This window comes from Musca autumnalis, unplaced genomic scaffold (assembly GCF_047663935.1).
Source record: "Musca autumnalis isolate F117 unplaced genomic scaffold, ASM4766393v1 scaffold_5, whole genome shotgun sequence".
Lineage (NCBI taxonomy): Eukaryota > Metazoa > Arthropoda > Insecta > Diptera > Muscidae > Musca > Musca autumnalis.
The window spans coordinates 35407123-35551301 of record NW_027412088.1 but is presented as its reverse complement, the minus strand read 5'-3'; the positions used below and the strand labels follow the sequence as shown (position 1 = coordinate 35551301).

General features: G+C 37.3%; 2 protein-coding genes across 15 annotated transcripts; both read left to right on the top strand.

Annotated features, from left to right (window-relative positions):
• The first annotated feature begins 14875 nt into the window (after window positions 1-14875).
• LOC141387583 (uncharacterized) lies at window positions 14876-41248 on the top strand. Of its 2 annotated transcripts, none has more exons than XM_073957474.1 (5): window positions 14876-15006; window positions 31615-32933; window positions 39567-39783; window positions 39854-40113; window positions 40175-41248. In XM_073957474.1, exons 2-5 carry the CDS (start codon window positions 31657-31659, stop codon window positions 41121-41123), a joined length of 2703 nt encoding a protein of 900 aa, XP_073813575.1. In that variant the 5' UTR covers window positions 14876-15006; window positions 31615-31656; the 3' UTR covers window positions 41124-41248. The 2 variants fall into 2 exon arrangements, with proteins under 2 accessions (XP_073813575.1, XP_073813574.1); XM_073957473.1 differs by lacking the exon at window positions 14876-15006 and adding an exon at window positions 15019-15400.
• A 23052-nt stretch (window positions 41249-64300) lies between these two features.
• On the top strand, window positions 64301-142198 carry coro (protein coronin). Of its 13 annotated transcripts, none has more exons than XM_073990744.1 (7): window positions 64301-65233; window positions 118902-119651; window positions 134057-134323; window positions 134392-134805; window positions 134867-135160; window positions 140883-141062; window positions 141129-142198. In XM_073990744.1, exons 2-7 carry the CDS (start codon window positions 119454-119456, stop codon window positions 141381-141383), a joined length of 1608 nt encoding a protein of 535 aa, XP_073846845.1. In that variant the 5' UTR covers window positions 64301-65233; window positions 118902-119453; the 3' UTR covers window positions 141384-142198. The 13 variants fall into 13 exon arrangements, with proteins under 13 accessions (XP_073846845.1, XP_073846838.1, XP_073846843.1 ...); XM_073990737.1 differs by having other exon boundaries at window positions 140862-141062; XM_073990742.1 differs by having other exon boundaries at window positions 64347-64567; window positions 119195-119651.
• The last annotated feature ends 1981 nt before the right edge of the window (window positions 142199-144179 follow it).

The window sequence follows — 144179 nt, the reverse complement described above, 5'->3', positions numbered from 1 at the left end:
CCGATGGCATTGGCAACATCATCCTGATGGCATTGGCAACATCGGCTGGAAGAGATCTGATGCGACGTAATACTCTTCTCTTCGCCCTGTCACTCTCGGGATGCTCGACAAACTGTCGATTGAAATTACTTGCGCACCTCAGTAATGATGTCCCGGAACGTCATTTACGCTACCCGAACATCAGAAGGATTGGGCAATTATGTCAGGTGAACTGTGACACTCTCCTCTAATTCTGGTAGGGGCGTCCTCATTGACCGTGCAAAACGTAGAGCTAGCAATCTGCTCAGCCAGCGCTGTACCTCTCTGGTCGTTTCCGAGGGCCGAATGCCACATCTCATGATGCGCATTAAAATCCCCCAGGACCAGTCGATTATGACCTTGCAAGAGCGGACTAATGTCAGGCCTATAATCAGGGATACAGCTATTTCTCGGCGGGATGTATACATTCAGCAACTCTATCTCGGCAGCTTCACAGCTGACTGCTACCCCCATACATTCCATGTACGGGTCATTGGGAACAGGCTCAAGTGAGATAGGTCTGTATTGGACAGATTGGTGCAATAGGAAAGCCAAACTTCTGGTGCGATCTTTCCTCAGAACATTGTAACCATCACAATGCTCTAAGCTGTGGTTGTTGCTCAGCTTGGTTTCCTGCACCGCCGCGACCTTGATGTTCTTCCGACTCATAAAATCTACTATCTCCTCGATCTTAGCTCGGGGTCCATTGCAATTCAATTGCAAAAAGGCTGCATTTTCGGGGATTGGGACAACAACGGCTGGTGTTAAAGGCTGCTTGTGCGGTTGTTGTCGAGGGGACTGCGGGGAAGTTTCGTAATCAGACGACGAGGGAGTCTCGTAATCCGATGACTACTCACTGGGACAGCACGCAGCAACATAGTCCCTGTCGTAGTCCCTCACGTGGACGAGTCCAAAGCAACCCCTTAGATGCACGCACTCCTGACATCTATTGCATCTCACCGAAGGTTGGATGTGGGTGAAGATGCGAATGTGACAAACTGAGCACAGATATATTGGTCCTGGGTTTTCCTCCGTCCCGGCTCGGACCAATAGAATTCGGAGCAGGCATTCCGGGATATGCTGCTCCCAATACAGAAAAACGAAAGAAATACGAACATGTACACACTGAGGTGGCAGCCGCTGGCCGGAACATTAGTTTTGTGTTGTTCCGGGTCAATCCGGTACGAAAGAACCCGCTGCCGTGGGATTGAGCAAACACCGTTGTCAGTGGATGTTTTTCAATTAGTTAAATTGCTTGCTCGCAAGTAAAGAGTTGCCAAATGCTGTATTAAACATACTTAAAAAGTAGCTCTGTGGCTTGGATATAAACTTACTGACAGATTTCTTAAGACATCTCTGATCAAAGTTTTCATAGAAGCTGTGGTCTTGTAGCGATTGACAGCTCTCAAACGACAAGTATGATTATAAAAATATTTAGGACTTGGTTCACATTCTAAATTCGTAAATTTTAAATGGACGTCTGCACAGCCACTCTAAAAAGAGCAAAATACAGAATACGAAATTAATTAATATATTTAATATTTTTACAAATATTTTTTTCACCAAAAATACATACTTTTATATAAAACAAAATAATAAAGAATAACACTTGAATTAAATGCATATTCCACAAGGTAAAACAACGCGCTGTTAAATGAAATACGTTGCAGTATTTTAAAAAAACTAACATTTGACTTATGTATATTATAATGTATATTATTTTCATATATTCAATATTAACCAAAACGGTATTTAATTTATAAACATTTTTGAAAATGTAGATACCAATCATAAATCGAGCACAACACTAATGTGAAATTAATTAAGCTTTTACTCACATAACAAAACATTTTTTTAAATATTTTAAATTACCGAATGTATAGCCTTTAAAGTCTCGAGTAAACAACACATGAATTTAAATGTAGCTGCCACAAAAAACGTTGCATAAGGTTAGTGGCACCTGAGCAGGAAAGTGGTCTTTAAGTTATTAGTATCAGCCGGCTTTGCCGACAGAGATATATTTTTAAATTAAAAAAATTATAACTAAATAATGGGTTTTATTACTACTTTTTGGCAGTCGTAACTACTTACAAAACCCCATGCTATCCCATTATTTTAACAGGGACATGCCGCACAGAATAACTAGTTATTCTATAACCACTAGAATAACTAATTATTCTACGGCCACTAGAAGTTGAAAAATAAGCTTAAAAAACATTTTTAGAACATCTGTTTGCCCTCTGCTAGATTTGATCATGCGAACTTCTGATTTGTAGCCGAACACACTACACACACTGTGCTACGAGTACGAACTTTAAGGAGTACGAACATTAACGACCACCAAAACTGTTTTTATATTCACGTACCGACGCACAGAGGACGAAATCATTGATCTAGCGGCGCGAAAGTCAAAAAATCAAAGTATAAAATTCCGAAATGTTTTCCATTATATCGATTACAGACACTCTGCTGACTAAGACTTTGTTTTTACTTTTTTGTTGTTGTAAATATTCACTCAGTTATTCAGTGTTAAGTGCAAGAAATTTTGACGGATCAGATTTTAATAAAATTTTTGCTAAAAACCTGATCTCATATTTGTTTAATTGTTAAATAAATTCGTAATAAAACTAAACAAAGTTTATTTTTTATTGATAGGGGAGGGTTTAAATTAAATTAAAATAAAATGTTTGGGGCCTGAAGTTACATAGTTATAAAGCAAGAAATTTTCAAAAATTATTATTTTTTGTATGTTTTTAGTGCAATATACTTTTGTTGGATGGAGCGTAACTACAAAGGTCCACCGAGGTTCGGTCCAGTTATTTTTTTAATAATTAAATTGGACTGCCTAGATTCCGAATAACCAATTTATCTGCAAATAGCTGCAAATCTTGCTGATAAATGGTCTTGAAAAATAGCTTAAATCCTCAAAATACCCAAAATCTGTCGGTACGGTTATATGGGGGCTATATCAAAATGTAGACCTATGTTCGCAATTTTTGGTGGAGAATTTTTGTGTCCACTGGGAACCCCAAATACCAAATTACACCTAATTTGGTCGGAAAATGTAGCTTTAAATCATCAAACTACTGAAAGTCGGGAGGGGCCTATACCCAAACGTGGACCTATGTCCACAATTTTTGGTAGAATGGTTTAGTGATCACTAGGAACCCTAAGTACCAAATTACAACTAATTTGGAAGGAAAAGGTGGCTTAAATCCTCAAAATATCGAATATCAGGAGGTACCGTTATATGGGGGCTATATCAAAATATTTGCCTATGTTGTTCATATTTAGTCCATAATTACCCACAGACACAGATTGAGTTTGTGCAAAATTTCAGAAAAATATCTTCATTCGTTTCCAAGTTATTAATTTCGCGCCGCTAGATCAGTGGTTTCGACCACTGTGCGACAGTGAATGTTAAACACACAACCCTAGGATTTGTATTCGGACACACACGCTCTGTGTCACCCTGCTCATTACTTTGTAATTAGTGGAGTAAGTAGTTTTACATTGTTACATTACTTTGTAAAGGGTTACATAATGACTAGACAGCGGAATCCTATGCAAATGCATATATGGTTAGGATGGTCGTAGAGAAAATCTGATTAGACAGAAACTCAATTTATCACAAAATAAATCGAAGTAGGCCCAGAAATTTGTGCATATTTTGCATATCGTGCATATTTTGACAAATTTTTACATATTTGCATAAAATTAGCATATGAAAAATCATATGCAAGTATTTGTGGCCTGAAAATCCCACCGAAATGGCTGAAATTTGGTATTAAGTCTTCGTTGGGGGTATGTCCGCATAGGTTCACGTCTTCATATAGCCCCCGTAGAAAACGAGGGTTTAATATTTTCTAACAAAATTTTATTTAATTAAAATTCCAAATTACATGAACGAATGTTTCTAACTGATTAAAAATTATTTTGGGAAATTTTCATAAAATTGACAAACAAAAAATAAAAATCAACGCCTACGTGATTGAAAATTTTTTTAAACATAAAGTAGAAAATTGAAAAGTAATATTGCCCACAGTACCCCCCTCCAGTTTCAGCTGCGCTTGAAACTAACATTTTTCTTGCTTCTTGTAAACATTCTGGATTCTGGAACTTTTTCAGGGTGTACATCTTCAATGCTGACTAATATTCGTGCAGGCTTTATACGATCTATAGACACGACTTTTTCATTGTTGTTTACCTTGATCGTGAAAGTTTTATCATCTCGATGTATTACCAAGTACGGTCCATTATACGGCCGTTGCAAAGGTTTCATAACAGCATCATTTCTCAAAAATACATGTGTACATGTTGCGATATCTGTTGGAATATATACAGAGCTACTTCCATGACGTTGTAGCTTTGACGTTCGTAATTTCTCCATGTGCTCACAGAAATTTGAAACCCAGTAATTACTGGCTGAATATTTACTGTCACTTACAAATTGACCAGGAATCTGTAGAGTGGTCCCATATACCATCTCTGCAGGTGAATATGTCAAATCAGCGGATGTTGAGCACCATAGTCCGAGCATTATTAACGGTAACTTGTCAACCCAGTTTGTATCCGTATGACATTTGATGGCATTTTTCAGAGTTCGGTGCCACCTCTCGATTTGTCCATTAGCCTGTGGATGATAAGACGTCGTGTGAATAAATTTTGATCCAATTACCTTAGCTAACCCTAGAAATAATTGGGATTCAAATTGTCGTCCTTGATCCGTTCTAATTTGCTTTGGAACACCAAATCTAGCCACCCAGCCTTGTAGAAATGCAGAAGCCACAGTTTCAGCTGTGATGTCTTCTATAGGTATCGCTTCCGCCCATCTTGTGAAACGGTCAATGCAGGTGAGGCAATATCTATAACCTTTCGAAGATGGTAAAGGTCCAACGATGTCGATGCTGATATGTGCAAATCGCTTGTCTGGAACAGGATATGAACCTACAATGCTTTTAGTATGTTTTCCTACTTTTGACATTTGGCAAGTAACACATGTTTTTGACCAAGATTATATTTCAGCTTTCATCGATGGCCACACAAAACGATCAGCTATAAGTTTGAGAGTGGATCGAGTTCCTGGATGTGATAAACTGTGGACTAAATTAAATATTTCCTTTCGGAATCTCTTCGTGACAAAAGATCGAATATTCTTTGTTGAACAATCGCAATATAATTCCTGTTCTGATTCGGTCATTTTGATTTGAGAGAAAGGCTGTGTTCCGTAGATAATAACATTGAAATTAGTTCTTCATCAGTTTCTTGATCCTTTGCTAAGTCGTTGAAATTAAATGAATTAGGCATTTCAATCGTATCCAATCTGGGCAAGAAATCAGCTGTCACGTTATCTTTTCCTCGAATATATCGGATATCCGTGGTATGCTGACCAATGTAGTCTAGTTGGCGTAATTGTCTCGGTGACGCTTTTTCTGATTTTTGTAGAAATGCAAACGAAAGAAGTTTATGGTCGGTGTAAATCGAAAATGATTGCCCTTCAAGAAAATATTGAAAATGTTTTAGACCGGAATATGCCGCTTGTAGTTCGCGATCATACGTGCTATATCTGCGTTGTGTTTCTGAAAACTTTTTGGAATAGAATCCAAGAGGGACCCATTTATCATTAACATACTGTTGAAGAACCGCACCCATACCAACGTCAGATGCATCGACCCAAAGAGATATAGGCGCACCCTGGACAGGATAAGAAAGAAGTGCAGCATTTGCAAGTTGATTTTTGCACTCTTCAAATGTATTTCTGAGATCTTGAGTCCATTCAATCTTCCGTTTGTCGTTCTTTTTCTGACCCTTCTTAACTTCATGAAGAGCGGCTTATGCTTCGGCAGCGTTTGGTATAAATCGACGATAGAAATTGATAAGACCAAGAAATCGGCTTAACTCCAAAACAGTTTCGGGTAACGTATAATTGTTGATCACTTCTACTCGTTCTGGGTTTCCGCTGTTACGAAATATCCAAGAAATCTTAATTCTGACTTACCGAATTCACACTTGGAGACATTAATGGTAAGTCCATAAGTTCTTAATCGCTCAAATAACAAACGTAGATGTTTCTTATGTTCTTCAAAATTTGCTGAAGCAATTAGTACGTCATTGATATATACGTAGCAAAAATCAAGACCTCTAAGGACCTCGTTAATGAAACGCAGCATTGCACAAACCAAATGGCATTCGTGTGAATTCGAATAGTCCAATTGGTGTGGCGATTGCTGTCTTCGGAATGTCCTTCTCCTCTACGGGAATTTGAAAATATCCCTTTACCAAATCGATCTTTGAAAAAAAAATTTTTCCATGCAAATTACTAGCAAAATCGTGTATATGCGGGATGGGATATCTATCCGGAACGGTTACCTTATTTAATGATCTATAGTCCCCACATGGACGCCATTCATTGTTCTGTTTGGGTACTAGATGGAGTGGGCTTGACCAATTGCTCATCGAGGGACGACGTATTGCAAGTTCCATCATATATTCAAATTCCTTCTTTACAATGTTTAGCTTTTCAGGAGACAATCTTCTGGGCTTGCTATGGACGGGTAATCCTTTTGTTTCAATGTGATGTTTCACTTAATGTTTGACAGGACACAATTTATTAGACGGTTTAGTGATATCCTTGAATTCTTCTAAAAGAGAGTGGAAAGGGGAATCTCTTGGAGTCGTATTGTTTGTTACAGATGAAATTTGCTGTTCGTTATACATTGAGCATACAATTTTCATGTTTGTTTTCTTGTAAATTAGGCAGTGTCTTCTAACATAAACTAGCAAATCGAAATGCTTCAGAAAATCCGACCCAATAATGGCCAAACAAAATTTCTTCGCAATCCAAGATTCAGCTCAAGGATTTTTTCACCATAAGTTCTTATAGTAGTGTTATTGGAGCTCCATGTCATGAGGCGTTGAACGTTTTTGCAAAATTGAAGCGGGTATCACAGACACATCCGCGCCGGTATCCACGAGGAACTGCTGATTATTATGTGTGTCTCCTAAAATTAGGCGACAAAGCTTCAAACCCCCTTCATCCGTCACCATAGACGAAGGAGTTTTTAGTTTTCCGTCTTATATGTACACGGTGGACGACACTTGGATGCCTTACTTCCAAATTTGAAATGATACCAGCATAGACGTCCAGAAGTATCACGAGATTGACTGGAATTTCGATTTCTGCTCTTACTTCTTGCACTATGTCCAGCGTTAATTGACAGCTTATCGATTTGTTTCAAAATTTCACTCACCTGACCTTCAATGCGATCCAACCGCGAATACGAATTCTCCTTACTAACTTGTGATATCGATGAATTGCCCAGTTGATCATTAATTTTATCCGCCATGACTGCAAGTTTGTCCAGGCTGTCGGTACTTACGAATAAGGCTGTTTTTATCATGGTTGGTAAACGTTGAAACCACAAAGATTTGAGCATGTCGTCTGTTACTTTCCCTGATGACAGCTGGCGCATCTCCCTTAGTACGGCAGATGCTTTTCTATCGCCCATTTCGACATTCTCCAACAATTTCTGCAATCTTCTTTCTTCAGAATCTTGAAATTCAGCTAGCATTGCCTTCTTTAATGCTTCATACTTATTGCTGGATGGGGGATTCTCGATGATATGACTTACAGCGTTGAGAATATTCGTCTCAATTGATCCAACCAATGTATGGTATTTCGTTTCATCCTGCGTAATTCCAGCATTAAAAAATTGGCTTTCAATTTGCCGGAACCAAAGCTTAGGATTTGTCTTCCAAAATGGTGGAATTTTTACACCAACACGAGATATTCCAATAGGTGGAGATGAAGAAGCAGAGGAAAATTGTTCATCGTCGGAATTCGCCATTATTAATCAAATTGTTGCGGGTCACCAATGTAGAAAACGAGCGTTTAATATTTTCTAACAAAATTTTATTTGATGTTTCTAACTGAATAAAAATTATTTTGGAACATTTTCATAACATTGACAAACAAAAACGGTACCTCCCGATTTTCGGTATTTTGAAGGTTGTGGCCTCAATATCCCACCGAAATGACTAAAATTTGGTATTTAGTCTTCGTTGGGGGTATACAACTTTCAACGAGACATTTGTCAGCACAGGTCCACTCCTTAATATAGACCCCATAGAACGGTACCTCCCCATTTTCGGGTTTTTTTGAAGGATGTGGCTGCAATATACCACCGAAATGGCTGAAATTTGGGATTTACTCTTCGTTCGTGGGTATAGAACTTTCCACCTGAAATTTGTCGGTATAGGTCGACGTCTTCACATAGCCCCCATAGAACGGTACTTCCCGATTTTCGGTATTTTGAAGGTTGTGGCCTCAATATCCCACCGAAATGACTAAAATTTGGTATTTAGTCTTCGTTGGGGGTATACAACTCTCAACGAGACATTTGCCGGCACAGGTCCACACCTTAATATAGATCCCACAGAACGGTACCACCCGATTTCCGGTGTTTTGAAGGTTGTGGCTTCAATATACTACCGAAATGGCTGAAATTTGGTACTTACTCTTCGTTGGTGGTATTAAATATTCTACCTGAAATTTCTCAGAATAGGTTCTAGTCTTCATATTGCCCCCATAGAACGGTACCTCCCGATTTCCGGTATTTTGAAGGTTGTGGCCTCAATATCCCTCCGAAATGGCTGAAATTTAGTATTAAGTCTCCCTTCGGGGTATAAAACTTTCTACCTGAAATTTGTCGGTAAAGGTCGACGTCTTAACATAGCCCCCATAGAACGGTACCACTCGATTTCCGGCGTTTTGAAGGCTGTGGCTTCAATGTACCACCGAAATGGCTGAAATTTGGTACTTAGTCTTCGTTGGTGGTATTAAATATTCCACATGAAATTTCTCGGTATAGGTTCTAGTCTTCATATTGCCCCCATAGAACGGTACCTCCCGATTTTCAGTATTTTGAAGGTTGTGGCCTCAATATCCCTCCGAAATGGCTGAAATTTAGTATTAAGTTTCCCTTCGGGTTATAAAACTTTCCACCTGAAATTTGTCGGTATAGGTCGACGTCTTCACATAGCCCCCATAGAACGGTACCACCCGATTTTCGGTATTTTGAAGGTTGTAGCCTCAATATCCCACCGAAATGACTGAAATTTGGTATTTAGTCTTCGTTGGGGTATACATGTTTCAACGAGACATTTGTCGGCACAGGTCCACACTTTAATATAGACCCCATAGAACGGTACGTCCCGATTTCCGGTATTTTGAAGGTTGTGGCCTCAATATCCCTCCGAAATGGCTGAAATTTGGTATTAAGTCTTCCTTGGGGATAAAAAAATTTCGGCCTAAAATTTGTCGGTTTAAGTGCGGTCGTTGGGGTATACATGTTTCAACGAGACATTTGTCGGCACAGGTCCACACTTTAATATACCCCATAGAACGATACCTCCGGATTTTCGGTATTTTGAAGGTTGTGGCTGTGGTTATACATTTCTCTATTTTACTGACTTGTCTGAAGAGATTTTTAAACTTAAAATTTGTACACACAAACATTTTTGTACCTATTATTGAAATATTTGTTGAATAAGAAAATTTATTCATTTTGCATATTTTTGCATATGTCATATGTTTCGATTGCAATTTCAAAAGAAGCCAAAAATATGCCCAGTCCCAAAAATTGACATGAATCGGACCAAAAATAGGGTTTGCATAAAATTCCGGTGTCTAATAATGATTAATGGTTTCGAATTATTGGCCCTCAACAGGACATTGGTCCTATAAGCCGAACTTAGAAAAGATGTTCATTTCGTTCTATTTGTTGCTTTATTTATCCAATTTCAATTTCGTCTTCCACTTGTTTACTTGTTTGTGGTCAAAATCACTGATCTAGCGGCGCGAAATTAATAACTTGCAAACGAATGGAGATATGTTTCTGAAATTGTGCACAAACTTAGTATGTATCCGTGGGTAATAATAGACTAAGTATGAACAACATCGGCTAATATTTTGGTATAGGCCCCATATAACGGTACCTCCAGATATTCGGTATTTTAAGGATCTAAGCCACCCTTTCCTTCCAAATTATTTGCAATTTTTTACTTAGGATTTTTAGTGGTCATTAAACTTTTCTACCAAAAATTGTGGACATAGGTCCACGTTTGGATATAGGCTCCTTTTTAGGTAACTTCCGATTTTCAGTATTTTGGGGGTTTAAAGCTACATTTTCCGGCCAAATTAGGTGTAATTTAGTATTTGGGGTTCCCAGTGGACACAAACATTCTCCACCAAAATTTGTGGACATAGGACTAAGTTTTGATATTGTCCCAAATACAACGGTACCTCTCAATATTCGGTATTGTCAGACCAAATAAGCATGAATTTTCATAGGAGTTTCTCGTTGGTTATACATCTTCTCCACCAAAAATTGTGAACATAGGTCTACATTTTGATATAGCCCCCATATAACTGTACCGAAAGATTTTGGGTATATTGAGGATTTAAGCTATTTTTCAAAACCATTTATCAGCAAGATTTGCAGCTAAATTGTGGCTATTCGGAAACTAGGAAGACAAATTAATTAGTAAAAAAATTGGACTGGACCTTAGAGAACCTTTGTAGATACGCTCAATTCATCAAAAGTATATTGCACGAAAAACATAAAAAAATAATAATTTTTGAACATTTATTGCTATATAACTAACTATGCAACTTCAGGCCCCAAATTTTTTTTTAATTTCACTTACACCATCACCTATCAATAAAAATAAACTTTGTTTAGTTTTACTACGAATTTATTTAACAATTAAACAAATATGAAGTCAGGTTTTTAGCAACAATTTTGTTAAAATCGGATGCATCAAAGTGTCTTGCACTTGACAGTGAATAACTTAGTGAATATTTACAACAACAAAGTAAATTCCTTTTTTTATGCAAAGTGATGTTTTCAAGTCACTGTAAACAACACAAAACATGGTCGTATGTGAAACTGTCGTGAGTACGCTAAGGCCATAAACTGTCAAACTTTCCAAAAAAAAAATGTCAAATGAAGGTTTTTGAGTGACCCTCGTACACACAGGCCTTGTTTTTCACAATTTTTTCGAACTCTGCTAGCCCCATTTAAGATGTTTTGAAGACCTTCGTCACATTTTCTTCCGAATTGGTTGTTAATTGGAATTTTGTATTTTCAGAAGATAGAAAACTTACTCGCAAAAAACGAACCGAGATTGTTTTTATTTAATCTTGTGTGTTGCAATGAGCTCTTTCTTTTATAGGGAGTATTATCATCCACTCCTGCAAGGAATAAAAGGAAGACCTTAGTACTTTCATCAACGAAAGGAAACTAATTGTTCCTATTCACTTCAATATAGGTCGTGGCGGAACTTAACACCTTTCTTACTTGTTTTATATTACACTGTGCAGCTGCATTTTTGGGGGGGTGGAAAATTTCATTTGGAGATGAAAGCCCTTGATGAGTATACTAAGAACCCAAAAGGAAATTTTCGCCATAGGTCAAGTTTCTGAGATTTCGCGCGATGAAGTTTTTGATTTTTTTTCCCTATAATACTTGGAAAAATAGCTCCATATCTCTGTTTGGCGTTGTTGTAGCATCGTTTTGAGGTGACATGTCTTCAGTCAAATCGATTGGCGAATCTTTTTGTAGAACATTTCATTCTTCTAACTCGATGCCTTTCATGTCCTTTTCGTCTTTTATTTCTTGAACCGTAGTGAAAGTACCACAAGATGCGATTTTTCAGCATCCAAATATTCTACAACAAGTAAAAAAGTATCAGTCAGCTTTGCTGACAGAGATATACCCTCAGCCTGTGTATATTGAAGCAATTTTTTCCCAAAAAAAACGTATGTATTTAAGGGGTTTTAACAATTTTGGATGTATGAACCGACAAAAATTTTGATTAGGATTAAATATCAAAAGTTTTGCGGAGGAATGTGGAATGGATTGACATTGACCATTATGTAAGTGGATCTCCAGCCACAACATATGGTGCCATAGGGGTTTTTACACCCTTCGGGCTGTTTGCTCAAGAAGTATGGACTTGCCCCTGAAAAAAATTTTACAATCGTAATTGAGGCAGCGAATGCAAGTTGCTTCAACAAAAATCAACGTGATTCGATGGCAGGTCTTAAAGTGAACTTATCCGAAATTTTGTGTGGGAGGTACCGGATGGAGTGGACAAATGTAGTCCATGTTTGAACCTGATCTATATCTGGTAGATATATTAGGATGTGTAACTATGGACCAATTCGGCCACTCCCTTCAAGAGTTACCGTACGAACAATTTGTCCGAACATTTTTGAACTTTTGTGGGGGAGGTACTTGAAGGAGTGGACCGATATGGCTTATCTTCGAATTTAAACTATGTTTGGACAAAATATTACTAAGGCCAAATTTTGGATCGAATCGGCAGATCCGTTCGAGAGTTATCTTGCGCTCCAACCACCTCACACAGTGTCAAAGCGTTATTTTGCAACTTTGGGGCTATTTTCTCAGGAAGTGTGGACTTGCCCCTGATGAAACTTGTACCGTCGTATAGGGGGCAGTGAATACACGTTGCTAAAACAAAAATCAAAGCGATTCGAGATCAGGTCCTAAACTGAACTTATCCCAAATTTTGTGTGGGAGGTACCCGAAGGAGTGGACCGATTGAGTCCATATTGGAAACTCATCTGAGTCTGGTAGACATTTCACGATTTGCAAAGTATGGACCAAATCGGTTACTCCCTTCAAGAGTTATCGTACGTACAAATTTTCCCGAACATTTTCGAACTTTTGTGGGGGAGGTACCGGAAGGAGTGGACCGATATAACCCATCTTCGAACTTAAACTAAGTTTGGACAAAATATTACGAAAGCCAAATTTTGGATCGAATCGATTGATCCGTTCGAGAGTTATCGTGCGCTCCAGCCAGCCAGACAGGCAGACAGACAGACAGACGGACGGACATTGCTCAATCGACTCCAAATTGTCTGAAACACATTTCGTCCAAACATACTTGGGGTCTAAAACCATTATTTCGATGAGGCACATTTTGCCCGTATGAAAGTGTATATACCCTCGTTAGCATAAATGCTGAGGGTATAAAAATGTTGCTCAGAAGATTTTTGGTACGGTTCTCTTTGACAACTAACCGATTTTGTCCCGTTTTCATTGTCATTTTTGACATTTATTCGGACTTGGTTCAGAATTAAACTATGTTTTGTTTTTCTGTATATTCGTTATTGGTTATGCATAGGTATGTAGACATTACGAATGGGTATTGCTTATGTAGACATCTGGGGTTCTTCTGAAATATTTACCACAAATAGCTCTTGTATTGATGAACATGTTAACAACAAATTTTCTTGGAGGATAAATCCGGTTATCTCAGTTTTTGAACCCGATAATCCGACACTAAAACGGATTTTTGAACCGGTTTTAAGTAACCTATTAAACTTATATGTACACCATTAAAAAGCTTATAGAGTTGTCAATCAAATTAAATTAATTCGCTTTTGAAAACTTTCCTAGTTGCGGTTCTAGAACAAAAAACCCGTTTTCTTAAACCGTTTTTAAGGAAAAATATCAGCACTCGCATATATGGAGATCAAAGGCTGGGGGGTAAAAAATTCTTTTTGGCAATGAATGTCGATGAAGGTAATATGATGAACCCGGAAGGACAGTTTTGTCATAGGTCAAACTTCTGAGTTATGGCATGATAAAATGTCGCTATGTTTTTGTCATGTAGGTCTGTATAGTTTGTCAAGAAATAATTCATTTCGCTATAACTCAGAAGTTTGACCTATGGCAAAACTGTACTTCCGTGATCATCATATTACCTTCATCTACATTCATCGCCAAAAAGAATTTTTTACCCCCCAGCCTTTGATCTCCATATATGCGCGTGCTGATATTTTTCCTTAAAAACGGTTTAAGAAAACGGGTTTTTTGTTCTAGAACCGCAACTAACAAAGTTTTCATAAGCGAACTAATTTAATTTGATTGACAACTCTATAAGCTTTTTAATGGTACACATATACGTTTAATCGGTTACTTAAAACCGGTTCAAAAATCGGTTTAGTGCCGGAATATCCGGTTCAAAAACTGAGATAACCGGATCTATCCTCCAAGAAAATTTGTTGTTAACATGTTCATCAATACAAGAGCTATTTGTGGTAAATATTTCAGAAGCACTCCAGATGTCTACATAAGCAATACCCATTCGTAATGTCTACATACCTATGCATAACCAATAACGAATATACAGAAAAACAAAACATAGTTTAATTCTTAACCAAGTCCGAATAAATGTCAAAAACGACAATGAAAACGGGACAAAATCGATTAGTTGTCAAAGAGAACCGTACCAAAAATCTTCTGAGCAACATTTTTGTAGAATATTTGGATGCTGAAAAATCGCATCTTGTGGTACTTTCACTACGGTTCAAGATTCGCCAATCGATTTGACTGAAGACATGTCACCTCAAAACGATGCTACAACAACGCCAAACAGAGATATGGAGCTATTTTCCCAAGTATTATAGGGAAAAAATCAAAAATTTCATCGCGCGATATCTCAGAAACTTGACCTATTTCGAAAATTTCCTTTTGGGTTCTTAGTATACTCATCAAGGGCTTTCATCTCCAAGTGAAATTTTCCACCCCCCAGACTTTGAGTTCCATTTTGTGTCACAGTGTTATCTACATATAACATTATTTCATATATCACATTGAGCCACTGTATGTATATGAATTAAATTCTTTATTCATATTCATTTACAACGCATTAATGCATTACCAAACCTATTGGAACTTAGACATTGTTTTGTTTTTATTTCAGAATTGGAAGAAAAATTCAAAAGCAAAACTTTGCTCTACTTAATAATCCGAAAGCTGTTACTCTTTATCATTTTCGTGTATTGAGTGGCTGGCACGGCATAGTGCCTTTTCGAATGCCTCCTCCTATCTTATCAATGCGATTGGAATGGACTGGAAAAGATAACGTAGGGCTAGAACGCCGCGCCGACAGGTGAGTAACAACCCATTCCACAGTATTAAACGAGATTTAGATGGCAAACGAACAAAAAAGTAACAGAAAAAACGAAACAAATAAAGAAAAATATTACGATTTAAAGAAATTTTACATTTATGTGAAAATCTAATAAAACAAAAAAAAATATTTTTTAGCAAAATAATAACCATTAATGTGTTGGAATACGAAATGTTTGCATCTATTTGCACAAAACAAAAATAATAAATAGTATTGTCAAGTGGAAATGAAAACATATTGAAAACACCCAGCCCAGTCTCTAATCTAAAATAAATTATGTTTAGTGTGTAAATGTAATCAACGAATGTGACCTAATTTTGTAAATACAACCACAACAACAATTCCTATATAATATTGAATATTTTTATGAAAGGTAATTTGACCAGCAGAATGAATGGATGAACAATGAAAATATTTTATTAATATTTATAGTGAAATGCATTTCGACGCAATTGCCTTATTAATTTTAAGAGTGAATACAAATAAACAATTGTATGAAAAGTAAAATGTGCTCTCTGCACAGTGGCTAAAAAAAATCGGACAATCGGAATAATTATAGGCCGAGGTTGATCCAACACGATGTGTCATCAAGTGGCGAAACAATTTTGAACGAGTGACCCAAAAAAAAGAAACAATTGTTTTCCACTCTAATGTACATACATACATAAATATGTGTGAGTTATCTATCAAATCTATACACGGTGCTCTTGAACCAAATTTAAATGGAAGGTGCTTACAACTGGGAATTTTCTGCGGGTTCTGGAAGTACAATGTTCATAGATGAGAAAATTAAAAAAAAGAAACAAAAATAATAAATAAAAATAAATCGCGATTCAAGTTGACATTTTTAAGGGTTTCTTAGGTTTTCGCGATTTTGCTTGGACCAAGGAAAATGTTGTAGCTGTGAAAATTCTCTACATGATTGACTTTTATGTTACCGTCGTAGTTTTTACCGTTAAAGAGATATAGAAGTTCAAATTAGGACAATGGATTGACTGTATCGCCTCCTTATGTTATGTACAGTGCACATTAACTGACTTTAAATGAAACCCGCTTACACCTGGAAAGTTTTTGCGGATTCTGAAACAGCAATGTTTATAGATGAGGAAAATTCAAAAACACGAAAAAAGCGCTGGATGGTTTTTTTAATAAATCGCGATCAAAGTTCACATTTTCTATCGAAATGGGACTTTAAAAAAAGTTTGTAGCAATGAAAATTCTCTTCAAAATTGGCTTTCGTAATTTTTGCCTAGGTTGTACCATTTTTGAGATATATAAGTTTAAGTTGGGAAATTGCAGTTTTGATATCTTTTGTAAGGAGGCGATACAGTCAATCAATTGTCCTAATTTGAACTTATATATCTCAATAACGGTAAAAACTACGAAGATATCATAAAAGCCAATCTTGTATAGAATTTTTATAGCTATAACATTTCCTTTAGTCCCATTTGGATAGGACGTGGGGTTTCCAAGCGAAATCGTGAAAACTTAACAAAGTAAAAAAGTGTTAAGTTCGTCCGAGCCGAACTTTTTATACCCTCCACCATAAAATAACCTAAATGGAATAATTGGTTTCCCTTCCATTGGGAAAGTACTTAGCACCTCCGCCACGTCAAGGCTTATTCCTAGGAGGAGTAAATGATGTTACATACATAATACCGTTTAAATTTACATAAAATCTCCAATTAACCCTATTGGTTAGTTATACCAAAACATGGACCTATATTGACGATTTTTGATCGATAGGTTTCTTGGCCACAGAGAACCTCATATGTCAAATTACATCTAGTTCGGTTAAAAATTGTACCTAAAAATCTCAAAATGCGGAAAATCTGGAGGTATTGTTATATGAGAGCTATACCAGAACATGGACCTATAATGACGATTTTTGGTGTATAAGTTTCGTGGCCACAGATAACATCATACGTCAAATTACAGCAAGTTCGGTTAAACATTGTAGCTAAAATCCTCAAAATACCGAAAATCGGGAGGTACCGATATATGGGGGCTATACCAAAGCATGGACCTATATTGACGATTTTTGGTGAATAAGTGTCGTGGCCACAGATAACATTATACGTCAAATTACAGCTAGTTCCGTTAAAAATTGTAGCTAAAATCCACAAAATACCGAAAATCGGGAGGTACCGTTATATGGAGGCTATACCAAAACGTGGACCGATATAGCCCATCTTCGAACTTGACCTGCCTATGGAAAAAAGGACCTCGGGTGCAAATTATTGCGGACGCTAGAGTGATTATAACAGACGGACAGACGGACGGACAGACGGATATGACTAGATCGTCATAGAATTTTATCCTGATCGCAAATGATTAGTTCGATGTGTTACAAACGGAATGACAAACTTAATATACCCTCCCTACTGTACCGATTTTTGCGAAATCAGATCAAAATCGGTTAAACTGAACAGGGGCCTGAGGAACATCCCATGTTAAATTTAAAGGCTATTCATAAAAAATTGAGCGAATTATAGCTTATCCAAATGTGAACCGATTTTTGTGAAAATCGGTGTAGCTATTCAGGGGCCTAAGAAAATAACACGTACCGATCAAAATTGAACAAGTTGTAGCAAAATCGGGGAAGGCTATGTAAGGGGGCTATATAAAATCTGAACCGATATATCTCAGAAGGTTGCAGGAATGGGCAGAATGTATTTACACATTTCGCTTCGGAAGAGATGTCCAATTAACGGAAATGAAAGCCAAGGCGGCAATCAAAAGATAAACTCTACCAAATATTAAGAATTTATATTTTTATACCCTCAGCATTTATGCTAACGAGGGTATAAACACTTTCATACGGGCAAAATGTGCCTCATCGAAATAATTGTTTTAGACCCCAAGTATGTTTGGACCAAATGTGTTTCAGACAATTTGGAGTCGATTGAGCAATGTCCGTCCGTCTGTCTGGCTGTCTGGCTGGCTGGCTGTAGTGGAGCGCATGATAACTCTCGAACGGATGAACCGATTCGGTTGAAATTTTGGCTTTCATAATATTTTACTCAAACTTAGTTTAAGTTCGAAGATGGGCTATATCGGTCCACTCCTTCCGGTACCTCCCCCATAAAAGTTCGAAAATGTTCGGAAAATTTGTGCGCACGATAACTCTTGAAGGGAGTAACTGATTTGGTCCATACTTTTCCCATCGTGAAGTGTGTATTAGACTTAGATATGGTTTTAATATGGACTCAATCAGTCTACTCCTTCGCGTACCTCCCCCACAAAAGTTCAAAAATGTTTGGAAAATTTGTTCATACGGCAACTCTTGAAGGGAGTGGACGAATTGGTCCATACTTTACACATCCTAATATATCTACTAGATATAGATCAAGTTCAAATATGAACTATATTTGTCCACTCCATCCGGTACCTCCTACACAAAATTTCGGATAAGTTCACTTTAAGACCTGCTATCGAATAACTTTGATTTTTGTTGAAGCAACTTGCATTCGATGCCTCAATTACGACCGTAAACGCTTTTTCAGGGGCAAGTCCATACTTCTTGAGCAAACATCCCGAAGGGTGTAAAAGCCCCCTATGGCACCATATGTAGTAGCTGGAAATCCACTTCCATAATGGTCAATGTAGATCCATTCCTTTTAGTATCTCCTCCGCAAAACTTTTAATCTCTAATCCTAATGAACATTTTTGTCGGTTCAAATTCCCAATATTTTTAAAACCCCCTAAATACATACGTTTTTTGGGAAAAATTATTTCAATATATACAGGCTGAGGGTATATCTCTTGTTGTTTTAACAAATTTAAATGTTTAATTCTTGATAACGGTACTTTGCCCATGTGCAGTTGATGTCAACTTTTTGTACTAAAATATTATATTTATAGCCCACCCACCAAATCTCCATCCAAAACTTTTAATATTATCAACACAATTTTCAGAAAATGTTTTTTTAAATGTCGTCTAATTTTCATGTGGTTATCGCTTTAGATTACCTGGGAAATATTTTTCATATATTTAAAAATGTCCGAAGGATCCTCCAACCACATAAAACTGTTGAACATTTGTGTGGGCGGTACCACAAGGATTGGACAGATAGGACCCAAATTTGAACATAAAATAACTTTCGAAAATATTTAGAGATCCAATGTTTGGACCAAATCGTCTATGAGAAATAGTGCGTACCATTTTAGCGAATATTTTTGAAGCACCACATTCGAATTTCATCTAATATTCGAAGAAATATTACAATATCCAAAGTGTGGACGAACGCAGTATTCGGTTCGAGTACGCCAGCCACTACATATGGTGCCATAGGGTTTTTTTTACAACTTTCGGGCTGTTTTCACAAGAAGTATGGACTTGCCCCTGAAAAAAACTTTTACTGCCGTAATTGAGGCAGCGAATGCAAGTTGCCTCAACAAAAGTCAAAGTTATTCGAGAGCTGGTCCTAAACTGAACTTTTACGAAATTTTGTGTGGGAGGTACCCGAAGGTGTGGACCGATTGAGTCCATGTTGAAACCTCATCTAAGTCCGGTAGAAATTTCACGATGTGCAAAGTATGTACCACAAATTTTCCGAACATTTTCAAACTTTTGTGGGGGAGGTACCGGAAGGAGTGGACCGATATAACCCATCTTCGAACTTAAACTAAGTTTGAGCAAAATATTACGAAAGCCAAAATTTGGACCGAATCGGTTGATCCATTCGAGAGTTATCGTGCGCACCAGCCAGACAGACAGACGGACGGAGATGGCTAAATCAACTCCAAATTGTCTGAAACACATTTCGTCCAAACATACTTGAGGTCTAAAACCATTATTTCGATGAGACGCATTTTGCCCGTATGAAAGTGTATATGGTAATATTCAAAAATGTTTTACAATCGTTGAAGTTGAGGTTCACCATTTAATAAGTCGCGAACTGTCAATATATTTTATACAATATGAATATATTTATATTAATTGAAGTGTTTTAGCCGGGGTCGCATAAAATGAACCATAACAAATAATTTATGTGGAAGCTGTGTTGGTGGTAATATTAAAAAATGGGTAAAAATGTGTTGAAGTTTACAAGTTTTTTGTGTTCTTTCTTGATTTCTGGTCAAACCACAGAAAATTCAGACCTGAGCTCAAAGAAAGAATTGAAGAATACCCCTTGTGCAACATGGTTCTAATGTATGACTTTTCGATATATACACTGCATCCCCTAAAATCGATGCTGACATTTTGAAGTTTTGAAATCTGGGTTTTTTGAATTTTTCTTATAATTGGAGGGCGCAACCAGATAATTGCCCAAACTATTTATTGGATTGTAGAACTCGCGATTCCACGTCGTTTGATGTATATCTCATGAGTGTGCTTCATACAGCTCCCTAGTAATAGGAGTCCAAAGTCGAAATTTTGGTGCGTACATTTTCTTTAAAAACCTATTTTTTGGCTTCAAAATTTACAACTGTGACTCAGGTACCCTTGAACCCCGCGTGATTTTAATTTTTTTACGCGCCGGATCTAATGAACCTCTCCGCTTTCAAATCCATCCACTAAAACGGCGGTTATAGATACCTTGAAAGTAGGAAATTCTGCAAAATTATATTTTGATGATTCCGCGCATTGAACCGCGATTTTCTTTGGTTATTTTTACATAAATGGAATCCTTTGTACGCGATGATATTATTTTCCAAAACCGGGTGACATAAATTACCGAGATTCTGGAGTAATATTCGTATTTCGTATAAAATAGAATTTGGTAGCACATCCGCGGTTCTTGACGAATTTGTTTAAAATTTGTTATAATGACGTATTTTTTATAGGCGATCACTGAAATCGGATGCGCCTTATAATCGTATGTACATCGCGCAATTTTTACCCACATAAAGGTTTTTTGAACAGTAAGATGCAGCTGACGGCACACTTTGGCAGCTGAATGAAAAGTGGAAAAATCGCTACATATTGATAGAGATGCACTCGCTGTATCTGAAAAGCGCATGCGCCTTAACTGATTTTTACGAATTCGCGAATTATACGTTTTTTAACTTTTATGTTTTTTTCTTTGGTTGTAATTTCAATATTACTTTCTATTTCATAATCATATTGTTTATCAAAGTAAGCAAATACACTTTCGGGTTTGTCATCGCATTTTCCCTGAAGAAGTTTCAGCTAAGTCCGTCAGTCCTTGCATCGAAATTTAGCGAAATAGTAGAATAACTCCCAAAAATGTTTTTTCTATTTTTCGTATTAAACAAAAAAATATATTTTTGAAATAATATTCCAACAATAAGTTTTCGTCTTTTGTTGTTGCTGTAATATGGCAGTTATAAATCCTATCGTTAAAATGTTGGTCTCATATTTTTCTACGCGTTGTCCAGAATCTGTACGTATTTTTAATTTATTTTTTTCGAGTTATATTTGGACTTTAATTAGAATAAATTAAATTTACCCCAAGATTTTTTCAGTATTTCTTGATTTTCCGCGAAAATAGAAATACATTTTGTAAATATTTAGGCGTCTACGGATAGATATTAAATGCTGTTACCGATTTATATATAAATTTTGGTATTACAACACAAAGGTAATTTTTAAATATTTGTTCTTTATAAGGAAATAAACCCACCCATAACTTTTGGGCGCAGCATCCAATTTTGTGAACGCGAACAGATTTGAAGCCACGATTTGTTTCTTAATCTTTGTTCCAAAAATTGTGGATGTGCTCGCAAAATTTTTTTTTAACATTTCTTCCAATGGAATTGCAAAAGAAATTTGAAATTTACCATATACCCTCGTTAGCATAAATGCTGAGGGTATAAAAATTAAACAATTGCGCCGTACAGAACTGACTTGGCACCCAATGACTTCATTTGACTCCCGCACATGATGAAAAAACGGCGTGATTAAAGATTTTCTTCGCCAGAACATGCGGTAAAAGGTGTGAGCGCATAAAAAGAGTATAACTCACTATTATTGATGGTAAATATCCTCGTTTTCATTGTTAGGCCAGAAAGTTATTAAGCAACCCTCGTAATTAAATGCAAGACACACGGAATGTAGTGGTAGTGAAAAGTGTAGAAAAATCCTCACTGTTATTTCTAATAAATTGTACTTGTGACCACATTGTATACTTCCCCTATTTTGTTTTTAAATCCATTACGGCTTATAAAAGTCACTATATATAAACACAAGAAATTTTATTATTTTTATATTATTTTACAAACTGATAAGCGCTAAGAGAGATATTTAGATTTGATAAGGTATTTGAATGAAATTGAAACGTAAATTTAATACAAAAAGTAATGCATAGATAATATGTAGTACCTGCACACAGTGTGTATTGTTTTGAACAAAGAAAAGAATTACATGGCAAAATAAAATAAATAAATTTAATAATAAAAACAATTACAACCTTGTTATTCAGTGATCTTTTGACTGTTTGTATTCAGTGGAATACCCAATATGCATTTTTTTAGAAGGGGGATTTATTTCATTAGCTATTTTAGTATCTGTCATGGGAACGAGCGTATACAAAATGTGTCATTTCGTTTGCAATGCACCGAATTCTTTGTCATATTTGGCCTTGAATAGGGATAATATTCAATGGTCTTTGGGCGCAGAGGTACACACGAGCAGAGTTGGTGTCTATCACTTGGAATCGAGTAATTTTACAGGAATTATATCTTCATTCAGTTTTATTGGAAAACTAGTAAGGAAAGGATGAACGTAGGGTGGGCCTACTATATGATACGTTTTCAATATAATTTGGCGAAATGTTTTTCCAGACAAACGTAATATTTTCCAAATATTAACAAATTGTCTGTCCAATTTGGTGTGTCAAATACATGAAATCGACTTTAAATATATATGTGATATACATCCAAATCTGAACCGTTTTTAAAATAATTTGGCAAACCATTTTCTGATCCAAATTCCGTCAAATTTTTCCTATTTCGTTAAAATTGTGCAGGCATGGAGTCTAATGTCCCTTTTATGTTTCTGGTAAAAAACGCAAAAAATCAAAAAAATTTACCAATTTTTAAGGAATTTATGTGTATTTCTTTGCATATACTTTTTACAGAATTCGTCATTTTCAAAACGCGATATATCTGTAAATAAAGTATTGCCCACTCCAGGCAAACAGCCGCAAAATCCATACTTGGATACCAGATGGTTATATGTATAAAAAAGTACCGTAGATTACGCGGTTTTAGGACACCCAATAGTCAATTACGACTAATAGTCGACCACGATTACTAGTCGACTACGAATAATAGGTGTGTTCGTTTACACCATAATTTGTACAAAATCCAGTAACAGTTCGTACAAATTTAATATTAGACTACGAATAGTAGTTGACTCCGTCTTCCGAAAGACGATTAAAAATAATCGATTATGCTGTTTTCCCACATTCAATAGCCGACTACGAATTTTAGAAATTTTACGGCTCATAACCGATTAACCGAAATCGATTTTACGTATCCCTAGTATGATCAGGAGTGTCGTGCTGCTACCGAAGAGAAAAATGCGGCATATAGGGCTACTCTACAATCAGTAGCAACGCGTAGCGCACGAGAGAGGTATCGGGAGAAAAGGAGAGAGGCGGGAGTGTTAAAAAATCGAGATGTACAGGAGCCACAATGAAGTCCGAAAATTCTGATGTTTTACATCAAACTGATAGCTTTTAGCACATCCTCTGTAACTGGCAATCAATTGGCTACAGGTAGTGTGCTCAGGATATGGAAAGAACATTTTTCCAAAGTGTTGGTATCCAATACTAGTAAAGACGACGAAGACACCACAGATCCAATCCCAAAAATGTATGAATGTATACCGCCCTGCCGAGATGAGGTAAACACAGCAATAAACTGGCTTAAAAATAATAAAGTAGCAGGAACCAGGCGACTCGCTGATAAGATATATTCATCAGCTAATTAACTTGGACATCCTCTGTCCTGTCCTTAAGAAAGGTGATAGAACTGTATGCTCTATTTATAGTGGCATAAGTCTTCTCCCTATTGCCTACAAGATAGTGTCAGGACTATCTTGCAAACGACTAAAGCCTATGGTCAACCAAATCTTTGGGCCATAGCAATGCGGCTTTAGACCTGGCAAAATCACCATTGACCAGATATTAACCCTGCAGCAAATCCTGGACAGAACTCATGAGATGCAGATCGACACCTACCACCTTTTTGTCGATTATAAAGCAGCCTTCGCATGCCCCTACGTTCAAGATATGCGTGAATTTGGTATCCCCGCTTCACAAATCGGTTTGAAGGACGTGGAATAAATTTAAATTAAAAACACTAATACTACTCGTGCTAATGTATGCTTCCGAAGCCTGGGCTCTTACGCAAGGAGATAAGGCAGTTCTTGATGTGTTTGAGAGAAAAAAATTTCGAAAGATCTACGGGCCAATCTGCGTTAAGGTTGAATATCTACGTCGTATGAACCATTAGCTGCATCTGCTATACAACGACATCAGTATAGTTAAACGTATCGAGATACAACGATTGCGTTGGCTAAGCCATGTCATAAAAATGAGCGATGATGAACCCGCTAAAACGGCGCATAAATACGGGCCACATGGCTGTACACGCCAAGCTGACAGGCCAACGCTTCGATGGAGCAATCAAATGGAACATGGAGATATTTTGTCCGAATATTTTGTCCAAATGTAGTTTAACTTTTAAAATGGCCCATATCGGTCCTCTCCTTAGGATACCTCCCCCACATAAGTTCAACATTTGTGTCTAAGTGCAGTTTGGGGTCTGTTCGAAGATCCTTGCTGTTCGCTGTGGTCCTATTAACAGCGATATTATGTTTTCCGTGGACAAGTCCTTGCTTCCTGGCATACTGATCTTAAAGTTATACGATGATCCACGGAAATGACTAGTGGGCGCTACATCTATCGAAAAGATGTGACTCTTAAAATATCCTTTAAGAACCTCATCCGCAACACTTTTGAAATTTAATCCTAATCCAAATTTTCAAATTGTTCAAATGTCCAAAAAAGGCCACAAAAGTCTGAAAAGATCCCAAATACATTTGATCTGTTGGTTGGTTTGGTTTGATTTTACAACGAACAGCTACAATTGTTGGCAGCTACTCCACTCGGAGACCTTGAGGTCCATTGTGATCATCCTTAAAAAGTTATGTGTAGTGGTTGGTCTATTGCGGGTTTTATTGATGTAAGTGGTTTGATGTGATGAAATGGAGACTTGTGAGAGTTGGCGGCTGGTTATGAGTGTGAGTGTGTGGTTGATGAGGTTGTGGTGAGAGCTGCAGTTTATGTTCATGTGTTCATGTTCATGTGGTGATTGGTCTATTCTGAAGTGATGTGCGGTGGCTGGTCTATTGCAGATTTGTTGATGTAGAGTGGTTTGATGTGATGCCAAGAAGACTAGTGTAGTTGACAAAGTTATACGATGATCCAGGGAAATGACTAGTGGGCCCGACATCTATCGAAAAGATATGACTCTCAAAATATCCTTTAAGAACCTCATCCGCAACACTTTTGAAATTTAATCCTAATCAAATTTTTTGTCGGCAAGTTCAAATGTCCAAAAAAGGCCACAAAAGTCTGAAATATCTCAAATACATTTGATCGGTCCATATTGGTTTGGTTTGGTTTTACAACGCACAGCTACCATTGTTGGCAGCTACTCCACTCGGAGACCCTGAGGTCCATTGTGATCATCCTTAAAAAGTTATGTGTAGTGGTTGGTCTATTGCAGGTTTTGTTGATGTAAGTGGTTTGATGTGATGAAATGGAGACTTGTGAGAGTTGGCGGCTGGTTATGAATGTGAGTGTGTGGTTGATGAGGTTGTGGTGAGAGCTGCAGACTGTAGTTTATGTTCATGTTCTTGTGGTGATTGGTCTATTCTGAAGTGATGTGCGGTGGCTGGTCTATTGTAGAGTTGGGCAATCTCGTTCAATTGAACGATCCGGATCACTATCTCGTTAAATGGACACCGGTAATTTCTCAGACAAAACTGCGTATACTTAATTGCACACGTTGGATTGTAGGATGTTACTCATTCGTCTTTGTGATCCGGATCGTTCAATTGAACGAGATTGCCCAACTCTAGTCTATTGCAGATTTGTTGATGTAGAGTGGTTTGATGTGATGCAAAGAAGGCTAGTGTAGGTGAGAGATGGCTGCTGGTTATGGATGTGGGTGTGTGGTTGCTAAGGCTGTGGTAAGACCTGCAGATTTTTATGTTCATATGGTGGTGTGTGGTGATTAGTCGATTTGGTCTATTCTGAAGTGATGTGTTATGGATATGGGTGTGTGGCCGCTGAGGTTGTGATGAAGAGATGCAGTTTTATCCTCCTGTGGCGAGAAGCAAAGAAATTAATTAGATTTGTTTGCCAAGCCATGTTAGATTTTTGGCAAATTGGTATATGTAGATGGGATCTGCGTCGGAAAAGAAAGTCAGAGTATTTATCTCATATCTACCGAAAAATCGATGTCTCCTCGTGAGTAGCAAGGGGCACTTACATAGTTGATGTTCGACCGTCTCTGTTTCTTCTGGGTCTTGACAAAGCCTGCAGTAGTCTACATTACTGTTGTCCCATCTAGAAGTTAGGGATCTGACCATGCTATGGCCGGTAATGAGTCCTACAGTGATCTTTATCCCTAACATATTTAGTGAAAAGAGAGAATTGGTTCTGTATTGAGAGTAGCTAGGCCAGATTGCCTTGGATACCTTGCAACCAGGTTCCGTTTGCCATCTTTGCCCTGACTTCTCAAGAAAGAAGCCGCGAAGTTTTCGGATGTAGTAGCACTTTGGTGGTCTGGTAGATGACTCTACTGGTAGGTCAATCGAATGAAAGCCACCCTGTGCTAGTTCATCCGCCTCTTCATTCCCCTCTATAGCACTGTGTCCTGGAACCCAGCAAAGATCAACGATATCACGCACTTCAAGTAGAGCGTTTTTGCAGTCAAGGAAAGCTTTTGAAATTATGGTCCACGACTTGAGGGCCTTAAGGGCCGCTTGACTATCGACAAATATAGTCACGGGTCCTTTAAGGCTACTCCCAAGTTCTTTGACCATCTCCACTGCTTTACTGATTGCAAAAATCTCTGCCTGAAAGACGCTGCAATTATCATTGAGTTTGAAGGATTGTTTAATTGGTGGGTTCTCGCAGTAGACCCTGGCTCCTGTGCCATCCTCCATCTTGGAGCCGTTCGTGTAGATGGCCAGACCGCCAAGAGCAGGGCTGCTACTAGACCAAGCATCCCTACTGGGAATTGTCACTTTTATTTGGTTGAAGTGGGCATATAATCACTAATGTGATTGAGCCCACTGAACGCAAGTTCTGTGAAAGGAGAGAAGACCTTTGCATGTCCAAATCGTGAACACTGCCACACCCCAGTGCCACACCCCTCGCCGCTGGAAAATGAGTAGTGATATCCAGGGGTTGTAGATCAAGTATCACATTCAAAGCGGCTTGAGGTGTGCTTCTGATAGCACCAGAGATGAGTAGAGATGCAGCTCTTTGAACACTGGATAATTTGGACAGAAGTGCACTATTCCCGAGAGCATGCCACCAGGCAAGCCCGCCATAGGTAAGTATGGGAAGAACCACTGTATCACATAACCATTGTATGACCTTTGATCTGAGGCCCCAACTTTTACCTATGTAGTTCTTTCAGGAGTAGAGTGCCATAAAACCCCTCTTTGCCCTCTCCTCAGTGTTCCTTTTCCAAATTAGGCGTTGGTCCAGGATCACGCCGAGGTATTTGGCTTCCGATGAAAGTCTAAAGGCAGCACCGTCCAGTTTTAGTAGCAGGAATTCGGAAAGTTTGCGCTTCTTTGTGTAAAGTACGAGTTCCGTCTTTGCTGGATTCACTCCCAATCCATGGGCGCGAGCCCAGCGAGACAGCTGCACTAAAGCAAGTTGCATCAGGTCTGATATGGTAGGCAAGAACTTGCCACTAATGAGGATAACAACATCGTCAGCATAAGCTACCACCTTCATCCTTAGCTGGTTGAATTTCACAAGAATTTCATTTATTACAAGGAGCCAAAGAAGAGGTGATAAAACTCCTCCCTGTGACATACCGCTGCAAACAGTTTTCCTTACGGAACTCTCTCCCAGATGGGAGTTGATGATTCTGCGCTTCAGCATCTCATCAAGCCACCTAACAAGGATAGAGGAAATTCCTGCGTTGACGAGCGAATTATGAATGGATTCAAGTTTCACATTGTTGAAAGCTCCCTCTATATCGAGGAAGGCTGCAAGTGTGAAGCCCGATGCCTCCATATTTCTCTCAATATATCCAACCACATCGTTTAAGGCGGTATCTACTGACTTGCCTTTAATATAGGCATGCTGCGAGTTGATTATAATAGTGGGACCTAGATGAGACCGAATGTCGTAGTCAATTAGTCTCTCTACAGCTTTAAGGAGGAAGGAAGAAAGACGGATAGGTCTATAGTCTTTAGGTAGTGTGTGACTTGGCTCCCAACTTTGGGAATGTACAGTGCTGCTCAAAACATTTGCAACTCAGATGCCTATATCACATTCAAGCTATTTTTAGGGACATTTTGAGTTTTGAAATATGTTTGTTTTTATTATTAGATTTATTATTGAACATATTTTCAAGATTTAAAAAGCATTATTCAGTTATGAACACTTATGTTTAAAAAATGTGTGAAATATCGGAGGAACACATGTTTTAGCCTGCTCAAAACATTTGCAACTCCGTGTTACGAATACCTATTAGTTCATTTTTGACGAGTATTTTGTATTGATTGGCGTCAAATTGAATTTAATCAGAAGAAGGGGGCAAAAAGCTTTCATGAGGAGTACATTTTATCCCACATATATTTACTTTTGTAGACAAGTATGCCCAAATCAAGACATGTCAAATTTTTTAAGAAAAACTTAAATTATGACGAGAAATTTTTATCAACGCTTTGCTAAAATGGTGATTTTTGAAAATTGTGGATCCAAGGAGGTCCAAAAATAAACATATGAACATCACAATATAAAAAAACAGAGCTGAATACAGCGTAAAAAGAACCTAAATCGCCATAAAATGGAAAGGAGATGCAAGGACAACAAAATCTACTGCAGGGGATGATCAAAAAATTATACGAATTATTAAGCAGATCTTTCAGAGGTCATCAACAGATGTTAAAAAAGGACTTGACACCGATAAATCTATACAAACTCCTCCGATACATACCAAAGACACCGGTATACCAAAATAGACAAATTTTGGGAAAACAGTAATTTCCAGTAAAAATGGAATTTTTCATAGAAATTATTCAAAAAATGTGTGGTTATATTCTTGGAGTAGTAAAACCGAGTACTTCTCCTCGATATATCTAAGTTATATGACTTGAAAAAATTTGATTGATCACCAGAACGAAAGATAATAGAATTAGTCCCCTTATACGAAAAAGTTGACCCAAAATGTAGAAGGTGTTTTATATTGTCCTGGAGGTATTTTTATTGGCATTTCAAATCCACAAACTACCTCAGAACTATATAAAATATGAACTAGTCATTCCAGTTGCAAATGTTTTGAGCAGCACTGTAAGTCACCGTTACCTCCTTCCATGAGTTAGGTATTTACGATAGACGCAGGCAGGCCCTATATATCTCCCTGATGTTGACAGTACCGAATCGGCCACGTTCTGCAACATAGCCGGTATAATGCCCATTTAAGTCTTGGGATGCTAGTTAATCTATCAATCAGTTGCTCGTCCTGTGCCGTACAGCCCTAATTTTGATTTGTTTGCTGCAAATCCCCTTCAAGGTCAGTACAGCCTGGAAAATGCACTTCTGACAACAGATTTAGAATCTCTAGACCAGAATTAGTGCACGTGCCGTTTTCTCGTTTGATGCTACCCATGGTTTTGGATCCTTGGATAGAATCTTACGAAACCTAGCAGCTTCGTTAACTCCTTCCATAGACTCAGCGAAGCAAGCCCAAGATCTCTGTTTAAACCTGTAGGTGTCCCAATCTGTACTGAGAGAAGATTTGCTGGCTTTATTATATGATTTCCTGGCTGCCTTGCGGAGATTAGCCAGTTCCTTACTCCACCATACCGGCTGGGATTTCTTCCCAGGGAAGGTAATTGGACAGGAATCCTCATAACATCTCAGGAGTGACTTGCTTAGAACATTTACAGTTTCCTCGACTTTCCTTTGGACAACCTTTGGGGATTGCTTAGCACCGAAGTCGTTAGTGAACCGAACTTGTGCCAGTCTGTCCTCCTGGGATTCCTGTACGGCTTTTGTTTCTCCGTAGTTATGGGGCTTTGAAGAATACCATCTTGTGATCAGAGAAATAACACTCTTCAGATACCTTCCAGTCCATAACTTCGGAGTCGTCCATATTAGTTAGGGTGATGTCTTTGACTTCCCCTCTAACTCTATTTTGGAAAGTAGGAGTGGTACCCCTGTTACAAGTTCTTAAATTATTAATAAAATAAATTTGAAAATGGACTCACCCCTAGTGTTGGTATCGCTACTTCCCCAATGGAAGTTATGAGCATTTGCATCGCATCCGAGAATGATGTGGCCTGTGCTCCCCATTTCGTCCATCAGAAACTTCACGATGCCACCAGGTGGGTCGGGGTCTTCATAAGGCATGTATACAGAGGCCATTATAATGGGTTTCCTATGCCCTCTGTCCATCCTTATAGTAGTGATGTCTCCCCTGCTGAAATTGGAGAGAAGCATTAGTTTTAGGTTCCTTTTTGCAACTAAACATGTTCTCACCTTGTCTCCGTTCGAGGCATAGAGGACAGTGTAGTTGTTATTGCTCAGTCCACAACCTTATTGTTATATAAGTAAGGCTCCTGGACCAGATCAATATCAATATTGGAGGTCGAGAGAGTTAGAAGGAGTTCTGCACCACACTGAGCTGCTACTGCCTACCTCCTACTGGTGCTTTGGTGGGATTCGGAAAGTCGGTAGATGAAAGTTTAAATTCACATAGGCTGATCTCTATCGGCAAATCCGACTGATACTTTTTTAGTTGTTATTTTAAGAGTTGTATACTTTCTATATCCAAAACAAATTCTAGTATCTATTTTACGTCTGGTTTATCGTTGAATATTACTTGTACAGTTCGGAAGGTCAATAACAGATAAAAAAGTTATAGATAATATCAAAAACAAACGCAATAGATATTACGCCGAATATAAAAATAATTTCATATTGGCAAAAAAGAAGCAATATTTATTAGGTGTTCAAAAGCACGACAATATAATGTTCGTATGTATGTACATTTGTATATTCAAATCTGCTACCAAATAAAAAACAGCATGATGATAAATTAAGACCCTAACCACACAATGAATCACTGTTTTTCTTTATCGGTGTGTTAGAATTTAACAAACATTTCCGCATAGAAATATAATGAGCTTAATAATTTTCATATTAATAAATTTATTATAATTATTTTTCTTTTTTATAATTATAATTTTATGAGTTTAATAATTTTCTTATAAATAATTTTATAATAATTTTAATTTATTTTTTAAAACAATAATTTTATGAGTTTAATAATTTTCTTATTAATAATTTCGTATAATAATGTTATTTTATTTTTTATTATAATAATTTTAATAATAATTTTCTTTTATTTCAGAATATTTCCGCCTCGGTCCCCTAACACAGACAACAGATAAAAATGCCTCGATTAAAATGTTCCAGTTGGCTTTTATTAGTGGCCATTTTAGCATTAAGTGCCAGAAATTCTAATGCCGTTTATTGTCCCATAAGCTGCAAATGTTCCTGGGTCTTAGACAGTTTGGAGGTGAATTGTGCCAATCGTGGCCTCATCGATTATCCCGACTTTCAAATGATGCCCATGCAACATGTGGTATTATCTGGAAATTATTTTGTGAATTTTCCCAGCCACTTGGCCGATTATGATTCATTGATTTATTTGGATTTGTCAAATAATCAAATTGAGTATTTAGATAGCGATGCTTTGATGGGGTTTGAGTCATTACGCACCCTAATATTGGCCAACAACAGTATCCATCAATGGTCGGATTTAAATCCCAGTACTGTCTTTACGAATGCCATCAATTTGCAACATTTAATTCTAAGTGGCAATCAATTGGCTTCGTTTAACTCAGATAATGCAGATCATGGAATCATCACTGAATCCCTGATTACCTTGGAATTGGAAAATTGTGGCATCACCAAAGCTGGAGGTGATATTCTAATGCAAAATTTGCCCAATATACAAAGACTGAATTTAAATAGTAATCCCCTAAACAATTTGGCAGCGCTGCCTTCGAAATCTTTAAGAATTTTGGAAATGAAAAATTGCAATTTACAGCATATACCACGATCTTTGCTGCAAGGATTACCATCACTAATGGTCCTGCGGGTACCGTGGAATACAGCGCTACAGGTGGATAGCGCAAATCGTTTGGAAACACCAACTCTAAGTGAATTGGATCTGTCATTTTGTAGCATAGATGAAATCGATTTGTCGGCCCTACCTAGTCTTACGCAATTACAAATGCGTGGAAATATGATTCGAACACTAACTAGTCGAACATTTGAAAATAATACTCTATTGGAGGTGGTGAATTTGTCACGCAATTCTTTGCGTCTCTTGGAGGCTGAAACTTTTCAAAAAATGAAAAAACTAACATCACTGGATTTGTCCTATAACGAAATTGCACGTCTTGATCGTAATGTTTTCAAGGCCAATGATAATTTGGTAACGTTGCAGTTACATCACAATGTTATTGAAAAATTCACAAAGCTGGTGTCGAATTCATTGCGCGATATTAATTTGTCATGGTGTGAAATTATTGCAATCGACAATAATGCATTCACCGGCTTGTCGAGCATTCTCAAATTGGATTTATCAAATAATTTATTGAGTGATTTTCCAACCGGAATGGCATCGGAAACTTTACAGAAATTGGATTTAAGTTATTGCAGGTAAGATTTAAGAATGTAAGAGAAGGCACATCTGTGTAGGTTATTGTGGGGCGATTTGAACATCTTAAGGGGAGCTTCGCGTTTTTCAATTTTTGGGATTGTAGCCGAGACAATAGTAGAACTGCCTAGTACATTGCAAATGCATTGAAAACTCCTCCAGGCAGTTTTGGCCTTGTAAAAGTGCAAATTTTAATTTATCAATATTTATACGAAAAATGTGCACTTTCACAAGGGTAAAACTGTCTGAAGGAGCGGTCCAATGCTATTGCAATGTACTAGAGAGTTCTTAACTATTGCTTTGTCTACAATTTTAGTCTAAGTATTGGATCGAAAATCTCAATTGTTTGACATTTATAGGCCAAAATAACAACAAGTAAAAAAGTATCAGTCGACTTGGACGACAGAGATATACCCTCAGCCCCAGACCTAAAGAAAATAATACTTCTACCGTCTATATAATACGATATATGTAAAACGTTTGGACAAAATCGGTTTCTCCCTTTGAGGGTTATCTCACCTACTATCCACTTTAGTTGGTGCCGCCAGGCTTTTAGGAGATTTTGTACCACTATCTCAAGAAGTAAGGAATTGTCCCCGAAACAAGTAAAAAAGTATAAGTCGGCATTGCCGACAGAGATATACCCTCAGCCAATGTGAAGTGAAACTCGCACCTACGGACAGATCGAATATATTTAAGGTCTCTTCAGAATTTTGTTGCCCTTTTTGGACATTTGAACTTGCCGACAAACATGTGGATTAGGAATTAACTGCACTAAGACACACATGTTGAACTTTTGTGGGGTAGGTACCCTTAGGGAGGACCGATATAGGCCATTTTAGAAGTTAAACTAAATTTTGACAAAATATTAGGAGATCCAAAGTTTGGACCAAATTGGATGTCCCATTCAAGTGATATCGTCCTAGCATTTTAGTGAATTTTTTTAAATATTGGGGAGAAGTAAGGATAGTTGCGGACCGGTATTGCCCCATGAAACTAAGTTTGGATATGATATGACGAAGACCAATAGTTGGACCAAATCGGTTGAACAGTTCAAGAGTTATCGTGCTCTCCGATCGCCACATATGATGACATAGGGATTTTTTACACCGTTCGGGCTGTTTTCCCAAGAAATATGGACTTGCCCCTGAAAAACTTTTACCGTCGTAATAAAGGTTGCGAATGCAAATCGCTTCAACAAAAATCAAAGTGATTCGAGAGCAGGTCTTAAAGTGAACTTATCCGAAATTTTGTGTGAGAGATACCAGAAGGAGTAGACAAATATAGCCCATATTCGAATCTGATCTATATCTGGTAGATATATTAGGATGTGTAAAGTATGGATTACATCGGTCACTCCCTTCAAGATTTATCGTGCGCACAATTTTTCCGAACATTTTTTAACTTTTGTGGGGGAGGTATCTTGCGGACCAAGAGTTATCTTGCGGACCGATATGGCTTATCTTCCAACTTAAACTAAGTTTGACAAAATACTACGAAGGCCAAACTTTGAACCGAATTGGCAGATCCGTTCGACAGTTATCTTGAGCTCCAACCACTACACAAGGTGTCATAGGGGTTTTTTTGCGAATTTCAGTCTATTTTCTCAGGAAGTATGGACATACCCCTGATGAAATTTGTACCGTCGTATGGGGGCAGCGAATACAAGTTGCTACAGCAAAAATCAAAACGATTCGAGAGCAGGTCCTAAACTGAACTTTTCCGAACATTTGTGTGGGAGGTACTGGAAAGAGCGTACCGATTAAGTCCATATTGGAACCTTATCTAAGAGTGGTAAAAATTTCACGATGTGCAAAGTATGAACCATGTAACCAATCGGTTACTCCCTTCAAGAGTTATTGTGCGCACAAATTTTCCGAACATTTTTTACTTTTGTGGGGGAGGTACGGACTTAAACTAAGTTTGGAAAAATATATTACGAAAGCCAAATTTCATCCGTTCGAGAGTTATCGTGCGCACCAGCCAGCCAGACAGACAGAAGACATAGAAGGACGGACATCGCTAAATCGACTCCAAATTGTCTGAAACACATTTCGTCCAAACATACTTGGGGTCTTAAAACATTATTTCGATGAGGCACATTTTGCCCGTATGAAAATGTATACACCCTCGTTAGCATATATGCTGAGGGTATAAAACAAGTAAGAACCGCGTTAAGTTCCACGGTGGGCTACGGGGGCTATATGAAGACATGGAGCAATACCGAAAAATTTCATTTGGAAACTTGGATACCCCCAACGAAGACAAAATACCAAATTTCAGACGCTTCGGTGGGATATTGAGGCCATCATCTACAACCCAGCAAAATGTTAGATGCCACAGATGTCATTCAATCATGGGTGCAAGTGAGATGGCATATCATCTTTTGAGCATCTTCATCGATGAATTTTATATGAACGTGGACCCCAAAAGATGCTATTCATTTTTGGATCCAAAGCATGTCATTTACACCAATGCTTTGACACGTCATTTTCACCAATGCTTTGGCATGTCATTTTCACCAACCCTTTGCAATGAAGAGAGTTTTAACAACGTTGGTAGTGATTTCGAGTCTCCGACAACATTAAGCATACGAGTATTGTTAATAATCAATCTTATATATTTAGAAAAAAATTATAAATAAAAACACAAAATTCATTTCTATTGGATCGATGGAATGGGTTCAAATGCTAATGAAAAGATCGGATCTTCCTTTGCATAGGTTCAAATGCTGATGAAAAGATCGGATCTTTCACGACTTCCTTCACGGGGTTATCATGAATAACCCCCATAATATATCGACCCATACCGACAAATTTCATATGGAAATTTGTATAGCCTGAACCAAAAGTAAATACCAAATTTCAGCCATTTCGCAGGATATTGAGGCCACAACCATCAAAATACAGAAAATCGAGAGGTACTGTTCTATGGGGACTATATGAAGGCGTAAATCTATACCTACCAATCTAAGGTGGAAGGTTCAATACCCCCAACGAAGACTAACTACCAAAATTCAGTCCTTTTTGGTGGGATATTGAAGACACAACCTGCAAAATACCGAAAATTGGGAGGTACTCTTCTATGTGGGCTATATGAAACCGTGGACCTATACCGACAAATTTCAGGTGAAAAGTTGTACACCCGCAAAGAAGATTATATACCAAATTTCAGCTATTTCGGTGAGTTAATAAGGCAAAAACCTTAAAAATACTGAAATCGGGAGGTATAGTTCTATGGGGCTATATAAAATCGTGGAACTATACCGACAAAATTCCGGTGAAAAGTTTTACACCCCTAAAGAAGACTAAGTACCAAATTTCAGCTATTTCAGTGGGATATTGAGGACAAAACCTTTAAAATACTGAAAATCGGGAGGTACCGTTATATGGGGGCTATAACAAAACATGGACTTATGTTGACGTTTTTTGATATAGATATTTTTTGACCATTGGGAACCTCAAATGTTAAATTACAGGTAGTTTGGTCCAAGAATGTAGCTATAATTCGCAAAATAACGAAAATCGGGAAGTACCGTTATATGGGAGCTATACAAAAAAAGGAACCTATGTATGTTGACAATTTTTGATGCAGATATTTTGTGACCACTGGGAACTTCAAATGTAAAATTATAGGTAGTTCGGTCCAAAAATGCAGCTAAAATCCGAAGAATACCGAAAATCGGGAAGTACCGTTATATGGGGGCTACAGCACAACAAGAACCTATGTTGACGATTTTTCGTAGAGATATTTTGTGACAATTGGTTACATCAAATGTGAAATTACAGGTAACTCTGTTCAAAAGTGTAGCTAAAATCCTCAAAATACTGCAAATCGGGAGGTATCATTATATTGGGGCTATACCAAAACATGAACATGTGACCATTGGGAACCTCAAATGTTAAATTACAGGTAGTTTGGTCCAAAAATGTAGCTATAATTCGCAAAATAACGAAAATCGGGAAGTACCGTTATATGGGAGCTATACAAAAAAAGGAACCTATGTACATATGTTGACAATTTTTGGTGCAGATATTTTGTGACCACTGGGAACTTCAAATGTAAAATTATAGGTAGTTCGGTCCAAAAATGCAGCTAAAATCCGCAGAATACCGAAAATCGGGAAGTACCGTTATACGGGGGCTGTACAAACACATGGACCTGTGTTGACAATTTTCAGTGGAGATATTTTGTGGCCACTGGGAACTTCAAATGTTAAATTTCAGGCAGTTTGGTTGAAAAATGTAGCTAAAATCCGCAATATTCCGAAAATCGGGTGGTACCGTTATATGGGTCCTAGAGCAAAAGATGGACCTATATTGACAATTTTTGGTGCAGATATTTTGTGACCTTTGGGAACTTCAAATGTTAAATTATAGGTAGTTCGGTCCAAAAGTGCAGGTAAAACCCGCAAAATAACAAAAATCGGGTGGCGCCGTTATATGGGGGCTATACCAAAACATGGACCTATGTTGAAAATTTTTAGTGGAGATGTTTTGTGACCTCTGGGCACTTCAAGTGTAAAATTTCTGCAGTTTGGTTCAAAAACGTAGCTTAAATCCGCAATATTCCGAAAATCGGGAGGTACCGTTATATGGGGGCTACAGCACAACAAGGACCTATGTTGACGATTTTTCGTAGAGATATTTTGTGACAATTGGTTACATCAAATGTGAAATTACAGGTAACTCTGTTCAAACGTGTAGCTAAAATCCTCAAAATACTGCAAATCGGGAGATACCATTATATAGGGCCTATACCAAAACATGGACCTATGTTGACGATTTGTGTTTGAGATGTTTTGCGACCACTGGGAACCTCAAATATTAAATTACAGGTAGTTTGTTCCTAAAATGTAGCTATAATTCGCAAAATAACGAAAATCGGGAGGTACCGTTATATGGGAGCCATGCCATGGACCTATGTTTTTGGTGGAGACGTCCTGTGACCACTGGAAACATCAAATATTAAATTACAGGTAGTACGATCCAAAAGTGTAGCTAAAATCCGCAGAATAGCGAAAATCGGGAAGTACCCTTATATGGGGGCTACAGCAAAACATGGACCAATGTTGACGATTTTTGGTGCAGATATTTTGTGACCGGGTGACTGGGAACTTCAAATGTTAAATTATAGGCAGTTCGGTCCAAAGGTGCAGCTAAAATCCTCAAAATAACAAAAATCGGAAGGTACCGTTATATAGGGGCTACAACAAAACATGGACCTATGTTGAGGATTTTTGGTGGAGATGTTTTGTGGCCACTGGGAAGCTCAAATTTTTTTAACCTCAAAATTTAATTTACAGGTAGTTCGGTCCAAAAATGTAGCTCAAAATACCGAAAATCGGGAGGTATCGTTATAGGGGTGATATACATATATAACTTAAACGTCAAATTACAGGTAGTTCGGTAAAAAATATATTGCTAAAACCCTCCAAATACCGAAAATCGGAAGGTACCGTTATATGGGAACTATATGGCTATATTGTGACCACTGGGAACCTCAGATCTTAAATTACAGGTAGATCAGCCGAAAACTATAGCTAAAACCTTCAAAATCCGAAAATCGGAAGGTACAGTTATATAGGGGCTATAGCAAAACGTGGACCGATATAGCCATCTTCGAACTTGATCTGCCTATGGAAAAAATACACTCGGGTGCAAAAAATAGTGTTCCAGCTCAATTATTGCTTACAACAGACGGACATGGCTATATCGACTCAGAACTTTATCCTTATCAAGAATGTTTGCGGATTTCTGAGTGAAATCAGACACTTTTTCAAAAAGTGGTTTTTGATTTCCTTTATTTTTTGCTGTAGTGATGCTGCTCATCAGCTAAACATTTCAGTATATTTTCAGACTTTTTGGCTAACGGCTCCGGAGATACTCATAACTTCTTTAACATTTATCCAATTTGAAAAAAAAAAACTTTCTTGGTATTTTCTGTACCCAGCAAACCAAATGTCGGATGTCCGACACGTCTGAACAATTTCGGAAGCAAGATCGTTAAGATTTCGTTCCTATTTCTAAACGATTTTTCGGAGAGGAAATAGTTCAGATTTCGTACCGAATGTCGGAAATAAATTTCCCAAGGATTTTCTTCAGATTTCGTTCCGAAATCGAACCGAAATCGATCCGATTTCTATCCTACATTTCGTTCCAAAATTATGTCAACCACTTCATACAACTTTCGTTAAGATATCGTTACGATTTCGGATCCGACATCGGACGTAGCATTCGAATTTTGTTCCGATTTCGTTACGATATCGGTACGATAGGTTTGCTGGGTAGTTTCATTAGCTATTTAATAAAAAATTGAAAAAATGTCATAGCGGGCTTGGATGCATTTGAAAAAAAATCAAATTGGATCAATATTAAAGATGTTTTGAGTATTTCTTTGCATATAGTTTTTACAGAACTTGACAATTTCAAGGCGTGATAACTCTGGAACCGTTAGTCAAAAAAAATTTTGGTGTTGCCTGAAATTACTATTGATATTATTTTATCCTGGTCAAGAATATATATGATAGTCATCAGTGCATTACAAACGAAAGACCCAACATAATATACCCTCCAAACTATGGTGGAGGGAGGGTATAGTTACTAACTTTATTCTAATATTTAACTATTTTCCAGACTATCGACCCTGCGCAATAATACATTCCAAAATTTTCCCGAATTGGCTCAATTGAAATTGAATGGAAATCGCTTTACAAATCCAATCCCACGAGCCTATTTCGATTCAAATCGATACTTGGATGAAATTTATGCTGGCGATAATCCATGGATATGCAATTGCGATGAGAGGACATTTTTGGAGTTTCATGATTATCTCACATCAACACCAACAAGGGTATGTGCTGTGAAGAAAAAAATAATAATATAGCGATATTGTTCTGATAATGACCTTTCATTTTTTTCAGATAAAAGATCGAAATAGTCTTAGATGTGCCTCACCTCCAAGTAGTTATGGAAAAACTTGGGCGGCTGCCTGTGAAAAGGATTGGGTACCCGAAGCACATTCCAGTCAGGCGGAGAAAATTTGGTCCACCATTATGTTAAGTGTATTGACCATTGCTGGATTAATTTGCCTGTTTACCTGTTTTCAAAAGTATATGGCCTGGCGTAGAAAGCAAATGGATCGAGAGGAATATCGAAGAAATCATGAAGAAATGAGGGCCATGTAAGTATTTTTTTCTTACTTTTTAATTTTTTTTTACATTTTTTAAAAACTCCCCTTTCAGTCGTGAACTAAATCGCCGAATTTTGGATGAAGACCCACGACCAGGTGCAACAGCTCCAAGTAACCTAGAAGTAAATCTCTTGCCATCCTATGAAGATGCCTTACGCATGCCCAAACCGGTGAGGCCAGTCAAATCAATGGTTGATTTAACCTCAGATGCACCGGGTCGTAGAAGTCGTTTCAAAAAATCGCGAACCAATCCCGAAGAAGAAATATCAGAAGTAGAACCCGATCTTCATCTCGACTATCGGACACGTTTTCGCAGTGAAGAAATGCTTTCGAATCGCGACAGAGAACGTGTACAACAAATTGATCCTACCCGGCGGACGGGTCGCATAACATACAATCCATCCGGTTCTTATTTACCGGCCATGTTCGATTCACGTTTCCCCCCGGCCCACATGAAATCACAAAATCTTCAAAGTGCAGAAAAAATTGCCAATTTCCAAAGTTATGAAAATAGCCCGTACACCAAGAGGAAACCGAAAATTGCCGAAATTCCACCCTTCAAAAGAGCAAACCTCCGCTCGGACAGTGTGGAATTTTTAACAGATCCCGAATTTGATATACCAAGTACACCGAATAGTCCATTTGCTCAACGTAAACCGAAAAAGAGTATGGCACCAGGACCGCCATTAAAACCGGCTGTTGAAAATTATTTTGGTGACTCACCCCAAACCAAGAAAAAAGATTCAAAAGATTCTCCACAGGGCAGTGATTTTCATGTCATCATTGAACCGGATATAGTGTCGCTCAAGGATGGCGATACATCGTCAGATTCTAATGCAGATCAACAAGACCTGATAAAGACTAAACGAAAGAAATTAAAAAATTCCTCGAGTCGGAGGGCAAGTGGTAACTTTACCGCAGCTGCTGCAGCAGCCGGTGATACATCCGAAGATGAACCCATAGTGGTTGTTCATCGACCAATGCGTGAGACTTTGTTTTAGTTATCTAAGTCATCTTAAATATTAGTATTTTTTTAGTTTATATATGTATGTATGTATGTACTACAGTTGGAGAAATTGTTTTTTAACAATTGAATGTTAATAAAATTTATGATTTATAATATTAATTGTATACTGTTGTATATATTCATTGGGGTTTTCAGAATCATCGCAAAAAGAGTGGATTTGAGATTTGAAAAATGTAAATTTGTTAGTTAATAGTCAAAATAGTAAGCGTTCTGTTTAAAAGATACGTAACATTCGTCCATTAATTTTAAATCTGGTGCGTTACGTTTAGACTAACTCTAAAATTGAAAATTCTATGTTTTCTATGTTTAATGGTTTGTGACAACGGTACATAACACAAACTGGCAATTGTCTTCGCTTGTGTTGTTTAGTATAGAAATCATAGAACAATTAAATATAGACGACGGACATGTTGTTCTCTTATTCCGCCAGATGCCACACCGGCATATTTTGGGGATGGTACATACCAAAGATATATAATACAATAAGATGGGACATTTCCATTGCCACTATACATCGGCAGATGGCGCTGGTGGTCTAACATAATGTGATGTTACAATAGCTCTGTTCCTTTACATGCAAGAATCTTCAAGTTTTACAACTTTTTACTCGAAAAGCGTTCCTTAACTTCAGACACCATACAAATCATATGGAAGTAGATTACAACTTTTGCCAGTTTTACCATTTTCTAAAGTAAAGGAACAGACCAAATATTGTGACATGGAATTTAACATTTATGATCAAGTTTCTGCCCCATGCTTCTCCAAGCATGATTTAATATTCTTATCTTATGATTTTAACATACATATAGTTGGTGACGTAGGGGATGGAAGATACCAAGCAACGGTCCTGACCGGTTTTAACATGGCAAAACCCAGGATTTCTCTTGGTCCCTCTTTCATCTCAAGTGGACACTGACCTCCCCGTGGTGTCACCTGGGGAACTGCCTTTAACACCCGTTAAAGGTAGTGAGCTAACATGTGCCGCGCGTTCACCCATAAGAACGTTAAAAACTTGGGTTTGGGCGTCGGGTTAGTAACCCTCCCCTAGAAAAACAGCCTACTATGTAAAAACGAAAGAAAAGAAAAACAAACCCCTCTAAAGTTGACGGACCCCGCAAACGTTTTAAGGACCATGATCTGCGAATCTGCACCTGGAATGTTCACACTCTTTATAGAGAAGGTGCAGTCTTCGCATTGGCAGATGTACTTGAAAAGTACAAGGCCGATATTACTGCCATACAGGAAATACGATGGATTGGGAAAGGCGTCACAACAACCCCTAAAGGTGACGCACTGTATTATAGCTGCCATGACGTAAAGCATGAGTTTGGTTGCGGATTTGTAGTTAGTCGGAGACTAAACCATCTGGTATCCAGCTTCACTCCAGTGAATGCAAGACTTGCTGCAATTCGAATAAAAGCTAAATTCTTCAACATCAGCTTTTTTTGCGTTCATGCTCCCACTGAAGAAAAGCACGAACAGACCAAAGATATATTTTACGAGCGCTTAGAAGAAACATATGACCGTTGCCTTGCCCATGACATTATAATCATTCTAGGCGATTTTAATGCCAAAATTGGAAAGGAGAATATCTTTGGCCCAACAGTCGGGAAATTCAGCCTCCACAGTGAAACATCTGACAATGATATGAAGCTGATAGATTTTGCAGCTGCAAAAAACATGGTAGTTAGCAGTACCAGATTTAATCATCTCGATATTCATAAGGCTGTCTCCAGATCAGAAAACAAGAAATCAAATTGATCATGTTGTGATAGATGGAAGACATTCATCGAGCGTGTTGGACGTACGATCGTTCCGAGGCGCAAACATTGATTCGCCTAGCAAACAAAGTACGAACAGACACAACACGAAAGTTAGACATTGGTAAGCTGCAATCACAACAGATAGCCACAGCATATTCCACTCAACTAGCCCAATTGCTTAATCAAAGCACTCCTCCCCCACGATAACATATCAGCGCAATGGCAAAGCATTGCCCACTCCATTCAAACAGCCGCAAAATCCATACTTGGATACCAGAGACCTCCACCAAGGAATCCATGGTATTATCAGGAGTGTAGTGCTGCCACCGAAGAGAAAAATGCGGCATATAGGGCTACTTTACAATCCGTAGCAACGCGTAGCGCACGAGAGAGATACAGGAAGAAAAGGAGAGAGGAGAAACGTCTTTTCCGCAGGAAAAAGAGAGAGATGGAAAAGCGGAAGTGTAAAAAAATCGAGATGTACAGGAGCCAGAATGAAGTCCGAAAATTCTACCAAAGAGTCAAGCTGATGGCTTTGGTACAGGCACATCCTCCTATAGAGACCAGCAAGGTAATTTGGTAACTGATACAGACTGTTGGTATCCAATAGCAGCGAAGACGACGAAGATACCACAGTCCCAATCCCAGAAGATGGTATTGAATGTATACCGCCCAGCCAAGATGAGGTAAAGACAGCAATAAATCGGCTGAGGAATAATAAGGCAGCAGGAGCCGATGGCTTACCAGCCGAGCTGTTCAAAACCGGAGGCGACACGCTGATAAGGTGTATTCATCAGCTAGTTAGCACCATCTGGCAAGAAGAACTCGTACCCGACGATTGGAAACTGAGTATCCTGTGTGCCGTCCACAAGAAGGGTGATAAGAGGGGCATAAGTTTGCTCCCTATTGCATATAAGATAGTATCTGGCATATTGTGTGAAAGACTAAAGCCTACGGTCAATGAAATTATTGGACCCTATCAGTGCGGCTTTAGACCTGGCAAATCCACCATTGACCAGATATTTACCTTGAGACAAATCCTGGAAAAGACCCAAGAAATGCAGATCGACACCTTCCATCTTTCGTCGATTATAAAGCAGCATTTGACAGCCCTATACGTTCAAAGGTGTTCCAAACCATGTCTGATTTTGGTATTCCTGCAAAGCTCATTCGGCTTTGTAGAATGACATTAACTGAGACGAGATCCTCAGTTAAAATATGAAAGAACCTCTCCGAAGAGTTTAGGTTTCAGACAAGGAGACGGCCTGTCGTGTGATCTATTCAACATCCTGCTGGAAAAGGTCATACGAGACGCGAAGGTCAAAAGAAATGGAACGATATACACGAACAGCCACATGTTACTGGCTTATGCCGACGACATTAACATCATGGGTCGATCGGTAAAGGAAGTAACTGACACCTTTGCAAAAGTGGAAAAGGAATCTGCTAAAGTGGGTCTGGCGGTAAACGGTGAGAAGACCAAGTTAATGGTGTCGACGCGCAATGCGTCCATTGAGCTCGGACCGACTGTGGAAGTTGGTTCCTATAATATTGAGGTAGTAAAAGACTTCGTCTACCTCGGCACCTCCGTAAACACAACAAACGACATCAGTTGTGAAATAAAAAGAAGAATTGTATTGGCCAACAGATGCTACTTTGGTTTAAGTAAGCAGTTTAAAAACAAAGCCACATCTCGTCAAACAAAAATAACGCTCTACAAAACACTGATACTACCCGTGCTGATGTATGGCTCCGAAGCCTGGGTACTTGCGCAAGCAGACATGGCAGTGCTTGGTGTGTTTGAGAGAAAAATTCTTCGAAAGATCTACGGACCAATCTGCTTTGACGGTGAATATCGACGTCGCATAAACCATGAGCTGTATCTGCTATACAACGACATTAATATTGTTAAACGTATCGAGGTGCAGCGAATAGGAATAGATGGCGCAAACAAGTGGATGATGTGATGAAAAGGAGCGGTATTCCATAGTGCGAAGCAACAAATAGAGAAAAATGAAGATCTTTTCTTAGTTCGGCTTATGGAACAAATGTTCTATAATGGGCCAGCTAAGTAAGTAAGTATAGTTGAAGAAACGTATTCTTATCGGGACTTCAGAAATATAGATTACAACTACTTAGATGATATGTTCAGTCAAATTACCAACAGTACAAGCCGACCCATCTTTTTATTACACTGATGATGTAACTCTGAATCACACAAGTGGTGAAGGCAATTTTGAGTTAAGTTGTGTCTCCCGTGATAAAGTCTTGAAATGTTTTGCAGATATTAAGTCTAATGCTATTGGTCCTGACGGTGTTGACCCAAAGTTCACTCGAATACTCATTCCTCATATTATACCATTCCTAACCTACTTGTTTAATAATATCCTTACCTTTAGCACTTACCCAAACAACATGAAACAATGATACAAGGTAACCTCACGCTCAGAGCTCGCAGAGTTGTATTCGCTTTGCCGTCCCTTCATTGACAAAATGATTTTGACAAACGTTGTACGTATATGTTAAAATATACATGTCAGGTTTATTTACATTTTAAATTCCAAACCAATTTAATTAAATGTTTTTGAATTGAAATTTTCAAACAGATGGGAGTCAATTTAGCCCTGTACGTCTAGCTGGATGGTGAATAACTCTCGAACGGATCAGGTGATGTGGTCCAAATGTTGGTCCTCGTACTATGTTTTCCAAGCATTGATCAATTTTACATTAGCTGCCGTGACATAAAGCATAAATTTGGTTGCGGATTTATAATTCTACAGAGGTTAAAACATCTTGTCACCAGCTTCACATAAAGGCTAAATGTGTATATAGCTTATGCTGAGAACAAAGCGTTTTTGGACGAAATACTTTTTAGACGATTCGGATTTGATTTGTCCATGTCCGTCCATCTGTATGGCTGGTGCGCACGATAACTCTTGAACGGATTGGTTCAAATTTTGGGAATCGTAATATTTTGTCTTCGTTTAGGTTCGAAGATGAACCATATCGGCCCACTTTCGGTACCACCACAACAAAATCTGAGACATTTTCGCTAAAATGCTGCGTACGATAACTCATGAACGAATCAACTGACTTAGTCCAAAAATAGCACTTTTTTCGGGCCTAGATGAGGTATGGACTATATCATCTCAGTTCTTCGAGTACCTCCACAAAAAATCCTACAAGGAAATGACTCCAAGATGGAATATGGCGTGTCGAAAATTTAATAGCACGTAGGCACTGTAATCATGACTACAACATTATACTATTTTTCACCGAGGAAAACAACAGTTTCCACTTTCTTTTCGCGCCCAGTACTTTCATTTGGTAAACGTATAAATTAGAGCTTTTGGACCACTACGTCAGAAAGCATGCACTTACACACGAAAAACTGCACTTAAACGCAAATGGTGAACTTTTGTGGGGGAGGTACCCTATGTTACCTCCATGTTATAAGTTACCCAAATTATTATCCAAAGTTTGGCTCAAATTGTTTGCTTTTTTCGTTCAAGAGATATATAGTGTACCATTTTTTTACTTTTGGGTGAAGTACCGGTAGGTGTGGACCAATATTGTCCATCATCTAACTTATACTAAGTATAGACTCCAAATTGTCTGAATTGGATTTCGTCCAAACATTATTTTGATGGGCACATTTTGCTCATAAAGACTCAGGGTATAAAAAGCGGAAGACTATAGCTGACTTCAGAAACATCAGTTGCTTTGTTGCAATTCAATAACGTCGCTGTTGTGCATTTGAAACGCAGAGTAGATTTTGCAACGGTGTGCATTTTAAAATACTTTTATTTACAATGCACGAGCAATAACTGAAACAACGCAGTTTTATGACGTTTCGGAAGTTGAATTGAATTTTAATAAGGATAATAACGACTTAGGAGATAAATCTGTGGCTGTCCTTGTGCCAATAACACGATCTTTTTATTTTTTCCACCTCTTCAACCGATTCGGTACAAAATTCGGGTTTTGTCCAAACTTAGTTTAAGTTAGAAGATGGACAATACCGATTCTCAAATACAGGTACTTGCCCCCATAATTAAAAAAAATGTCACTAAAATGGTTTGCACCATATCTCTTGAACGGGGCAACCAAATTGGTCCAAACTTTGGATCTCCTAATATGTTGTCCACATTTACTTTAACTTCTAAAATTGCCCATATGGGTCCGCTTCTTAGTGTACCTCCGCCACAAAAGTTCACCATTTATGATTTAGTGCAGTTTAGGGTCTGTTCGAAAATCCTTTGGAAATGTATATTGATGCTGTTTACAGCGACATTATGTTTTCCGTGGACAAGTCCAAGTCGGCAAGTTCAAATGTCCAATTCGATCAGTGCCTAAATGAAAGTATCAATTCACATAGGCTGTTGGTATATCTCTGTCAGCAAAGTCGACTGATACTGATAGTCCCAGAGTCAGATTGAGCAAAATAACAAACAATAATAAACACTGTTACAACAACAACTGATACTTTCCCAGCGAAAAGTTTGCCTCCAAAGAGGCAGTTAAATGATATGAAAAAGTGATTTGGAAGTGCATCAAATTATGCATTTTCACTCATGATTTTTACAAGGGAGTGACCCCGGAAATAGGCACTCCATTGCACCGCATTTTATCTGACCCTTTGGCATTGACACAAATTATGAAAATTCTCTATTGAATTCAATCGCAAACATGTGTTTTTCCTCCGCTCTTCATTTATTTTTTATTTTGCTGGGTTTTTACTCGTTTTTATACATTTTATTCATACATTTTGCTTCTTTAAACGAGTACTTTAAAAACACGACTCAAATTCAAATTCAACTTGGGGCAGCAGCGGTTTTCTTCTGGTCTTCTGTAGCGTTTTATCTCGGGTGGCAGCAGCTTTGATAGAAACAACAGCAAAGTTGTTCTTAGCCAATTCAACGTTGTTCTTCTTGGTGAAAACCATGACAAGCGGAGGAGAACTATAGAGAACAAGACGGGAATACACGCGCACACCCGATTTTTTTGAAATTCTTACCACAAGCAGGTCTCGTTGTCCTGAACACAAAAATATATATAACATTTCTGGGAAGTCCATACTTCCCGAGTTATAGGCCATTAAATTTCTAAATTTTCTTTTAAATTATAATTTTCTTTGGCAATGGCCGGCCTTTGGCCGGGATTTAAGACTTTCTCCTATGGACAGGGGCAAATCTACGGGACGGAAACAAGAGTTTATTTTAAATTATTAACTTTTCTCTAATTAGCCGGCGTTCGGCCACATATTTTTGGCACTTTAAAGGCCTATATCTCGAGAAGTATGGACTTCCCAGAGATGGTATATATATTTTTGTGTTCAGGACGACGAGCCCTGCCTGTGGTAAAAAAGTGTGTATTCCCGTCTTATGCCAACTATAGCATAAGGGTCAACTTGAAGGTTTGACGTTGAACAATGTGATACGGACACCGAAGAAAGCCTTTATCCCTGTAGTATACGACGACGGGCCCAGGACGTAGTGCGGCGACAGTCGCTGGCCCAGATCTTCATGGGCCTGTGGAAAGCAATAGCTTGCTAGGTCTTCGTACTTTATCACCCAGGCGTTGGTTTGCATTGGCCACCATGGCACATGTTATTAAAATCATCCTGTCCAGAGCGATGAGTACCACCCCACGGACACAGGAATACGCGAAATAGCAGGTCAAAAATAGTAGGTCAAAATTCCTGCAACAAGGAGCACACATTCAATATATGACTATAAACCCATTTATCATCGCTCCAACCCAATTACTTACCGGCGTGTTTGCTAAAAGCGTTATGTAGGCGCGCATCAATTGATTGTTGTGCATGGATTAGTTGCTGGGTTGGTCTCGGGCCAATCAATTGGTGGATTCGTTGACAACATCACTGCTGCCAAATAAATTCACTTTTGCTTGATTTGTTCACTGGACAAGTGGTCTTACGTTGTCTAAATTCTGCAATAACACGAAAAACATTCAAGTCAAAACTTTTTTACGTTGTATTTCACAAATTAATTTCGAGAAAGAGAAAATCAAAATATTTATCTCCTTTTTACCGAAATTTCACACAATTTTGGTATATCCACATTGACCGCGATGTCCGTTTGTTTTGTGGGCACTTATTTTCTTGATGATTATTGATAAAATTGCGAACATATTTTGACAGCTCAAGGACGGTTTTTATACCCTCCACCATAGTATGGAGGGTATATTAAGTTTGTTTTTCCGTTTGTAACGCATTGAAATACTCATTTGCGACCCTATAAAGTATATATATTCTTGATCAGGGTAAAATTCTAAGTCGATCTGAGCACGTCCGTCCGTCCGTCCGTCCGTCTGTGGTAATCACTCTAGCATCCACAAAAATAGAGATAGGACGCTGAAATTTTGGGAAAATGCGTCTTTTGTTTGCAGGCAGGTCAAGTTCGATGATGGGCTATATCGGTCCACGTTTTGGTATAGCCCCCATATAACGGTACCCCCCGATTTGCGGTATTTTGACGTTTTTAGCTACATTTTTAAACCGATTTAGTTAAAATTTGACACTTAGGGGTCTTAAGTGTCAACAAACATATATAACAAAACTTGTGGACATAGGTCCACGTTTTGGTATAGCCCCCATATAACGGTACCCCCCGATATACGGTATTTTGACGTTTTTAGCTACATTATCAGACCGATGTAGCTATAATTTGACATTTAGGGTTCTTAAGTGTTAATAAACTTATAAATTAGAAGTTGTGGACATAGGTCCACGTTTTGGTATAGCCCCCATATAACGGTACCCCCCGATTTACGGTATTTTGACGGGTTTAGCTACATTTTCAGACCGATTTAGCTATAATTTGACATTTAGGGTTCTTAAAAGTCAATAAACTCATATAACAAAAGTTGTGGACATAGGTCCACATATTGGTATAGCCCCCATATAACGGTACCCCCCCCCCCATTTTACGGTATTTTGACGGGTTTACCTACATTTTCAGACCGATTTAGCTATAATTTGACATTTGAAGTTCTTAAATGTCAATAAACTTATGTGACAAAATTTGTGGACATAGGTCCACGTTTTGGTATAGCCCCCATATAACGGTACCCCCCGATTTACGGTATTTTGACGTTTTTAGCTACATTTTCAGACCGATATAGCTATAATTTGACATTTAGGGTTCTTAAGTGTAACTAAACTTATATAACAAAAGTTGTGGACCTAGGTCCAAGTTTTGGTATAGCCCCCATATAACGGTACCCCCGATTTACGGCATTTTGACGTTTTTATCTACATTTTCAGACCGATTTAGCTATCAATTGACATTTGGGGTTCTTAAATGTCAATAAACTTATATAACTAGTGGACATAGGTCCATGTTTTGGAATGGCCCCCATATAACGTTACCGCCCGATTTCAGGTATTTTGAGAATTTTACCAACAAGTTTTAACCGAATTATCTGTAATTTGAACATTTGACATTTGAAATTCTTAGTGGTCGTCACACCTCTCCACCAAAAATTGTCAAGAAAGCCCCCATATAACGGTACCTCCCGATTTTCAGTAATTTGATGATTTTAGCTACAATATTAAACCGAACAAGCAGTAATTTGACATTTGAAGTTCTTAGTGGTCACAACACCTCTCCATCAAAAATTGTCAACATAGGTCCATGTTCGGATATAGCTCCCATGTAAAGGTACCTCCCAATTTTCAGTAATTTGGCAATTTTAGCTACAATTTTTAACAGATCTAACTGTAATTTGACATTTAAAGGTTGTAGTGGTCACCACACATCTGCATCAACAATTTTCAACATAGCCCCAATATAACGATACTTCCCTATTTTCGGTACTTTGAGGATTTTACTTAAAATGTTTAACCGAACGTAGGTCCATGTTTTTGTATATCCCCAAAACAAACCTCCCGATTTTCCGTACCTTAGCTTTATTTTTTGGACGAACTTTCTGTAATTTGAAATTTAAAAGTCAAAAAAATTCTGCAACAAAAATTTTTCATTTAAGTTCATATTTTCGTATAGCCCACATACCTCCGAACTAGCTGTTAATGACATTTGAAGTTCCCACGTTATGTACCGATTTTCGATATTTTGAGGATTCTAGCTAATTTTTTTAACCTAATTAGGAGTTATTTGACATTAAAGGCTCCCATCAAAAACATAGGCCCATGTTCTATTATAACCCCTATATAACAGTACCTCCCAATTTCTAGCCCACCAAAAATTGTCAACAGTTAGATATAGGCACCATAAAAAAGGGCCTCCCGAATGAAGCATTTTATGTACATTATCTGACATTTTAACGTACTCACTTAAAGTTGGGGACAGGAATGAATATTTTATGGTTGAGGGTATGAAAAGTTCGGCCCGGCCGAACTTAATGCTTTTTTACTTGTTTTTTTAGATTAGATTAGATAACACTGTGCAACAAAATGGAGGTGAAAGTCTGGGGCACCGAAAATTCCTCTTGGGGAGGAAAGGCCTTGGTGAGTATATTATGAACCCCGAAGGACAGATCCGTCGTGAGTCGAACGTCCGCGTTATGGCGTGATGAAATTTTTGTTAGAGACCCTGTGGGCCATCAGGAATTAGCGTTATATCTTTGTTCATTGTTGCTTAAGTGCTTTACAAAAACAACAAACAAAGATATAATGCTAATTCATGATGGCTTACTGGGTCTCTTGCAAACACTTCATCACGCCAGAACACGGAAGTTCGACTCACGGCGCATCTGTCCTTCGGGGTTTTTAATATACCATAAATGGCTTTCATCTCCTAAAGGAATTATCTCTGCCCCAACATTTGTGTTCACAGTATAATTTAAGCAATAGTGGGAGGCAGTAGGCGTCTATCCATTGTCGAAAAGTTGTTCCACCTAAAATTGTGAAAGGACCCTAATTATTCCATTTTAATTAAGACTATTTTATGGTGGAGGGTATAAAAAGTTCGGCCCGGCCGAACTTAACGACTTTTTACTTGTTAGATATGAGATTACCTTCTTATTCTGCCATGCCCAAACAATTGGAATCATGTTAAGATTATACCAGTGCCCAAGGGAAAAAAAAATTTAGTCCAACAGCAATTCTGTGCTATTTTTCAAAAATTTGCGAAAAAATCATTCACAAACAAATCTCTCAGTATCTTCAACAAGAATCTCTGCTAACTGATGTGCAATCTGGTTTTAGAACTAACCACAGTTGCATTACAGCACTGTTGGAAGATTCTGAATATATTAGGGGTGATATTGATGAAAATAAGGTATGTTTCTTAGTCCTCCTTGATCAATCAAAAGCGTTCGACAACGTCGACCACCAAAACATCTGTTTCAAACTACGTCAACAAAGCTTATAACCACGTCAACAAAGCTTATAATGTCCAATCTCAGTAATAGAACACCATCGGTTTATATTGGGTCATCGAAGTCGCAACCATTAGCAGTTGAAAAAGGAGTACCTTAAGGATCCATTGTTGGTCCACTTATTTTTTCAATGTATGCCAATGATCTCCCTGATCAACTAGTTTACGGTAGAGTATATATGTACGCAGACGATGTTCAAATTTACTTGAGCAGCCAACTGAATTACTTTAGTCAGTCGCTTGTTAAACTCAACAGTGATCTGCAGAATGTGTGTGAATGGGCCAAGGCAAATTGTCTATTTTTAAATCCTACTAAATCGAAATGTTTGATTATACACAAAAATAAAAAAAATGTCTTTGCAAAATATCGACGTATATGATAACAACGAAAAGGTCGAAGTTGGACCCACTGCCAAAAATTTGGGGGTAGTATTTAATAACTCACACAGTTGGTCACATCACATAAACACAGCCGTTGGGCAGACATTTGCGAAATTACGTACACTCTGGTTAACGCATTCATTCACACCACTTAAAATACGATGTCTCTTAGCTAAAACTATTTTGGTTTCCAGTTGGTTTGGTGACTCTTTGAGTCGTGATAAGTTAAATGTGACGTATAACTCTATAATAAGATACGTATATGGATTAATAAGAACCCAAAGTGTTTCCCTTAAGCAAATTCTCTTTATGGGTTCAGTTTTAACTCACTCATTAATATAAGGACATTGCAATTCCTTCACAAGATCATAACCAAACAAACACCTAAAAATCTATTCCAAAGAATCAAATTTGGCAGATCCAAAAGAGGAAGAAGGATTAAACCTCTAAGGTGACGAAGCCTAGTTTCCGAATGGCAGTTCTTTGTTAGCTCACTAGGTCTTTGCAACACATTACCACACCATTTGCAGAGTATCAGCAACGCATTGATTTTTAAAAATAAGCTTAAAAGCTTTTTTTCATTCACATCGTAAAATCACTGTATTTTGTCCAGTATTTACCAAACAATTAAGTTATCACAATTGTAATTTAAAAGTTTATTTTTATAATTTGTATTTTAATTTGGAGAAATGATTGTACTTATAAACCTGTACCGTAATTTATAGAACATTGTCTTGTTGTGCAGGTATAAATAAATTAAATAAATAAATAACATAGTTCACATTGGTGTACGCTTTTGTTTCTGTTGTGTTCGGTTAATAGTCAGTTATACATGATGTCCAATCTTTACCACCATTGTACGTCTTTGTACATACTCAAAGTGTTGATTTTATTTTTTATTTTTCCGCTCCATAGTCCAGGTCCACACTAGAGTGATTTCATTGAAAAATTTGCATGAAATTATGCGTCTTTAGATCGACTTCCATAGTAGAGTAAAATCATAAAATTGCTGTAGTGGGGAATTCGATTTAAGAACGCCTAATTTCATGAATTTTTTTAATGAAATTCACGCTAGTGTGGACCGGGACATAGCTACTCAATTCGAAATTGAGGGGTAGAGTTTGTTTTTGTGTTTGCCGGTTTTTTCAACTCAACATCATGTCTGTGAAGCGCTTACAATGATAAATAATCATTCGCTGTATGAAGCTTCTTAGTTTTTGTGGCTTATTAGCAAACATATTTTTATTATTGTGTAAATTTATAGCTCTGTTCCAGAACTAAAAAGTTTTTACAATTTTTACCACTTTTACACATTTTGTGTTCCCGTACACAAAATTTATATGAAAATCGTTTACGACTTTTACAACTTTTACGACTTTTACCACTTTATAAAGTACGGGAACAGGCCATATGTTTTTTTTTCGAACATTACTGTTTTCACTCATTCTTAAGGGGAAATTCAATTTGCACACCGACGCCATCCTAATTTGACATTTTTTTCGAACAATAAAGAAGAAGCATTCCGTTGTCTATTTTGAATTAGTCTATGGTAGAGTTGCATTCATATTTTTGATATCACACACAGATGGCACTGCTAATAATTCCACAAAGGGAGATGACTTATGTGCAGTGTTGCTGAATTTAACGATTTATCGTCATTTTGACGATTTTTTGGCGTAAGATTGACAAATGACGATTTTATGGTCCAAAAACACGGGTTTTCACGTAAGCTAAAATTCCATGAAATAAAAGACGATAACTATACTTTTACAAAAAATTCACCAATGATTTTAAGGAAAACTATATTCCAAACTCGATTCTATGAGCTTTTTCAATGTTTTATAGCAATTTTCAGACGGATTGTTTATATTCTAGTATACAGGTATTTTCATAGTTTTTGTCTCACTTTCGAATTACATCAGCTAAAAATTTTCGTTTAGAATTGTTAACCCATTTCGTACTTGGTATTCGATTTTTCGAACAGTAAAGTCACTTTTTTCAAAAAATTATTTATGGATGAGAAAGGTAAAAATTTTTTATACAGTGGCACAGATAAGTATACGTACACCTTACAAAAATGGAGTTTAGGCTGAATCAATTGATGCCAAAGGATTGTATCAGACCATATTACAAGGCAATCCAATGCCTTCTGTATGTAATTAACGCCAGGAATTCCGCGGAATTCATGAGAAATCTCAGGAAGAACGTGCATTTATCGAGGCCCAAGGACAACTTCAAAGCATTCTAGGATCTCAAGATCTACAATCTGACACTAATTTTGTGGTTTTTATAAAGTATAATACATAAAAAACGCAAAGAAATAAGCAAGACTTCGCTTTAACGAGCTATACAAGAAGTCTGGCCTTAGACAACGGCATTTAACCATCAAATATAATTTTTTTCTAAAATACATCTCAGAGACATTCGCCAAAACAAAAAAAAAATATAAAGCTGATTCCATAAATTGTACGATAATACTCGTATTTCTTTGGGGGTGTACGTATACTTTTCTGTGTTGTGAAAATTGAATTTCTATAATTGTAATAAAACTACGTATTAGATTAAAATAAATTTGTGTAATTATGGTTATTTTGTTACCAAGGAACCACACAGTGCAGTTGTTGCTGTAAAAAACCCAACGATTTAGCCTAAACTCCAGTTTTGTAAGGTCTACGTATAATTATCTGCGCCACTGTATGTAACCATTATTTGCTTATGCCGACGACATTTACATTATGGGTCCATCGACAAAGGAAGTAACTGACACCTTTGCAAAAGTCGAAAGGGAATCTGCTAAAGTGGGTCGGCAGTAAACGGCGAGAAGACCAAGTTGATGGTGTCGACGCGCAATGTATCCATAGAGATCGGGCCAACTGTAGACATTGGTTCCTATATCTTTAAGGTAGTAAAGGACTTCGTCTACCTCGGTACCTTCGTAAACACAACCGACAACATCAGTTGTGAAATACGAAGAAGAATAGTGTTGGCCAACAGACTGGGCTGTAATGTTAGTGTCAAATTCCATACGACATTTTATATATTTATTTCTATGTTCGATGTATATTAGGGATATATATTTTTTGACGAAAAAATTTATTCATCAGAAAAAAAAACTATTTCCCATAAAGACTTCTTCATATTATTGACATGTTACCTCCTCCAAGTCCGAACGACGTGCCGCACACTAAAACACCGCTTATAGAGGCCGTACAACGTTTGTTAATGTGTGAGGTATTTTGTTAAATTTCAAAAAATAAAGCTCTAATAAACATGTATTTCTTTGACTTCAAAAAACAAAATATTGAACCAGTTTCTCCTTTTTCTGCGAGAAATTATGCATTTAGTGGAATGATATGGAAACATTCAAATTGAAAATCTAACGAGTTATCATTCATGTTTTTTCAAAATATTCAATCAAATGTGAAAAAATATTAGTTTTTTAAATTCCAATAATTTATAGACATTTCCTTGTTTTGTTTGCATTTACCGATGACAGTAACATTACAAACAAAAACAAATTTCTATGTGGTTGTTGTTGAGTTGTATTTGTTGTAGTATTTACATTACCTGGGGCTGGATTCTTGTTCTATGAAAATTTGAGATGATAAATATTTTCTTTAGGGTGAAACCTATAGCTCTGCGTGTTACGTGTGCGTTCAAAAATACAAAAACAAAATACATGTATTTCAAATTAAAAACAACAACAAATACATATGTTTTGTTTTTGTATTTTTGAACGCACACGCAACACGCTGAACTATTTTCTCCTTTCCCCAGCAAAATTTTATGGAAGTGGTTCCATGAGATGCCATGATTTCACTGGATCTTTTGCATTGGTTCAAATGAAGTCGTGAAAGATGCGATCTTTTCATCAGCATTTGAACCCATTCGAAGGAAGTCGTGAAAGATCCGATCGTTTCATCAGAATTTGAACCAATTCAGAGGAAGTCGTGATAGATCCGATCTTTTCCTTAGCATTTGAACACATTCCATCGATCCAATAGAGATGAATTTTGTGTTTTTATTTTTACACATGTATATATTATTTTATTGATCTACATATGTACGTTTAAAAGCAATGTAAAATTTATTATGCTAGGAAGTCCCAATCATTGAGCTAAAAGTAGAGTCGGACTGCACTCTTTGGTATTAGTCGTGTTCCTTTACGTGCCTGAGGTTACCAGTTTTTACCCGCAAAGTGTTTCCTTACTTTTAAAAGCATACAATTTGTATGAGAGCAGTTCACCACTTTTACCATTTTTGCAACAATTACCATTTTTAAAAGTAAAGGAACAGACCAATTATAAAAGTTTCCTTGCCTGCTCTAGAGAACCCTGCTCAACAAGTCGATTTGTAGATCCCTACAAAACAAAAACATTTCCAAAACGTTGTAAAATAAAATTCACGAAATAGTAATCTGCAGTCTGAGTCAATGTCGAAATCTGCACTGCACTGATGGAAGTAAAACCCTTTTGTAAGATGAATCAAAACCTGTTGCGGAGGAAGTAAACTCTGTTGCGTGCAGCGGCGGTGTTTAGACCGCAACAGCTGACGGCCGGAAGTCAAGTTTCTCACTTAAAAAAGAATTGTTGAAGATGCCATTCCATGGAGTTAGTAAAGATGACATGCTTAGGATCTGAAAATGAATTGCATCTTTTGGGGGTCACGCTCTTGTAAAAAGAATGACTGAAGATGCTGAAAAAATGACATTCCATTTCACTTGCACCCATTCTTGAATAGCATCTTTGGCATCGAAAATTTTGCTGGGTTATAAAAGTTTTCATTTCGCAATTTCATTGAAACAGAATTGAGCCCCTGGTTTGTTCTACCATGTATTTCGGTAGTTCTCATAAGAATACACGTGTTCTACTTTTTTCACCACACACGCCCTGGGTATACGGACGTATATAGGTACCCAGCAAAATGTTCGATGCCAAAGATGCTATTCAAGAATGGGTGCAAGTGAAATGGAATGTCATTTTTTCAGCATCTTCAGTCATTCTTTTTACAAGAGCGTGACCCCCAAAAGATGCAATTCATTTTTAGATCCTAAGCATGTCATATTTACTAACTCGATGGAATGGTATCTTCAACAATTCTTTGGCATGGCATCTATACCAATCCTTTGACATGCCATCTTAACCAATTCCCAAGAATAGCATTTTCACTAATATTTGGTGTGTCATTTTCACCAACACTTTGGCATGTAATTTTCTTGTTCAGAAAATGGAAAATGCTGTATTAAAAAATGATTTTCATCTTTTTATTTTATTAATTCAAAGGAATTAATGAAATAACTATCATTTATTTATCATCATAAAGTTTACATCTATAATTGCAGTTTGTTCTCGTTGTTGTAACAGTAGTTAATATGTTTGTATTCTCATTTTTCTCCATAATCTGACTCTGGGTCTATCAATCGTAAGAATGTGGCTATTTCGCTATTTATATGGTTTGTAATCACAAAGCTGCAAACTTAAGTTTCTTAGCAGGATTGGTAGGGCAATTGAAAAGGAGCAGTGTGTCGTTGGGGCCTGTGTTTTCCACGGTGTCATCAGTACTTGCCCTATAGGAATTTTGACGGCTGCACCATCCCGAGCGTATTGACCCAAAACTACTCTGGTTTGTCCTGACAGCTGGCGCTTCTCAGCTGCGATAGATGGTGGATGTTCTCCAAGGACCGCATTCACACGATAATTGTTTACTGCAGCTGCGACTGCATTCGTGTGAATGCTACTTAAACCTGGTTGAAAGGCTTGTTGATCTAGAGGTTCTCTCTTGTAACGTTAGACTTCTCTTTCTAGATTTTGAAGACCCCCTGGCTGCCTGGGTCTGTGGTCTGAATTCTGCTATCATCGACCATGACATTCAACTCTATTGTTCCCAACTCGGCCGCCCAAGTAGTGGCGTCGATTTAGTGGCGGATATCTGCATATTCCTCGCTTGGAAAAAATGGTAAGATCAGACAAAAAGGAGTTCAGTCTTTCACAAATGTCGTCAGGGAAGGCACCTGACGCCAAGATAGTACAATCATTCGCATACGTTAGGATCTCAATGCCGTCTGCAGCGTTTGGAATTCAGAAGAGGTTTTCTTCTTCTTTTCTTGACGTAGGTGATGAATGATACCAAGCAATGGTCTTGACTGGCTTTAACATGGCAAAGCCCAGGATCTATCTTGGTCCCTCTTTCATCTCAAGTGGACACTGACCTCCCCGTGGTGTCACCTGGGGAACTGCCTTTAACACCCGTTAAAGGTAGTGAGCTAACATGTGCCGCGCGTTCACCCATAAGAACGTTAAAAACTTGGGTTTGGGCGTCGGGTTAGTAACCCTCCCCTAGAAAAAACATCCTACTATGAAAAAACGAAAGAAAAGAAAAACAAACCCCTCTAAAGTTGACGAACCCCGCAAACGTTTTAAGGACCATGATCTGCGAATCTGCACCTGGAATGTTCGCACTCTTTATAGAGAAGGTGCAGTCTTCGCATTGGCAGACGTACTTGAAAAGTACAAGGCCGATATTACTGCCATACAGGAAATACGATGGATTGGGAAAGGCGTCACAACAACACCTAAAGGTGACGCACTGTATTATAGCTGCCATGACGTAAAGCATGAATTTGGTTGCGGATTCGTAGTTAGTCGGAGACTAAAACATCTGGTATCCAGCTTCACCCCAGTGAATGAAAGACTTGCTGCAATTCGAATAAAAGCTAAATTCTTCAACATCAGCTTTATTTGTGCTCATGCTCCCACTGAAGAAAAGGACGAACAGACCAAAGATATATTTTACGAGCGCTTAGAAGAAACATATGACCGTTGCCCTGCCCATGACATTAAAATCATTCTAGGCGATTTTAATGCCAAAATTGGAAAGGAGAATATCTTTGGCCCAACAGTCGGGAAATTCAGTCTCCATAGTGAAACATCTGACAATGGTATGAGGCTGATAGACTTTGCAGCTGCAAAAAACATGGTAGTTAGCAGTACCAGATTTAATCATCTCGATATTCATAAGGGCACCTGGCTGTCTCCAGATCAAAGAACAAGTAATCAAATTGATCATGTTGTAATAGATGGAAGACATTCATCCAGCGTGTTGGATGTACGATCGTTCCGAGGCGCAAACATTGATTCGGACCACTACCTTGTTGCAGCAAAGGTACGTACCCGTCTAAACGTTGCAAATAAAGCACGAACAGACTCAACGCGGAAGTTGGACATCGATAAGCTGCAAACACAACAGATAGCCACAGCATATTCCACTCAACTAGCCCAATTGCTTAACGCGAGCACTCCTCGTCCCGATAACATAACAACACAATGGCAGCATATTGCCCACTCCATGCAAACAGCCGCAAAATCCACACTTGGATTCCAGAGACCTCCACAAAGGAATTCATGGTATGACCAGGAGTGTCGTGCTGCTACCGAAGAGAAAAATGCGGCATATAGAGCTACTTTACAATCAGTAGCAACGCGTAGCGCACGAGAGAGATATCGGGAGAAAAGGAGAGAAGAGAAACGGCTTTTCCGCAAGAAAAAGAGAGAAATGGGTAAGCGGGAGTGTGAAAAAATCGAGATGTACAGGAGACAGAATGAAGTCCGAAAATTCTACCAAAGAGTGAAACATCAAACAGATGGCTTTGGTACAGGCACATCCTCCTGTAGAGACCAGCACGGTAATCTGGTAACAGATACAGATAGCGTGCTCAGGATATGGAAGGAACATTTCTCCAATCTGCTGGTATCCAATAGTAGCGAAGACGATGATACCACAGATCCAATCCCAGAAGATGGTATAGAATGTATACCGCCCGGCCAAGATGAGGTAAAAACAGCAATCAACCGGCTGAAGAATAATAAAGCAGCAGGAGCCGATGGCTTACCAGCCGAGCTGTTTAAAACCGGAGGCGACGCGCTGATAAGGTGTATGCATCAGCTAGTTAGCACCATCTGGCAGGAAGAACGCGTACCCGATGATTGGAACCTGAGCATCCTATGTCCCGTCCACAAGAAAGGAGATAAGACTGTATGCTCAAACTATAGGGGCATAAGTCTTCTCCCTATTGCCTATAAGATAGTGTCAGGGATATTGTGCGAACGACTAAAGCCAATGGTCAACGAAATAATTGGACCATATCAATGTGGCTTTAGACCTGGCAAGTCCACCATTGACCAGATATTTACCCTGCGGCAAATCCTAGAGAAGACCCAAGAGATGCAGATCGACATATTTCACCTTTTTGTCGATTATAAAGCAGCATTCGACAGTCCCCTCCGATCAAAGGTATTTCACGCAATGTCTGAATTTGGTATCCCCGCAAAGCTCATCCGGCTTTGTAAGATGACTTTAACTGATTCTAGGTCCTCAGTTAAAATTGGAAAGAACCTCTCCGAAGAATTTTGTACCAAAAGAGGTTTCAGACAAGGAGACAGCCTTTCGCGTGACCTGTTCAACATTTTGCTGGAAAAGGTAATACGAGATGCAAATGTCAAAAGAAATGGCACAATTTACACCAATAGCCACATGTTACTTGCCTATGCTGATGACATAGACATCATGGGACGATCAGTAAAGGAAGTAACTGATACCTTTAGGAAGGTCGAAGCAGAATCTGCGAAAGTGGGTCTGGCGGTAAACGGCGAAAAGGCCAAATTGATGGTGTCGACGCGCAAAGCGTCCATAGAGCTCGGACCAACCGTAGAAGTTGGTACCTACAATTTTGAGGTAGTTAAAGACTTCGTCTACCTCGGCACTGCCATAAACACAACAAACAACATCAGTTGTGAAATAAGAAGAAGAATTGTATTGGCCAACAGATGCTACTATGGATTAAGTAAGCAATTTAAAAACAAAGCCACATCTCGTCAAACAAAAATAACACTATACAAAACGCTGATACTACCCGTGCTAATGTATGGCTCCGAAGCATGGGTACTTGCGCAAGCAGATAAGGCAGTGCTTGGTGTGTTTGAAAGGAAAATTCTTCGAAAGATCTACGGGCCGATTTGCGTTGACGGTGAATATCGACGTCGTATGAACCACGAGCTATATAAGCTATACAAAGACATGCATATAGTTAAACGTATCGAGATGCAACGATTGCGTTGGCTAGGCCATATCATGAGAATGAGCGATGATGAACCCGCTAAAAAGGCGTATGAATACATGCCACATGGCGGTGCACGCAGAATCGGCAGGCCTAAGCTTCGATGGAGCAAACAAGTGGATGAAGAAATGGAAAGGCGCGGTATTCCAAAAAGTCAAGCGCAAAAAAAGAGAGGAATGGAGATCTTTTCTTAGTTCGGTCTATAGAACAAATGTTCTGTAATGGGCCAACTAAGTAAGTAAGTTTCTTCACTCTACGGGTCTTGGACTTCTTGATCCTAAATTCTACGTACTACTGTCATCCACACTTAAAATTTATTATCCAACGTTTTAAACTTGGACGGTGCGTAGTCTGCTCGATGACATCAAACAACGACGGTGCTTGACAATGTCAAAGGGCTTTGCTAAATCAAGTGTCACTATCACTGTTCTATCGCACGGCTTGCTCTGAGTGAGTCCTCGGCTAATATGGAGATGGCCTTCAGCGCAGTTGTTGTGCTGCTTACGGATCCTATGCTATTGATCGGCAACTGGAAAGTTATTTCTAATGCTGGAAGAACTAAAGCCGACCCCTGTGGCTTGCTACAGGCGACAAAAGCGAAATCGGTTTGTGAGATTCACCTTTGCTGCCATCCTTTTCGTTTGTTTGTGTTTGGCAAGCGACAGCTTGTAAATTTAAGTGAGAAACTTGACTTCCGGCCGTCAGCTGTTGCGGTCTAAACACCGCCGCTGCACGCAACAGAGTTTACTTCCTCCGCAACAGGTTTTGATTCATCTTAGCTCTGTTCCAGAACTAAAAAGTTTTTACAATTTTTACCACTTTTACACATTTTGCGTTCCCGTACACAAAATTTACATGAAAATTGTTTACGACTTTTGCCACTTTATAAAGTACGGGAACAGGCCACTTATAAAAGGATTTTACTTCCCATGAGTGCAGTGCAGATTTCGACATTGACTCCAACTGCAGATTACTATTTCGTGAATTTTATTTTACAACGTTTTGGAAATGTTTTTGTTTTGTAGGGATCTACAAATCGACTTGTTGAGCAGGGTTCTCTAGAGCAGGCAAGGAAACTTTTATAATTGGTCTGTTCCTTTACTTTTAAAAATGGTAATTGTTGCAAAAATGGTAAAAGTGGTGAACTGCTCTCATACAAATTGTATGCTTTTAAAAGTAAGGAAACACTTTGCGGGTAAAAACTGGTAACCTCAGGCACGTAAAGGAACACGACTAATACCAAAGAGTGCAGTCCGACTCTACTTTTAGCTCAATGATTGGGACTTCCTAGCATAATAAATTTTACATTGCTTTTAAACGTACATATGTAGATCAATAAAATAATATATACATGTGTAAAAATAAAAACACAAAATTCATCTCTATTGGATCGATGGAATGTGTTCAAATGCTAAGGAAAAGATCGGATCTATCACGACTTCCTCTGAATTGGTTCAAATTCTGATGAAACGATCGGATCTTTCACGACTTCCTTCGAATGGGTTCAAATGCTGATGAAAAGATCGCATCTTTCACGACTTCATTTGAACCAATGCAAAAGATCCAGTGAAATCATGGCATCTCATGGAACCACTTCCATAAAATTTTGCTGTGTATGGGCCTGAAATGTGATTTTGGACTCAACATATTTGGGTAAAACGGACGCTCAGCGAACGTTGTTGTGGTAGAAAGGTGAAATACATGGTACAATGAAGTAGAGGTAGGCCGGGTATGCAAATCACTGAGAAATGCCACCCTGCAGCCATGGCTTAAAACGTCAAATGGCATGGTAAAATAATAATGGTAGATGTACCTGCATAGCTATCCCGTATTACAAAAACATATGGAACTTAGAGCTTAACTTTTTATATGTTAAAAGTGTCATATAGTGTAAAAACATTTCTTTAGCTAGGCTCCAGAATATTCTTGTTGGAAAAGTATTCAAAAAAATAGCAAAAGTTCTTCCCAAACTTATGAAAATGAAAAAATGTCATTCACTTATTTTCTACTTGACAAGTTTGGCTAATCTGACATCGTGATTGCTGGCATCCGATTTGCTGATAAATGTCAGCAGAATTTTTAAACAAATTTTAATTTTTACATTCCCGTACTTTTGGAACAAATTTAAATTAATATCAATATTTGATAAATTGTTCATTCGTAAGTTTTGCTAATAAATCAACAATTTTATTTTGCCACGCGAATACACATTATTTGTCCTTGTTGTCAATTTTAAGATACATATAGTGTTACAGCAGAAGTTTTTTGTTGGAACAATTCAGCGATACATCTACCTTTATGATTGCATAATGTCAAAAACAGTACAAAATGTCAACCCTGCTTTTGACGATTAGGCCATAAAAAGAAAAAAATTTTAATCAGCTGTTAGCTGTGGCCTACCTTTACTTTATTCTACCATGGTGAAATATTTGTGTACGTCCCATCGTTATTTAGGTTTAGCAGTAAAAAGTACAATTCATAACTTACCATCTCTGATTATGTTCCACACATTTCTCCTCTCTCTCTACATCTCACACACACGTAAACCACAAATCTCTTCTCTTCGACCAACAGACAAAAATACAAAACAAAAAATTAACCAAAGCAGCAACAATGAAAATGTTTTATTTGAATTTTAATTTTGATTTGATTTTTACGTTGATTGGACGTGTTTTTTCGCGTAGCGGACGATTTTCTCTCTCTTAATTCTCCGCCAAGCGTTCTCGGTTGAAATTTCTCGTTTAAGTTTTGAAACTTCTAAGCAATTTCCCCCTTTGATTGAATTAAAAAAATAAAAGTGGTAATATACAAAACAAACAACAACAAAAAATAATTATAATTGAAAATAAATAACGAAGAGAGAAAGAGGGGAGTTGTCAAATAAAAGAAAGAAGAAAATAGAACCGAACAAAAATAGAGTTTAATAATCCCCCCTGCACCCTTTTCGGTGAAAGATATAAAAAAAAGAAAAGTGTGTTATTGAGTGAGTGGTGCGCGGTGGTGGTGCAACAGATTAAAAGAAAAATAAATTATTTTGGTCCCTTCCTTTTCCATGATTGTTTTGTAAGCATGCATTTTCAGAGTGATTAATAAAACAACAACTGCAAATCGGTTTTGGTATGATGAGTTTTATGGTTTCTTCAAGACGACGTTAATGAAAATTGCACGCATTTATGGCCAATATTTTTAATGAAAAACCCAACCAAAAAAAAAATCCTCTAAAGTTACAAAATCTCGGCACACGTACAAGAAGAGATGTGCAAGAAGAAGAAGAAGCAAAAGTAGTGGCAGAAAATAAAACGATAAAGAAGAAAAAGTGAAAAAAGCAAAAACATAATTTTTCCGACAATGTCTCTTCTTCTTCTTGCTGTTTTTTGAACCAGAAGAAGAAAAAGAACACCAAACATTTTTTGCAAAGATTTTTCTTCTCCACATTGGCCCCACCGAAACGGAAATTATCTGCAGAGTAAGTAGTCCAACACTATAACGAAATGACAAATCTCAGCCATAGACCGTTTATCTCTTTCTATGCGAGAAGAATTGCCGGTGCAAAATGTAAATGTGTTGGTTTGTAAAAATATGCGTTTGCGGCTCTTTGAAAAGTGAGCGAGCTATGTGGCGCGGTTGAATGTGTGTTGTGTTGGTAATTTTATATGAATCCAACACCCCAAAAAAGGGAATAAAAATTTGTTTTTTGCCATCACTTCCTCACGTAAATTGTTGTTGTTGTTGGCGGTGTGCTGTGCTGCTCTCAGTGTTGGTCTTTTTTTGTGGATCTTTTTGTTTTGTTTTATTCTTATACCGCACATTTTTTTCTGTGTTCTTTTTTCATCAATGTGTGGTATCTTTGCCGCTAAATGAGTTGTTGGTTTTATGTATTTTTGTTGTTCTTTTCTTGTTAATGCTGACTATCTGTCAAAAAAGAAAAACAAATCTGTGTTACAATGAAAATAAATTGCAAAAAAACATTCTACTTTTTGTTGATTTGCTTAAAAAAACTATTTTTTCTGCATAGTTTGGCCATATCTCACCGTTTTTATAAAAAAAATGTTGAGTAATGCAACAAGTTGTCATTTGATAAGAGAGTTGTTGCTCACTCTCACTTCATGAAGTAGGAAGTAGAAGAATCAGTGATGTCAATGCACTGAGTAGAAAAAAAACGTGTTTTTTTAAAAAAGGTGTTTAAATTATGTTACCCCCGCCCTATTTGGAAAATTTTACATGTTTGTCATATTTATTATGGGCACTTTACACGATATGTTTTTACATATGAGTTGTCACTTTTTATATACAAATTGTATATGCAAAGTGACAACACATATGAAAAATAACACATCGTGTAAAGTACCCATTAGGGTTGATGGCGGTGACCCGGATTAATGTGAAATTTTGGGAACAAGTATAGGTTAGAGGCACTTCTTCAATCGGTTTGAAATATTATAGCTTAGGTAGTCCTTGATATCCCAATAGCAACAATAGATACTTTTCCCAGGGGGAAATCCATGTTTCCCGAGATATGTGTCTTGACTTTTCGCAATTGTCTTAAGTTATCACTAGGCAGCGGAATCCTATGCAAATGCATATATGGTTAGGATGGTCGTAGAAAAAAACAAGTAAAAATTCGTTAAGTTCGGCAGGCCGAACTTTTTATACCCTCCACCATAAAAACCCCGAAGGACAGATGCGCCGAACTTCCGCGTTATGGCGTGATGAAGTTTTTGCTAGAGACCCTGTAAGCCATCATTAATTAGCTTTATATCTTTGTTTGTTGTTTTTGTAGAGCACTTAAGCAACAGTGAACAAATATATAACGCTAATTCCTGATGGCCCACAGGGTCTCTAACAAAAATTTCATCACGCCATAACGCGGAAGTTCGACTCACGGCGGATCTGTCCTTCGGGGTTCATAATATACTCACCAAGGCCTTTCTTCCCCAAGAGGAATTTTTCGTGCCCCAGACTTTCACTTCCATTTTGTTGCACAGTGTTATCTAATCTAAAAAATGTGTTCAGCTAGGTGAAAGGTACCACCTACGGGGCTATATCAAAGAGTCAACCTATCTTTACATTTTTTGGCGGAAAAGTTTTATAGCTGCAGGGAACTTTAAGAGTCAAATTGAGGGTAGTTTCATCAAAACAATGTAGACCCTCACAAATGGACCCATGTTGACGAATTTTAGTGAGGAAATTTCGTGACCACTGAAAATTCCCAAAACTCGGGAGGTACAGTTATATGGGGGGATATACCAAAGCATGGACCTATATTGACGATTATTTTTGAATAGACAAAATTGTAGCTAATATTCTCAAAATACCGATCATTACAGATAGTTTGGTTAAAAATTGCAGCTAAAATTCTCAAAATACCGAAACTCGGGAGATACCGTTATACAACAAAAGATGGACCTATGTTAACGATGTTTCGTTGGAGATGTTTTATGTCCACTGAGAACTTTAAATGTCAAATTACAGCTATTTCGGTTAAAAACTGTAGCTAAAATTCTCAAAATACCGAAAATCGCGAGGTACCGTTATATGGGGGCTATACAAAAACATGGACCAAGGTTGACGATGTATCGTTGGAGATGTTTTATGGCCACTGAGAACCTCAAATGGCAAATTACAGCTAGTTCGGTTAAAAATTGTAACTATAATGCTCAAAATACCGAAAATCGGGTACGATGTATGGTGGAGATGTTTCATGACCACAGAGAACCTCAAATGTCAAATTGCAGATAGTTCGGTTACAAATTGTGGATAAAATTCTCAAAATACCGAAAATCGGGAGGTACCGTTATATGGGGGCTATACCAAAACATGGACCTATGTTGACGATGTTTGGTGGATCTATTTCATGACCACGGAGAACCTCAAGTGGCAAATTACAGCTAGTTCGGTTAAAAATTGTAGCTAAAATTCTCAAAATACCGAAAATCGGGAGGTACCGATATATGGGGGCTATACCAAAACATGGACCTATGTTGACGATGTTTCGTGGAGATGTTTCATGACCACTGAGAACCTCAAATGTCAAATTGCAAGTAGTTCGGTTAAAAATTGTGGCTCAAATTCTCAAAATACCGAAAAGCGGGAGGTACCGTTATATGGGGACTATACCAAAACATGGACCTATGCCCATATCCTTTGGGATATAAGTTTGTTGATCACTAGGAACCCTAAGTGCCAAAGAGTGGACCGATATAGCCCATTATCGAACTTGACCTGCCTATGGAAAAAATATCCTCGTGTGCAAAATTTCAGCACTCTATCTCAATTATTGCGGACGCTAGAGTGATTACAACAGACGGACAGACGGACATGGCTAGATCGTCTTAGAATTTTATCCTGATCAAGAATATATATACTTTATAGGGTCGCAAATGATTAGTTCGATGTGTTACAAACGGAATGACAAACTTAATATACCCTCCATACTATGGTGGAGGGTATAAAAACTGATTGGACAGAAACTAGTTTTTTACATAATAAAACGAATTATTCCCAGAATTTTTTTGCATATCGTGCATATTTTGACATATTTGCATAAAATGAGCATATGCAAACATATATACCAGGATTTGTTGTCTAAATGTCCCACCGAAATGGCTGAAATTTGGTATTAAGTCTTCGTTACGGGTATGAAACTTCACAACTGAAATTTGTCCGCATAGGTCCACGTCTTTATATAGCCCCCATAGAACGCTATCTCCGGATTTCTGATATTTTTAATGTTGTAGCCTCAGTATCCCACCGAAATGTCTGAAATTTGCTATTTAGACTTCGTTGGGGGTATAAAACTTTCCATCTGAAAATTGTCGATATAGGTCCACGTCTTCATATAGCCCCCATAGAACAGTACCTCCGGATTTCTGGTATTATGAAGGTTGTAGCATCAGTATCCCACCAAAATGGCTGAAATTTGTTATTAAGTCTTCGTTTTCACCTGAAATTTGTTGGTATAGGTCCACGTCTACATATAGCTCACATATAACGATACCTCCCGATTATCGGTATTTTGAATGTTGTGGCCTCAATATCCCACCGAAATGACTGGAATTTGGTATTTGGACTTCATTTGGGGTATTAAACGTCCTATATGAAATTTGTCGGTATAAGTCCACGCCTTATAGCTCACATAGAACGGTACCGCCCGATTTTCGGTATTTTGAAGGTTATAACCTCATTATCACCCCGAACTGGCTAAAATTTGGTACTTAGTCTTCGTTGGGGGTATAAAACTTTTTCCAGAAATTTGTCGGTATAGGTCCATGTTTTCATACAGCCCCCATAGAACGGTACCTTCCGATATTCGGAATTTTTAAGTTTGTGGTCATAGCAACCAACCGAAATGACTGAAAATTTTTATTTAGTCTTTGTTGAAGATAAAATCCTTTCTAATTGAAATTCGTCGGTAAAGCTCTACGTGAAATTCGTCGGTAAAGCTCTACGTTTCTTCGGTAAAGCTCTACGTTTCGATAATCATAGAACGGTACCTTCCGATTTTCGTAATTCTGAAGGTTGTGACGACAATATGCCACCGAAAAACTGAAATTTGTTATTTAGTCTTTAGTAAAATATTCCAGAAGAGAATTATCAATATAAGTCCGTGGGTTCCTATATCCCCCATAAAAGCGTACACCATTGATTTTTGGTATTTTGAAGGTTTTACGAAGGTCTTCTATTCTATAGCAGCTTCCTATGGAGGTCTTCTATTCTATAGAAGCCTCCTACGGAGGTCTTCTATTCTATAGAAGCCAACTACGGAGGTCTTCTATTCTATAGAAGCCTCCTACGGAGGTCTTCTATTCTATAGAAGCCAACTACGGAGGTCTTCTATTCTATAGAAGCCTCCTACGGAGGTCTTCTATTCTATAGAAGCCTCCTACGGAGGTCTTCTATTCTATAGAAGCCTCCTACGGAGGTCTTCTATTCTATAGAAGCCTCCTACGGAGGTCTTCTATTCTATAGAAGCCTCCTACGGAGGTCTTCTATTCTATAGAAGCCTCCTACGGAGGTCTTCTATTCTATAGAAGCCTCCTACGGAGGTCTTCTATTCTATAGAAGCCTCCTACGGAGGTCTTCTATTCTATAGAAGCCTCCTACGGAGGTCTTCTATTCTATAGAAGCCTCCTACGGAGGTCTTCTATTCTATAGAAGCCTCCTACGGAGGTCTTCTATTCTATAGAAGCCTCCTACGGAGGTCTTCTATTCTATAGAAGCCTCCTACGGAGGTCTTCTATTCTATAGAAGCCTCCTACGAAGGTCTTCTATTCTATAGAAGCCTCCTATGGTGGTCTTCTATTCTATAGAAGCCTCCTATGGAGTTCTTCTATTCTATAGAAGCCTCCTATGGAGTTCTTCTATTCTATAGAAGCCTCCTATGGAGGTCTTCTATTCTATAGAAGCCTCCTATGGAGGTCTTCTATTCTATAGAAGCCTCCTATGGAGGTCTTCAATTCTATAGAAGCCTCCTATGGAGGTCTTCAATTCTATAGAAGCCTCCTATGGAGGTCTTCTATTCTATAGAAGCCTCCTATGGAAGTCTTCTATTCTATAGAAGCCTCCTATGGAGATCTTCTATTCTATAGAAGCCTCCTATGGAGGTCTTCTATTCTATAGAAGCCTCCTATGGAGGTCTTCTTTTCTATAGAAGCCTCCTATGGAGGTCTTCAATTCTATAGAAGCCTCCTATGGAGGTCTTCAATTCTATAGAAGCCTCCTATGGAGGTCTTCAATTCTATAGAAGCCTCCTATGGAGGTCTTCAATTCTATAGAAGCCTCCTATGGAGGTCTTCAATTCTATAGAAGCCTCCTATGGAGGTCTTCTATTCTATAGAAGCCTCCTATGGAGGTCTTCTATTCTATAGAAGCCTCCTATGGAGGTCTTCAATTCTATAGAAGCCTCCTATGGAGGTCTTCTATTCTATAGAAGCCTCCTATGGAGGTCTTCAATTCTATAGAAGCCTCCTATGGAGGTCTTCTATTCTATAGAAGCCTCCTATGGAGGTCTTCAATTCTATAGAAGCCTCCTATGGAGGTCTTCAATTCTATAGAAGCCTCCTATGGAGGTCTTCTATTCTATAGAAGCCTCCTATGGAGGTCTTCAATTCTATAGAAGCCTCCTATGGAGGTCTTCTATTCTATAGAAGCCTCCTATGGAAGTCTTCTATTCTATAGAAGCCTCCTACGGAGGTCCTCTATTCTATAGAAGCCTCCTACGGAGGTCTTCTATTCTATAGAAGCCTCCTACGGAGGTCTTCTATTCTATAGAAGCCTCCTACGGAGGTCCTCTATTCTATAGAAGCCTCCTACGGAGGTCTTCTATTCTATAGAAGCCTCCTACGGAGGTCTTCTATTCTATAGAAGCCTCCTACGGAGGTCTTCTATTCTATAGAAGCCTCCCACGGGGGTCTTCTTCTTCTTCTCCTACGGAGGTCTTCTATGCTATAGAAGCCTCCTACGGAGGTCTTCTATTCTATAGAAGCATCCTACGGAGGTCTTCTATGCTATAGAAGCCTCCTACGGAGGTCTTCTATGCTATAGAAGCATCCTACGGAGGTCTTCTATTCTATAGAAGCATCCTACGGAGGTCTTCTATTCTATAGAACCATCCTACGGAGGTCTTCTATTCTATAGAAGCCTCCTACGGAGGTCTTCTAGTCTATAGAAGCCTCCTACGGAGGTCTTCTAGTCTATAGAAGCCTCCTACGGAGGTCTTCTAGTCTATAGAAGCCTCCTACGGAGGTCTTCTAGTCTATAGAAGCCTCCTACGGAGGTCTTCTAGTCTATAGAAGCCTCCTAGGGAGGTCTTCTATTCCATAGAAGCCTATTACGGAGGTCTTCTATTCCATAGAAGCCTACTATGGAGGTCTTCTATTCCATAGAAGCCTATTACGGAGGTCTTCTATTCCACAGAAGCCTATTACGGAGGTCTTCTATTCCATAGAAGCCAACTATGGAGGTCTTCTATCCTATAAAAGACTCCTACGGACGTCTCTTGTTTTTTTAAGCATAATATTCCGTTTTAATTTTACAGTTTTCAGATAATTTAAAACGAGAAAATGTATCCATAAAAACGCCAAGTTGTCAACACTAAGTAGGAAAAACAAAGAATTATGAGGAGAGAGTGAGAGAATGTTTATGATTCAGAGGCCAAATATGACACATGCTAACGAATCATAAATATGATACGTTTTAAAAAGATAAGTCCATAAAATTTATTTAATAAATAGAAGACTGATCAATTGATCAGCTACTGAATAATTCATAAGAAGTTAAACAAATATTCATACCATGGTACTCATCGTGTTATAATCGGAACACTCTTTCCTACCATGGGGATCCACAACAAATTGTAAGACATGACAATTTGCTAAAAACAAAAAATAGAAATTGAAATGAATCTTCTTTCTAAAAACGAATAAGTTCGTCAACCCACATTACACATTAGCTGTCGGTACTTCTAGAGAATTGTTAACAAATTGATGAAAAACATACCTAATATGTGAAATGACTAGAGACTAGTCACTGTAATTTATAAATACAATTTCTAAATTTTCATATTTCAACATTAGACATGCGGACGCCAGATTTGCATAGCAGCACTTCAAATCGAGTAAATACATAATAAGTTTTTTTTTTGTACACTTTGAAATATGGTTTCACCACAACCAAATTTCTAAAAATAAATCAACATAAAGTGTGTTGGAAGAGAGCAAAATTTGCCTGAATAGTTTAAGATCTTTGCTGGTGACAAAAAACTATTTCACTTTTATTTTCATCAGGCAGAAGAAAACGAGAGGAACAAGATCCCAACAACCAACCAACCAACGCATCACATTTGGCCACATACATACATATGACACCAAAAGGCAGGGGGTATTTGACAATGAGGCACACAAATTCCACACTTAACCACAACATTATAATTTATTTTCTCATCAGTTTAACTCTGCCGGTACGCACATTTTCCATGGTAATCATCTCCATCATCTGCATACAAACGAATGTGTGTAGTTTATAGATCAATTCTACCTACCTATCCTTTGCACAATATCTCAAAACTCGACTTGGAAACGGGGGGATATTTGAGAATCCTTCGCTCATATGAAATGAAAGATGGGTGTTAGATTTGGTGTCATGTAGCAGAGATGTACGACTCTTTATTTTGAGGAGACTGTTCGATCCTCGTAAGACATCTTATTCGACAATTATTATACGACCTTTTCAAATTGGAGCTGGCAAACTGTTGTAAAGCTTTGTTTATATTGGATTCCAAATCAATTATTTTTCAAATAATTCGCGAAAGAAAAATAATATGTTGGCGACCGATGCAAACTTTGTTTTTCGACAGCAGTCAAAACGATACTCGGACTATCGCCAGCCCTAATTCAAATATATTCATTGTTTGATAGTTTTCAAATAAGAATAATTTTCCGCGATTTGTGAGCCGCAGATGAGACATAAATCCTCACCGAATAAATGTTTTCTACGTAATATTAACGGTGACATCTTGAATGAACAATGCAATTGAAAGCCCCATACTCTTATAGAAAAAATTTCATTAACATACAGCGTCTATTAAATACATATAAAACATATTTACATTTACGAAGTCCAAGTCCTTATCGAAGACCACTAGGCTTTCTTGTGGAATACCACCGGGTTTTCTATTAGAGAACCGCTTGCCCTTGTGGAGACCACTGGATTTTCTTGAAAAAGATCATAGAGTCTTCTTCGGGAAGACAACTAGGACTTCTTTAAGAAGAACTACAGCTTTTCTTCTAGAAGAATCCTGGGTCTTCTTGTGGATGTCCACTTGGTCTTCTTGTAGAATGCTACTAGACCTTTCTTTAGAAGAACACAAGGACTTCTACAAGATCAATGGATCTTAACGGTGACATCTTAAATGAACAATGCAATTGAGAGCCCCATACTCTTATAGAAAAAAATTTCATTAACATACAGCTTCTATTATTTAATACATATAAAACATATTTACATTTGCATAGTCCAAGGCCTTCTTATCGAAGACCACTAGGCTTTCTTGTAGAATACCACCAGGTTTTCTATTAGAGAACCGCTGGTCCTTCTTGTGGAGACCACTTGAAAAAGGTCATAGAGTCTTCTTGGGGAAGACCACTAGGACATCTATAAGAAGAACTACAGCTTTTCTTCTAGAAGAACCCTGGGTATTCTTGTAGAAGTCCATCGTGTCTACTTAGAAAACCACTTGGTCTTCTAGTAGGAGTCCACTTGGTCTCCTTGTAGAATGCCACTAGACCCTACTTTACAAGAACACTAGGAATTCTTGTGGAGGGATTTTCTTGTAGAAAAAATACTTGTAGTCTTTTAGAGATCCGTTTGGCCTTCTGTTTTAAGACCGCTGGGTTTTCTTGTAAAAGAGCCTGGGTTCATCTTAGAGCAGCCCACTAGATCTTCTTTTAGAAGACCGCTAGGACTTCTTGATTAAGAACTGGAGTTTTTCTTCTAGAAGACATCTGGGTTTTCTTGTAAAAGTGCACTGTGCCTACTTAGAATACCACTAGGTCTTCTTGTAGAAGTCCACTTGGTTTTCTTGTAGAAGTCCACTTGGTCTTCTTGTAGAATGCTACTAGGTCTTTCTTTAGAAGAACACTAGGACTTCTTCTACAAGATCAAAGGATCGTCTTGTAGAAGACTACTAGTCTTCTCTTTAGAAGAACACTAGGTCTTTTTAAGAAGAACAGGTGGATTTCTTGGAGAAGAATAGTAGGTATTCTTATAGAAAAACTGTAGCTCTTCTTAAAAGACCTATGCTCTTTCTTGTAGAAGACCACTTCGTGTAAAAGTCCAATAGGTCTTACAGATGACTACTAGGTCTTATAGGAGAACAACATTAGTTCTTTTTACAGAAGTCTGCTAGGTCTTCTTATAGAAGAATAGTAGGTATTCTTGTAGAATACTACTAGTTCTTCAAGAGAATCACTTAGCCTTTTTGAAGAACACCACAGGGTCTTCTTGTGGAAGACGACAAAGCCTTCTTGTAGTAGATCACAGAGTCTTCTTTTAGAAGATTTTTAAGTTTTCTGTAGAAGAAGACCACTAGGCCTTCTTTTAGAAGACAACGGTGTCTTTTCCTATAGGAAACCGCGTCATCTAGACATTATTGTTGAAGAACAGTAGGAATTCTTGTAGAAAACCACAGTCTTCATGGATAAGAGCACTACCTCTTCTTTCAAACTCTGAATTTGCCTATAGAAAAACAGTAAGTCTTCTTATAGAAGAACAGTACAGTAGGTCTCCTTGTAAAAGACTTCTTTTATAATATCACTGGGTCTCCTTGTATATGTTCACTTGTTGTTCTTGGAGACCACTGAGATGGCTACGATATCTCTCCATAAAAGAACAATAGGTTTTCTTATACAAGACCATCCCTTTGTCCCTTTTGTAGAAAACCACCTGCGGAAGGGTCATATGTACCTCTCCTACCACTTATCTTCAGATGTCGCTCTCGTTATTTGTTGATAATCGGAAGAGTTGTGGCACATATTTGAACTTGATTCATGTTTGAGAGATATGCAAAGGTTGGAACGAAGCAGTTTACAAGCAGTTTACGTCGTCGAAGCAGTTTACAATTTCGTGTTGCACAGTCTCAGCAACGGTAAGCTTCTGATATGTGTTGACGTTAAAGGGGTCCATGTTTGAATAAAAAGTGAGACCTTGGGGAAAGTGAAAACTATTTGAAAGACGCTTGGCTAACCACGAAGATAGTTTTCATTCCAAAGATATCAGCATTTAAACTTTTCATCAAATCTGCTGTCATCCTGATCGTGAAGATCTCAGCTTGGTATATAGTAAAGTAGTCCTCCCAACTTATATGAATGTTAAGGACCTACCTAGCCTTTCACTGTAGATGCTAGCACCTGTACCTTCTTTCATCTTGGGACAGTCTGTGATAACTACCTCGAGATCTTCAAGTGGTAAGACAGATTTCTCAAGAGTACTCACTATAATGCTTGCTCCTAACTCCCTTAGGATCCAACTATGTCTATAAGTGCTGCCGCGGCCAAGCAATACGCACTGCCTGATAATTGCATTCAGATCTGAGAGGATTGAGACATCCATAGGATAGGATGGACCTTACCAAAGTCAGTTTCTTGTTTTTTTCCAATCGAGTTCTTAAGGCCTGGGTACATAAGCTGCGTCGCCTGCTTGCCTTGCTTGCTTCTGATAAATGAATAAAGAAGAGAAGAAAGAATAAAAAGAAATTTGCTTGGCCTTCTTTATTCTTTTATTTTTTATGTCAGAAATGAAGCAGGCGAGGCAGGTTATGTACCCAGGCCTTTACTTGAATATATCGAAATGAAACCTCTTTTCGCTCGCTCCTCAACGTTTCCTTTTTCTATCGCATTTGACGGTCCAGTATTGTTTGTCAGAAATGAAGCAGGCGAGGCAGCTTATGTACCCAGGCCTTTACTTGAATTTATCGAAATGAAACCTCTTTTTGTTCGCTCCTCAACTTTTCCTTTTCCATCGCAATTGACAGTCCAGTATTGTATTTAGGTAAGTTGCTTTCGAAGACCTGTTGGTTTGACCCACCGAGACAGCCTTGATACGGTACTCGGCCTGGTGGTATTGGTTGAAGGCTGTGGGCCTTCGGATACTCTTCGCAGTTGTTGCTGCTTCTTCAGTCAGCCCAGTCGCCATAGCTGCCCTACAGGCTGTGGAACGTGTCTACAACAGATTGTTGTCCTTCAGCTTTACCCTTGCATTCCGGGTTTGAGTTGGGACAATAGTTCACCCTTGCGGATATGGCTCTGTTTGGGGGTAGGTTTTTTGACATCCTTTATACATTTGGTTTCGACTTGGGAACAGAATCAGAAACACAGCATAACACGTTTATAAAGTTTGTATTTCCAACTTCTTTGGCTTTTCTGTCCGTTGTTAGGGTATACTAAGATTCCCCATCCCCAGTCAATGTTTGCTCTCTTGTAGATCCTGATTTAATAATCACAAAATATCGAAGAACCCAAGAAATAGAATATCATCTCATTGTTAGCAGGACCACAGATTTCTTTCTATTCAGAGACTTTTGTCCTCCACAGGGGCTTTGATTTTCGATTTTTGTATTTTTTTATACCTACCTCAGGTTGTTCATATTTCATCTAAAATAATAGCATAGCTAATGAAAGGCATAATTGTTATTTATATGCATGTGTGTGGATATGCGTCATGATTTTTTTTTCTTATCTGATGTTGCACATGTTGTGCGTCTAGTGAAAGTGGTTCAGTGGTTTGTGACAACAAATTTTAGTTAATTGAATCGGCAACAACAACAAAGGCGAAAAAAGCAAATAAAAAAAAAGAGCTTGAATTAGTTTTCTGTACAACAAAACAAAAAACTATTAAGCAAAAGCTGGCAAAAGCAACAATTGCAACAAAACTGGCTAAAATTTATGAATATATCCAACCATGGGAGGCGTTAGGCTATTCCGTAAATACGCACCATAAGCGAACACCACAAACACACGCACATATATTTGGATACAATTTTTAATTTAAATATAAAACGTTCGACTATTTGTCTGCCTGGCGCGATGTATATGTTGACATGTATGTAGATATTCCGTGTGTTTTTTATGCTCCTGCAAAGTGTCTGTAACAAGTCTATTGTGTCAACGACGTGTAGTACGAACGTTTACGTACCGTCTAGTCGCCGTCAACATCGTCGTTGCTTGTGCGGCGGTATGCGCAGCCTTTAAAATGGTTTTCATACCATATTTGGCTGGGGGACACTTTGCGTGGGGTTCTTTATTGGGTGACAACAAACAAAAAAAAATAAAAGCAAAGAAAGAAAGAATCACTAAAATAAACACCCCAATGTATTATTTTTGTTATAATAGTTTTTTATTTTCGTTTAAAAACTTACCAAAAATTATGGATAATTTTTGTTAAATGAATGTTATCAAAATAAATATATTGGCCATATACGCCATATTAGTAAGTGGGTCAAAACGTGGGGTTAAGCGCTGAATTAGTAAGTGGGAGAGGATTTTTGGCAAAAGTAAAAAACTTTGCAGTAAAGGGGGAGTAGAACAAATGATAGAAGTCTTTGGGATTTATTAAAGCCACCTATAGAATTCTGTAGAATGAAATCTAAATATTCAAATTTTATTGGTTGTTTTTCTTATATGATGATTATTTTAAAAACTACTTGATGATGTTTTCGTTAGAGAAAGTGGAACCTAAAAAATTGCATTAACTTACAGCTTCTATTTATTAAAATCTACTGCAAACCAATATCAACTATCGTTGGATAGATGGGCTCAAAGGCCATCTAACGTTGGATATATGGGCTCAAAGGCCATCTATCGTTGGATAGATGGGCTCAAAGGCCATCTATCGTTGGATAGATGGGCTCAAAGGTCATCTAACGTTGGATAGATGGGCTCAAAGGCCATCTAACGTTGGATAGATGGGCTCAAAGGCCATCTATCGTTGGATAGATGGGCTCAAAGGCCATCTATCGTTGGATAGATGGGCTCAAAAGCCATCTATCGTTGGATAGATGGGCTCAAAGGCCATCTATCGTTGGATAGATGGGCTCAAAGGCCATCTATCGTTGGATAGATGGGCTCAAAGGCTATCTATCCTTGTACAGATGGGCTCAAAAGCTATCTATCCTTGGATAGATGGGCTCAAAGGCTATCTATCCTTGGATAGATGGGCTCAAAGGCCATCTACCATAGTCTAGATGGGCTCAAAGATAGGATTTAAGGTCAAAGGCCATCTATCGTTGGATAGATGGGCTCAAAGGCCATCTATCGTTGGATAGATGGGCTCAAAGGCCATCTATCGTTGGATAGATGGGCTCAAAGGCCATCTATCGTTGGATAGATGGGCTCAAAGGCCATCTATCGCTGGATAGATGGGCTCAAACGCCATCTATCGTTGGATAGATGGGCTCAAACGCCATCTATCGTTGGATAGATGGGCTCAAACGCCATCTATCGTTGGATAGATGGGCTCAAACGCCATCTATCGTTGGATAGATGGGCTCAAACGCCATCTATCGTTGGATAGATGGGCTCAAACGCCATCTATCGTTGGATAAATGGGCTCAAACGCCATCTATCGTTGGATAAATGGGCTCAAACGCCATCTATCGTTGGATAAATGGGCTCAAACGCCATCTATCGTTGGATAAATGGGCTCAAACGCCATCTATCGTTGGATAGATGGGCTCAAAGGCCATCTATCGTTGGATAGATGGGCTCAAAGGCCATCAATCCTTGAATAGATGGGCTCAAAGGCCATCAATCCTTGAATAGATGGGCTCAAAGGCCATCAATCCTTGAATAGATGGGCTCAAGGGCCATCTATCGTTGGATAGATGGACTCAAAGGCCATCAATCCTTAAATAGATGGACTCAAAGGCCATCTATCGTTGGATAGATGGGCTCAAAGGCCATCTATCGTTGGATAGATGGGCTCAAAGGCCATCTATCGTTGGATAGATGGGCTCAAAGGCCATCTATCGTTGGATAGATGGGCTCAAAGGCCATCTATCGTTGGATAGATGGGCTCAAAGGCCATCTATCGTTGGATAGATGGGCTCAAAGGCCATCTATCGTTGGATAGATGGGCTCAAAGGCCATCTATCGTTGGATAGATGGGCTCAAAGGCCATCTATCGTTGGATAGATGGGCTCAAAGGCCATCTATCGTTGGATAGATGGGCTCAAGGGCCATCTATCGTTGGATAGATGGACTCAAAGGCCATCAATCCTTGAATAGATGGGCTCAAAGGCCATCTTTCGTTGGATAGATGGGCTCAAAGGCCATCTTTCGTTGGATAGATGGGCTCAAGGGCCATCTATCGTTGGATAGATGGACTCAAAGGCCATCAATCCTTGAATAGATGGGCTCAAAGGCCATCTTTCGTTGGATAGATGGGCTCAAAGGCCATCTTTCGTTGGATAGATGGGCTCAAAGGCCATCTATCGTTGGATAGATGGGCTCAAAGGCCATCTATCGTTGGATAGATGGGCTCAAATGCCATCTTTCGTTGGATAGATGGGCTCAAAGGCCATCTATCGTTGGATAGATGGACTCAAAGGCCATCAATCCTTGAATAGATGGGCTCAAGGGCCATCCATCGTTGTATAGATGGACTCAAAGGCCATCAATCCTTCAATAGATGGGCTCAAAGGCCATCTTTCGTTGGATAGATGGGCTCAAAGGCCATCTATCGTTGGATAGATGGGCTCAAAGGCCATCTATCGTTGGATAGATGGGCTCAAAGGCCATCTATCGTTGGATAGATGGGCTCAATGGCCATCTATCGTTGGATAGATGGGCTCAATGGCCATCTATCGTTGGATAGATGGGCTCAATGGCCATCTATCGTTGGATAGATGGGCTCAATGGCCATCTATCGTTGGATAGATGGGCTCAATGGCCATCTATCGTTGGATAGATGGGCTCAATGGCCATCTATCGTTAGATAGATGGGCTCAATGGCCATCTATCGTTGGATAGATGGGCTCAATGGCCATCTATCGTTGGATAGATGGGCTCAATGGCCATCTATCGTTGGATAGATGGGCTCAATGGCCATCTATCGTTGGATAGATGGGCTCAATGGCCATCTATCGTTGGATAGATGGGCTCAATGGCCATCTATCGTTGGATAGATGGGCTCAATGGCCATCTATCGTTGGATAGATGGGCTCAATGGCCATCTATCGTTGGATAGATGGGCTCAATGGCCATCTATCGTTGGATAGATGGGCTCAATGGCCATCTATCGTTGGATAGATGGGCTCAATGGCCATCTATCGTTGGATAGATGGGCTCAATGGCCATCTATCGTTGGATAGATGGGCTCAATGGCCATCTATCGTTGGATAGATGGGCTCAATGGCCATCTATCGTTGGATAGATGGGCTCAATGGCCATCTATCGTTGGATAGATGGGCTCAATGGCCATCTATCGTTGGATAGATGGGCTCAATGGCCATCTATCGTTGGATAGATGGGCTCAATGGCCATCTATCGTTGGATAGATGGGCTCAATGGCCATCTATCGTTGGATAGATGGGCTCAATGGCCATCTATCGTTGGATAGATGGGCTCAATGGCCATCTATCGTTGGATAGATGGGCTCAATGGCCATCTATCGTTGGATAGATGGGCTCAATGGCCATCTATCGTTGGATAGATGGGCTCAATGGCCATCTATCGTTGGATAGATGGGCTCAATGGCCATCTATCGTTGGATAGATGGGCTCAATGGCCATCTATCGTTGGATAGATGGGCTCAATCTGTCGTTGAATAGATGGACTCAATGACCATCTATCGTTGGATAGATGGACTCGAAGGCCATATAACGTAGGCTAGATAGGATTTAAGGTCATCTACCGTAGGCTAGATGGGCTCAAAGGTCATCTACCGTAGGCTAAGCCTTGGATAGACGGCCTCAAAGGCCATCTACCTCAAAGGCTTCTATCAATAATCTATGATTTTCAGAGGTCGTTTTTTATCAAATGCAAGAGGGTTCTCAAACTTCCCCGCAAAACATAATTCCAATTTAGTAATCCTATTAATACTTATCATGATACTAGGGCTATCATTTCTGGAAATTAACTCATATAATAAATAATCCTCGTAATCGAATAATCCTAGCTTATAACTGGTTACCACGTCTATGAAATATCATCTAAATTCCTACTTCCAATTTGTTTTAAAACATTTCTCTAATTTCTATTTTATTTGTGCATTCTCCAAGATCGAATGACGACGACAAGTCTCATCACATGGTAATTGTTATGCTATAAGCATATTAATCTACACATTTGCCACTTGTATCGCCATACCACCACTTGGCCTCTCACAAAAAACCATGATTATTATTACTGTAGAAGTGTATATTTTTACAATAAAAAATACATCCATAAAATCATGCATTTTTTATGTATTTTGATGATTTTTATTGTCGACTAGTTGTTGCTGTGCATTTGTATGATTCATAAATTTTTTCATGTAATTTCCTTTTCCCGCCCGTTTATTTTGGGTCTAGCTAGCTGCCAGTATCACTTGGTGGACATTCATGTTGGGTTACTTAACGATGAGTAGGTACCTATTAGTACTTCTCGTTTTGTATTCCACAATTGTTTGAATATTTTCTGTGGTGGTCGTCGTGTTCCGTTCCGTATTGGGATTTTGGTTTTTGCTGTGACAACTTTGAATTCTAAAATAAACCAAATGCAGTAAGCATTTCTCTTGCTCTCTCTCACTTTGCATAGCGTTTGCCGTTATTTTATTTTTGAGCCATAATATTCATCAACAGCAGCGGCTGGCAGTGAGTCAATCACACACTACAACATGTCTTCTAGTTCATCTTCCTCTTGACGATCATGTTCTTTTTTTTCGATTATCATAGATGATGAAGTTTTCTAAATTTACACTATGTCCTCCTAGGGATGACTGACGGCGGACGGAATGTGTGGTTTGAAATGTTGAAAGATATTTTTGTAACACTGATACATTTGATCTAAAAATATTTTCAAAAAAAAAAAAAGATTGTGGGCTCTGAAATTATTGTTTAGAAAAATATATTTTTGTTGTCCATTTTCTATGAATTTTCTAAAACTAAAATGTATTTTTAAATTTTATATTGGTTTCTTCATATATTAATAAAATACTTAAAACTCATAAAGTTTATTACTCTTTTACATTAGGAGAAGTCTCGCACGGAGATAAAAACGAAATCACACGCAGCGAAGGAATATTGTCCGAGCAAAATATTTTTGAAGTATTGTTAAAATAATTTATTTACCTTCTACTTGTATGACATAATATACATGGTTGAAGCAACAATATACAGTATATATAACAATAGTCCACTCACAAAATGTGTTTGCGCTGATCTTATTTTTTCTGCGGATGCATTATCGATCCCACAAACTATAGTAGTACGTCAATTTCAATAAGATTAGTCTATCCAGTAGTTGTAGAACTCCATCCTTTAATTTTAGTTTTCTATTAGTTTTCAAATCTTGTAGCTTCATTTACTAGCTTCTACCAGAAACTATAATTTTATAACTTGTAGAAAATTAGAAAAAAAAAAAATAGAATTAGAAATTTAGAGACACTACACATATAGAACCTGTAGAAGAATATCTATAAAAAAATATTGTTGATCTTTCATATTTGCATGTAATTCGAATCTAACATAACATAGGTAATATCTTAATATCTTGACATGTTAGAATCGGCTTGTTAAAAAATCTAAATCTAAGATATAAAAATGTCACAGTGGAAGATAATTTCTCCTCAAATTGTAAAACTATGAAACGTCGTTCCCACGACAATTTGAAGTACGACCCGCAAGGACAAGGGTTTCACCCGGCAAGATATTGTCAACTCAACAACAGCTGCTGCATCATCTTCCTAATTCGAGCCGGCATTGAACAAAATCGCGGACTAAGATGTAAAAATTTCATTAACATACAGCTTCTAAAAATTGAACTCATGCTCAAACTTATATGTGGTATATTCCGCTAAAGCAGTGGAAATATTTAAATAATATATAATATATATAATAATAATATTTTTTATCCAATCATAAAAATATATAAGGTCGTTCCCATGACAATTAAATCTAAGCACCGGAACGACCAGGGTTACACTTGGCAAGAGATTGCCAACTCATCAACAGCTACATCATCCTCCTAATTCGAGTCGAGATTGATTTATTCGGAGTTCAATATACATATTGCGGCAAATTCCATCTCAGTAAGAGGCTACGTTTAGCCTGGTGACACCAGAGGAGGTGCTCAAGTCTTATCTCACACAACAACTGGTCGTCATAATTCATAGCTGTCAGCAGCCAAACAACACCCATGCAGCAAGGCTTAACACAACTGCTAGCAATTCTTCCAGTTCTGCGACTATCACTCAATTGGTATTCCACCCAACACTACTCGTACTAGTCTCCAAACTAGTAACGCGGCTAGTTATTCTACTGGCAATTCATCCAGTGTCACAATTCCATCCAGTTGAAGCTTTACTTTTTCCTATATATATTTTTCTATTTATTCTACTAGCAATTCATCCAGTAGTACAATTCCTTCGCATGGTACCTGCACTAGTTGCCAATCTACTACTCATTTCCATGGCACTACGACTAGCATTTGGTCTAGCTGGTCATCCAGTCATAACCCTTACTAGTGCCCATGCTAGTAGAGCGACTAGTCTTCCAGATCCAATGCACAATGCTCATAATCTCCATTACAGGCAACACCAAACCAATGATAATTCCATCCATATTAGTCTAAACAAAAGCAGCCGCGGCAGCAATCGGGTGGTAGGTTGGTGGCCCGTTCGCCCTATTTCCATAAATGTAATTTAATTGTTATCGTTTAAGAAATAACGTGATCGATATCGCATGATCACAAAATCCCAATTGGTGTCCTCCAAGAGACAAAGTTGACCAGTAATTGTTCCCTTTTTCTTCAGGGAATTAGAAGATTATCTGGCGAGATAGGGAAAGTAACCATAGGGTTAGCCTCGCATTCAATATCTAGCGGGATGTCAGATATAGTACCAATTGCTTCCCTTCCAGAGGCAAAGTTGACCGGTAATTGTTCCCTCTCTTCTTCGGGTTACTAAAACATTATCAGGCGATATGGAAAGAAATCATAGGCTTTGTTTGACGCCATCACTTGGAAGAGGGACACTTTGACAATTTCTTTTAAGTAATGAGCATCTCAGTTCATTCCGATGATGCTGATATCGAAATCATCAATGTTTACATTCGGAATTGCCCTTGACCAATGCTCATCACGAGATATGGTATTCCCAGTTAACGAACGATCCACGCAGTGTTCTTATCGCAAACCAAATAGATGCATCCGACTTTGTTTCCATCAATGAGGAATCCACCTCAAAGGAATTGCACTCAGATGTTCGAGCTCGCGCCAGCTCCGTGCTCCTTTTATTCACAACTTTACAAACACAGGTCGCACTTAATTTTGACCACAATTCGATCCTAGTCATGACAAAACCAAACGATATTGCTAAGCGCTACAAGTGCATATTCGAGAATTAAGGCGTTTATTTACAACTTATGTACGTCATTTCACTCTGTCCCATGTGCCAGAAGGATTAAAAAAAAATATTCAGAGCAATAATACTCCATGAAAAAAGCGCTACATTGCAATGGGGGAAGAATTCCTCTCACGAGACCAAATTAGCCATTACGATTGGCGCAACAGTGCGACCAACTACATGCCACCGAAGCAGATGAGGAAATAATTCTGCTATTTAGCAGAACCGTTTTCCCGAACAAAGGCGTTCTAAGTGGCTACAGCCATCTCGTTAATTGGCCCTCTACAGAACACTTGTCCTATGAGTCGAACTAAGAAAATATTGTCATTCCTCTCTATTTGTTGCTTTGTTTCTCCAATTTTGATGCCTGAGTTTTTCGATCTCGTCTTCCAATTGTTTACTCCATTGAAGACTTGCCCTTCCAGTTCTGCGTGTACCGCCATGCTGCCGGTATTTATACGCCTTTTTTGCGGGATCATTATCGCCCATATCTTTGACATGGCATAGCCAACGCAATTGTTGTATCTCGATACGTTTAGCTGTACTGATAGATCTTTCGAAGAATTTTTCTCTCAGGCACACCATACACTGCTTTATCTGCGCAAGTACCCAAGTTTCGGAACCATACACTAACACAGGTATATTTAGTGTTTTGTAAAGTGTTACTTTTGTTTGAGGAGTAGAATCTGTTGAATACTATTCTTCTTATTTCTCAACTGATGTTGTTTGCTGTGTTTATGGCGGTACCAAGGTAGACGAAATCTTTAACTACCTGAAAATTATAGGTGCCAACTTCCACTGTTGGTCCGAGTTCTATGGACGCATTACGCGTCGATACCATCAATTTTGTATTTTCGTCATTGACTGCAAGACCCACTTTAGCAGATTATCCTTCGACCTTTGTAAATGTATCAGTTACTTCCTTAACTAATCGCCACATGATGTCAATATCGTCAGCATAAGCATGTGGCTTTTGGTGTAAAGTGTGCCATTACTTTTAACATCTGCATCTCGTAAAACATTTTCCAGCGGAATGTTGAATATGTCACACGAAAGGTTCTCTTGTTCTCCTCCTCGTCTGAAACCTCTTTTGGTATTAAACTCTTCGGAGTTCTTTCCCATTTTAACTGAGGACCCAGTATCAGTTAATGTCATCTTACAAAGCCGAATGAGCCGGGATAACTAATTTAGACATGGCTTGAAATACCTTTGAACGTAGGGTGCTGTCGAAGCCTACTTTATAATCGACAAAAAGTTGATAGGTCTCAATCTGCAGCGCTTGGGTCCTCTACAGGATTTGCCGCAGGGTAAATATCTGGTCTATGATGGATTTGCCAGGTGTAAAGGCGCATTGGTATGGTCCAATTACTACGTTGCCCGTAACACTATTTTATAAGCAATAGGGAGCTGTCTTTAACTTATCTTTGTCTGGTGGTAAACATTCAATACCATATCCTGGGATTGGATCTGTGAACTTCGGACTTCATTCCGGATCCTGTTCATCTCGATTTTTCCACACTCTAGATTTTCCATTTCTCTCTTTTTTCTGCGGAAAATACTTTTATCCTTTACTCTTTTCTCCCGATAAATCTCTCGTGCCATACACATTGTCACTGATTGTAGATTAGCCCTATATACCGCATTTTTATACCCTCCACCATAATATGCTCGGTATAATTAAATGTGTCATTCCGTTTGTAACGCATCGAAATATTCATCGGAGGCCCTATAAAGTATATATATTTTGGATCAGGGTAAAATTCTAAGTCGATATAACCATGTCCGTCCGTCCGTCTGTTGAAATCAATATACAGCTTACAATTTTTAAGATACAGCTTTGTAATTTGGTATAGAAGTTTCTATTACTCCTAGGATGTTTGGTATTGCAAATTGGCTATATTGGTCCACGTTTTTATATAGCCCACATTGAACGGTACCACTCGATTTTCGGTATTTTGAAGGTTTTAGCCTCATTATCACACCGAAATGGCTGAAATTTGGTATTTACTTTCCTCCATAAACTTGTCGCTGCAGGTCCACGCCTTAGTATAGTCCCTATAGAACGGTACCTCCCTATTTCCGGTATCTTGAAGGCCTCAATATTCCACAGAAATGGCTGAAATTTGGTTTTCATGTGGGGTATTAAACGTTCCATATGAAATTTGTCGGTATAGGTCCACGCCTTAGTATAGTCCCCATAGAGCGATACCTCCTGACTTTCGGTATTTTGAAGGTTGTAGCCACAGCAACCCACCGAAATGGTTGACATTTGGTATTTAGTCTTTGTTAGAGGTAAAAGCTTTTCTGACTGAAATTCGTTGGTCCACGTTTCTATATAGCCATCATAGAACCGTACCTCCCGATTTACGTAAGTCTGAAGGTTGTGACGTCAATATCCCACCGAAAGACTGAAATTTGTTATTAAGTCTTCACGGGGTTATAAACTATTCCAGAAGTGAATAATCAGTATAGGTCCGCGGGTACCTATATCCCTCATAGAAGTGTACCTCTTGATTTTCTGTATTTTCAAGGTTTTACCGAAATATTGGAAATTCGATTTTTAGTCTTCTTTGAGTCTAAAAACTATCCGCCAGAAATTTGTAGGTATAAATCGACGTTTTAATATAGTCCCCATGGAACGGTATCTCCCGAATTTCCGTATTTTGAAGGTTAGCTACATTGTTTTACCGAACTTTGCTGAAATTTGGTATTTAGTCTTCTTCATAAACGAAAGGAAACTAATTGTTCCATTTTACTTCAATACAACTCGTGATGGAGGGTATAACAAGTTCGGCCTGGCCGAACTTAACGCTCCTTGTTGGAGGTCTATCTGGTTCCAATAAGCATAAAAATCTTCAATATCATTCTCCATTCACATGCCAAAGAGTCTGTACTACAGTTCTGCCGCCAATTTTTTGATCATTGAACCTTGCAGAAACCACACAGCTGAGCGGTATTTCAGAGATTTAGGTCATTTAAGCTCGGAAGATATTCTTTAGACACACGATTTTTCCATAAAATCTATTAGATGAAGACCGAGAACCTTCCAGTGTACTTCTAGAGACATATTACATTCTAGAGCTTTTATTTATCGACCAAAGACCTTATTTTTGGGTCTAGACTTTAAATAGAATTATCCAGAGAAAGATCGAGAACATTCCGGATTACTTCTCTAGAAGGTTATAGAAATTGAACTATTTTGTAAACGGCCTTAAAGCATCATGTAATGCCATGAAATAGTCCCAAAAGCGTTTGACTTTGAAGACTTTTCTTTTCCCATGATTAAGTTGGCATATTAAAAGCGGGCATATTAGGAAATATTTATTTTTAAATTTTCAATAAACCAAATACACAATTTGTGGGAGAACATGTGTGTAGATATCACCATCCATCCATCCCTCCTCGATGTTTAAGAATTTTAAGAAAGAAAAACAAATTTTAATTTGAAAACAAAAATATACACAAATAAAAATAATGATACAAATTTAAATTCTGACGTGTGTTTAGTTATTATTTTCCAATATATTCAATTTGAAGGTCATGTTTGAGGAGGAATAGAAGAAGAAGAGTGATGATGGTACGTACATCTGTTTGAAAGAATTTATTTTTTTGGCAATGTAAGGGAAGATAGTTTGCTATTTCTATAGATATGAAAAAACAAACCTTGAATACTTTAAACAATATTCCAAAAATTCAACAGAAAACTGCTATAAAACAATTTATAGCATCCAAATTTAAAATAATTTGGCAAAATGCTTATTTGGGTTATAAATTTTGGTTTGTGTTGTTAAATAATAAAAATTTGCTTCAAATAAATTCTTGCAAAGTGTTTTGGCATTTCAAAATGCTGTATTTCGTTTAGTTTTTTGTTTAAATTAAATAGTTTATATCAACAAATCTATGTTATTCTGCCATAGAATGAAGATTTCTTGTTAGATTTCACCTGTTTTCTATTTATTTTTGGCTTAGCCGAAAACAATGATGATGCTATTGCCAGCCAGCAAGTCAAGTCAGGGACGAGATGACTTGTTGGTTGGTAGGAGGAGGAGGGTGGAAGCATCAGTAATTGAATAGACACACGCCAACACAAAATTTGAACACAAATTCGGTATGTGGACCAATTTTTCGCACATCACAAATTTTGTTTAGATTTTTTTTAACAAGAAAAATTTCAGGCAGCCATCTATCTTAGCCATAACGTCAACATTTTGGTTATAAAGCGAAACTGTGTAATGGTTGTATTACGTGAAATTTCTGTTATAGATTTATTTTTAAAACAACAGAGCTTTCTGACGGTGTCTTCTCTGGAGTTTTAAATCAAAAGACTATTATCACTTGTTGATAATTTTTTTCTAGATTTAATTCTCAATCTCACAGAAATTTCGACTGATGAAATAAATGTCTTATTCAATATGATCTCCAGAATGCATTCATGCTTGCGTTGCAGTGGCACAACACTTCTGTTGACGCCATTTAAATGTCGGCCTCTTTATTATGTATTTTTGTCTGTCAGTCTGTCCATCCATCTACCTAGCCAATATGGTTATTTTTGCCTCTTTTTTCGTTATGAATACCATATGAATTATGTTTTAGTTTATTTTTGTTGTTGTTTGTTTTGGAGGCCAAAAACAATCAAGTTGTATTTATTTTCAGAGCTCCAGCATGTGGGCGAAACTTGACAAAGTCATATAAGACGAAAAACACTAAAACACCCAAAGTATGTTTATTTTTTGTTCATTGAAAGTTGTGAGTGATAAAGTGACATTGAGGTGACTTTTTTCCAATAATATTTTCAAAATATAGAGTTTGAATAATATGTGTGTGTCTGTTTATTTGCAATACAATAGAAAATATAATAAAAATGTTTTACTTTTATTAGAAAAGAATATATTTTAATATCAAATATTTACGTGCCTTCTTTTAGATCAATAGAAATTGTTTTAGGAAACAAAAAAAACAAAAATTGGATTCGTGGATTATCGAAAATAATAATACCACAAGCAATGATACTAAAAAATTTCATTAACATACAGCTTCTATTTTGAACCACAGAAACGCAAAAAAACCCATTGAAAATACAGTTATGGCTTCGGAGAAATTTACCGTGTCCACAAAAAAAAATTCATTTAACGTACAGCTTCTATATAAAGTTTACTCACATTTAAAGTTTGTTCTGCCATAAAATTATTTCAGCTACAAACAAAAAGACAGATATTATGGTGAGTTTTGTCTTTCCGCCGTTTCGACTTAAAGGAGAAAGTGAAAAAATTCACGTGGAATTTACGTTCAGAATAACACCATGTATGTTTAGAGTATAGGAAGCCATCTAGAGTTCTTGGGTAGGCAGAAGACCTTCTGCGAATCTTTTATAGGCAAAATACTTTCTAGAGGACTGATATATAGAAATATGATCTTCCAGGATTCGTCTATAGATAGAAATACAAAATTGAAACTGTAGTTACAGCTTGGCATGTATTTATTCTACGACCTTACATTTTGAATTTTAGATCTATCGGGCAAAAACTCTGTTCCTTATAATGTCCTTTTAGCTATCACAAAAAACCTGATCTTAAATTTTCTTATTTTTTATATGTTTAGAATATACAAAGGTTACCTTTAAGAGAATCGAGGTCAGTGCACAAAAACTTGTAGACTTCCTCCATAGGATGAATGATTTCTACAGGAAATATTTGGACAGAATCTCTTTTTCTGTGGGTATTTTGCTGACAGAAGACTTTCCAGAGATCTAATGTGGAAAGATGCTTTTCCAGAATTAGTACCGGAGGACTTCTATAGACATGTGACATTTTAGAGTCTCTATACCGAAAATTTTCTACTTTTAACGGTAGAAAACGGGACTTCAAAGAAAAGTTTCGTGTAGTCAGAAAACATTATACAAATGTTTTATAGACCTATTCTTTTTATTTATAGAATTCCAGTAGCCTTCTGTGTACAGTAAACTTTCTTAAGATCTTTTTTATATATCACATTTTCGTCAGGTCTTTTGTAGTCATAAAAACTTCTACCAGACATAATACGTTCCAACGTTCATTTATAGTTGGGGAATCTTCTGAAGTCTTCTATATAACGAAATCATTCTAAGGACAAATTAACTTCAGTAGACACAAGAACTTCTAGTAGTCAAGTCTTTTGTAGTCATAAAAACTTCTACCAGACATAATACATTCCAACGTTCATTTATACTTGGGGAATCTTCTGAAGTCTTCTATATAACGAAATCATTCTATAGACAAATTAACTTCAACAGACACAATAACTTCTAGAAGTGCGTTTCTCTGACTTATTTTTTGAGTTACCGACAAAAATCGGCGAAATTAAAACGCAAAGTTATGAATGAAAAGTTCAAATAAAAGTTGACTGTACTCTTGCTATCGGCAGAACTTTAGGACTACTTTTTATTCGTCGCTAACTAACTAAACTCAAAACATCGTTAATTATCGAAATTATAAGCATTTTAATTCTAGCAATATTTGTCGGTGACTCAAAAAATGAGTTAGAGAATCGCAAGACTGATGTTTTTAAACGAAAGAGAATCTTTAACACGACTTTTTTAGCAAGTAACCAAGCTCATCTAGATGTCTTATATACAACAACTACATCTTACACGTCTACCGCGAGAAGGAAATCTTCTAGATTTCTTCTATAAACCGAGTTCCTGTTAAGATTTTTCTATGTACAAAAGACACCCGTCAAGAATATATGGCATGACAGATACTCAAGAACTTTCAGATATTTTCTAATAACAGTAATCCTATTAGACGACTCCTAAAGTCAGATTTTCTGCAGGAAAAAAGGCTATATAGAGGTCTCATATAGACAGGCATTCTTCAAGATTTCTTCTATAAACCGATTACCTCTGAAGATTTTCTATAGACAGGAGACATTTTATAGGCCTCATATAGACAGAAAGCCAAAAGCAATCTTCTATCGACAGAAACCCTTCTATAGACATATGAACCGAAGTTCTCTCAATAGACAAAATACCTCCTAAAATTGTATTTTACAGGTAGATAAATTTGTTTGTATAGAAGACCTCCTAACGGGTTTTTCTATAATCACAATACATCTTAAAAGGGTTTCTATATACAGAATACCTCCTTAGTGGGTCTTCTGTGGACAGAAGATCTCCTTAAAGGGTAATCTATAGACAGAAGATTCAAAAAGGTCTTCTGTAGATATAAGGGCCCCTAAAAGGGCTTCGGTGGACAAAATGCCCTCTAAAGGGGTCTTCTGTAGACAAAATACCTCCGAAAGTGGTCTTCTATAGCCAGAAAATGTCTTAAAGGGATCATCTATGGTAGAAGATCTCCTACCGGGGTTTCTATAGACAGAACATCTCCTCATGGGGGTTTCTATAAACAAAAGACCTCTTAAAAGAGTTTTTATGTACAGAAGACCTCCTAAATTCGTATTCTACAGGCAGAATATACCTCCTTAAAGGGTATTAAGTAGGCAGAAAATCCTAAAAGGGGCTTCTGTGGATAAAATACCCTCTAAAGGGGTCTTCTATAGATAGAAGACCTTCCAAAGGGGTCTTCTGTAGATAAAATATATCATAAATGGGGTTTCTGTGAATAGAAGTTCTCCTAAAAGTGCCTTCTTTAGGCAGAAGATTTCCTAAAAGTTATTCTATAGTAGAACACATCCAAAAGCAGTCTTCTATCGACAGAAACCCTTCTATAGACATGTGAATAGAAGTTCTCTCAAAAAGGTTTTCAATAGACAGAGTACCTCCTAAAATTGTGTTTTATAGGTAGAACAACAATTTTTTCTAAAAGGCTCTTCTATAGAAGACCTCCTAACGGGTTTTTCTATAATCACAATACATCTTAAAAGGGTTTCTATATACAGAATACCTCCTTAGTGGGTCTTCTGTAGACAAAAGACCTCCGAAAGTGGTCTTCTATAGCCAAAAAATTTCCTAAAGGGATCATCTATGGAAGAAGATCTCCCAACGGGGGTTTCTATAGACAGAAGACCTCCTAACAGGGTTTCTATAAACAGAAGACCTCTTGAAAGGTTTTTTAAATACAGAAGACCTACTAAATGCGTATTCTATAGGCAGAAGACCTCCTTAAAGGGTATTCTATAGGCAGAAGATCCTAAAACGGGCTTCTGTAGACAAAATACCCTCTAAAGGGGTCTTCTGTAGATAGATAACTTCCAAAGGGGTGTTCTGTAGATAAAATATATCATAAAGGTGTTTTCTGTGGATATAAGTTCTACTTAAAAAACCTTCTATAGGCAGAAGATCTCCTAAAAGTGTTTCTATAGTAGAACATATCCAAAATAAAGTCTTCTATTGACAGAAAACATTCTAAAAGGATTGTTTTATAGACATATGAATAGAAGTTCTCTCAAAAAGGTTTTCAATAGACAGAGTACCTCCTAAAATTGTATTTTATAGTTAGAACGAAATTTTTAACGGGGTTTCTATAATCACAAGACATCTTAAAAGGGTTTCTATATATAGAATACCTCCTTAGTGGGTCTTCTACCCTCTAAAGGGGTCTTCTGTAGATATAAGACCTCCCAAATGGGTCTTCCGTAGATAAAAGATATCATAAAGGGGCCTTCTGTGGATAGAAGTTCTCTTTAAAGGGTGTTCTATATTCAGAATGTCTCCTGTTTCTACAGAAAGAACACGTCCTAAAGAAGTCTTCTATCAACAAAAAACAGTCCAACGAATGTGCTGTCTAAGTGTAAGCGGCGCAATGAGGACAACATCAACGAGGGCACTAGAAACTATTCTATATATACACCCAATAGAAATCCAGATAAGGTATGAAGCGGCTGTCGCAGCTATTCGACTTAAAGCGATGGACGAGTGGATCTGTAAGGACCACGTAACATACTATCAAAACATTCTACAGGTAACAACGGGAGAGTCAATGGATAACATTGTATCGGACGTATATCTGAAACATTTGTAGCTGCCTCATGCGAGGCATTAATTCCAGACAGAGACTCTTGGATCGGCGGAAATCTAGCACAAATGCCGACTGGAAACTGTTGCTATACAGACGGCTCAATGCTAGGTGGGAGAACGGGACTGGGTCTCTTTATTGAAGAACCAGAGACCGAAATATCTCTTCGTTTGCCGGATCACAATACGGTCCATCAAGAGGAGATCCGAGCGATCACAGAGTGTCTGAACTGGCTTAATGCCAACACGAGGCCAACTACTGTAAACGTCCTTACGGACAGTAAAACTGCAATCAAAGCAATAACATCCAAGACAGTAAAATAACAAACAGTCTTGGATTGTATAAATTCGATCAACAGCTATACTCAGCATGGCACGGTGCGTATAATATGGGTACCGGGACATGCGGGGAATAGAGGTAATGAGATAGCGAATTCTCTGGCAAAAAAGGGCAGGGAATTAGCAACCGTAAACTTAGCGAACGCAAAGCCACTAAACGCGTCTCGGCTAGAGTTAAAAAATTGGGCAAAAAATGCCCACTTATCCCTATGGAATAGAGGGGAATTAGGGAAAACCACAAAAATCCTATGGGGAGACCCAAATGAGGAAAAAACTAAAAACCTATTACTGCTAGGTAAAGCAGAATTGAGTAGACTTACAGGTGTTCTTTGTTAACAACCATCCATTAGCAGAAGTCACAGAGTTTACCTATCTGGGCAGTGTCATAAGCGCAGATGGTGGAGCAGACGCTGATGTGACAAGCAGAATAAATAAGGCCCGTCATGCATTTGCGTCTCTCGGAAGAGTCTGGCAATCGTCACAAATATCTACACAAACCAAAATCCGTGTATTCAATACGAGTGTCAAATCCGATCTGCTATACGGATGCGAAACTTGGAAAGTAACTCGCACAATCACCAATAAACTGCAGGTCTTTGTAAATAAATGCCTGAGAAAAGTCAACAAAATCTTCTGGCCAATGCGCATCAGCAACCAAGACCTCATACAAAGGTGCAACATGCTTCCCATAGATATTGAAATAAGACGAAAGAAATGGAAATGGATGGGCCATATTCTCAGACAAGATGACACGAACATCGCCAAAGTCAGCTTCCAATGGAACCCACAGGGAAATAGAAACAGGGGACGACCAAAAACTACCTGGCGGAGATCAGTTGAAGAAGAATTTAGAAGTAAAGGACTCACATGGCAACAGCTCAGACACCTAGCACAAGACAGGAGAAGTTTCAGAAGTTTTGTCGAAAATTTGTAAATAAACTGTTATTGTAGTGATGTTGCTAGAAGCTCCAATCGGAGTGATTGACTTATATATGTTTATCATGTATGTATGTAAGTAAATCAACTAAAATAAAAAAAAAAACAGGTGTTCTTACAGGTCACCTGGGTTCACAAGCTCATCTGCAAAAAAAATAATTGTGCAGACAACAGCGTATGCAGGACATGTGGAGAGGATGATGAAACATTGGAGCATTTTCTCTGCCAATGCCCCGCTTTCGCAAACATCAGATTCCAGTTTTTAAGGAACGACACAATACCAGATCTTAATCAGGTAATTGTAGACGACCTAGAACAATTACGGGATTTTGTTAAGGGAACAGAGTTCCTTAATTAATTTATAGTAGAGTCCCCTTCTTCAAAAAACTTAGACTATAGCGCACAACAGGCCTACTTCATGGCTTATGTGTATGTCCACCAGGACATGTGGCGATTACTCGCCCCTCTTTTCAACCTACCCTAACCTAACAAAAAACCTTCCCAAAGGGTTCTTTTATAGAGAGATGGATAGAAGTTATCTAAAAAAGGTTTTCTATAGACAGAATACCTTCTAAAAATGTATGTTATGGGCAGAACACATCATAAAGGATGTGTTGATAATCGTGACGTTGCTAGAGGAGCCCAATGCTTCCTTAGATATGGACCCAAAATATCTCGCTAAGATCCATTGAAGTGGATTTTATAAGAATATTTTTTGTATCAACTTTCAGACCGATTGACGCGGAGGAGATTTCAGAGGTTTTTTCGTGGTTTTTAAGAGAATATTTTTGAGGAAATTTAGAAAAAAAATTTGACTTGGATTTTTAAATATTTTTAGGTATTCTCAGGGAGCTAAATGGGGAATTTTTAAAGAATAGTTTTTGAAGGGCTTCAAGGATTAACATTTGGAATTTTTAAGAAGTTTTTTTATCGAACGCCAATCCAAATACTATTCTTTGTAATATCTGAGAAGTAAACTTGGATTTAAAAAAACTATGGGCCAATATTATATGATTTCTTTTACTATTGGGCGGATTTGAAAACGCAAAATAAACCAATTTGGAGGCATTAAACGAATAATTTTCCCATAAAAGTTATTCCCAAAAAGGAGAAACGTATTGATCAATTTTAACATAAAGTTAGCCGGAACGTTATAACTCTGTACGTAAAATCCAAACTATAACAAAAGAAGACTTATAATAATAGGGTTATGGCTATGATGGACTTGCATAGTTATAAACATGGATTGTAGAATATATTTTGACTATCGCTGTGAGCGTGGATTTAAAAAAAAAGTCTCCCACCGTACTTTCATTCCTTGTTTGGAAATCATAGCAAACTAATCTTGTCAATGGAGTTTAGTGCATAATAAACATTTCTTGTATATTTCCGTATTGTGATATGAAGTTAAAGAGAAGAAGGCAACAACAATAAAAACAATAACAAAAAGACATAAAGTCAAGTGATGTACTTGATTTTCTTATCACTTCTCCAGTAGTGCTGCTGCTTGCCCTCCACTTCCCCCATGTGCATTATCATTGCTGTTATTATTATTATGCAAGTCTGGTCTAGAGAAGTTAAACTTTAAGACAATGGGTCGACACAAAAGGAAAATAACCATTCATATCCATCCATATTTCAATGGTGTATGGCCGGCCGTCAGTCAGTCATTTCACTTGTTGCTGTTTGCGTCGTCGTTGACGTTTACGACATTGTCCGTCTGTTGCATTTGAGCAGCACACTTTTCTTCTTAGTAAATGACGACGACATGATGTCATCATAGGAAGAGTGTGATATTATTTTTCATAATTTTTTTTCATTTTCATATTTTTCTTTGTTGTTACACTAAAAAAAAGAATATTTTTGAGGGTTTTTGAAGAATTTTTGAGCTATAAGGAGACATGAAGTTTTAAAAAATATGTGTTAAGGGAATTCTTGAGCCATAAGCCTGGATTATAATTATAATTGTTCCAAAAGCATCCCAGACGGGACAAGTGAGACTTCTCTCACATCAATGAGTGCAACCCGATTCGTATTGTGGCTCAATGATATGGGACTTACTGTTTATCGCCGAGTCCGAATGGCGTGAAGTTCAATTGTAGAGAAGTTTTACATGGCTAAGGTACTCAAGAAATGTCGCCAACATTACTGAGGGTATTTAGCCACCGTCGAAAAATTGTTGATATTGCCTAGCCGGGGAATCGAACCCACAACCTTTAAAGTGCAAGGCAGATGTGCATACCATTGTATTACGGTGGCACCTGGATTATTAAATCTTATCTTCTGAGGGACAGCCTGAGCTATAAGCGTGGATATTTAAAGAATATTTTGAGGGCCTTCCTGAGCTGTAAACGTGCATTTTTAAAGAATAATTTTTGAGGAACTTCCTGAACCACAAACGTGATTTTTTAAAGAATATTTTTGGATGAACTTCCTGAACCACAAAAGTGAATTTTAAAAGAATATTTTTGAAGGTCTTCCTGAGCTACAAACGTGTTTTTTAAGAAATATTTTTTGAGGGACACCCTGAGCTACAAACGTGGATTTTTAAGGAACGTTTTTTGAGGGACTTCCTGAGCAACAAACGTGGATTTTTAAAGAATTTTTAAGGGACTTCCTGAGCTACAAATTTGGATTTTCGAAGAATGTTTTTTGAGGGACTTTCTGAGCTATACGCGTGGATTAATGAAGAATATTTTTCTGAGTGACTTCCTGAGCTATAAGCGTGCATTTTTAAAGAAAATTTTCTGTGGGACTTCCTGGGCTATAAACTTGGATTTTTAAAGAATATTTTTTGAAGGACTTCCTGAGCCACAAGCGTGGTTTATTAAAGAATATTTTCTGAGGTTCTTTCTGAGCTATAAACGTGGATTTTAAAGAATATTTTCCGAGGGACTTCCTGAGCTGTAAACGTGGATTTTTAAAGATTATTTTTTGAGGAACCTCCTGAGCCACAAACGTGGTTTTCTAAAGATTATTTTTTGAGGAACCTCCTGAGCCACAAACGCGGTTTTTTAAAGATTATTTTTTGAGGAACCTCCTGAGCCGCAAACGTGGTTTTCAAAAGAATATTTTTTGAGGAACTTCCTGAGATACAAACGTGGTTTTCAAAAGAATATTTTTTGAGGAACTTCCTTAGCTATAAACGTGGATTTTTAAAATATATTTTTTGAGAAACTTCCTGAGCTATAAACGTGGATTTTTAAAAAATTATTTTTTGAGAAACTTCCTGAGCTATAAACGTGGATTTTTAAAAAATATTTTTTGAGGGACTTCCTTAGCTATAAACGTGGAATTTTAAAAAATATTTTTTGAGAAACTTCCTTAGCTATAAACGTGGATTTTTAAAATATATTTTTTGAGAAACTTCCTGAGCTATAAACGTTGATTTTTAACAAATTATTTTTTGAGAAACTTCCTGAGCTATAAACGTGGATTTTTAAAAAATATTTTTTGAGAAACTTCCTGAGCTATAAACGTGGTTTTTAAAAAAATATTTTTTTAGAAACTTCCTGAGCTATAAACGTGGATTTTTAAAAAATATTTTTTGAGGGACTTCCTGAGCTATAAACGTGGGTTTTTAAAAAATATTTTTTGAGAGACTTCCTGAGCTATAAACGTGGATTTTTAAAAAATATTTTTTGAGGGACTTCCTGAGGTATAAACGTGGATTTTTAAAGAATTTTTTTGAGGGACTTCCTGAACTATGAACGTGGATTTTTAAAGAATATTTTTGAGGGACTTCCTGAGCTATAAACGTGGATTTTTAAAGAATATTTTCTGAGGGACTTCCTGAGCTATAAGCATGGATTATTAAAGAATATTTTCTGAGGGACTTCCTTAGCTACAAACGAGGATTATTAAAGAATATTTTTTGAGGGACTTCCTGAGCTACAAACATGGATTTTTAAAGAATATTTTTTGAGGGACTTCCTGAGCTAAAAGCGTGGATTTTTAAAGAATATTTTTGAGGCACTTCCTGAGCTACAAATTTGTATTTTTAAAGAATGTTTTTTGAGGGACTTCCTGAACCAAAAGCGTGGATTATTAAAGATAATTTTCTAAGGGACATCCTGAGCCATAAGCGTGGATTATTTAATCTATTTTTTTTTTTTTTTTTTTTTTTTTTTTTTTTGAGGGACTTCTTGGGATATATGCGTGAATTATTAAAGATAATTTTTTGAGGGACTTCCAGAGCTATAAGCGTGGATTATTAAAGATAATTTTCTAAGGGACATCCTGAGCCATAAGCGTGGATTATTTAAGCTATTTTTTTTTTTTTTTTTTTTTTTTTTTGAGGGACTTCCTGGGATATAAGCATGAATTATTAAAGATAATTTTCTGAGGGACTTCCTGAGCTATAAGCTTGGATTATTAAAGAATATTTTCTGAGGGAATTCCTGAGCTATAATCGTGCATTTTTAATGAATACTTTCTAAGGGACTTTCTGAGCCATAAACGTGGATTATTAAAGATTTTTCTGAGGGACTTTCTGAGCTACAAACATGGATTTTAAAAGAATATTTTTTGAGGGACTTCCTGAGCTATAAACGTGGATTTTTAAAAAAAAATATTTTTTGAGGGACTTCCTGCGCTATAAACGTGGATTTTTAAAAAAATATTTTTTGAGGAACTTCCTGAGTTATAAACGTGGATTTTTAAAAAAATATTTTTTGAGGGACTTCCTGAGCTATAAACGTGGATTTTTAAAAAAAATATTTTTTGAGGGACTTCCTGAGCTATAAACGTGGATTTTTAAAAAATATTTTTTGAGGGACTTCTTGAGCTATAAACGTGGATTTTTAAAGAATATTTTTTGAGGTACTTCCAGAGCTATAAACGTGGATGTTTAAAGAATATTTTTTGAGGTACTTCCAGAGCTATAAACGTGGATTTTTAAAGAATATTTTTTGAGGGACTTCCTGAGCTATAAACGTGGATTTTTAAAGAATATTTTTTGAGGGACTTCCTGAGCTATAAACGTGGATTTTTAAAAAATATTTTTTGAGGGACTTCCTGAGATATAAACGTGGATTTTTAAAAAATATTTTTTGAGGGACTTCCTGAGCTATAAACGTGGATTTTTAAAAAATATTTTTTGAGGGACTTCCTGAGCTATAAACGTGGATTTTTAAAAAATATTTTTTGAGGGACTTCTTGAGCTATAAACTTGGATTTTTAAAAAATATTTTTTGAGGGACTTCCTGAGCTATAAACGTGGATTTTTAAAAAATATTTTTTGAGGGATTTCCTGAGCTATAGACGTGGATTTTTAAAAAATATTTTTTGAGGGACTTCCTGGATTTTTAAAAAAATATTTTTTGAGGAACTTCCTGAGCCAAAAACGTGGATTTTTAAAGAATATTTTTGAGGAACTTCCTGAGCTATATACGTGGATTTTTAAAAAATATTTTTTGAGGGACTACCTGAGCTATAAACGTGGATTTTTTAAGAATATTTTTGAGGGACTTCCTGAGCTATAAACGTGGATTTTTTTAAGAATATTTTCTGAAGGACTTCCTGGGCTATAAACGAGGATTTTTTAAGAATATTTTCTGAAGGACTTCCTGGGCTATAAACGTGGATTTTTTAAGAATATTTTCTGAAGGACTTCCATCACCATCTCCCTGAAAATCTAATATGAATAACTTCTTCAAAGTTCAAATTCCTTACAGTGTACGAGAAAGAAATGTAAAACTTGTTAACTTACAAGAACAGTAACATCAACAAACCAAGCTATGCGCGCTATTATAAAATATTTTATGTTGTTTATGGCAGTTTTAAGCGCTTTGCTGATTTTTAATAGTTTGCATTTAATGGTATTCAAACAAGAACAACAACAGCAGCAACATGAAAACAAACGACGAGAATTGAAATTCAAATAAGAGACAATGACACACAAAAAAAACAACACTACTTCATTATGACAGCAACAAATAAACGGATCAACAATGCAATGCTGCAACAACAACAGCAACAATAATAATGAAAAATAACTTGTTTCATTCATTCATTGAATGGGACGGAATAGGATAAGAGTTGTTGTTGGTCTAACTGTGTCGACCGGCCCTTGTATTTAGCACGTAGTTAGCGATAGTCCGCCCCAATCCGCCGGCCTGCTTGATATTTTGAATATGAAGTTTCTCCATATACCTAGCTATCTGTATTGTCGTTTTGGATCTTTGTTTTTTGTTTATTATTCAAATGTCATCGAGAGTTAGTTTTCTTTTGTTTTGGGTTTTGTGGTTTTGTGTTATCACAACAAACAAACAAAAATAATGGCAGCAGCAGCAGCAGTAACAACTACTGCAACTGTGACGATATCTTTAGTAAAAAAATATTATCGCATATCGTCGTCTTCGCCCCTAAACGTCAGCTTTCTATCGTTGTTGTTTGTGTCTCACTCCTTCACCTCCTCCCACCTTCCATCAATAAATGTTATCACATCAAGAAGGCTGCTGTGCTGGTGGTGGCGTTAAATCATCGCATAAAAATAGATTTATATTCTTTGATTTGTATTGCAAGCTCCACGCTGTTTTGCTGCTGGCATGGCATTCCTCCCCTACTTTCATTTGTTGGTTGTTGATATTGAAAAAAAAAAAAAAATGAAATGAATTGATTAGGATTAGAAACATTTCGTTTCGTAGAATCACATGGCGAGTGAAAGGGTGAAAGGAGGGAAATGTGATGAGGATGTCATAAGGTCTGGTGGTATGTGGCATTTGTATCTGAGTGCCTATTAAGGTTGATAATCTTTAATTGGAACCAATTTTTGTTTTACTTTTAGGTTCCATAAACCTTGTAATCTACAAATTTCTATTGATCTGTTAAACAAAATTTTTTGAGGTACCTCATCAGCTATAAGCGTGTATTTTTTAAAGAATATTTTTTGAGCTACCTCCTCAGCTATAAACGTGGATTTTTTAAAGAATATTTTTTGAGCTACCTCCTCAGCTATAAACGCGGATTTTTTAAAGAATATTTTTTGAGCTACCTCCTCAGCTATAAACGTGGATTTTTTAAAGAATATTTTTTGAGCTACCTCCTCAGCTATGAACGTGGATTTTTTAAAGAATATTTTTTGAGCTACCTCCTCAGCTATAAACGTGGATTTTTTAAAGAATATTTTTTGAGCTACCTCCTCAGCTATAAACGTGGATTTTTTAAAGAATATTTTTTGAGCTACCTCCTCAGCTATAAACGTGGATTTTTTAAAGAATATTTTTTGAGCTACCTCCTCAGCTATAAACGTGGATTTTTTAAAGAATATTTTTTGAGCTACCTCCTCAGCTATAAACGTGGATTTTTTAAAGAATATTTTTTGAGCTACCTCCTCAGCTATAAACGTGGATTTTTTAAAGAATATTTTTTGAGCTACCTCCTCAGCTATAAACGTGGATTTTTTAAAGAATATTTTTTGAGCTACCTCCTCAGCTATAAACGTGGATTTTTTAAAGAATATTTTTTGAGCTACCTCCTCAGCTATAAACGTGGATTTTTTAAAGAATATTTTTTGAGCTACCTCCTCAGCTATAAACGTGGATTTTTTAAAGAATATTTTTTGAGCTACCTCCTCAGCTATAAACGTGGATTTTTTAAAGAATATTTTTTGAGCTACCTCCTCAGCTATAAACGTGGATTTTTTAAAGAATATTTTTTGAGCTACCTCCTCAGCTATAAACGTGGATTTTTTAAAGAATATTTTTTGAGCTACCTCCTCAGCTATAAACGTGGATTTTTTAAAGAATATTTTTTGAGCTACCTCCTCAGCTATAAACGTGGATTTTTTAAAGAATATTTTTTGAGCTACCTCCTCAGCTATAAACGTGGATTTTTTAAAGAATATTTTTTGAGCTACCTCCTCAGCTATAAACGTGGATTTTTTAAAGAATATTTTTTGAGCTACCTCCTCAGCTATAAACGTGGATTTTTTAAAGAATATTTTTTGAGCTACCTCCTCAGCTATAAACGTGGATTTTTTAAAGAATATTTTTTGAGCTACCTCCTCAACTATAAACGTGGATTTTTTAAAGAATATTTTTTGAGCTACCTCCTCAGCTATAAACGTGGATTTTTTAAAGAATATTTTTTGAGCTACCTCCTCAGCTATAAACGTGGATTTTTTAAAGAATATTTTTTGAGCTACCTCCTCAGCTATAAACGTGGATTTTTTAAAGAATATTTTTTGAGATACCTCCTCAGCTATAAACGTGGATTTTTTAAAGAATATTTTTTGAGCTACCTCCTCAGCTATAAACGTGGATTTTTTAAAGAATATTTTTGAGCTACCTCCTCAGCTATAAACGTGGATTTTTTAAAGAATATTTTTTGAGCTACCTCCTCAGCTATAAACGTGGATTTTTTAAAGAATATTTTTGAGCTACCTCCTCAGCTATAAACGTGGATTTTTTAAAGAATATTTTTTGAGCTACCTCCTCAGCTATAAACGTGGATTTTTTAAAGAATATTTTTGAGCTACCTCCTCAGCTATAAACGTGGATTTTTTAAAGAATATTTTTTGAGCTACCTCCTCAGATATAAACGTGGATTTTTTAAAGAATATTTTTTGAGCTACCTCCTCAGATATAAACGTGGATTTTTTAAAGAATATTTTTTGAGCTACCTCCTCAGCTATAAACGTGGATTTTTTAAAGAATATTTTTTGAGCTACCTCCTCAGATATAAACGTGGATTTTTTAAAGAATATTTTTTGAGCTACCTCCTCAGCTATAGATGTGGAATTGTTAAAGAATATTCTACTTATCGATTGAGTTTGAATTTTATTTAAAAATAATTTTATAAAACTTAAAAAATTGCTTAAAAATTTACAACTTTTGTCCGAATCATTTATTTCCGTTGAAAAAAATGCCTTCTTCTATAAACATCCGCATTACGCACAAATTTAATTTCCATCATAAATTTCATAACTTCCAATGAATTTTCTCAGATGTTTATTTAATATGACCTCAAGTGAAAAAATGCGTATTTATTGTTATCTTCGCAGACGTTTTATGCTGTGCGTATCTTCTTTGGCATAGTTTTTTTATTTTCTATTTTCTTATAAATATTTACATTTTTCTTATCAAAAAGACTGTCTGAGAATATTTACCACAATACGTCTGCAATATGCTCCAGCCGTCTCAATTGATGAGGTCATGAGATGAGACATGCATTGTAATAAAAAAAAACGTATAGTACATGTATGAGGATAGTCATCTCTTGGACCCTTGGATGTATCATCAACAAGTGGTTGTAATTGTTTTCAGTTTTTTATTCCTTATTTTTTTTCCAACTGGCGGCATTGAACTTTCTTTGATTGTTTTGGTGTTTTTGTTGTCAGTATGTCTATGGGTTGGTATAGGGCAGACAGAGGTCTGACATTAGAGGGGGTCATGGAAGAGGTGCTTAAAAGGAAAAAATATAAATTGGAATCTAACAGCAGCCGCCCGACCTATAGGTAAAATTCTCTGTTTTAGATGCTCTGAAATGAGACTTAGCATTAGCTCTTTTGGTTATTCAGAGGCTAAAGTATCTGGTCTCTAAAGTTTCCAGGTTGGTTATATAGTTGCAATAAATATTATGTTCTGAACCATATTCCTTTTCGAGGTATAAACGCAGAGTAGGAATATAGTGAGAGCAAACATAATTTTTGAGAGCACATAATTTTAGATCGCCTTTTTAAATATGTAGATTTTTATTATTTAAATTATTTTACCCACCTTAATACAAACATAGGCTCAACAAGTCAACGTAAATATATAAATATTACGCACATTACAAACATACTTACAAATGTATGTAAATACGTACATATGTATAAATATATTTATGTAAATATACACCTATTTAAAGTTCATTCATTCATTTTTTTATATGTATGTATGTAAATACTAAAGTATAGGTGTGTGTATTTTTGCGGCAAACTTTACCTGAGGTACTTGGCTTGGTGGCGGTGAGGTACTATCATCATCAGTGTGTTCATCAAATAGATTATAAACAATAAATAAACAAATATTTTTTAAATAGTATTTGAATAGCACCGCAAAGCTATGACTAGCTATCTGGAGATGGTGGGGGCAGCAATAACAGCCGTATTTTTTTTCTACAACAATGGGTCGGTCTTAACTTTGCAAATACTAAACGGCTGTGAATGAATGAGGAGGAACTGCTGCTGCCACTGACAGACTGACTAAGTGAATGATAGTCATTCTAACAATTTATCTTTTCTTGTTTTTTATTATTCGTTTTTTTTATATTTTTGAGGAAATTCATTTTTTGTTTAATTTACCTATTTTTGTTGCTTGGTCGTTGTTGTTGTTTGCCGGTCAAACTTAGTTTTTTTTCTTAGTCTTTAATCTTATCTCTCACCCTCTTGGTAAAAGGAAAAGAAAAACGTTTTTGTTAGTAACAAATGTCTATATTTCGTATCTTCCTAGTAGGTTAGTTAAACGCGGTTAACATTTCGGTTAGTTTTTTTTTTATTTTATTATTTGTTTGCTTCAATGATGTCATAGAACTATAAATACAAATATATTGAAGTGTACAGTACATTCCGCGTAACTACACCAAAAAACAACCATTTAAAAACAATTCAAACTTAAGGAAAATTTATGAAAAGAGCCTGAGAAATTATTTATAAAGAATTTATCTGTAGAAGATCCCTTTGGGAAGTACTGTATCTGTAGAAGAACCCTTTGGGATGTATTCTATCTGTTTCTATCTATAGAAGATCCCCTTGAGAGATCTCTCATCTATAGAAGACCCCTTTGGATTGGTCTTCTATCTATAGAAGATCCCTTTGAAAGGTCTTCTATCTATAGAAGACCCCTTTGAGAGGTCTTTTATCTATAAATAAAACTATATTGAAGTGTACAGTACATTCCGCGTAACTACACCAAAAAACAACCATTTAAAAACAATTCAAACTTAAGGAAAATTTATGAAAAGAGCCTGAGAAATTATTTATAAAGAATTTATCTGTAGAAGATCCCTTTGGGAAGTACTGTTTCTGTAAAAGAACCCTTTGGGATGTATTCTATCTGTTTCTATCTATAGAAGATCCCCTTGAGAGATCTCTCATCTATAGAAGACCCCTTTGGATTGGTCTTCTATCTATAGAAGATCCCTTTGAAAGGTCTTCTATCTATAAAAGACCCCTTTGTGAGATCTTCTATCCACAGAAGACCTCTTTGGAAAGTCTTCTATTTAAAGACCCCTTTGGATTGGCCTTCTATCTATAGAAGACCCCCTTGAGAGGTTTTCTATCTAGAGAAGACCCCTTTGAGAAGTATTATATTTATAGAAGACCCTTTTGAGAGGTCGTATATCTATAGAAGACCCCTTTGAGAGGTCCTCTATCTATAGAAGACCCCTTTGAGATAGAAGACCCCTTTGAGAGGTCTTCTATCTATAGAATAACCCTTTGAAAGGTCTTCTATCTATAGAAAAACCCTTTGAGAGGTCTTCTATCTATAGGAGACCACTTTGAGATGTCTTCCATCTCTAGAAGACCCCCTTCGAAGGTTTTCTATATATAGAAGACCCCTTTGTGAGGTCTTCTATCCATAGAAGACCCCTTTGACTGGTCTTCTATCTATAGAAGATCCCTTTGAGAGGTCTTCTATCTATAGAATACCCCTTTGAGAGGTCTTCTATGTATAGAAGACCCCTTTGAGAGGTCTTCTATGTATAGAAGACCCCTTTGAGAGGTCTTCTATCCATAGAAGACCCCTTGAGAGGTCTTCTATCTATATAAGAGCCCTTTGAGAGGTCTTCTATCTATAGAAGACCCTTTTGAGAGGTCATCTATCTATGGAAGCCCGCTTTAAGAGGTCATCTATCTATAGAAGCCCGCTTTGAGATGTCTTCCATCTATAGAAAACCGCTTTCGAAGGTCTTCTATCTATTGAAGACCCCTTCTGAGAGGTCTTCTATCCGTAGAAGACCCATTCGAGAGGTCTTCTATCCATAGAAGACCCCTTTGAGAGGTCTTCTATCCATAGAAGACCCCTCTGAGAGGTCTTCTATCTATAGAAGACCCATTTGAGAAGTATTATATTTATAGAAGACCCCTTTGAGAAGTCTTCTATCTATAGAGGACCCCTTTGAGAAGTGTTCTATCTATAGAAGACCCCCTTGAGAAGTGTTCTATCTATAGAAGACCCCTTTGAGATGTCTTCTATCTATAGAAGACCCCTTTGAGATGTCTTCTATCCATAGAAGACCTCTTTGAGAGGTCTTATATCTATAGAAGACCCCTTTGACAGGTCTTCTATCTATAGAAGACCCCTTTGAGAGGTCTTCTATCTATAGAAGACCCCTTCGAGAGGTCTTCTATCTATAGAAGACCCCTTTGAGAGGTCTTCTATCTACAAAAGACCCCTTTGAGAGGTCTTCTATTTATAGAAGACCCCTTTGAGAGGTCTTCTATATATAAAGGACCCCTTTGAGAGGTCTTCTATCTACAAAAGACCCCTTTGAGAGGTCTTCTATTTATAGAACACCCCTTTGAGAGGTCTTCTATTTATAGAAGACCCCTTGGAGAGGTCTTCTATTTATAGAAGACCCCTTTGAGAGGTCTTCTATTTATAGAAGACCCCTTTGAGAGGTCTTCTATTTATAGAAGACCCCTTTGAGAGGTCTTCTATATATAAAAGACCCCTTTGAGAGGTCTTCTATCTATAGAAGACCCCTTTGAGAGGTCTTCTATCTATAAAAAAATCCATTTGGGAGGTCTTTTATGTATAGAAAACAGCTTTGGGAGGTCTTCTATCTAATGAAGACCGCTTTATGAGGTCTTCTATCTATAGAAGACCCCTTTGAGAGGTCTTCTATCTATAGAAGACCCCTTTGAGAAGTATTATATTTATAGAAGATCCCTTTGAGAGGTCTTCTATCTATAAAAGACCAATTTGACAGGTCTTCTATCTATAGAAGACCCCTTTCGAAGGTTTTCTATCTATAGAAAACCCCTTTGAGAGGTCTTCTATCCATAGAATATCCCTTTGAGAGGTCTTCTATCTATATAAGACCCCTTTGAGAGGTCTTCTATCTACAGAAGACCCCTTTGAGAGGTCTTCTATCTATAGAAGACCCCTTTGAGAGGTCTTATATCTATAGAAGACCCCTTTGAGAGGTCTTCTATTTATAGAAGACCCCTTTGAGAGGTCTTATATCTATAGAAGACCCCTTTGAGAGGTCTTCTATATATAAAAGACCCCTTTGAGAGGTCTTCTATCTTTAGAATACCCCTTTGAGAGGTCTTCTTTCTATAGAAGACCCCTTTGAGAGGTGTTCTATCCATAGAAGATCCCTTTGAGAGGTCTTCTATTTATAGAAGACCCCTTTGAGAGGTCTTATATCTATAGAAGTCCCCTTTGAGAGTTCTTCTATTTATAGAAGACCCCTTTGAGAGGTGTTCTATCTACAGAAGACCCCTTTGAGAGGTGTTCTATCTATAGAAGACCCCTTTGAGAGGTCTTCTATCTATAAAAGACACCTTTGAGAGGTCTTCTATCTATAGAAGACCCCTTTGAGAGGTCTACTATGTATAGAAGACTCCTCTGAGAGGTCTTCTATGTATAGAAGACCCCTTTGAGAGGTCTTCTATGTATAGAAGAAACCTTTGAGAGGTCTTCTATGTATAGAAGACCCTTTGAGAGGTCTTCTATGTATAGAAGACCCTTTGAGAGGTCTTCTATCTATAAAAGACCCCTTTAAGAGGTCTTCTATTTATAGAAGATCCCTTTGAGAGGTATTCTAGCTATAGAAGACCCCTTTGAGAGGTCTTCTTTCTATAGAAGACCCGTTTGAGAGGTGTTCTATCTACAGAAGACCCCTTTGAGAGGTCTTCTATCTATAGAAGACCCCTTTGAGAGGTCTTCTATATATAAAAGTCCCCTTTGAGAGGTCTTCTTTCTATAGAAGACCCCTTTGAGAGATCTTCCAGCTGTAGAAGACCCTTTTGAGAGATCTTCTATCTATAGAAGACCCCCTTTGAAAGGTTTCTATCTATAGACGTCCTCTTTGAGAGGTCTTCTATCTATAAAATACCCCTTTGAGAGGTCTTCTATCTATAGACGACCCCTTTGAGAAGCCTTCTATCTGGAGAAAATCCCTTTGAGAAGTCTTCTATCTATAGAAGACCCCTTTGAGAAGTCTTCTATCTATAGAAGACCCCTTTGAGAAGTCTTCTATCTATAGAAGACCCCTTTGAGAGGTCTTCTATCTATAAAAGACCCCTTTGAGAGGTCTTCTATCTATGAAAAACCCATTTGGGAGGCCTTTTATGTATAGAAAACAGCTTTGGGAGGTCATCTATCTAATGAAGACCGCTTTATAGGGTCTTCCACCCCCATAGAACACCCCCTTGAGAAGTCTTCTATTTAAAGAAGACCCCTTGAGAGGTCTTCTATCTATAGAAGACCCCTTTGAGAAGTCTTCTATCTATAGAAGACCCCTTTGGGAGGTCTTTTATCTACAGAAGATCCATTTGAGAGGTCTTCTATCTATAGAAGATCCTTGAGAGGTCTTCTACCTATAAAAGACCCATTTGGGAGGTCTTTTATGCATAGAAGACAGCTTTGGGAGGTCTTCTATCTAATGAAGACCGTTTTATGAGGTTTTCCACCTATAGAAGACTTCTTTGGGAGGTCTTCTATCTAATAAAGACCGCTTTAGGAGGTATTCTACCTAATCAAGATCGCTTTATGAAGTCTTCTACCTAATCAAGATCGCTTTATGAAGTCTTCTGTCTAACAAAACACCTATAAAAGTTATTTTACCTGTAGAAGATTCCTACTGCAGATCTTCTGTAAATAGAAGACTTCATTAGAAGATTTTTTGTCAACAGAAGGTCTCTTTAGGGGATCTTATGTCAATAGAAAACCCCTTGAGGAGTTCTTCTGTCTATGGAAAACTTCTTTAGGAAGTCTCCTGCATAAAGGAGGCCTCTCTGGGAGGTCTGGTCTCGCAAGAAAACCTCTTTTGGAGGTTTTCTGTCTATAGAAGACCTCTTTAGTAGGCTAATTTTCTATAGAAGACCTCTTTAGGGAGTCTTCAGCCTATAGAAAACCTATTAAGGAGGATGTCCCCCTTAGGGGGACTTTTGCCAAGAGAAGACCTCTTTGGGATGTCTTGTGTCTAAAGAAGACCTCTTAATGATGTCTTCTGTAGATAGAAGACTTTTCAAGGTGCTATGCTTCAATAGAAGACATCTTTAGAAAATCTTTTGTCTATAGGTCTTTATGATGTTTTCTGTCTAGAGAATACTCCTTTAGGAGTTCTTCTGTTAATATAAGATTTCTTTAGATTGCCTTCTGTGTATAGAATGCCTATTTAGGAGGACTTTTCTCAATAGAATACCCCTGTATGATGTCTTTTGTCAATAGCATACATTTTAGTGGGTATTTTGTCTATAGAATACCCCTTTAGTTGGTCTGCTGTCTATAGAAGACATCTTTAGGAAGTCTCCTGTTTATAAAAGGCCTCTTTTGGAGGTCTTCTGCCTATGAAGGTTTCTTTAGGAGGTTTTCTATCTTTATAAGGCCTCTTATGGAAGTTTTCTATCAATATTAGAACTTTTTATGAAGTCTTTTGTCAATAGAAGACTTCGGTCTGTAGAAGTTTCCTTTGGGAGGTCTGTTCTGTCAATAGAAGACCTCTTAAGGACGTATTTTGTCAATAGAATATCCTTTTAGAAGGTCTTCTGTCTATGGAAGACTTCTTTGGGGTGTCTTTTGTCCATATGATACCTGTTAGAAACACTTCTGTCTATAGAAGTCTTCTTTAGGAGATCTTCCGTCCATAGAAGGCACCTTTACGAGTTCTTCTATCCATTAAGGCCCCTTTGGGAAGTTTTCTGACTATAGAATACCCCTTAAGTGGACCTTTTGTCTATAGAAGACCCCTGTCTATAGAAGAGGCCTTATTTCTTTATGATATTTTTTATCTATAGAAAACCTCTGTAGAAGGTCTTCTGTCTATATAATACCTCTATCTGTAGAAGACTGACTTTGGGATGTCTATTGTTTATAGAAGATCACTTTAGGATGTCTTCTGTCTAAAGAAGACCGTTTTAAGAGTTCGGGTTTTGCTAAAAATATGTAATATCGTCATGATATTTTTCAGTTTCCATTCTTCATTGGTTTCTATTACACCTCCTTTTTATATTTTTTTGACATTTATCGGTAAAACATAAAATCTTCATCGTGACAAAGAAAAAAACACTGCGTTGGCCCATGTAAACTGCATGCTGGCAGTTTTAATTATTTGTATGTGGGTTGTGATCGGGTCGGTCTGTTCTGTTCCATCCATGTGCGTTACTCATAACTAAATTTCTCCTATCACAAAATTTTCAAATAGAAAAAGAAATGCGTGTGTGTACTTTTCGCATGTGTTTGTTATTTTTTGGTTTATTTATATTTTTAGTTTTTTTTTATTATTATTTTCGTTTTTCGGAAAGACCCAAACGCCGAATGACAAACAGAGGAGAGCCAGCCATAGCACCACCACGACCACCAAATCAAAACTAGAACAATTGTGTTTAGGTGACAGCAATAAAATAAACTGTCAGACCATATAGTTTGACATGGGAAGAGTATACTCGCATGTGCATATGTAGAGTCCGCAATGTACTTATGTGGAGACTGCTTATGGACACCACTTAACAAATTCCAGGCAACTAGCTGGCACACAGCATGTGTATGTTATTAGCGACTATAATCATGAGTGAGTCGGTCGAGTCGTCCATTCATTGTTATGTGGTGGGAAATTTTTAGTAGTTTGTTTATAGCAAGAGAAAATAGTCGTCCCATGGAACTAATTTTTCTATAAGTTTTGCCTGGACCCAGATGAGTACGAATGGGGGTTTTAGTGTCGCTTTCGAATACAAATTTTTCATTTTTTTGGAACATTTTTTATTCCCCTGTGATATTTTTCGTGAAATATCGATATGAGGTAAATGATCGAACATGGCATTTTTTAGCGCTGATAATGTTCTGAATATTTTCGTTAAGAAACAAGTCCCTTCAATGTAATTGAGCTAAAATAGATTTTGGATGACTGCCAAATTAATAATTAATCGCGTATAATTCATGGGTCAGAATCGGCAAAGTGGGTCTTGATATTAAGGGGTCTATCCCTTTAGGATGTCTTATCTATGGAGAGACCCGTGAGGCTTTATTCTATCTATAGAAGACTCTTCTTCGAGGTTTTTTTTACAAAAAGTCATACCTTGTCCCTTTTAGGAACACTTTAATGTGTCTATCGGAGAAAAATAAACTTTTCTGAGAAACGTATAATTAGTATTAAGTCATGGGATTTATTCATTCATCCATTAACAAATCCGAACAAATAAACAATCGATTATTTTATTTCTTCTTGACAATATGTAGCTATAATTTATTTGACAGCTTTTGTAGTTTGCTTAACAATTGCTGACATTTCTGACATAAGACAAATTGTTAAATGATATTAAGATCTATTTGCAAAAAATATTGGATTTCTTCCCTCCTACCCCCGTCCCTATACACTGCTCATTGCAATTGAAATTTGAACACGCAAATAAATCATTACACATTACAACAATTTATTTGGGGGATGAGGGTGGTGGGAAAACGAAGATAGTTTTATACTCACTCCTGCACCAACAAACCACAAACAATAGCTATTAATGAAATTTTATTAATTATCGAATAATTGAAGCATAACCACCACCACCATCGTCGTCATCATCTGTCATGGCAGTCATCATCATCATCAGAAAATTCAATACACCATTTAAATGCAATTTAAGATGTTTTGTTGTTCCTAATTATTATTAAATGCATTCAAATGTTCAATGATTTATGACATAAATAAATAGTACAATCTCATCTGGGATTCAAATATTTGATATAAAATTACAAGAAAAATGTTTCTATTTTTATTTCAATGAATCATAAGAAAATATCAAAAACTATTCTAAGAGCATTTCTAGCTAAGACAAATACAAAATAAAATAAATTAGAATTGGGCAATCTAGTTCCCGGAGCTGATCGATCTTTCTAGTTCCTTTTCCCAAAAGGAACTAGTTCCGTAAAGTAGTTCCATGGTTCCAAATAGTTCCGAGACCGAAATGTTTTCATTGTTTGGTGGATGAATTGACATAACAATAAACAAATTGCTGCGAACAAACACCAACAACGAAAGATCGAAGTAGGTGTTAAATTGAAGGAACGAGAAAAACGAAAGGAACTATATGAAATAAAGGAACTATATAAACGCAAGAGCTGGATATAGTTTCAATAGTTCCTTGTCCGGAATAGTTCCTTCGTTCCGGAACTACACAACTCTAAAATAAATGTTTTTTATATAACATACCAGAAAGCACAGGGATTTTTTTCTCTTTTTGTCTATTATACTTCCCTATAGAATATCTCTTCAACAGATCTTCTGTCCACAGAAGACTCCCTTAGCGGAAGACCCCTTTAGGCGGTTTTCTGTCTGCCGAAATCCCTGTTACAAGGCCTTCTATCTATAGAAGTCCTCTTTAGAAGAACTTCTGTCCATAAAGTACGCCTTAGGATGTCCTCATTCTATAGAAGTATCCTTTAGAACATCTTTTGTCTATAGGATACCTCTTTAGAAGGTCTTCAGCCTATAGAAGTCCTTTTTAGGAAGTATCTTGTCCCCTGAGGACCTCTTTGGGTCTTCTGTTTATAAAAGTCCCCTTTAGGAAGTCTTCTGTCTATAGAAGAACTTCTCTAGAGGTCTTTTGTCTGTAGAAGTTGCTTTAAGAGAACTTCTATCTAAAGAATACTCCTTTAAGAGATCTTCTGTCTATAGAAGTCCACTTTAGAAATTATCCACACAGAGGTCGCTTTTAAAATGTTTTCTGTATCTAACAGCCGCCTTTATGGGGTCTTTTGCCTATAGAAAACCCCTTCAAGAGATCTTCTGTCTATAGAAGACTCCTTTAAGAGGTCTTCTGTCTATAGAAGTCATCCTTAGGAGGTCTCTTGTCAATTGAGCACCTCTTTAGGAGTTCTTCTGTCTATAAATGACCCTTTTAGTAGACTTCTTTTAGGGGTCTTCTTTATTCAGAAGTCCCACCTTAGCAGGTCTTGATTCTTTAGAAGTATCCTTTAGTAGGTCTTCTGTCTAATGGAATCGCTTTAGGGCCCTTCAAGAGGTTTTCTGCTTATAGAAGTGGCTTTAGAAGGTCATCTGTCTAAAAAGTGCCCTTTAGGAAGTCTCCTATATTTAAAAGGCTCTTTAGAATATCTTCTGTTCCTTTGCGACGACTTCTGTCTGTAAAAATCGTTTTGTCCATAGTATCACCCTTCTGTCTAGAGAAGTCCTCTTTAGGAGGTCTCTTATCAACTGAGGACCTTTATATTGGGTCTTCTGTCTATAAAAATCCCCTTTTGGAGCTCTTCTGTCTATAGAAGAAACATTCAAGAGGTCTTCTTCTGTCTGTAGAAGTCCACTTTCGGAGGTCTTCTATCTAAAGAATAGAAGAGTTCATTTATCTGTAGAAGTCCACTAGAGAAGTTCTCCACAGAGAGGTCGCCTTCAATCTACAGAAGTCCCCTTTAGAATGACTTTTGTCTATAGAATACCCCCTTCCTTGCTTTTCTTAGAAGGTCCTCCTTCTATAGAAGTATCCCTTAGAAGATCTTCCGTCTATAGAATGCCTCTTTCGGAGGTCTTCTGGCTAGAGAAGTCCTCTTTAGGAAGTTTTCTGTCTATAAAAGTCCCTTTTAGTAGACCCCTTTTAGGGGGTTTCTTTGTTTAGGAGGTCTTTAATCTATAGAAGTATCCTTTAGAAGTTCTTCTGTCTATTGAAATTGCTTTAGGACCCTACAAGAGGTTTTCTGTCTATAGAAGTCGCTGTAGAAGGTCATCTGTATATAAAAGTGATCTTTACGAAGTCTCCTATATTTAAAAGACTCTTTAGAAAATCATCTCTTCTTTTAGGAGGACTTCTGTCTAAAAAATCGTTTTGTCCATATTATAACCCTTTAGAAGGACTTCTGTCTATAGAAGCCCCCTTTTAGGGGTCTTCTGTCTATAGAAGTCCTCTTCAGCAGGGCTCTTGTCCACTGGACATCATATTTAGGTCTTCTGTCTATAAAAGTCCCCTTTAGAAGAAGCACTCCACAGAGAGTTCGCTTTTAAAATATCTTCTGTATCTAACAGCCGTCTTTAGGAGGTCTCTTGCCCCTTCAAGAGATCTTCTGTCCACAGAAGACTCCTTCTAGGGGTCTGCTGTCTAGAGAAGTCCTCTTTAGGAGGTCTCTTGTCTACTGGACATCTTATTTAGGTATTCTGTCTATAAAAGTCCCCTTTTGGAGGTCTTCTGTCTATCGAAGAACCCTTCAAGAGGTCATCTGTCTGTAGAAGTCCGCTTTATGAGGTCTTCTATCTAAAGAAATCTTCTTTAAGAGGTTTTCTGACTGTAAAAGTCCACTTTAGTTAAGTTTTACCCAGAGAGGTTGCCTTTAAAACGTCTTCTGAATCCTTTAGGAGGTCTTTTGCCTATACAGTACCCCTTCAAGAGATCTTCTGTCCCGGTTATAAAGACTTCTATATATAGAACTCCCCTTTAGAAGGACTTTCGTCTGTACACGACCCCTTTCATGGGTCTTCTTCCCCTTCCCCTTCCCCTTATCAGGTCTTTCTATGGAAGTTTCCCTTAAAAGGTCTGCCGTCTATAGAATACCTCTTAGGAGGTCTGCTGTCTCTCTTTAGGAGGTCTCTTGTCCACTGAGGACCCCGCTTTAGGATCTTTTATATATAAAATTTTTTATATAAAATTTCCCTTAGGAGGTCTTTATATTATAGAAGAATAGAATATTATAGAAGTATCCTTTAGAAGGTCTTCTGTCCATTACAAGACCTTGTATCTCTAGAATTCTTCTTTAGAAGGGCTTCTGTCTATAGAATTACCCTTCAAGATGCCCTCGGTCTATAGTAGTTGCTTTAGGAGGTCTTCTGTCTATATAAAAGCCCTTCAAGAGATCCTCTGTCTATAGAAGTCGATTTAGGAGGTGTTATGCCTATAAAAGTCCCCTTTAGGAGGTCTTTTGTCTATAAAAATTCTCTTCGTGAGTTCTTCTGTTCACAGAGGACCCCTTTAGGAGGTATTTTGTACACATATGACCCCGTCTGAAGGTCTTCTGTCCACAGAAGACCCTTTAGGAGATCTTCTATGCACAGAGGACCCCTATAGGAGCTCTTCTGTCTATAAAAGTTCCCTTCGAGAGGTCTTCTGCCTACAGAGGAGCCTTTAGGAGGTCTTCTGTCCACAGAGGATCCCTTTAGGAGGTCTTCTGTACACAGATGACCCCTTTTGAAGGTCTTCTGTTCACATATTACCCTTTTAGAAGGCCTTCTGTCCACAGAGAACCCGTTTAGAAGGTCTTCTGTCAATAAAAGTTCACTTCGAGAGGTCTTCTGTCTACAGAGGGGCCTTTTGGAGGTCTGCTGTCAATAGAAGTTCCCTTCGAGAAGTCTCATATCCCCGAAGTTATCGTTAGGTTGTCTTCTATGTATAGAAGTTACCGTTAAAATGTATTTGTCTGTCTATAGAAAACTGCTTTAGGAAATCGTATATTTGTAGAAATCGTCTGTCTATAAAAATTCTCTTCGTGAGGACACCTTTAGGAGATCTTCTGTGTACAGAGGATCCTTTATGAGATCTTCTATCCACAGAGGACCCCTTTAGGAGGTATTCTGTCTATAAGAGTTCCCTTAGGGAGGTCTTCTGTCCACAAATGTCCCCTTTAGGAGGTCTTTTGTCTATAAAAATTCTCATAGTGAGGTCTTCTGTCCACAGAGGACCCCTTTAGGAGGTCTTTTGTCCACAGAGGACCCCTTTAGGAGGTCTTCTGTCCACAGAGGACCCCTTTAAGAGGTCTTCTGTACACAGAGGACCCTTTAGGAGATCCTCTAGGACACCTTTAGGAGGTCTTCTGTGCACAGAGGAGCCTTTAGGAGATATATCCACAGAGGACCCCTTCAGGAGCTCTTCTGTCTATAAAAGTTCCCCTCGAGAGGTCTTCTGTCCACAGGGGTCCCCTTTAGAAGGTCCTCTGTCCATAAAGTTCCTCAGAAATCCCCTTTAGGAGGTCTTCTATGTATAAAGATCACCGTTAAAATGTATTCTTATATCTATAGAGGACTGCTTAAGGAAATCTTTATCTGTAGAAATCGCCTGGACGTATTTTATCCACAAGAGAACTCCTCGACACGAAATTGCTGAACTTTTATGAGGGTGATACCTGAAAGAATTGGCGGCATCATAGCTCATCTTGGAACTGAACTTGATCAAGTTTCGATAGGCACTTCTTATATAGTCATCGGTCCCAACAGCCATTTTATTTTGTCATTGTTTGATTTTTAAGTGCTTTCGGAAGCTTGGACTTGCCCAGAAAATAGTATCGTTGTAATCAGTACCACCAGGACTACCTACCTTCGCTGAAATTTTGAAAACAATACTTGAACAAAGCTTAAACCATAAAGAAGTTATCCTATATTGACCTCTGGGGTCCTTTACGTACGCTCTTAAAAAAATATTACGATTTGTCAAGTTTTTCGGCCAAGTCCGATACTCAATTCGTAAGTTACGGTGCTTGTCAGTCATTTTAGTTTATGCCGGCAGGGTTTTTTCATTTTTGGAACTTTTGGGCCATTATCTTAAGAAGTATGGACAAGAGGTGGGCGATTGTCGTGTTCATGGTACTAGAAAACACGACACAACAACGGTAAAGTTTTAGTTCTTAGTCGTCGCTAAAGTGTTGTTATTGTTCATGTGCGTATTTGTTGTTGTGTCGTGTTTTCTAGGGCCACGAACACGACAATCGTCCAACTCTAGTATAGACTTCCCCATGACAAGGACTACTTTCGGTTAAAATTTTAAAATGATTCTCGAAAAGTAATTATCCTGCCCGTAATCATTTGTTTAACTTTTGCAATGGAGCTACCCGTAAGAGTGAACCGATGTATGTCTTCTTGGAACTTTGTAAAGTGTCTGACATCTCTTAAGGATCTCAACGTCCAGGTATTTCCTACGAATACCTTAAGCCCATGAGACTCTAACACGATCTTCATGTTGTGATTTATCTGAATTTGTATTGTTATCTTTTCTAAACTGTTTATTCAACTCCCGAGCCCCTGCTCAGGCGCCACTGTAACGATAATTTTTTTCTGTTGCTAGGATAGTCTATAGGTCCGTAATTGACAAGATTTATTGCAATATAGGATTTTGATTACAAATTCGAAAATTTCGCGGTTTAGTAGATAATTCAACGAGCTCTACAATGTCTTAGTCTGCTTATGTTATTTGTGATGTGGCCGGGTACGGCTGGCTGGTTTGTCTTACTGGCAGTTGCTTTGGTTTTGTGGCTGTGGGGGTGGGGATGTCCACGTTTCACGCAAAATGATAACCGAAGGAGTGGAAGAAATATTATAATTTCGGAAATTGGTTATTAGGTTAACTAGCCACCAATTATAATTTCAAATATGCCCAAATACCCACATTACACAGACCAATTATTAATATTCCTGTTAAATTCAATACGGCGGAGAAAATTTCTACCGAGTCATAATTAAATTGGAAGAAATAATTAGTGAATTTGGCAGCAATGATGAGTATTTTTTTCTTAATTTGCGTATTACTAATTCTGAAAAACAAGTACTTTAAATGTCGTTTTGGGGCAGTTGATATAATTTTCAAACATTCCAACACATTTCATTTATTGTTTAATTAATTTATATTTTTATTTTGTAGCAAATACTAATTTGTTCTTTGTTTTCTTTGTTTTTTTCTTTGCAGTTTTATCGCACGAATACCATTAACCTACCACCAATATTATTTTTCCACAAAAAAAAATCATTTAAAATCGTCCGAGAAGAAACCAACTTTGAAAACTTCCCCATTTTTATTGATCTCCCAGGGAGACTACCTCACTCTCTTTCTCCTTTTGGCTTGGGTTGCCAGCACTCACAACTCGTTTTCTTGATTTATCTGTTCTTCTCCCTTTTCTCTCTTAATTTGAAGCCTCAAAATTCTAAAAGAATTAAAAAAATAATTTTTATTTTTTCTCTCCCTCTCTTTCTCTTTTTTAGTTAAAACATTACTTTTTTACTATTTATAAATTGTTATAAAATTTTTGTTATTGAGTACAAAAAAAAACATAATTTAACAATACCCAAATTCATCACAAATCATCAATTCAATCGAACGCTCAACGTTTCAAGATTTGTCGGCGGAATTTCTCTCAACAAAAACCGTCCAAAGTAGTAGCAGCATAGTAGCAATAATTATCACAACGCCAGCAAATAGCAGCGCAGCAAAACAACTCTAAACAAACAACAAAAAAAAAACATGTCTTTTCGTGTAGTCAGAAGTTCAAAATTTCGTCACGTTTACGGTCAGGCTTTAAAACGTGAACAATGCTACGACAATATACGTGTATCAAAGAGCAGTTGGGATTCCACTTTCTGTGCGGTGAATCCCAAATTTTTGGCCATCATTGTGGAGTCAGCAGGTGGCGGTGCCTTCATAGTTTTGCCACACAGTAAGGTAAGTTGTCAGTCCGACCAAACAAATGTCACCAGCATTTGTTTTGGAAAAAGTTCCTTTCTTTCTTTACAATTCTTTCTTTTAATTAATTTCAAAGATTTTTTCTATTTTCGAATTAATTATTCAAGACACATTTTTCTAATTCTATTTTGGCCTAGACGAACGCAATTGTATTTGTCTTTTTCTCTATTTTAAGTTAACGGATATTTATTGTTCTTGGATACATTATCACTGAGGTTGGTGTTGCCGGTTGTTTGTTGGTTTTTTTTTTCTTTTTTCCCATTTGATTGAAAAGAGTTATGACCAAGTTGGAGTATAAATTCTACTAGACAAAAATAAAAAATATCAAACTAGGGAGTTGTGTTTAGAATAAACAACGGATATAAACAACTCCTCCTATGAAAAAAAAACATTGAAAAATATGGGCATTGTTGTGGTAAAAATTTAGCCCAAATGCTAAAAAATAATGAAATGACAAAAACTATTGGGACAGGTAGGGCTATAACCAGAAATACATCTCGACACCATAAAAGACCCCTTGGGCAGTCCTTAACTACGTTGCACAGTGGTTTAGAATCGTTTTTTCCTGGGCAAAACTCTGTAACTTGGTTCTATAAATCCTTTCTTTAGAACCTGTCTGAAAGAAAGGGTGCTTCTATAAGTCCTTTCTGAAAGAAAGGGAGCTTTTATAGAACCTTTCTGAAAGAAAGGTTGCTTCTATAGAACCTTTCTGAAAGAAAGGGTACTTCTATAGAACCTTTCTGAATGAATGGTTCCTTGTATAGACACTTTCTGTAAGAAAAGGTGCGTCTATAGACCCTTCCTGAAAGTAAGGGGTGCATCTATAGACCCGTTCTGAAAGAAAGAGTTCTTCTCTACACTCTTTCTGAAGGAAAAGGGTGCTTTTAAAGACCCTTTCTGAAAGAGAGGGTGCCTCTATAGACCCTTTCTGAAAGAGAGGGTGCTTCTATAGACCCTTTCTGAAAAAGAGGGTGCTTCTATAGACCCTTTCTGAAAGAGAGGGTGCTTCTATAGATCCTTTCTGAAAAAGAGGGTGCTTCTATAGACCCTTTCTGAAAGTGAGGGTGCTTCTATAGACCCTTTCTGAAAGAGAGGGTGCTTCTATAGACCCTTTCTGAAAGAGAGGGTGCTTCTATAGACCCTTTCTGAAAGAGAGGGTGCTTCTATAGACCCTTTCTGAAAAAGAGGGTGCTTCTATAGACCCTTTCTGAAAGAGAGGGTGCTTCTATAGACCCTTTCTGAAAGAGAGGGTGCTTCTATAGACCCTTTCTGAAAGAGAGGGTGCTTCTATAGACCCTTTCTGAAAGAGAGGGTGCTTCTATAGACCCTTTCTGAAAGAGAGGGTGCTTCTATAGACCCTTTCTGAAAGAGAGGGTGCTTCTATAGACCCTTTCTGAAAGAGTTCTTCTTCTAAAGACCCTTTCTGAAAGAGAGGGTGCATCTATACACCCTTTCTGAAAAAGAGGGAGCTTCTATAGACCCTTTCTGAAAGAGAGGGTGCTTCTACAGACCCTTTCTGAAAGAGAGGGTGCTTCTATAGACTCTTTCTGAAAGAGAGGGTGCTTCTATAGACCCTTTCTGAAAGAGAGGGTGCTTCTATAGACCCTTTCTGAAAAAGAGGGTGCCTCTATAGACCCTTTCTGAAAGAGTGGGTGCTTCTATAGACCCTTCCTGAAAGAAAGGATGCGTCTATTGACCCTTCCTGAAAGAAAGGCTGCGTCTATTGACCCTTCCTGAAAGAAAGGGTGTGTCTATTGACCCTTCCTGAAAGAAAGGGTGTGTCTATTGATCCTTCCTGAAAGAAACCATGCGTCTATTGACCCTTCCTGAAAGAAAGGGTGCGTCTATTGACCCTTCCTGAATGAAAGGGTGCGTCTATTGACCCTTCCTGAATGAATGGGTGAGTCTATTGACCCTTCCTGAAAGAAAGGATGCGTCTATTGACCCTTCCTGAAAGAAAGGGTGCGTCTATTGACCCTTCCTGAAAGAAAGGGTGCGTCTATTGACCCTTCCTGAAAGAAAGGGTGCATCTATTGACCCTTCCTGAAAGAAAGGGTGCGTCTATTGACCCTTCCTGAAAGAAAGGGTGCGTCTATTGACCCTTCCTGAAAGAAAGGGTGCGTCTATTGACCCTTCCTGAAAGAAAGGGTGTGTCTATTGATCCTTCCTGAAAGAAACCTTGCGTCTATTGACCCTTCCTGAAAGAAAGGGTGCGTCTATTGACCCTTCCTGAATGAAAGGGTGCGTCTATTGACCCTTCCTGAATGAATGGGTGCGTCTATTGACCCTTCCTGAAAGAAAGGATGCGTCTATTGACCCTTCCTGAAAGAAAGGGTGCGTCTATTGACCCTTCCTGAAAGAAAGGGTGCGTCTATTGACCCTTCCTGAAAGAAAGGGTGCATCTATTGACCCTTCCTGAAAGAAAGGGTGCGTCTATTGACCCTTCCTGAAAGAAAGGGTGCGTCTATTGACCCTTCCTGAAAGAAAGGGTGCGTCTATTGACCCTTCCTGAAAGAAAGGCTGCGTCTATTGATCCTTCCTGAAAGAAAGGGTCCGTATATTGATCCTTGCTGAAAGAAAGGGTGCGTCTATTGACCCTTCCTGAAAGAAAGGGTGCGTCTATTGACCCTTCCTGAAAGAAAGGGTGCGTCCATTGAGCCTTCCTGAAAGAAAGGGTGCGTCTATTGACCCTTCCTGAAAGAAAGGGTGCGTCTATTGACCCTTCCTGAAAGAAAGGGTGCATCTATTGACCCTTCCTGAAAGAAAGGGTGCGTCTATTGACCCTTCCTGAAAGAAAGGGTGCGTCTATTGATCCTTCCTGAAAGAAAGGGTGCGTCTATTGACCCTTCCTGAAAGAAAGGGTGCATCTATTGACCCTTCCTGAAAGAAAGGGTGCGTCTAGTCTATTGACCCTTCCTGAAAGAAAGGGTGCGTCTAGTCTATTGACCCTTCCTGAAAGAAAGGGTGCGTCTATTGATCCTTCCTGAAAGAAAGGGTCCGTCTATTGATCCTTCCTGAAAGAAAGGGTGCGTCTATTGACCCTTCCTGAAAGAAAGGGTGCGTCTATTGACCCCTCCTGAAAGAAAGGTTGCGTCTATTGACCCTTCCTAAAAGAAAGGCTGCGTCTATTGACCCTTCATGAAAGAAAGGGTGCGTCTCTTGACCCTTCCTGAAAGAAACGGTGCGTCTTTTGATCCTTCCTGAAAGAAAGGGTGCGTCCATTGACCCTTCCTGAAAGAAAGGGTGCGTCTATTGACCCTTCCTGAAAGAAATGCTAAAAAATAATGAAATAACAAAAACTATTGAGACAGGTAGGGGGCCATAACCAGAAATATATCTCGACACCATAACAGACCCCTTGGGCAGCCCCTAACTACGTTGCACAGTGGTTCAGAATCGTTTTTTCCTGGGCAAAACTCTGTAACTTGGTTCGTTTGTAGCCTATATCTGGCAGAATGCCGACCTGATGATTGCAACAAGGTGCCCCCATGACACCACTGGACCGACCATCTTAACGAGGCTTTTACCGAGGAATCAGAACACCAAGATATTGTCGACACGATACTTGTTTGGGTGTTATTGCCGTCAGCATCCCTGGCACAATCTTTCCCCCACCCAGGCACATCAGGAGAGATCTTCATGTCCTAGAGAGAAAGAATTAAGAATCTCTAGATCAATAATATCAGGCAGGCTTCATTCACACTGATGCAGTTGCACATGGAGCTCAAAGGTATAGCAGAAAACGCTAGCTGCTAAGGCAAACACGCGTAGTTTTAGTCCAATTAAGATCCGGATGGTGCAGCCGCCTTAATTCGTATTGGGCCCAAATTGACAGCAAAATAGTCTACTTTATCTATTTAACTGTCTCCCGATTCTTTACGAACGCAGCCAGCTCAAGTTGCAGAATTTGTGAATCTGGAAACAGAGAAACCAAATGCAGATAACTGAAGACGATACCAGAACAAATATGTTTGTGCTGCTACAGCAGCAATCCTTTGGGTACCTCCCCAAAAAAGTTTAAAATTGGTTCCAAATGGTGCGCATGATAAGTCTTGGAGGTAGTAACTGTTTTTATTTTTGTTTTTAAATTTGCAAATTTAAAAATTTCTTCCACCCAAAGATTACTTTCGAAACCAACCACCTCCCACAAAAAATTGCAAAAGTACCTGTTAGGGATTTGTTCCGAGTGGTATTGATATTTTGCAGGAAGTTTTTCTAATATCACAGTACAATTTTTTCTGGTACGAGTCCATTCCTCTTGTGACACAAAAACTCTAAAAATCCTTGCCTACTACCAACCCTGACAACTGAAATGACTGATGGACATGATAATTTACGAATCGAGTATCCGATTTGGCCGACACAATGCACATAGCAAAATTTATTCCAAACCTACATCAAGTTTCAATAATGTCTTTATCGGACCCTTTCAGGTGGGTACCTCCCCCACAAAAGTTCAAAATTTTCGCTTAAGGGCAGTTTATGGGGCTGTTCGTTTTGAAATTTTTACCGAATGTATTTTTTGGGATCCTGGTTATATACACTTTTTTTGCTAGGGCAATCCAATGCTTCCTAAGATATGGGCCCGGAATTTACCAGTTCTATAAAAGCAAATTTGAAATACAAACATAAATAAATAATGATGTTCCAAATATTGCTATATAAGGAAAACATTTTCAAATCTTACAGTCAATCAGTCCACAGCAATCCAACACCACCACCAACCACACCACCTCCATGACAAAAATAGACAGACCCCCTCCCAAAATATATCAAAAATTACAACTTTTCTCTTTCAAAAAAACAAAAAAGAAAAAAATTCAAATCGTGTTTGTGACTATTTTGGGAAATGAAACAGAAATCATCTAAAAATAGTCCTATGTTAAAGAAGAACAAGAAGAGCCAAAAACTTTGTGATTGTTTTATACGTTTGTTATAAAATATATTTTCTTTTTTGAGGATACATTTTTGTGTGTTTTGAGATCGCTGCTGCTGCTGTGTTCTTCTTTTTGGCAAATGGCCAATGAAATGGGGTAACGCGCGCAAAAAAAAAGAAAAACCGCACATACGAAAAATGAAAATGAGCGAACATTTATTTCACACTTCTTTTTCTAGTTGAGATCACAAGTGGAAGATAGCAGAAAAAAATGCAAAGGAAAAATTATAACTGAAATTTGTTTGTTTTTTGCACAATGTTTATCCAAATTTTGTGGAATAGGCAGGCAGGCACATGAGAGATAAAATTTACAATGTAAACATTTGTATAATATTTTTCGGTGTATAAAAATATATTTATGTAAACATGTATTTTTACAAATTTATTATTTATAATTGTTGATTGATTTGCAAGAAAAAAACCGCTAAATGCGCATTGGAAAGATGAAAAAATTAAAATTAGGTAAGACCGATCATATATAAAGACTATTATAGCGAGATATGATGATGGTCCGCACGACAATCAATGGGTCGTTAAATTCAAAGTTCAACTATTGAAGGTGAAAGAAAGGGTGCTTCTACAGATCCTTTCTAACAGAAAGGGTGCTTCTATAGAACCTTTCTGATATAAAGGGTGCTTCTATAGAAACTTTCTGGAAGAAATCGTCCTTCTGTACCCCCTTCTGAAAGAAATCGTCCTTCTACAGACCCTTTCTAAAAGAAATCGTCCTTCTATAGACCCTTTCTGAAAGAAATCTTCCTTCTATAGACCCTTTCTAAAAGAAAGGGTGCTTCTATAGACCCTATCTGAAAGAAAGTGTGCTTCTATAGACCCTTTCTAAAAGAAAGGGTGCTCCTATAGACCCTTTCTAAAAGAAAGGGTGCTTCTATAGACCATATCTGAAAGAAAGGGTGCTTCTGTACACTCTTTCTGAAAGAAAGGGTCCTTCTGTACTCTCTTTCTGAAAGAAAGGGTGCTTCTGTACACTCTTTCTGAAGGAAAGAGTGCTTCTAGAGAACCTTGCTGACAGAAAGGGTGCTTCTATAGACCGTTTCTGAAAGAAATGGTGCTTCTATAGACCGTTTCTGAAAGAAAGGGTGCTTCTGTACACTCTTTCTGAAAGAAAGGGTGCTTCTGTACACTCTTTCTGAAAGAAAGGGTCCTTCTGTACTCTCTTTCTGACAGAAAGGGTGCTTCTATAGACCGTTTCTGAAAGAAATGGTGCTTCTGTACACTCTTTCTGAAAGAAAGGGTGCTTCTGTACACTCTTTCTGAAAGAAAGGGTGCTTCTGTACACTCTTTCTGAAAGAAAGGGTGCTTCTGTACACTCTTTCTGAAAGAAAGGGTGCTTCTGTACACTCTTTCTGAAAGAAAGGGTGCTTCTGTACACTCTTTCTGAAAGAAAGGGTACTTCTGTACACTCTTTCTGAAAGAAAGGGTGCTTCAGAAAGAAAGGGTGCTTCAGAAAGAAAGGGTGCTTCTATAGACCCTTTCAGAAAGAAAGGGTGCTTCTATAGACCCTTTCAGAAAGAAAGGGTGCTTCTATAGACCCTTTCAGAAAGAAAGGGTGCTTCTATAGACCCTTTCAGAAAGCAAGGGTGCTTCTATAGACCCTTTCAGAAAGAAAGGGTGCTTCTATAGACCCTTTCAGAAAGAAAGGGTGCTTCTATAGACCCTTTCAGAAAGAAAGGGTGCTTCTATAGACCCTTTCAGAAAGAAAGGGTGCTTCTATAGACCCTTTCAGAAAGAAAGGGTGCTTCTATAGACCCTTTCAGAAAGAAAGGGTGCTTCTATAGACCCTTTCAGAAAGAAAGGGTGCTTCTATAGACCCTTTCAGAAAGAAAGGGTGCTTCTATAGACCCTTTCAGAAAGAAAGGGTGCTTCTATAGACCCTTTCAGAAAGAAAGGGTGCTTCTATAGACCCTTTCAGAAAGAAAGGGTGCTTCTATAGACCCTTTCAGAAAGAAAGGGTGCTTCTATAGACCCTTTCAGAAAGAAAGGGTGCTTCTATAGACCCTTTCAGAAAGAAAGGGTGCTTCTATAGACCCTTTCAGAAAGAAAGGGTGCTTCTATAGACCCTTTCAGAAAGAAAGGGTGCTTCTATAGACCCTTTCAGAAAGAAAGGGTGCTTCTATAGACCCTTTCAGAAAGAAAGGGTGCTTCTATAGACCCTTTCAGAAAGAAAGGGTGCTTCTATAGACCCTTTCAGAAAGAAAGGGTGCTTCTATAGACCCTTTCAGAAAGAAAGGGTGCTTCTATAGACCCTTTCAGAAAGAAAGGGTGCTTCTATAGACCCTTTCAGAAAGAAAGGGTGCTTCTATAGACCCTTTCAGAAAGAAAGGGTGCTTCTATAGACCCTTTCAGAAAGAAAGGGTGCTTCTATAGACCCTTTCAGAAAGAAAGGGTGCTTCTATAGACCCTTTCAGAAAGAAAGGGTGCTTCTATAGACCCTTTCAGAAAGAAAGGGTGCTTCTATAGACCCTTTCAGAAAGAAAGGGTGCTTCTATAGACCCTTTCAGAAAGAAAGGGTGCTTCTATAGACCCTTTCAGAAAGAAAGGGTGCTTCTATAGACCCTTTCAGAAAGAAAGGGTGCTTCTATAGACCCTTTCAGAAAGAAAGGGTGCTTCTATAGACCCTTTCAGAAAGAAAGGGTGCTTCTATAGACCCTTTCAGAAAGAAAGGGTGCTTCTATAGACCCTTTCAGAAAGAAAGGGTGCTTCTATAGACCCTTTCAGAAAGAAAGGGTGCTTCTATAGACCCTTTCAGAAAGAAAGGGTGCTTCTATAGACCCTTTCAGAAAGAAAGGGTGCTTCTATAGACCCTTTCAGAAAGAAAGGGTGCTTCTATAGACCCTTTCAGAAAGAAAGGGTGCTTCTATAGACCCTTTCAGAAAGAAAGGGTGCTTCTATAGACCCTTTCAGAAAGAAAGAAAGGGTGCTTCTATAGACCCTTTCAGAAAGAAAGAAAGGGTGCTTCTATAGACCCTTTCAGAAAGAAAGGGTGCTTCTATAGACCCTTTCAGAAAGAAAGGGTGCTTCTATAGACCCTTTCAGAAAGAAAGGGTGCTTCTATAGACCCTTTCAGAAAGAAAGGGTGCTTCTATAGACCCTTTCAGAAAGAAAGGGTGCTTCTATAGACCCTTTCAGAAAGAAAGGGTGCTTCTATAGACCCTTTCAGAAAGAAAGGGTGCTTCTATAGACCCTTTCAGAAAGAAAGGGTGCTTCTATAGACCCTTTCAGAAAGAAAGGGTGCTTCTATAGACCCTTTCAGAAAGAAAGGGTGCTTCTATAGACCCTTTCAGAAAGAAAGGGTGCTTCTATAGACCCTTTCAGAAAGAAAGGGTGCTTCTATAGACCCTTTCAGAAAGAAATGGTGCTTCTATAGACCCTTTCAGAAAGAAAGGGTGCTTCTATAGACCCTTTCAGAAAGAAAGGGTGCTTCTATAGACCCTTTCAGAAAGAAAGGGTGCTTCTATAGACCCTTTCAGAAAGAAAGGGTGCTTCTATAGACCCTTTCAGAAAGAAAGGGTGCTTCTATAGACCCTTTCAGAAAGAAAGGGTGCTTCTATAGACCCTTTCAGAAAGAAAGGGTGCTTCTATAGACCCTTTCAGAAAGAAAGGGTGCTTCTATAGACCCTTTCAGAAAGAAAGGGTGCTTCTATAGACCCTTTCAGAAAGAAAGGGTGCTTCTATAGACCCTTTCAGAAAGAAAGGGTGCTTCTATAGACCCTTTCAGAAAGAAAGGGTGCTTCTATAGACCCTTTCAGAAAGAAAAGGGTGCTTCTTTAGACCCGTTCTGAAAGAAAGGGTGCTTCTTTAGACCCGTTCTGAAAGAAAGGGTGCTTCTTTTTAGACCCGTTTTGAAAGAAAGGGTGCTTCTTTTTAGACCCGTTCTGAAAGAAAGGGTGCTTCTTTTTAGACCCGTTCTGAAAGAAAGGGTGCTTCTTTTTAGACCCGTTCTGAATGAATGGTTGCTTCTTTAGGACCTTTAGGAAAGGGTGCTTCTATAGACCCTTTCAGAAAGAAAGGGTGCTTCTATAGACCCTTTCAGAAAGAAAGGGTGCTTCTATAGACCCTTTCAGAAAGACAGGGTGCTTCTATAGACCCTTTCAGAAAAAAAGGGTGCTTCTTTAGACCCTTTCAGAAAAAAAGGGTGCTTCTTTAGACCCTTTCTGAAAGAAAGGGTGCGTCTGTAGACTCTTCCTAAAAGAAAGGGTGCGTCTGTAGACTCTTCCTAAAAGAAAGGGTGCGTCTGTAGACTCTTCCTAAAAGAAAGGGTGCGTCTGTAGACTCTTCCTAAAAGAAAGGGTGCGTCTGTAGACTCTTCCTAAAAGAAAGGGTGCGTCTGTAGACTCTTCCTAAAAGAAAGAGTGCTACTATATACCCTTTTTAAAAGAAAGGGTGCTTCTTTACACTCTTTCTGAAAGTAAGGGTGCTTCTTTACACTCTTTCTGAAAGTAAGGGTGCTTCTATAGACCCTTTCTGAAAGAAAGGGTGCTTCTATAGACCCTTTCAGAAAGAAAGGGTGCTTCTATAGACCCTTTCAGAAAGAAAGGGTGCTTCTATAGACCCTTTCAGAAAGAAAGGGTGCTTCTATAGACCCTTTCAGAAAGAAAGGGTGCTTCTATAGACCCTTTCAGAAAGAAAGGGTGCTTCTATAGACCCTTTCAGAAAGAAAGGGTGCTTCTATAGACCCTTTCAGAAAGAAAGGGTGCTTCTATAGACCCTTTCAGAAAGAAAGGGTGCTTCTTTCTGTACATTCTTTATGAAAGTAGGGGTGCTTCTGTACATTCTTTATGAAAGTAGGGGTGCTTCTGTACATTCTTTCTGAAAGTAGGGGTGCTTCTGTACATTCTTTCTGAAAGTAGGGGTGCTTCTGTCCATTCTTTCTGAAAGTAGGGGTGCTTCTGTACATTCTTTATGAAAGTAGGGGTGCTTCTGTACATTCTTTCTGATAGTAGGGATGCTTCTGTACATTCTTTCAGAAAGAAAGGGTGCTTCTATAGACCCTTTCAGAAAGAAAGGGTGCTTCTTTCTGTACATTCTTTATGAAAGTAGGGGTGCTTCTGTACATTCTTTATGAAAGTAGGGGTGCTTCTGTACATTCTTTCTGAAAGTAGGGGTGCTTCTGTACATTCTTTCTGAAAGTAGGGGTGCTTCTGTCCATTCTTTCTGAAAGTAAGGGTGCTTCTGTACATTCTTTCTGAAAGTAGGGGTGCTCCTGTACATTCTTTCTGATAGTAGGGATGCTTCTGTACATTCTTTCTGAAAGTAGGGGTGCTTCTATAGACCCTTTCAGAAAGAAAGGGTGCTTCTTTCTGTACATTCTTTATGAAAGTAGGGGTGCTTCTGTACATTCTTTATGAAAGTAGGGGTGCTTCTGTACATACTTTCTGAAAGTAGGGGTGCTTCTGTACATTCTTTCTGAAAGTAGGGGTGCTTCTGTCCATTCTTTCTGAAAGTAGGGGTGCTTCTGTACATTCTTTCTGAAAGTAGGGGTGCTCCTGTACATTCTTTCTGAAAGTAGGGGTGCTTCTGTACATTCTTTCTGAAAGTAGGGGTGCTTCTGCACATTCTTTCTGTAAGTAGGGGTGCTTCTGTACATTCTTTCTGAAAGTAGGGGTGCTTCTGTACATTCTTTCTGAAAGTAGGGGTGCTTCTGCACACTCTTTCTGAAAGAAAGGGTGCGTCTATAAACTCTTCCTAAAAGAAGGAGTGCTACTATATACCCTTTCTAAAAAAGAGTGCTTCTTTAGACCCTTTCTAAAAGAAAGGGTGCTTCTTTACACTCTTTCTGAAAGTAAAGGTGCTTCTATAGACACTTTCAGAAAGAAAGGGTGCTTCTGTACATTCTTTCTGAAAGAAAGGGTGCTTCTGTACATTCTTTCTGAAAGTAGGGGTGCTTCTGCACACTCTTTCTGAAAGAAAGGGTGCGTCTATAAACTCTTCCTAAAAGAAGGAGTGCTACTATATACCCTTTCTAAAAAAAGAGTGCTTCTTTAGACCCTTTCTAAAAGAAAGGGTGCTTCTTTACACTCTTTCTGAAAGTAAAGGTGCTTCTATAGACCCTTTCAGAAAGAAAGGGTGCTTCTGTACATTCTTTCTGAAAGAAAGGGTGCTTCTGTACATTCTTTCTGAAAGAAAGGTTGCTTCTGTACATTCTCTCTGAAAGAAAGGGTGCTTCTGTACATTCTTTCTGAAAGAAAGGGTGCTTCTGTACATTCTTTCTGAAAGAAAGGGTGCTTCTGTACATTCTTTCTGAAAGAAAGGGTGCTTCTGTACATTCTCTCTGAAAGAAAGGGTGCTTCTGTACATTCTTTCTGAAAGAAAGGGTGCTTCTGTACATTCTTTCTGAAAGAAAGGTTGCTTCTGTACATTCTCTCTGAAAGAAAGGGTGCTTCTGTACATTCTTTCTGAAAGAAAGGGTGCTTCTGTACATTCTTTCTGAAAGAAAGGGTGCTTCTGTACATTCTCTCTGAAAGAAAGGGTGCTTCTGTACATTCTTTCTGAAAGAAAGGGTGCTTCTGTACATTCTCTCTGAAAGAAAGGGTGCTTCTGTACATTATTTCTGAAAGAAGGGGTGATTCTGTACATTATTTCTGAAAGAAGGGGTGATTCTGTACACTCTTTCTGAAAGTAAGGGTGCGTCAATAGACCCTTTCTGAATGAAAGGTGCACCTGAATGATCATAAGTAACCTTCAGGAATGGAACGGAATAAGAAAAATGGGTGGAGATGTCAATATGGGGGAAACCCAAAGGCCAAGGCGAAATTGCAACGTCCTCAAGGATAATTCTGCCAGAATAACATGGGTACTAATGGAAAGCTTATGAGGTCCACGACCGACTGAAGTAACAGGATACTCGAACAGTTGATTGAGCCAGCCTTTCATGTATTTAAAAAAGGTAAAAACTTTTTTTATAGAGCGGAATGTTTGGAAATGTCACAGAATATTTAACATTACGATTTTGTAAAATTTGCAAATGGCCATTAACCCCTTATTCTCCCCAAATAGAATAATTCGAATTACAAATGGAATGATTCGAATTACAAATTGAATAATTCGAATTACAAATGGAATAATTGAAATTTCAATTGGAATAATTCGAATTACAAATGGAATATTTCGAATTACAAATGGAATGATTCGAATTACAAATGGAGTTCTCGAATTACAAATGAAATGTTACGGATTGCAAATAGAATTCTCGAATTACAATTAAAATAATTCGAATTAGATCTGAAAAAGATGTAGTGTGATTTTTTGAATGTACATATTTAGACTACAAAAATTCGAGTAGGGTTTTGTCCTGTCAGATCCAGTTCGGATTTTATGGCCTCATCTCAGAAACGAATAGGAATTTGGCCTTGATGTCGTTAGCAATATTGTAACCCTAAACTAGTAGAACTTATCTTTTGAAAAAACCATATAAGAAAAACTCCATCTAGGGCATCAAAATCTATAAAATATAGAAAATTTTACAGTGAAGTGTATAAAAATTTTGGCATTTTTGCATATATTTTCAAATTTGAGGCAATAAATTAGTTTTTCGAGTTCATTATTTCTCCAAATATTTTATTGTTGTGCTATACTACAAATTTGCTTCAGAGGTCAGAAGAAGATTCGAATTGGTTTCAGAGATATAGTACAAAATTTTTTTAAAAACTCAATATTTAACCATGGGACCATAAAATCCGAGCTGGATCTGACACAACAAAACCCAACTAGAGTTTCTTGTCTTTTGGGTCTGTACTTTCAAAAAATCCTTAGTTCGAATTGTTTGCACAAGATCACCTTAAAAATGTTGCACAGTGATATTAGCATATTCAAAGGTGGGGGTCTCAACATATCGCTCATTTATTCAAAGAGTGGCATAATTCAAAAATTGTCTTTTAAATTTTTTATACGATTTCTACTTTATCTTGTTTCAAATTTTCATTTCGATATCTCTAAAACTCAACGAGTTACAGCTTATTTTCTAGGAGTTTGGCATAAATGATGAAAAAAAGTTTTTTGAGGGTATGAAGCACTAAAACACTTCAAATCACGCTTGATCTTTGCAAAGAAATTTAGCACTGGTATCTAGCTAGATGGTCTAGATGTACATAGTTTATTTTTTGTGTAATAACCTTAAGGTGGAAGTCAAATTTCAATTTGATTTGATTTTTGAGATGCGTCACTCTTTGAGTAAATGACCATTGGAAATGGTCTCGAGATGCATTTCTGTCTACGTCCCTGTTTAGACCCACTCCCTCTGTTACCTCTTCCCAGTTTCATATCAAATTATCCTTCTCCCTCTAAATAGCCAACAACGTTGCCCTAAAATGCAGCTTAGGCCATTCGGTCGATCGTTTTGAATTTTTGCAACAGGTAGAAGGACATAAATTTGTTATTTTGGAAGACTATGCTGCCGACATAAGGCGCCCTAAAATTTCCAATTTTCCCCTTTAGAAGACCAACAGATCAACGGCCACATAACGGATCATTTTCAATTTCACATACTCACATTTTTACTTAGCTTTATTTATTTTATTTTTATGTAATTTAGAATGTCTCGAGTGTAATTTAGGATATCAAACCTAATCAATCCATCTCTTGCAATCAGAATAATTTAAATTTTTTACCATTTTGCGTCATTTCCCAAACAAACGCCATTCAAACAAGTATTTTCTCGTATGCATGACGAAAATTGAAAATCTATGGCCAAGCAGCAGAAAGCTGTCAAATTTTATTATTTTATTTGGTCTAACACCTGTTCCTGCTACACACCGCCGCACCACAACGGCTGGTAGAATACTTTGTGATCAAATGTTTTGAAACATCCGGCGGATATATGTGAAGTGCATATACACGTTTGAGTTAGCCAGTATGTACATACATACATATATCTTCTATATTGCTAAGCGTATGACATAAATTATCTCAAAAGGAAAAAAGTATTTAAATAAAAACCGTTGAATGTCATTTTCAATTTAATGTCAAATGAAATGAGATGAAATAATAGGCAGATCAATTGAATTGATATACAAATATACATATTTTTTCAAATTTGGTCATTAACATGCATACTCTGACTGGCATGGCCAGCCACCACCAAGTCAGTCGGCAAACATTAAAACCTCCTTGTGATGACTTTTAAAATTGCTAAAATAATTATTTTTAATTATTTGCAATGCTTTGAAAATTCGAAATTTATGATTGTGTTAATGTGTCAGTCAGCCTCAATGTTTCTAACGCCTCCATTAGATTAGAGGTGATAAAAATATCCTCGAAAATAAAATGTATGTCATAAATTTGGCATTAGTCCCGCCGCATCATCATCAGCATCATCTATGTGGGTGTTGGGATTTCGCGTGTGTTCCAATTCTTTTTTGTTTGCACAATAAATTTAATTGTTGTGTTTATTATAATAATGTTTATTTTTGTTTGTTTTTGTTTTTTTTTTTAGGTGGGACGTATTGCTGCCGATCACCCCCTGGTAGGTGGTCACAAAGGTCCCGTCTTAGATATTGCGTGGTGTCCACACAACGACAATGTTATTGCTTCCGGCTCTGAAGATTGTGTTGTCAAAGTATGGCAAATTCCCGATGGAGGCTTATCAAGAACCCTAACTGAACCCGTTGTAGATTTGGTATTCCATCAGCGTCGTGTTGGTCTAGTGGTGTGGCATCCATCCGCCTTAAATGTTCTGCTGACAGCAGGTTCCGATAATCAGGTAAGGAAGTATTACACAAAACACACATTTAAACAATATCCCACTAACGGTTTTCTTTGCCTTCTTAGGTTGTCATTTGGAACGTTGGTACCGGTGAAATTTTGGTACACATCGACTCCCACCCTGACATAGTTTACAGTGCCTGCTTCAACTGGGATGGCAGCAAATTGGTTACCACCTGCAAAGATAAAAAGATTCGTATCTATGATCCACGCACAGGTGAGGTGGAAAGTGAGGCGGTGTGTCATGAGGGTTCAAAGGCCACAAGAGCTATATTCCTGCGTCATGGTTTAATCTTTACCACCGGTTTCAATCGTTCCTCCGAACGTCAATACTCGCTGAGGGCCCCAGATGCCCTAAGCGATCCTATTGTTATGGTTGAATTGGATACATCAAACGGTGTAATGTTCCCACTCTATGATCCCGATACGAATTTAATTTACCTGTGTGGTAAAGGTGATTCTGTGATCAGATATTTTGAAGTATGTTCCAAAATCAAATCCATTTACAGATTTTCTAATAATTATTTTCCTTGTATTTTAGGTAACTCCCGAGCCACCATTTGTCCATTATATTAATACCTTCCAAACACCCGATCCACAACGTGGTATTGGTATGATGCCAAAACGTGGCTGCGATGTCACAACCTGTGAAATTGCCAAATTTTATCGTCTCAACAATAATGGCCTGTGCCAAGTCATTTCAATGACAGTACCCCGCAAATCGGATCTCTTCCAAGAGGATTTGTATCCCGACACATTAGCCGAAGATGCTGCCATTACTGCCGAAAAATGGATTATGGGTGAAGATGCCGATCCCATAACATTTTCGCTTAAAGTAAGTTTACCAATGTCCCATGTCGCCATGGATTGCTACCCAAAAATATTGGAATACAGTACTCTAGGCGTATTTGTCGTGTCATGGTGGCATCACATTAATTGGTAAATTATTATGTATGACCATGAACGCCACAGGCCGTCTCGAGTACACATGAAGCAATCGTATATGAGATATACCCGATGACATCTCTTTTATTTTAAAGATGACTTTTCTCTTTGATTATTGACAAAAAGAGAGAATTCCAGAGATGAAAGTATATCGTACGTATTTTTTGAAAATGAACACCACAATATCTTCCGGAGGTCGATGTAAACGGGAAACGAATTTATCATTTTTAAAGTTCCATTACATCACTACTCGAAAGTTTTTTTTTTTAAACTTTAAACTTTGAAAGTTTTTTAAACTTTATTTGTGTAAACTGATTTCAACTTATGTCGAGGAGATGTTTTTACTTTTTTGTCATTCCTGAAACATTATCCATTGAATTAAAAGTTCTAGAATTTATCGTAAAGTAAGGTCATCGTCGTCGATGATGCAATTGCGAGGTCAAAAAACCATTATGCCACAATTATTCATTGACCCTATATTTTTTGTACATCAAACTAAGATTGCAATCATTGGGGGTGCTTCTGATGCATACTCCTTATCAGCATTTCGTCAAAAGATTTTGCCTCAGGTTCAGCTTCTGTTACCTTATTGTTATTTATCCGATTAATTGATATTCTACCAGTCAGAATGACTTCTACAAAACACCTAGAGTTTCTGATATTGCTGCAGAATATAGTTTCGTGGTTTCAATACCCATCATTTGAAGGAGTTTTCCATTGCCACTGCCACTTGCTAGTGGGCAAATCCCTGCTTTCTGAGATAACTATCTGAAAGCCTTAAAAACCCTGCCGACCCCCATTAGAAGATCTTCTGTCCACAGAGGACCCCTTTCTGTCTATAAAAGATCCCTTAAGGAGACATATTAAACTTTAAAAGTCGGATATACTGAGTTATCGCGCTCATCAGTCATTTTAGTTGGTCATCTTAGAATTTTTAGAATCATTATATCAGGAAGTATGAACTTGTCCAGGAAAAAATTATATAAAATTATATAAAAACGATCAAATAACATTTTAACTGTTTTTAAACGAAAATTTTAAACTTTCGTGAGGGATGTGTCGGGAGTAGTTGCCCCAAATAGTCCATCTTCGAACTTGACTAAAGTTTTGATAGAAATATTACGGTGTTCAAAGGTTGAATCAAGGAAAAAATTCTTTTAAGGACGTGGATTTTTTTTCAAAATATTTTTTCAATGAAAATATTCTTTTCATGGGTTTGATTTGTTTTCAAAATATTATTTCCGGAACGGGGATTTTTCCAAAAAAAAATTTTTTAGGAAAATATATTTTCCAGGACGTGGATTTTTTTAAGATATTTTTTCAAGGACGTGGATTTTTCAAAATATTTTTTCAAGGATGTAGATGTTTCCAAGGGCGTCCATTTTTTTAAGGAAAATATTTTTTCATGGACGTGGATTTTTTTTAAATATTTTTTTCCAGGACGTGGATTTCTTCAAAATATTTTTCCAGGGCCTGGATTTTTTCAAAGAAAATATTTTTCCAGGGCCTGGATTTTTTCAAAGAAAATATTTTTCCAGGGCCTGGATTTTTTCAAAGAAAGTATTCTTTTCAGGACTTTGATATGTTTTCAAAATATTTTTTCCGGAACGGGGATTTTTCCAAATATTTTTTCTAGGAAAATATATTTTCCAGGACGTGGATTTTTTTAAGATATTTTTTCAAGGACGTAGATTTTTCAAAATATATTTTCATGGACGTAGATTTTTTCAAGGAAAATATTTTTTCAAGGACGCCCATTTTTTTAAGGAGAATATTTTTTCAAGGATGTGGATTTTTCCAAATATTTTTTCTAGGAAAATATATTTTCCAGGACGTGGATTTTTTTAAGATATTTTTTCAGGGACGTAGATTTTTTCGAGGAAAATATTTTTTCAAGGACGTCGATTTTTTTAAGGAAAATATTTTTTCAAGGACGTGGATTTTTTCAAAATATTTTTTCAGGACGTGGATTTTTTTTAAATATTTTTTCAAGGACTTGGATTTCTTCAAAATATTTTTTAAGGACTTGAATTATTTAAAAATATTTTTTAAGGACGTGAATTTTTTCAAAATAATTTTTTCAAGGACGAGGATTTTTTCAAAATATTATTTCAAGGAAGTGAATTTTTTCAAAATATTGTTTCAAGGAATTTTTTTTTCAAATATTTTTTGAAGGATGTGGTTTTTTTCAAAATATTTTTCAAAGAAATGTATTTTTTAAAATATTTTGTCTAGGACGTTTTTGGAAATTAATTTATTCAGTAGTTTTTTTTGGAAAATTATTTAAAAAAAAATCAAGGGCGTAGATATTTGGAAAATTTATATTTTTATGGATTTTTTCAAAATATTTTTGCAGGACGTGGATTTTTTTTAAATATTTTTTCCAGGACGTGGATTTTTTCAAAATAATTTTTTCAAGGACGTTAATTTTTTCAAAATAATTTTTTCAAGGACGAGGATTTTTTTCAAAATATTGTTTCAAGGAAGTGGATTTTTTTCAAAATATTTTTTCAAGGATGTCGATTTTTTCAAAATATTCTTCAAGGAAATGTATTTTTAAAAATATTTTGTCTAGGACGTTTTTGGAAATTAATTTATTCAATAGTTTTTCAAGGAAGGGGATTTTTGGAAAATTATTTATTCAAGGATTTTTTTAATATATTTTTTGAAGGACGTGGATTTTTCAAAATATTTTTTCAGGACGTGGATTTTTTTTAAATATTTTTTCCAGGACGTGGATTTCTTCAAAATATTTTTCCAGGGCCTGGATTTTTTCAAAATATTTTTGCAGGATGTAAATTTTTTGAAAATATTTTTTCAAGGACTTGAATTATTTAAAAATATTTTTTAGGGACGTGAATTTTTTCAAGGACGTGGATTTTTTCAAAATATTGTTTCAATGAAGTGGATTTTTTCAAAATATTGCTTCAAGGAATTGGATTTTTTTTCAAAATATCTTTTCAAGGATGTGGATTTTTTCAAAATATTTTTCAAAGAAATGTATTTTTTAAAATATTTTGTCTAGGACGTTTTTGGAAATTAATTTATTCAATAGTTTTTCAAGGAAGGGGATTTTTGGAAAATTATTTAAAAAAAAATCAAGGGCGTAAATATTTGAAAAATGACGTGGATTTTTGAGAATTTTGTAATAACGTGGATTTATGCAATTTTTTAAATATTGGAATAAAGGACGTTGATTTTATGATTTTTTTTAATATTTTTTTCAAAGAGGAGGATTTTTTAAAATTTTTTTATGGACGTGGATTTTTGTAATTTTTTTAAAATATTTTTCAAGACGTGGATTTTTGAAAAAAAAATTAGATACTTTTTAGAGTACGTGGATTTTTGAAATTTTTTAAGGACGTGGATTTTTGAAATATCATTTTTAAATATTTAAAAATAAATAAAGTACGTGAATTTGTTTACATATTTTTTTAATATTTTTCAATGACTTAAATTGTCTCAAAATACATTCAAGGACTTGGATTTTCACAAAAATTTTGTAAATATTTTTGCAAGGACGTGCATTTTTTACATATTTTTTAATAATTTTCAATGATTTAAATTTTCTCAAAATATTTATGCGAGGACGTGGATTTTTATTTTGTCAAGGACGTTTTTGGAAATTAATGTATTCAACAGTTTTTCAAGGATGGGGATTTTTGGAAAATTATTAAAAAAAATTCAAGGGCGTAAATTTTTGGAAATTATTATTTAAATATTTTTCAAGGACGTAAATTATTTAAAAACATTTTTTTCAAGAAGATGGATCTTTTAAAAATGTTTTTTTAAGGACGTGAATTTTTTAAAATTTTCAATAAAGTGGATTTTTTTCAGATTTTTTTAATAATGTGAATTAATGCAATTATTTTAAATATTTTTTTAAGGACGTTGATTGTTTCAATTTTTTTTTTAATATCTTTTCAAAGTGGAGGATTTTTAAAAATTATTTTTATGGACTTGAATTTTTGGATTTTTTTTTTAAATATTTTTTCAAGACGTGGATTTTTGGAAAGTTTTTAGATACTTTTTAAAGTACGTGAATTTTTGGAATTTTTTTAAGGACGTGGATTTTTGAAATATAATTTTTTTTAAATATTTTTGCAAGGACACATTTTTTAATATTTTTCAATGACTTAAATTTTACAAAATTATTTTTTTAAATATTTTTGCAAGGACGTTAATTTTTGGGTAATTATTTTTTAAAATATTTTTCAAGGACGTGGGCTTTTACAAATTTATTTTTCCAAGGTCGTGGAAGTTTGAAATTTATTTTTTAAAATATTTTTCAAGGATTTTTGGAAAAAAAAATTTTTTAATATTTTTTCAAGGTCGTGGATTTTTGAAATATTGTTTTTTTTTAATATTTTTTCAAGGACGTGAATTTTTACATTTTTTAAAATATTTTTCAAGACGAGAATTTTTACAAAAAAAAAATTAAATATTTTTTTAAGGGCCAGTATTTGTGGAAAATTTATCTTTTTTGATTTTTAAAGCCCTTGCATAGCGTCAATATTGTTAGCCCTGGCAAGCGAAATGCAGCTGCATACGGCTGGTATAAAAAGTACAAATCTATTATTATGCAGGCATCATCATCATTATTATTGGGGCATCAGTTAGGGGTCGTTTCATCGCAGTATCATTTTTACTAGGGTGGGTTACTAACCCGATATCCAATCCTAATTGAGGACGTTGTATTGTGGTCAAAGGAGATTTATTACGACTCATTGGCAGCTACCCAATATACCTATTGACATTTCCAATATTTGCAAACTGTGGACGCTGGTGATAGAATCAGCTTCACAATCGGGAGGTACTCATGTTTTCGTGGGAAACAGTGTGTAAAAAGTCTGCGAAATCCCCGCAAAAGTCTGTAATCAGTCAGACCCCCGATCCACTTTCACCAGATTATTTATTACCAAAGAAAGTACTTTGGTAACCTATAGGGCTGCTTTTTCAATGTATTCCAATATTTCAAAAAAAAAGTTTCTCTTTTGCATTAAATGCTTGCGATTTTTTGGCAATGTTGTTCTTTTGTTCTTGTCCTGCAACAATCCATTTGATTAACCACAGAAAATAAAAACTAAAACCAAATATCACCAATGTTCGTGTTATTACCATTTTACGAATGAAATGGCTTTGATGAGTTTCTTGTTTTTTTGGAAATGATTTTGATTTGAGCTCCTCATTATTGGCTGGCAGGCTTTGCGATCTTTCACGGCATATCATTTTTTGCACATTATAATCATCAAAAAAGAAAACACAACATTGCTTATACTGATTCTTCACAAACATTACTACTCGAATCAATTCATTCCATTCCCCACCAACATCTTCATCAATATCTCATGATCTGATCACCTTCCAATATTCATTCAAACACCCCACCCGGTAATAATATTTAAAAAAATATATTAATAAAACTAAACTACCAACCATTGTTGTAATGTGACGCGTCACGTCGTGATGTTTTGTGCTGTGCTGTGGTGTTGTGAAAACGCGCCGTGTCTACTTCATTGCTAGTTGTGTTTTGTGTTGCTTGCTTGTTCTGCAACGCCTTTAGGAACAGAATTACTAAACAATCTAAAAAGGATCGTGTTTCTATTGTACAGGGCGGCTATGTCTCACAATCGGCGAACAAATCGCTGTCGGTGTCCAAGAAGGCCAATATCTTGAATAAAGCAGCCGTGGGAACCTCAAAGAGTGCCAGCAGTGCGACACTGGGATCCAGTGGCGGCAGTAGTGCGGCCAACAATAACTCTGGTGGATCGGCGCCGGTTAGTGGTATAACTGTAAGTAGATCGATTATCTTTAAATGAATGAAAACCAATTCTAATGTTTTGTTTTTTAATTTCCAGGAAAAGGACTTACGTGACATAACCGATGAAATACGCAAACTAAAGGCTATTATTGTCAAGCATGAAAATCGCATACGTGCCTTGGAGGCAACGATACGAGAACAAGAGGATAATACCGATAGTGTTGCGGCAAAGTCGAATAACACCAGCAGCAGCAATGACACCAAAGCCAATGCCGCCGATAGCAATAGCACTAAAGAGGATGCCAATGGCTCGGCTGGCACAACAACAGCAGCAGCGTCAGACGATGTGTAAAAAAGAAACAACAACTGAACGACAGCAGGACAATATAATAATTACATCCTTATTCTAATTTTCCTTATACTCACTGTCTCTCTCTATCTATCTACCTATCGATCTATCAATCAGTCAGTCAATCAATCAGAAACAATATGCTATTTGTTTTCAAACGAAGAAAAGAAAAAAATCACAACACAAACAACAACTACTTCATTAAACGAAATGCACGCGTGATCATTCGTGCCCATTTACCACCAAACAACTAACCACCCGCCCGCCCCTCTCTCTCTTTTATATACATATAATTATAGTTATTATAAAATCAATCACAACAACAACAATGTCACGCAAAAACAAAGAATAAAACAACAAAAAATTATTATTATTTTAATTTTTAACGTATTATAATTTTGCATTATTTTTTAATTTGATGTTTTTTAGTATTCTTTTATTTCTTATAATTAATTTGTTTTTGTATTATTTTCTTTTTTTATTGTAATTTCATATTGATATTTCGTATTATTTTAAATCTTTTTTTATTTTCCTATAATTTACTTTATATAAATATTTATTCTATTACCACAAATAAATCTTAACCTAATCTGCCGCCGCCTACTATATTTCTCCCCTTCTTCTCAGCAATGTAATTTTAAAATTTTTTTCTATAAAAAAAATTGTTTATTTTTTTAATTGTAGTTCTCGTCTTTGTATTCTTTTTTAATTAATTCTATAAATTAATTTTAATTATTAAAAACAAAACAACAGCAAGAAAGCAAAAAACCAACAACAACAAAGAAAACCTAAATGTTAATCACAAAAACCAACAAAAACATTTTATTTTTATTTCTTGATTTGTTATTTCACTATGGGGAATTTTGGTTGTGGGAAAGGGGATAAACAGTTTATACAATTTACTTTGTTACACGATGTTTCGAATACCTCACTTCAGGCCGCGGCACATACGGCCTGTTGTGTAACGCGTTGCGCGTTGAAAACAACAACCATATGAAAAATGTGTAAGTGTTGCCAAGTTTGTTCTTGAAGTTTTCATGTGGTTGTTGTAACGCGACGCTCAACGCGCTGTATGTGCAGAGGCCTTTAAGCTTTCAATCAAAGTTTGGGAATTCCATTTCAGCATTCAAACGCATTTTTATACGAAACATCATCAAACATACTTCAATTCCCAGTATGGCTATTTTTATGGTTTCTAATGTCAACAATTTGTAAATGCCGAAAACGTGAAATAGGATAACACGAGGTAACTTCGCCCCTCGTGGCTAAATAATGATCGTCAAAGGGAAAGTTACAGATCTTCCATAAACTCACAACATCCCCCTGGTCGATCTTTATGTGGCAGCAATAAAAAATATAACAAAAGAATACTTATAATAATTGGGGTTAGTGAAACAGGCCATGAGTTTCCTTTTGTTATAGTTTGGATTTTCCGAACAGATTTATGGAGGGTATATTAATGGGCCGATTCCGTACAGCGAGGCGAGTCATGTCGCGTCGTCTATCGTCTCTGCGACAAAATTTAAAATTGCACTACGTACAGCGATAGAAAATAATCGTCGATAACAAGTTATTTTTATTTTTTTTTTTTTTATTTTTTTTTTTATTCTTTAGTAAAAATGAACGGCAACAGCTAATTTGTTGTCGCCGGAAAATGAACATTACGGCGACAAAATTTGACGTCGTCGTGCGTCTTTTGCCATACGTAAGGGAAAAATTGCTACTGGCAACGCGACACGACTCGCCTCGCTGTACGGAATCGGCCCATAAGTTTGCATTCTGTTTCAATTGCCAAAATTAAGCACCCGAGTGTATTTTTTCCATAAGCAGGTCAAGTTCGAAGGTTATATCGGTCTACGTTTTGGTATAGCCCCCACATAACGGTACCTCCGGATTTAAGGTATTTTGATGTCTTTAGTTGCATTTGTGGTCTATTTTGCTGTAATTTAAGGTTCCGAATGCTGACAAAACTTTGCACCCATATAACAGCACCTTCGAATTTTAGGTATTTTGAAGATTTTAGCTGCATTATTTTTTCGGAAGTAACAGTAATTTGACATCTGAGATTTCCAGTGGTAACAACACTTATATGGCAAAAATTTTATGTTTTGGTACATCCCTCCTATAACGGTACATCCCGATATATACTACAATCAGACATGGCTTCTATAGACAGATGGTAAGTATCGATCTTCTTCTCCCAATTCCATTCCGGAATCTCACATAAGGTGTAGATCTGGTCAATGAAGAATTAAACAGGTCTAAAACAGAATTGATATATGTATGTACATACGTTTTAGCTGTTCTTACACAAAGCATGATACGTAAATATCCTAGAAAGAAGTGACCGTAAATATTTTTGACCGTAAATCGTCTCTGCGACAAAATTTAAAAATTGTACTACGTAAAGCGATAGAAAATAATCGTCGATAACAAGTTATCGGTGATGTAGCGGAGCGTTTTTTGATTTGAATAAATCAGAAAAAATATCAGAACAATTCGTACACTATTTTTATTCAAAAACAAATTTCCCGGGCGTTGTCGTATGCAGCAGCAGATTGTCCAATTTCACTGTTATTATCATCCTATGTCTCTTCAATTCCGTAGATCGCACCCGCTTGCACCCTTGGAGAACAAAGATATTTCTTGTGATGTTCCACCTCCTGTAGCTGTAATTTTCTTATTTTGAGACATTTTTTCTTTAGTTTTGATTTAAAATGAGTCCATACTCTGTGCCATTGATCTGGTATACGCACACAACTATTTAATTGCTCCGCAACATCCTTCCACACCTCATCA

What these genes read in the sequence shown, in the direction of transcription:
- LOC141387583 (XM_073957474.1), top strand. Translation starts at nt 31,657, where the DNA reads ATGCCTCGATTAAAATGTTCCAGTTGGCTTTTATTAGTGGCCATTTTA. An exon ending in TTGGATTTAAGTTATTGCAG is followed by an intron (nt 32,934 to 39,566) that starts GTAAGATTTAAG and finishes ACTATTTTCCAG; the next exon opens with ACTATCGACCCTGCGCAATA. An exon ending in TCACATCAACACCAACAAGG is followed by an intron (nt 39,784 to 39,853) that starts GTATGTGCTGTG and finishes CATTTTTTTCAG; the next exon opens with ATAAAAGATCGAAATAGTCT.
- coro (XM_073990737.1), top strand. Translation starts at nt 119,454, where the DNA reads ATGTCTTTTCGTGTAGTCAGAAGTTCAAAATTTCGTCACGTTTACGGT. An exon ending in TAGTTTTGCCACACAGTAAG is followed by an intron (nt 119,652 to 134,056) that starts GTAAGTTGTCAG and finishes TTTTTTTTTTAG; the next exon opens with GTGGGACGTATTGCTGCCGA. An exon ending in CAGCAGGTTCCGATAATCAG is followed by an intron (nt 134,324 to 134,391) that starts GTAAGGAAGTAT and finishes TTGCCTTCTTAG; the next exon opens with GTTGTCATTTGGAACGTTGG.